General features: G+C 44.5%; 1 protein-coding gene across 1 annotated transcript; it reads left to right on the top strand.

Annotated features, from left to right (window-relative positions):
• The first annotated feature begins 34,922 nt into the window (after positions 1-34,922).
• On the top strand, positions 34,923-118,782 carry SHOC1 (shortage in chiasmata 1). Its single transcript, XM_040419787.1, has 11 exons — positions 34,923-34,995; positions 69,207-69,305; positions 81,204-81,333; positions 83,057-83,136; positions 87,344-87,580; positions 101,078-101,539; positions 108,021-108,122; positions 111,920-112,096; positions 114,629-114,736; positions 117,510-117,688; positions 118,714-118,782. The coding sequence occupies exons 1-11, from the start codon at positions 34,923-34,925 to the stop codon at positions 118,780-118,782; spliced, it is 1,716 nt and encodes a 571-aa protein (XP_040275721.1).
• Positions 118,783-144,179: the final 25,397 nt, after the last annotated feature.

The raw sequence follows: 144,179 nt of genomic DNA, 5'->3' as shown, positions 1-144,179 counted from the left end.
CATGGCAGGCTGCGATGTCAAAAGGTGGCGGAACGCCGTTCCGGTGCATTCCGCTAGAAAAAAAGCCCTGCAGATAACACAGTGATCTCTCTAAATACAGATAACACACAGTGATCTCCCTGAGTACAGATAACACACAGTGATCTCCCTGAGTACAGATAGCACACAGTGATCTCCCTGAGTACAGATAGCACACAGTGATCTCCCTGAGTACAGATAGCACACAGTGATCTCCCTGAGTACAGATAACACACAGTGATCTCTCTGAGTACAGATAACACACAGTGATCTCTCTGAGTACAGATAACACACAGTGATCTCTCTTAGTACAGATAACACACAATGATCTCTCTGAGTACAGATAACACACATTGATCTCTGAGTACAGATAACACACAATGATCTCCCTGAGTACAGATAACACAGTGAACTCTCTGAGTACAGATAACACACAGTGAATTATCTGAGTACAGATAACACACATTGATCTCTGAGTACAGATAACACACAGTGATTTCCCTGAGTACAGATAACACAGTGAACTCTCTGAGTACAGATAACACACATTGATCTCTGAGTACAGATAACACACAATGATCTCTATGAATACAGATAACACAGCGATCTCTTTGGGTACAGGTAACACACAGTGATCTCTCTGAGTACAGATAACACACAGTGATCTCTCTGAGTACAGATAACACACATTGATCTCTGAGTACAGATAACACACAATGATCTCCCTGAGTACAGATAACACAGTGAACTCTCTGAGTACAGATAACACACAGTGAATTATCTGAGTACAGATAACACACATTGATCTCTGAGTACAGATAACACACAGTGATTTCCCTGAGTACAGATAACACAGTGAACTCTCTGAGTACAGATAACACACATTGATCTCTGAGTACAGATAATGAACAATAATCTCTCTGAGTACAGATAACACACATTGATCTCTGAGTACAGATAACACACAATGATCTCTATGAATACAGATAACACAGCGATCTCTTTGGGTACAGGTAACACACAGTGATCTCTCTGAGTACAGATAACACACAGTGATCTCTCTGAGTACAAATAACACACATTGATCTCTTTGAGTATAGATTACACACATTGATCTCTATGTACAGATAACACACAGTGATCTCCCTGAGTACAGATAACACAGTGAACTCTCTGAGTACAGATAACACACATTGATCTCTTTAAGTATAGATTACACACATTGATCTCTGAGTACAGATAACACACAGTGATCTCCCTGAGTACAGATAACACACAATGATCTCTATGAGTACAGATAACACACAGTGATCTCCCTGAGTACAGATAACACAGTGAACTCTCTGAGTACAGATAACACAGTGAATTATCTGAGTACAGATAACATACATTGATCTCTGAGTACAGATAACGAACAATGATCTCTCTGAGTACAGATAACACAGTGATCTCTCTGAGTACAGATAACACAGTGATCTCTCTGAGTACATATAACACAGTGATCTCTCTGAGTACAGATAACACAGTGATCTCTCTGAGTACAGATAACACAGTGATCTCTCTGAGTACAGATAACACACAGTGATCTCTCTGAGTACAGATAACAAACAGTGGTCTCTCTGAGTACAGATAACAAACAGTGGTCTCTCTGAGAAAAGATAAACTGTGATCTCTTTGAGTACATATAATGCAGATGTTACCTGCCCAGCTGAACATTTCTCACTGTGTGAGCAGGGCCCCCTGTGACTGAGGCCAGAGCTCTAGCACTCTAGCTAGGTGATGGGGGCCTATGTGAAGGAGGGAGTGGGCATTTGGACCTTACTTTACTATACCACTACCTGTGCTGCCTGGCTTCTGCATTTATAATGCTTCTGCTCTATGTGTTTCCTGTCTGTCCACAACTGGACAGTGTCCTTAGTTGTGGAGCTTCAAAGAAAAAAGGAAAGAAGCTCAGAGTACCAGAAGTAACAATTAAATAAATATTTTATTAAATCAAAGACATGATTAAAAGCACACATACAATTGATCCCAAGGACAGGGTAGGGGGAACAGGGGAGGAGAAAACAAGCGCCACCCTGGATGAACACACTGGTCACACAGTACATGTAAAAATAGTATTGGGGTCATGAGAAAAATAAATATATAAGGTACAATGACCAACTCATGAATCCAGTATAGCAAAGTATATATTAAGTGGTATAAGGTAAGTATAGATCAGTAAGAGAACCAACCATGGCTATAGTGCATGGTATGCTGACCAGAATACAGAAATAATAATATAAAGTCAGCAGAGCAATAAATAGAAGCCAAGTGGGAAATCTCAACATCGGCAGCACAGAGCCATGGAAGGGAGACTATGATCAAGAGCTTACCAAAGGTGAACCAAGTATGGACACGAGAACCAGGATGGCGCTACCCCAACGCGCGTTTCGGCTATAGCCATGGTTGGTTCTCTTACTGATCTATACTTACCTTATACCACTTAATATATACTTTGCTATACTGGATTCATGAGTTGGTCATTGTACCTTATATATTTATTTTTCTCATGGCCCCAATGCTATTTTTACATGTACTGTGTGACCAGTGTGTTCATCCAGGGTGGCGCTTGTTTTCTCCTCCCCTGTTCCCCCTACCCTGTCCTTGGCATCAATTGTATGTGTGCTTTTAATCATGTCTTTGATTTAATAAAATATTTATTTAATTGTTACTTTTGGTACTCTGAGCTTCTTTCCTTTTTTCTTTGATACTGTACTCGGAGCTTGTACCGAGTTACCTCCTTTTTCGGATGTCCCAGCACGTTTGTACTGTGTAGACACTGTTCTCCTTGTGCTTCTGGGATATCCGGGGTCTTTTCTCCTTTTTTCTGATTAGTTGTGGAGCTGCCTGAGAGGCAGGGGCCACACACAAATGCGTAGTTTGCGTGGTGGTAAAGATGACCACTGCTTGGCATCTAAGTGAACAATCACAGCAGAAACCACAGCTGTTTTTGCCATGATATATGTGGCCGATTTTGACGGCATTAAAATTTGCCATTTGAACGGGACCTAAAATGCTGTGGAATTGCCACACTGAAATCTGTGAAGTGGCAAATACATAGTGCATATGCATGGACATACCTGTAATGTAGTTATTTGTTGATATTAACCACCTCCGGACCGCCTAACGCAGATTCGCGTTCCGGAGGTGGCAGCCCTGCGCAGAGTCAGGCATATATGCGTCATCTCGCGATGGCCGAGATTTCCTGTGAACGCGCGCACACAGGCGCGCGCGCTCACAGGAACGGAAGGTAAGAGAGTGGATCTCCAGCCTGCCAGCGGCGATCGTTCGCTGGCAGGCTGGAGATGTGATTTTTTTAACCCCTAACAGGTATATTAGACGCTGTTTTGATAACAGCGTCTAATATACCTGCTACCTGGTCCTCTGGTGGTCCCCTTTGTTTGGATCGACCAACAGAGGACACAGGCAGCTCAGTAATATGTTGCACCAAGCACCACTACACTACACCCCCCCCTGTCACTTATTAACCCCTTATTCACCCTTGATCACCCCTGATCACCCCATATAGACTCCCTGATCACCCCCCTGTCATTGATTACCCCCCTGTCATTGATCACCCCCCTGTAAAGCTCCATTCAGATGTCCGCATGATTTTTACGGATCCACTGATAGATGGATCGGATCCGCAAAACGCATACGGACGTCTGAATGGAGCCTTACAGGGGCGTGATCAATGACTGTGGTGATCACCCCATATAGACTCCCTGATCACCCCCCTGTCATTGATTACCCCCTGTCATTGATCACCCCCCTGTAAAGCTCCATTCAGATGTCTGCATGATTTTTACGGATCCACTGATAGATGGATCGGATCCGCAAAACACATACAGGCATCTCCCTGGAGCCTTCCAGGGGGGGTGATCACCCCATATAGACTCCCTGATCACCCCCCTGTCATTGATCACCCCCCTGTCATTGATCACCCCCCTGTCATTGATCACCCCTCTGTAAGGCTCCATTCAGACATTTTTTTTGGCCCAAGTTAGTAGAAATTATTATTTTTTTCTTACAAAGTCTCATATTCCCCTAACTTGTGTCAAAAAATAAAATCTCACATGAACCCACCATACCCCTCACGGAATCCAAATGCGTAAAATTTTTTAGACATTTATATTCCAGACTTCTTCTCACGCTTTAGGGCCCCTAGAATGCCAGGGCAGTATAAATACCCCAAATGTGACCCCATTTCGGAAAGAAGACACCCCCAGGTATTCCGTGAGGGGCATATTGAGTCCATGAAAGATTGAAATTTTTGTCCCAAGTTAGCGGAAAGGGAGACTTTGTGAGAAAAAATAAAATAAAATCAATTTCCGCTAACTTGTGCCAAAAAAATAAAAATTCTATGAACTCGCCATGCCCCTCATTGAATACCTTGGGGTGTCTTCTTTCCAAAATGGGGTCACATGTGGGGTATTTATACTGCCCTGGTATTTTAGGGGCCCTAAAGCGTGAGAAGAAGTCTGGGATCCAAATGTCTAAAAATGCCCTCATAAAAGGAATGTGGGGCCCTTTGCGCATCTACGCTGCAAAAAAGTGTCACACATCTGGTATCGCCGTACTCAGGAGAAGTTGGGCAATGTGTTTTGGGGTGTCATTTTACATATACCCATGCTGGGTGAGATAAATATCTTGGTCAAATGCCAACTTTGTATAAAAAAATTGCAAAAGTTGTCTTTTGCCGAGATATTTCTCTCACCCAGCATGAGTATATGTAAAAAGACACCCCAAAACACATTGCCCAACTTCTCCTGAATACGGCGATACCACATGTGTGACACTTTTTTGCAGCCTAGGTGTGCAAAGGGGCCCACATTCCAAAGAGCACCTTTAGGATTTCACAAAAGACACCCCAAGGTATTCGCTGATGGGCATAGTGAGTTCATGGAAGTTTTTATTTTTTGTCACAAGTTAGTGGAATATGAGACTTTGTAAGAAAAGAAAAAAAAAAAATCATGATTTTCCGCTAACTTGTGACAAAAAATAAAAAGTTCTATGAACTCACTATGCCCATCAGCGAATACCTTAGGATGTCTACTTTCCGAAATGGGGTCATTTGTGGGGTGTTTGTACTGTCTGGCCATTGTAGAACCTCAGGAAACATGACAGGTGCTCAGAAAGTCAGAGCTGCTTCAAAAAGCGGAAATTCACATTTTTGTACCATAGTTTGTAAACGCTATAACTTTTACCCAAACCATTTTTTTTTTTACCCAAACATTTTTTTTTTTATCAAAGACATGTAGAACAATAAATTTAGAGCAAAATTTATATATGGATGTCGTTTTTTTTGCAAAATTTTACAACTGAAAGTGAAAAATGACATTTTTTTGCAAAAAAATCGTTAAATTTCGATTAATAACAAAAAAAAGTAAAAATGTCAGCAGCAATGAAATACCACCAAATGAAAGCTCTATTAGTGAGAAGAAAAGGAGGTAAAATTCATTTGGGTGGTAAGTTGCATGACCGAGCAATAAACGGTGAAAGTAGTGTAGGTCAGAAGTGTAAAAAGTGGCCTGGTCTTTCAGGGTGTTTAAGCACTGGGGGCTGAGGTGGTTAAAGAGCATCTGTAATCATGATCAACCCTATTAACCCCTTAAGGACCCTACCATATTTCGCCTCAAGGACCAGGCCATTTTTTGCAAATCTGACCCCTGCTGTGGATCGGGCAGGCCCATCTCCTGCACTCTCCCGATCACGCGCAGTACATGTACGGCACAGGTCCTTAAGGGGTTAAACTAGGCATACAGCCTGGTAGGGTTGATCATGCTAATAAAAACAATACCCTTATTAGGACTATCTGTGGCCCTGTTGCTGAGAAAGTTGAATTTCTATTCATTTGCAAATTACCAAACTGGAGTGCTGAGGGTGTGGCCAGAGCCCTTGGAGCACCAGTTTGTTACACATCTTTAGCTTTAATCCATCACACCTTCCCCTGGACTGACAGGGCCAGGCATCCCATCTAGCCCTGCCTTTTTTGGCCTGCTACTCTCCAAGCACTTGCTCAGTGTATCTCCTGCCCAGGGGCGGACTGGGAAAAAAAAATAAAAGTGGCCCCATGTTGTAGGCATACAGCCTGATAGGGTTGATCATGCTAATAAAAACGATACACTTATTAGTACTATCTGTGGCCCTGTTGCTGAGAAAGTTGAATTTCTATTCATTTGCAAATTACCTAACTGGAGCGCTGAGGGGGTCGCCAGAGCCCTTGGAGCTGGCCCCATGTTGTAGGTGGGTCCATATTGACAGAAGGCGGGGCAACACAAGTAGACAGGGCCAGCATATGTAGGCAGAGCCAACAATACCATAGGGCAGAACACTATACCGCCCCAGCAGAACCAAATACCACAGTGCATCACAAAATACTGCCACCTGCGCCACTGTATTTAACTGAGGATGGTGAGATCGTTATGTACCCGGCTGGTGGATGTGACTGTGGCCACCAAAGGCATCGGCCCACCTGTAGGGTCTATGGCCAATCCGCTCCTGCTCCTGCCATCCACCAGGCTACACTCCAGCAATCACTGAGACCAGAGGATATAGCGCAGACATGAAATGACAGGTCTCGGCGCTTGTAGAGCAGCAGGCACAAGAAGACAGGGCTAGATGAGATGTCTAGCCCTGTCAATAAAGGGGGGAGGGACTGAAGCTGAAGAAGTGTAACAAACCGATTCTCTGAGGACTCTGGCTGACAGCAGGGAAATACATTTGGATTGTAAAATAATACAATTGAGCCATGCTCTGGATCCAAAATAGACTAAAACAAACAAGTGGAAGTAATGTACCAAAATATCATTTATTATAAAATATAAAGTATGGGGAAACAACAGGATGGTATACAGTATACAGAGAAGCAGAGGGCCAATGACACCATAGTATGGTCACTTGTACTTTTTGTACATAGCCTCATCACGGCTATCCTCTGTGTCATGCCATCCTGGTCATCCTTGAGTTAATGCCCTGATTTTTTGGACTGTACTTATCCGTGTTCTATATTGCACAGGCTGACTGTCAATTCTATGGTGTCATTGGCCCTCTGCTTCTCTGTATACTGTATACCATCCTGTTGTTTCCCCATACTTTATATTTTATAATAAATGATATTTTGGTACATTACTTCCACTTGTTTGTTTTAGTCTATTCCGGATGTTGTACAAGTGGTAATTGTAGCTGTCTAGTGTGACAGAGCGGCCTTTGTGTAGGTTAATAATGCTCTGGATCCAAGTTTGACATTTTAATATAATTGAAATAAATAGTCACTTATTAAGTATCACTCTTAATGACTTTCAGACTATCTTCTGCCAGAAGAAACTGTATTTGTAGACCATCTTGCACAATTTGGACAACATATACCTAGATTGAGATGTTTACAAAGCAGACTAAAAACAATTCGCATACAAGACCCACTTGTGGACTGGCAAAGAAATCTTCCAGCAGAGGAAAATATTTTTAGGTATGTTAATTTCTGAATAGTAAGTGGACACGTTCTGTGAAAATCTGAAAAATATAAATAAATAGTAATTTATGAGTTTTATCCCCTTCCTGATGCAGCGATTTTCTGTTTTTGTGTTTTCGTTCCCTGTCTTCCCAATAACTTTTTTATTTTTCCATTCAAATAGCTGTATGAGGGCTTGTTTTTGCAGGACAAGTTGTACTTTCTAATGCCACCATTTAATATGGCATACAATGTAGCGGAAAAAAGCTGGAAAAAAATTTCAGATGGGGTGGAATTGGAAAAAACGCAGTTCCGCCACAGTTATATGATTGCATTCACTATGCAGTAAAACTGACTTGTGCTCCTCATTCTCCAGGTCAGTACAATTATGGCGATACCACACTATACTAAAAGAAAGAAAAAGTTTCGAAATTATTTTTTTTTTCTTGTCATTGCCGTATTCTGACCCCCATAACTTGTTACTAGTTATGTTTCCGGAGATGTGTGAGGGCTCATTTTTTGAGGGACGATCTGTAGTTTTTGCTAATACAATTATGTATTACTATTGCATTATACTCTGCTCTTTTCTACTGATGAGTGAAGCGAGCTTCTGATTCTACATCTGAAGTCGCTTCATTCAGAACTTCGGATTAATACTGTACAGAGATCCCTCTCTACACAGTATTAAAATGTACAGGCTCCAATGAGCTGAAGTTAGTTATTCGCAAAGTCGTGCAAAATCGAAGCCGAAGTTCCAAATTTTAAAATGGTTTTCCACAAGTTATTCAACGAAAGTCTCACGCGACTTTGCGAATAACTGACTTCGGCTCATTGGAGCCCATACATTTTAATACTGTATGGAGATGGATCTCTGTACAGTATTAATCCGAAGTTTTGAATGAAGTGACTTTGGATGTAGCATCCGAAGCTCGCTTTGCTCATCGCTTCTTGCTTCCATGGTTACGACCATTCTGCAATCCAGCAGCGATGGTCTTGCTTGTACACTATAGAAAAAAGCACTAGCCTATGTGCGCTCTCACGGTCTCAGCCACCAGAGAAGCCAGCGCTTTTTCCTATAGTGTGCAGTCACGGCCACCGCTGCTGAATTGCAGGGTGGTCATAACCATGGAAATGAGCAGTGTATAATGCAATGGAGAAATGAATCCTGCCACAAAGGAGGCAATATGGACAATGTATCACAATACATTAGTAAGTGCCTTATATTAACTTTCTCTGCATGATAAATGCCATTTACTGAAGTGACACAACCCCTTTAAGCATGCCTTAAAAATATCCTTTTAGGCAGATCTATCACAGTCCCTGTTCTGACCCCTCACTCTTCCCCCGTTGCCTCCAATGTAATATTCATCTGGACCTGATCCTTTCACTCAACAGTATCCTCCACATACCATGCACCCTAACACACTTTATATCTGTGCATGTACAGATGCTGGCTGGTGACGAGCTCATGGAGATTTATGTATAATAACTTAGGCCTCATCCCCAATGCATGGGCAACGTCCGTGCGGCGGCCGGGACAGATCGAGACCCATTCAACTTGAATGGGTTCGTGATCCATCCGCACCGCAAAAAAATAGAACATGTTCTATTTTTTTGTGGTGCGGAGGCACGGACAGAAACACCACGGAAGCACTCTGTAGTGCTTCTGTGGGGTTCCGTGCCTCCGTTCTGCACCGCAGCTCTGGATTGTGGACCCATTCAAGTGATGTGGACCCATATTGCGGACCAGCTGTTTGCGAGCCACAATACAGCCATGGCCGGGCAACGGCCATGTGCATAAGGCCTTAAAATCATAAGTATAAAAGAGATGAAAGATTCAATTCTACTGTTTCTACACTAATCAAATTTATGAATTTCCAGAAGCTTCAGTTTTAAGTGAATCCAAAACTTTTGGGATTAGTCCTGCATGAATCACTCAAAATGGCATCTGCCATTTTACAGATCAGAAGACAGAGAAGATGAAAAAGGAGGATCACATTACCTTGGGCTGTGCCCCGGCCTAGTGGGCTTTTCATAATGTCTTGCAGGCAGCCTCAGCAAGTCATAAGGGACTATAGGTCTGACGCCGTGATGACTCAGTGGATGTGTCATAGGCACTATATAACATTCAAACCAGAAAATGCACATATTTTCTGGGCTTATACATAAGAGGGATAGGATGCCTGGCAGACAGAGATCTTAAATCTCAGGGAAGCTGTTACCCAGTGACTCAGGACAGTATGCTTAACAGAGTGTTGATAAGAACATGCATTGTATTTTAAAAAGTTTTGGCGCCATGCGCCATTTTAAAGAGCTTTATCAACAACGGGCACTTGCTCCAGTAAGGAGAAAGACACGCCTAGGTTTTAGACTTGGACATAAAATATATAGATAAACAAGTAAATAAATATATGCATACATACCATAGGTTTAGAAATAGCAGTAAAATTGAGGACAAATAGGAGTAAAAAATGTATAATAAAAAAGATAAAATGACAGCAAGAATAAAATCCATATAGAGGTTCACACCTGCTTAGTTAGGCAGGTGGAAACCTTACAGACCTGGGGGGAGGGGGGGTTTATGGAAAGCGTATTTTTAATATGATAATCAGACCGATAAAATAGTAGAATTACATTAGTGGATGCCTATGTGTTAAAAATAGAACAAGTATGTATACCGTGTACACTAAACTAGCAGCACTTATGGTGCACAGTATGGGGGTGCTGCTACCAATCGCTGGCTTGAAGGCTTATTGGTTGTTACACCCTATGCAGTGTTGCTAGAGAAGGGCATTGGGTTTGGGTCGAAGCATCGTAATGAATTATTTGTTATGGGAGTGTATCTGGGAACAGTGTAATGGTAGATAACCGATTTTCATAGATTGCCGCTGTAGGAGGGAATTATTAGAAAAGGAAGATCGTCACTTTGGTGGACTGGTGCTGTTGAAGTTGTTATAGAATGGTCTCGGTTATTTAGTTAAGACCATGTGGAGTGAGCGTGTCTAGCTGGTATATCCAATAGACTTCTCTTTTCTCCTTTTCTCTAGGTTCTCAAACCTATTACATGGATTTTCGGGTATGAAGTCTATCGGAGTGATTATGAGCTTGGGTTTCTCTTTTTCGTGGGTGTTTGCGCAATGCCTGGAGACACCGTGCTTTAAATATTGTTTCCGGATGTTGTATCTGTGTTGATTGACCTGGCAATGGAGAGCTTGTGTGCTGCGGCCTACATATTGTAGGCAGCATTCACATTCGATCAGATATATGACGTAGAATGAATGACATGTAAGATGGTATTTTATTGGGAATGTAGTACTGTTATGGTTGAAAGTAAAAGTTGTTTTGTGTGTGATGATGCTGCAACACAGACCGTTCTTTTCCCCACATCTGTAGCTCCCCTTCTTGGTGTGGTTGTTAGGTGTGTTTTTTATTTTAGGTTCCATGTGTTGTTTTGGTCTACTTGGAGCCAGTATGTTTTTAATGGTTGGTGCTCTCCTATAAGTAATTTTGGGGATGCCTGGGAGGTACACTGCTCAAAAAAATAAAGGGAACACTTAAACAACACAATGTAACTCCAAGTCAATCACACTTCTGTGAAATCAAACTGTCCACTTAGGAAGCAACACTTAGTGACAATCAATTTCACATGCTGTTGTGCAAATGGGATAGACAACAGGTGGAAATTATAGGCAATTAGCAAGACACCCCCAATAAAGGAGTGGTTCTGCAGGTGGTAACCACAGACCACTTCTCAGTTCCTATGCTTCCTGGCTGATGTTTTGGTCACTTTTGAATGCTGGCGGTGCTTTCACTCTAGTGGTAGCATGAGACGGAGTCTACAACCCACACAAGTGGCTCAGGTAGTGCAGCTTATCCAGGATGGCACATCAATGCGAGCTGTGGCAAGAAGGTTTGCTGTGTCTGTCAGCGTAGTGTCCAGAGCATGGAGGCGCTACCAGGAGACAGGCCAGTACATCAGGAGATGTGGAGGAGGCCGTAGGAGGGCAACAACCCAGCAGCAGGACCGCTACCTCCGCCTTTGTGCAAGGAGGAACAGAAGGAGCACTGCCAGAGCCCTGCAAAATGACCTCCAGCAGGCCACAAATGTGCATGTGTCTGCTCAAACGGTCAGAAACAGACTCCATGAGAGTGATATGAGGGCCCGACGTCCACAGGTGGGGGTTGTTCTTACAGCCCAACACCGTGCAGGACGTTTGGCATTTGCCAGAGAACACCAAGATTGGCAAATTCACCACTGGCGCCCTGTGCTCTTCACAGATGAAAGCAGGTTCACACTGAGCACATGTGACAGACATGACATAGTCTTGAGACGCCGTGGAGAACGTTCTGCTGCCTGCAACATCCTCCAGCATGACCGGTTTGGCATTGGGTCAGTAATGGTGTGGGGTGGCATTTCTTTGGAGGGCCGCACAGCCCTCCATGTGCTCGCCAGAGGTAGCCTGACTGCTATTAGGTACCAAGATGAGATCCTCAGACCCCTTGTCAGACCATATGCTGGTGCGGTTGGCCCTGGGTTCCTCCTAATGCAAGACAATGCTAGACCTCATGTGGCTGGAGTGTGTCAGCAGTTCCTGCAAGACGAAGGCATTGATGCTATGGACTGGCCTGCCCGTTCCCCAGACCTGAATCCAATTGAGCACATCTGGGACATCATGTCTCGCTCTATCCACCAACGTCACGTTGCACCACAGACTGTCCAGGAGTTGGCAGATGTTTTAGTCCAGGTCTGGGAGAAGATCCCTCAGGAGACCGTCCGCCACCTCATCAGGAGCATGCACAGGCGTTGTATGGAGGTCATACAGGCACGTGGAGGCCACGCACACTACTGAGCCTCATTTTGACTTGTTTTAAGGACATTACATCAAAGTTGGATCAGCCTGTAGTGTGTTTTTCCACTTTAATTTTGAGTGTGACTCCAAATTCAGACCTCCATGGGTTGAAAATTTTGATTTCCATTTTTTTATTTTTGTATGATTTTGTTGTCAGCACATTCAACTATGTAAAGAACAAAGTATTTCAGAAGAATATTTAATTAATTCAGATCTAGGATGTGTTATTTTTATGTTCCCTTTATTTATTTTTGAGCAGTGTATTTGGTCATGTATGGGTCCTGTCGGAGAATATGCCAATATTTTCCAAGGCTTTTCTGAATATATGGGTTGACTGACGCTACTATACAGCCACCCATCTCCTGCTTGTTCCATACTTTACTGCTGCTTCTGGGATTCCTACTCTGCAGCGTATAGCAAACTTGAAACTGCTCCCAAAAAATGGATAATGTTTTAATAGCTTTTGTAAAAAGCCACTGCTTCTTCCAATACCACGTGTGTGCATAAATACTGACAGGCATATGTTCCCAAAAGGGATTGTTTTTGGACTACTTGTTAAAAAGCCATAGCTGCTTCTGATATTACCGTGCGTGTATAAACATCGCTAAGCACCTGCCACCACAAAGGGATCATTTTTTGACAATTCTTTTATTTTAAAAAGCATAATAAATCCAACTGTGTAGTATGTTTACTAAGCTGTTTGTTACCATTGGCTAACATCCGTTTACCCATGGGCATATATGTTGCTGTCACTTTGACATTAGTAATGCTGTCTTGGCGTTAACTCCTTAGTGACCAGCCTGTTTTGGAACTTACTGACCAAGCGATTTGTTAAATTTTTCCATCGTCGCCTTCCAAGAGCTATACCTTTCCATCTATGTATCCATATGGGGGCTTGTTTTTTGTGGGACAAGTTGTAGTTTTTTGTAGGTGCCATTTTGGGGTACCATAGCTGACCAATGAATTTTTATTAACTATTTCTGGGTGAGGGAGAGGAAAAAACAACAATATTGCTGCGTGCATATTTGCCGGGTTGCAGCCAGATCTCCGCCGGTCCCCATTATAGTTATTGGGGCCAGATGGCGACGTTTAAGCTTCCGGCAATGCCAGAATGCAGAGAGATCCGGCAGGCTGTTCCCTGTCAGAACAGCCTACTGGGTCCTAAGCGTTAGTGTTAAACTAGCCTTATGATTTCTATGTATGAAATAATTAACCATAAGGCACAACATATCAAAAAAACGCATAAGTTGATGAAAAAAACGCAAATAAAAAAAACGTGTCAAAAATCGCATATAAAAAACCGCATATAAAGAAACAAAGCTGAATCCTTCATTACCAATTCCGTACCATTAATTAGGGCAGACCTGGGCGGTCTATAAATAACCAGCCCAAAATGGGAGAGAAGCTGCCACTGAGGAAGGGGTAAGAGGTCCCCGAAACGCGTCTGGCGTTAACAGCTTACTACTCCCATCGGATCCAAGAAAGAGGCCTCTACATGGACGATTATAATAATCTGAAAGAAATTTTCGGATAATTTCCGAACAACTGGAGCACTCCAAATTGCATAACAATCTTTGTATCCAAAACTTCGGCACCAACTCCCGCGATACTTTCGCTGTGAACCATACGCTACAGTCCCGCAATAGATCACGTGACATGCCGGCGTCCGTGTTAACAAGCTGGGCATTCAACACAGCAGCGACCATAATATCGGGTATACAAGGCCGTAACTCCGGATACATTGTACCATTACCGACCAAGGAGAAGGTAAGACCCGTCTAGGGTTCTACATTGTGCAAACCAGCACTCCATATTGTTTTTTTAAAAATCGAGTCTGGACATTCAGTAGTAATATAAAACAAAATAGGACTACTGTTTCCCACTGAAGACCTTTCTGTTAAGAAGGACCAATGAATAATAAATGATTAAATAACACAAGAACATTTGTCCATCTAATAGTGCACCTTATTTGGAATAGAGGGACGATACAAAGACGTGTATAACTTTATTGTCTTTGCAAGTACTTTACTGTTATCTGTTTGCGTTTGACTCCAACTACAGACCCTCATCTATTTGCTATCAGTAGTTTCATAATCTGTTATATTTTTTATGATTCAATGTGATTTTATTGGGATTTTATATTGTGTTTTATCTTTTGTTTTTCGATATTAAATGAATGTGATCACTTTACATTGCATATACTATTGATTTCATACCCACACATACAGAGTGCCAGTCCACAATATTTCTCTATGAAATAATTAAGTCTGGAGACTGCTGGAATTTATTTGTACACAGTTTGAAATTCTACGTCACAAACCTGGATCACTCACATATACTGTATTCATTTGCACAGAAGATATGCTAACTAAATATCAAAGGTTATCTTTCATTTAGAATTAGAAAAGATTTATCTAACATTACAATGTGGAGACCAAAAGAGATTTACCAAGTGTCATATAAAATGTCAATTTAAAAAACTGCTGGTTTGGGATGGGGCATGCCACCATCACCCTTACCCCTCCCCTCCAAATCCCTCTCTGAATTTGGCAGACTGTGTCAGGCAAAAAATTTAGCAGATTTTTTTTTTAGCAAAAACAAATTGGCTGTGGGATGGTGTAGAGGGGGCATAGTCTCCTGCCACCCATTAGCTTTACTATGCAGTAATTTACCCCAGAAACAGGCAAAAATGATTACAAAAATCTACAAAAGCTCATGCTTGGTGTAGATTTGCCTTTCTAGTACATGGGCCAGAGTCTCAATTTGGACTAAGCAACAGAGAAAGGCCTCATGCACACAACAGTATTTTTTCACGGTCTGCAAAACGGGGTTCCGTTAGTCCGTGATCCGTGACCGTTTTTTCGTCTGTGGGTCTTCCTTGATTATTGGAGGATCCACGGACATGAAAAAAATGTTGTTTTGGTGTCCGCCTGGCCGTGCCAAGCCAAACGGATCCGTCCTGACTTACAATGCAAGTCAATGTGGACGGATCCGTTTGACATTGACACAATATGGTGCAATTGCAAACGGATCCGTCCCTATTGACTTTCAATGTAAAGTCAGGAGTTAATATACCATAGGATCAGAGTTTTCTCCAATCCGATGGTATATTTTAACTTGAAGCGTCCCCATCACCATGGGAACGCCTCTATGTTAGAATATACCATCGGATTTGAGTTACATCTAACAGTATATTCTAACACAGAGGCGTTTCCATGGTGATGGGGACGCTTCAAGTTAGAATATACTAAGAAGTGTGTACATGACTGCTCCCTGCTGCCTGGCAGCACCCGATCTCTTTGCGGCACCTGAGGGGTCAATTGTGCTGATCAAGGCCCCCTGTAAGAGATAGGGTGCTGGCAGGCAGCAGGGGGCAGTCATGTACACAGTTCGTAGTATATTCTAACTAGAAGCGTCCCCATCACTATGGGAACGCCTCTGTGTTAGAATATACTGTCGGATTTGAGTTTTCACAAAGTGAAAACTCAGCTCTGAAAAAGCTTTTATGCAGACGGATCTTCGGATCCGTCTGTATGAAAGTAGCCTACGTACACGGATCATGGACACGGATGCCAATCTTGTGTGCATCCGTGTTTTTTCACGAACCCATTGACTCGAATGGGTCCGTGAACCGTTGTCCGTCAAAAAAATAGGACAGGTCATATTTTTTTGACGGACAGAATACACGGATCACGGAGGCGGATGACAAACGGTGCATTTTCCGAGTTTTCAACTGACCCATTGAAAGTCAATGGGTCCGCAGAAAATCACGGAAAACGGAACAACGGTCGTGTGCATGAGGCCAAATACTGGTCTTAATAAATTAGTAAAATGTTTTTTTATTTTTTATTATTTATTCCTGGGACTCAACTAGAGCATGCTAAACAATGCAATACATTGAAGTTGGTCAACCGTTTTATCTGGTTTTGGATAAAGAAAACAACTCTAAACTCGTGGAAGAATAACAGCTTTTATGAGCACGGATCATCTAAAACTTACTATTCACTCATCACTCAGAGGGAGCATTTATACAAGGCACAATGTCCCTATTATTTCCTGAGAATGAGAGATGTACTATACTTGTATTTATTATTATGCTATTTTACTGTGTTTTGTAGAATGCGTACTACAATAGAGGAAAACTTGGAGCCAGATATTTTCCTTGAAGAGTTCCACATGCTTCCTTCAAGTACAGAAGAGGTACAGTGCAGAGTACCACAGTCTAGCAGTTGCAAGTAATCACTCCTGATTTGTGTAACATGTCCTGTATCTGATATGACAAGTGATTAGATAAACTGCTTCAGACAAGATAAATATCTGTACAGTTACTTTCTTGTAAATTTTTACTGTGGCTGAGCTTTGACAGTTTTTGGGTTATCACAATAGTACTGAACATCTAAAGTGGATATAAAAAGTCTACACACCCCTGTTAAAATGTCAGATTTCTGTGATGTTAAAAAAATGAGACAAAGATAAATCATTTCAGAACTTTTTCCACCTTTAATGTGACCTATAAACTGTACAACTCAATTGAAAAACAAACTGAAATCTTCTAGGTAGAGGGAAGAAAAAATATAAAAATAAAATAATATTGTTGCATAAGTGTGCACACCCTTAACCCCTTAGGGACGCATGACGTACCGGTACGGCATGTTTCCCGAGTCCTTAAGGACCCATGACGTACCGGTACGTCATGAGTTTAAACTGCAATTGCGGCGCGGCGGGGGTTAATAGGAACAGGATGCCCGCTGAAATCATTCAGTGGGCATCCTGTCACAACGCCGGGGGGGTCAATTCAGACCTGCGGTTTGCGGCTTTACCTGCGGTTGCGGCAGCTGTGCGGTGGTGCCATCGGATCCCCATGCGCCTGTGAAAGGGACCTGATGGCATGGATGGCAGCGCAATGTCTAAGGAAGGCATCGCGCTGCCTTCCGGTGAAGAGCCTGTGAGATCCAGCCCCCTGGATCTCACAGGCCCCGGAAGCTGTATGAGTAATACACACAGTATTACTCATACAGACAATGCATTCCAATACAGAAGTATTGGAATTCATTGTAAAGGAATATACCCCCCAAAGTTCAAGTCCCAAAGTGGGACAAAAAATAAAGTGAAAAAAAATAAAGTTTTCCCCCAAAAAAATTGAACGTTTCAATTAAAAATAAACAAAAACGTAATTTTCCCCAAATAAAGTTAAAAAAAAATTGGTAAAAAATAGGGGGAAAAAAAAGTATACATATTTGGTATCGCCGCGTCCGTATCGACCGGCTCTATAAACATATCACATGACCTAACCCCTCAGATGAACACCGTAAAAAATAAAAAATAAAAACTGTGCTAAATAAACCATTTTTTTGTCATCTTACATCCCAAAATGTACAACAGCAAGCGATCAAAAAGGCGTTTCCCCACCAAAATAGTACCAATATAACCGTCACCTCATCCCGCAAAAAATGAGCCCCTACCTGAGACAATCGCTGAAAAAAGAAAAAAACTATGGTTCAGAATATGGAGACACTAAAACATCTTTTTTTTTGTTTGAAAAAGCTGTTATTGTGTAACACTTACATAAATAAAAAAAAGTATACATATTTGGTATCGCCCCGTTCGTATCGACCGGCTCTATAAAAATATCACATAACCTAACCCCTCAGATGAACACCGTAAAAAATTTAAATAAAAACTGTGCTAAATAAACCATTTTTTGTCACCTTACATCACAAAAAGTGTAATAGCAAGCGATCAAAAAGTCACACGCACCCCAAAATAAAGCCAATAAAACCGTCATCTCATCCCGCAAAAATCATACCCTACCAAGTGTAATCGCCCAAAAACTGAAAAAATTATGGCTCTCAGACTATGGAAACACTAAAACATGATTTTTTTTGCTTCAAAAATGAAATCATTGTGTAAAACTTACATAAATAGAAAAAAGTATACATATTAGGTATCGCCGCATCCATGACAACCTGGTCTACAAAAATATCACATGATCTAACCTGTCAGTTGAATGTTGTAAATAACAAAAAATAAAAACGGTGCCAAAACAGCTATTTCTTGTTATCTTGCCTCACAAAAAGTGTAATATAGAGCAACCAAAAATCATATGTACCCTAAACTAGTACCAACAATACTGCCACCCTATCTCGTGGTTTCTAAAATGGGGCCTCTTTTTTGGTGTTTCTACTCTAGGGGTGCATCAGGGGGGCTTCAAATGGGACATGGTGTAAAAAAAAACAGTCCAGTAAAATCTGCCTTCCAAAAACCGTATGGCATTCCTTTCCTTCTGCGCCCTGCCGTGTGCCCCTACAGCTGTTTACGACCACATATGGGGTGATTCTGTAAACTACAGAATTAGGGCCATAAATATTGAGTTTGGTTTGGCTGTTAAACCTTGCTTTGTTACTGGGAAAAATGGATTAAAATTGAAAATTTGCCCAAAAATTGAAATTCTGAAATTTCATCTCCATTTGCCAATAACTCTTGTGGAACACCTAAAGGGTTAACGACGTTTGTAAAATCTGTTTTGAATACCTTAAGGGGTGTAGTTTTTAGAATGGGGTCATTTTTGGGTGGTTTCTATTATGTAAGCCTCGAAAAGTGACTTCAGACCTGAATTGGTCCCTAAAAATTGGGTTTTTGAAAATTTATGAAAAATTTGCTTCTAAACTACTAAGCCTTGTAACATCCCCAAAAAATAAAATATCATTCCCAAAATGATCCAAACATGAAGTAGACATATGGGGAATGTAAAGTAATAACTATTTTTGGAGGTATTACTATGTATTATAGAAGTAGAGAAATTGAAACTTGGAAATTTGCCATTTTTTTTACAAATTTTTGGTAAATTTGGTATTTTTTTATAAATAAAAATGAATTTTTTTTACTTCATTTTACCAGTGTCATGAATTACAATATGTGATGAAAAAACTATCTCAGAATGGCCTGGATAAGTCAAAGCGTCTTAAAGTTATCAGCACTTAAAGTGACACTGGTCAGATTTGCAAAAAAGGGCCTGGTCCTTAAGGTGAAATAAGGCTGTGTCCTTAAGGGGTTAAACTAATACTTTGTTGAAGCACCTTTTGATTTTATTACAGCACTCAGTCTTTTTGGGTATGAGTCTATCAGCATGGCACATTTTGACTTGGAAAGATTTGCCCTCTCTTCTTTGCAAAAACACTCGAAATCTGTCAGATTGCAAGGACATCTTCTGTTCCCAGCCCTCTTCAGATCACCCCACAGATTTTTTCAATCGGATTCAGGTCTGGGTTCTGGCTAGGCCATTCCAAAACTTTAATCTTCTTCTGGTCAAGCCATTCCTGATTTGGATGTATGCTTTGGGTCGTTGTCATGCTGAAAGATGAAGTTCCTCTTCATGTTCAGCTTTCTAGCAGAAGCCTGAAGGTTTTGTGCCAATATTGACTGGTATTTGGAACTGTTCATAATTCCCTCTAGCTTAACTAAGGCCCCAGTTCCAGCTCAAGAAAAACAGCCCCAAAGCATGATGCTGCCACCACCATGCTTCACTGTGGGTATGGTGTTCTTTTGTTGATATGCAGTGTTGTTTTTGCACCAAACATATCTTTTGGAATTATGGCCAAAAAGTTCAACCTTGGTTTCATCAGACCATAACACCTTTCGCCATATGCTTTTGGGAGACTTAAGATGTGTTTTTGCAAAATGGAGCCTGGCTTGGATGTTTTTCTTCGTAAGAAAAGGCTTTCGTCTTGCCACTCTACCCCATAGCCCAGACATATGAAGAATACGGGAGATTGTTGTCACATGTACCACACAGCCAGTACTTGCCAGATATTCCTGCAGCTCCTTTAATGTTGCTGTAGGCCTCTTGGTAGCCTCCCAGACTAGTTTTCTTCCCATCTTTTCATCAATTTTGGAGGGACGTCCAGTTCTTGGTAATGTCACTGTTGTGCCATATTTTCTTCACTTGATGATGACTGTCTTCACTGTGTTCCATGGTATATCTAATGCCTTGGAAATTCTTTTGTACACTTCTCCTGACTGATACATTTTAACAATGAGATCCCTCTGATGCTTTGGAAGTGCAATGAGCAGGACCGTGGTACGGTTAGGCGGACGCCAAAATTATGCAGTGGGTCCGGATATGAGTATAATAGTCTATTGTTTTTGTTCGTGACGCCAATTGCAGCGTGCGCAGGGTACAGTCTCAGGGCCCTTTAAGGTGTTGCAACTCACGTACCAGGTTAGGAATGCCAGAGTGGTGTAATGTCTCTGTATAGTAGTGAGTATAGTGTCAACGGTGTCTCCTACCTTGGTACGGCTGAACTCCTGGATCCTGGCTCACTTGCAATAAATAAATGTTGCTAGTAGGAGTAATTGAAGGATTTGGTAGCAGTAAATGAGATCAAGACTTGAAATATAATTCAACTTGTCTTTACTGAAGGCAGCATTAATCCATATGAGTTACAGCAATAGTCTTGGGTCCCAGCAGGTATTGGCAATGTATGGCAGGAATCAATATCTCTTCTGCTCCTATCATGTGCCTGGAGAATATGGCAGGAATCTGTCTTCTGCTCTGTCTATCTTCTGCTGTGTATGGGACTGACTAGCTGAGGAAGAATTTGGCTTCTCCTGGTCTCTGGATGTTACTCCCAGTTATGCTCACAGGGAATGGTTCGTCCTGGAGTTCTGGAGGTGGCTGCTTGCTTGTCACCAGTTGAGGCTGAAGGGCTCAGACTGGGAATGGTGATCTTTGGTCTCAGCCGAGACTCGATCCTGGGTTAAGATCTGTCACGGATGATGTTCCAGATAGCTGAAAGTTATGGATAAACATCCGACTGGCTTGATCCCAAACTAAGGAGCATAAAGGTGACCCCTATAAAACCCTAAGAGCTCACCCTGACTGCTAAGCACATACAAGGGTCTCAGAGGAAGACGATTGCATGCCCTCGTACCTAGACTGTGTGACACCTGAAAACCCTATAATAGTGAGGGGACATGACCACCGGCTCCCTGCACTTAATACGGAGGGAGTCAGGGTCACCTAGAATCAAGCCAGCAAGGAAACACAATACATGAAAGGACTTATCTGAACAAGCAGCTACAGAAGTCTCCAGCAGTGAACACTTCAATCCAGGAAGTAGTATAAACCGCAAAGTGAGGCAGTATGGGAGGGAATATAAAGGAAAGAGGATTAGTCTAAATAGGTGACACCTGGGAGAAGGAAATGAGATGACAAAGTGAAACCAAAACAAAGAACATCATGCAAGAGGTAGAAAAGGACGTCTGTCAGACCTTCTCACAGAAGTGGCGGTGACAGGATCCCTAGAACTGGGAGCTCCTACCAGCACAGCCTTCCCCTAGCCGGGGTGGCTGGCACACTAACTGAACTTCCTTCCCCACCCATGAGGCAGGATGTGGGAATATTCCACACCTCCTCAAAGAGGGGGGAGCTAAACTGGAATGTACTATTCCAGTCTAGATATGCTAAACTGAACTAAGGCCCTGCTGACACATTGCTGCCACCTGCTGGTGAACATGAAAATTACAGCAAATACATGTAACAGGCTTAGAAAATGCACATTTGTGAGGAATGTTAAATAAAATCACTAGAGTTGAGCGAACACCTGGATGTTCGGGTTCGAGAAGTTCGGCCGAACTTCCCGGAAATGTTCGGGTTCGGTATCCGAACCCGACCCGAACTTCGTCCGGAACCCGAACCCCATTGAAGTCAATGGGGACCCGAACTTTTCGGCACTAAAAAGGCTGTAAAACAGCCCAGGAAAGAGCTAGAGGGCTGCAAAAGGCAGCAACATGTAGGTAAATCCCCTGCAAACAAATGTGGATAAAGAAATGAATTAAAATAAAAATAAAATATATAAAAATAAACCAATATCAATTGGAGAGAGGTCCCATAGCAGAGAATCTGGCTTCACGTCAGCAACATGTAGGTAAATCCCCTGCAAACAAATGTGGATAAAGAAATGAATTAAAATAAAAATAAAATATATAAAAATAAACCAATATCAATTGGAGAGAGGTCCCATAGCAGAGAATCTGGCTTCACATCAGCAGAGAATCAGTCTTCATGCCATAGCAGAGAATCTGGCTTCACGTCACCCACCACTGTAACAGTCCATTGTCATATATTTAGGCCCCGGCACCCAGGCAGAGGAGAGAGGTCCCATAACAGAGAATCTGGCTTCATGTCAGCAGAGAATCAGTCTGCATGTCATAGCAGAGAATCAGGCTTTACGTCACCCAACACTGGAACAGTCCATTGTCAGATATTTAGGCCCAGGCACCCAGGCAGAGGAGAGAGGTCCCGTAACAGAGAATCTGGCTTCATGTCAGCAGAGAATCAGTCTGCATGTCATAGCAGAGAATCAGGCTTCACGTCACCCACCACTGGAACAGGCCACTGTCACATATTTAGGCCCAGGCACCCAGGCAGAGGAGAGAGGTCCCATAACAGAGATTCAGGCTTCATGTCAGCAGAGAATCAGTCTTCATGTCATAGCAGAGAATCAGGCTTCACGTCACCCACCACAGGAACAGGCCACTGTCACATATTTAGGCCCAGGCACCCAGGCAGAGGAGAGAGGTCCCATAACAGAGATTCAGGCTTCATGTCAGCAGAGAATCAGTCTTCATGTCATAGCAAAGAATCAGGCTTCATGTCACCCACCACAGGAACAGGCCACTGTCACATATTTAGGCCCAGGCACCCAGGCAGAGGAGAGAGGTCCCATAACAGAGATTCAGGCTTCATGTCAGCATAGAATCAGTCTTCATGTCATAGCAGAGAATCAGGCTTCACGTCACCCACCACTGGAACAGGCCACTGTCACATATTTAGGCCCAGGCACCCAGACAGAGGAGAGAGGTCCCGTAACAGAGAATCTGGCTTCATGTCAGCACAGAATCAGTCTTCATGTCATAGCAGAGAATCAGGCTTTACGTCACCCACCACTGGAACAGGCCACTGTCACACATTTAGGCCCTGGCACCCAGACAGAGGAGAGAGGTCCCATAGCAGAGATTCAGACTTCATGTCAGCAGAGAATCAGTCTTCATGTCATAGCAGAGAATCAGGCTTCACGTCACCCACCACTGGAACAGGCCACTGTCACATATTTAGGCCCAGGCACCCAGACAGAGGAGAGAGGTCCCGTAACAGAGAATCTGGCTTCATGTCAGCAGAGAATCAGTCTTCATGTCATAGCAGAGAATCAGGCTTCACGTCACCCACCACTGGAACAGGCCACTGTCACATATTTAGGCCCAGGCACCCAGGCAGAGGAGAGAGGTCCCATAACAGAAATTCAGACTTCATGTCAGCAGAGAATCAGTCTTCATGTCATAGCAGAGAATCAGGCTTCACGTCACCCACCACTGGAACAGGCCACTGTCACATATTTAGGCCCAGGCACCCAGACAGAGGAGAGAGGTCCCGTAACAGAGAATCTGGCTTCATGTCAGCAGAGAATCAGTCTGCATGTCATAGCAGAGAATCAGGCTTCACGTCACCCACCACTGGAACAGGCCACTGTCACATATTTAGGCCCAGGCACCCAGGCAGAGGAGAGAGGTCCCATAACAGAGATTCCGGCTTCATGTCAGCAGAGAATCAGTCTTCATGTCATAGCAGAGAATCAGGCTTCATGTCACCCACCACTGGAACAGGCCACTGTCACATATTTAGGCCCAGGCACCCAGACAGAGGAGAGAGGTCCCGTAACAGAGAATCTGGCTTCATGTCAGCAGAGAATCAGTCTGCATGTCATAGCAGAGAATCAGGCTTCACGTCACCCACCACTGGAACAGGCCACTGTCACATATTTAGGCCCAGGCACCCAGGCAGAGGAGAGAGGTCCCATAACAGAGATTCCGGCTTCAGGTCAGCAGAGAATCAGTCTTCATGTCATAGCAGAGAATCAGGCTTCACGTCACCCACCACTGGAACAGGCCACTGTCACACATTTAGGCCCCGGCACTCAGACAGAGGAGAGGTTCATTCAACTTTGGGTTGCCCCGCAATATAATGGTAAAATGAAAATAAAAATAGGATTGAATGAGGAAGTGCCCTGGAGTGGAATAATATATTGTTAAGGGGAGGTAGTTAATGTCTAATCTGCACAAGGGATGGACAGGTCCTGTGGGATCCATGCCTGGTTCATTTTTATGAACGTCAGCTTGTCCACATTGGCTGTAGACAGGCGGCTGCGTTTGTCTGTAATGACTCCCCCTGCCGTGCTGAATACACGTTCAGACAAAACTCTGGCCGCCGGGCAGGCCAGCACCTCCAAGGTATAAAAGGCTAGCTCTGGCCACGTGGACAATTTGGAGACCCAGAAGTTGAATGGGGCCGAACCATCAGTCAGTACGTGGAGGGGTGTGCACAGGTACTGTTCCACCATGTTAGTGAAATGTTGCCTCCTGCTAACACATTCCGTATCAGGTGGTGGTGCAGTTAGCTGTGTCGTGGTGACAAAACTTTTCCACATCTCTGCCATGCTAACCCTGCCCTCAGAGGAGCTGGCCGTGACACAGCTGCGTTGGCGACCTCTTGCTCCTCCTCTGCCTTCGCCTTGGGCTTCCACTGGTTCCCCTGTGACATTTGGGAATGCTCTCAGTAGCGCGTCTACCAACGTGCGCTTGTACTCGCGCATCTTCCTATCACGCTCCAGTGTAGGAAGTAAGGTGGGCACATTGTCTTTGTACCGGGGATCCAGCAGGGTGGCAACCCAGTAGTCCGCACACGTTAAAATGTGGGCAACTCTGCTGTAGTTGCGCAGGCACTGCAGCATGTAGTGGCTCATGTGTGCCAGCCTGCCCAGAGGTAAGGACAAGCTGTCCTCTGTGGGAGGCGTATCGTCATCGTCCTGTGTTTCCCCCCAGCCACGCACCAGTGATGGGCCCGAGCTGCTTTGGGTGCCACCCCGCTGTGAACATGCTTCATCCTCATCCTCCTCCACCTCATCCTCGTCCTCCAGTAGTGGGCCCTGTCTGGCCACATTTGTACCTGGCCTCTGCTGTTGCAAAAAACCTCCCTCTGAGTCACTTCGAAGAGACTGGCCTGAAAGTGCTAAAAAAGACCCCTCTTCCTCCTCTTCCTCCTGGGCCACCTCCTCTTCCATCATCGCCCTAAGTGTTTTCTCAAGGAGACATAGAAGTGGTATTGTAACGCTGATAACGGCGTCATCGCCACTGGCCATGTTGGTGGAGTACTCGAAACAGCGCAACAGGGCACACAGTTCTCGCATGGAGGCCCAGTCATTGGTGGTGAAGTGGGGCTGATCCGCAGTGCGACTGACCCGTGCGTGCTGCAGCTGAAACTCCACTATGGCCTGCTGCTGCTCGCACAGTCTGTCCAGCATGTGCAAGGTGGAGTTCCACCTGGTGGGCACATCGCATATGAGGCGGTGAGCGGGAAGGCCGAAGTTACACTGTAGCGCAGACAGGCGTGCACCAGCAGGGTGTGAACGCCGGAAGCGCGAACAGACGGCCTGCACTTTATGCAGCAGCTCTGACATGTCGGGGTAGTTGCGAATGAACTTCTGCACCACCAAATTCAGCACATGCGCCAGGCAAGGGATGTGCGTCAAACCGGCTAGTCCCAGAGCTGCAACGAGATTTCGCCCATTATCGCACACCACCAGGCCGGGCTTGAGGCTCACCGGCAGCAACCACTCGTCGGTCTGTTGTTCTATACCCCGCCACAACTCCTGTGCGGTGTGGGGCCTGTCCCCCAAACATATGAGTTTCAGAACGGCCTGCTGACGTTTACCCCGGGCTGTGCTGAAGTTATTGGTGAAGGTGTGTGGCTGACTGGATGAGCAGGTGGAAGAAGAGGAGGAGGAAGCTGAGTAGGAGGAGGAGGAGACAGGAGGCAAAGAATGTTGCCCTGCGATCCTTGGCGGCGGAAGGACGTGCGCCAAACAGCTCTCTGCCTGGGGCCCAGCCGCCACTACATTTACCCAGTGTGCAGTTAGGGAGATATAGCGTCCCTGGCCGTGCTTACTGGTCCACGTATCTGTGGTTAGGTGGACCTTGCCACAGATGGCGTTGCGCAGTGCACACTTGATTTTATGGGACACTTGGTTGTGCAGGGAAGGCACGGCTCTCTTGGAGAAGTAGTGCCGGCTGGGAACAACATACTGTGGGACAGCAAGCGACATGAGCTGTTTGAAGCTGTCTGTGTCCACCAGCCTAAATGACAGCATTTCATAGGCCAGTAGTTTAGAAATGCTGGCATTCAGGGCCAGGGATCGAGGGTGGCTAGGTGGGAATTTACGCTTTCTCTCAAATGTTTGTGAGATGGAGAGCTGAACGCTGCCGTGTGACATGGTTGAGATGCTTGGTGACGCAGGTGGTGGTGTTGGTGGTACATCCCATGTTTGCTGGGCGGCAGGTGCCAACGTTCCTCCAGAGGCGGAGGAAGAGGCCGAGGCGGCGGCAGCAGCAGAAGAGGCCGAGGCGGCAGCAGCAGAAGAGGTAGCAGAAGGAGCCTGAGTGACTTCTTTGTTTTTAAGGTGTTTACTCCACTACAGTTCATGCTTTGCATGCAGGTGCCTGGTCATGCAGGTTGTGCTAAGGTTCAGAACGTTAATGCCTCACTTCAGGCTCTGATGGCACAGCGTGCAAACCACTCGGGTCTTGTCGTCAGCACATTGTTTAAAGAAGTGCCATGCCAGGGAACTCCTTGAAGCTGCCTTTGGGGTGCTCGGTCCCAGATGGCGGCGGTCAGTAGCAGGCGGAGTCTCTTGGCGGCGGGTGTTCTGATTTTGCCCACTGCTCCCTCTTTGTCTTTTGCTACGCTGTTGGCTCGGTCTCACCACTGCCTCTTCCTCCGAACTGTGAAAGTCAGTGGCACGACCTTCATTCCATTAGGGGTCTAGGACCTCATCGTCCCCTGCATCGTCTTCCACCCAGTCTTGATCCCTGACCTCCTGTTCAGTCTGCACACTGCAGAAAGACGCAGCAGTTGGCACCTGTGTTTCGTCATCATCAGAGACGTGCTGAGGTGGTATTCCCATGTCCTCATCATCAGGAAACACAAGTGGTTGTGCGTTAGTGCATTCTATCTCTTCCACCCCTGGGGAAGGGCTAGGTGGATGCCCTTGGGAAACCCTGGCAGCAGAGTCTTCAAACAGCATAAGAGACTGCTGCATAACTTAAGGGTCAGACAGTTTCCCTGATATGCATGGGGGTGATGTGACAGACTGATGGGCTTGGTTTTCATGCGCCATCTGTGCGCTTTCTGCAGAAGACTGGGTGGGAGATAATGTGAACGTGCTGGATGCACTGTCGGCCACCCAATTGACTAATGCCTGTACCTGCTCAGGCCTTACCATCCTTAGAACGGCATTGGGCCCCACCAAATATCCCTGTAAATTCTGGCGGCTACTGGGACCTGAGGTAGTTGGTACACTAGGACGTGTGGCTGTGGCAGAATGGCCACGTCCTCTCCCAGCACCAGAGGGTCCACTAACACCACCACGACCATGTCCACGTCCACGTCCGCGTCCCTTACTAGTTGTTTTCCTCATTGTTACCGTTCACCACAATAAGAAAAATATTATTCGGGCCAATGTAATAAAATTCAGGCCTTTTTTTTACAGACACCTAACACTGTCTGGCTATCTATTTAGGTACCGTATTACACTAATACAGGCACACAAGTAATGACAGATTTGGTTGAATATAAATGTGAGGCCTATTTTTTACGCGCTGTGTGACAGATATACCTTTAATCACAGAATTAGACTTGTATCTGCACCGTAGCGTGTGTGTTAAGTTTTTCAGAATGACACTATCAGCACCTTCAATCTAAGATATCCTTTTTGGGATAGATTTAAAGTAGGCCTGATATAGCAGAAACTACTAATTTTGAGAATGGCAAATTTGGGAATAGTTTTTCAACCCAGAACAAAAAATGTGCTTTTACGGGCACAAAATATAACTTGACCAGCTAAAACTGTACTGATTTGGAGGAATAGAAATGTCAGGCCTATTTTATAGGCGCTGGGTGACAGGCTCAACTTGCCCCTGATGTAGTATATGGCCAAAAAATAACCACACTGTTGATGGTTAAATGCACTTGGGTGACACAGGCTCAGCCTGCACCTGATGTAGGATATAGCAAAAAATAACCACACTGTTGATGGTTAAATGCACTTGGGTGACACAGGCTCAGCCTGCACCTGATGTAGTATATGGCCAAAAAATAACCACACTGTTGATGGTTAAATGCACTTGGGTGACACAGGCTCAGCCTGCACCTGATGTAGTATATGGCCAAAAAATAACCACACTGTTGATGGTTAAATGCACTTGGGTGACACAGGCTCAGCCTGCACCTGATGTAGGATATAGCAAAAAATAACCACACTATTGATGGTTAAATGCACTTGGTGATAGCTTGTGCTGGCGCACCATAAGCCACAAAATGGCCTTCGATCACCCCAGAAAAAAGTGATATAAAAACGCTCTGGGCAGCCTAAAAAAAGTGAGCAATTGAATATCAGCACTTCAATGATCCACAGCTGGAGATCGATCACTGAATTAAGTCTTTTGGAGGAGTTAATCTGCCTAATCTCGCCCTAACGTCGCAGCAGCAACCTCTCCCTATGCTTGAATCAGCAGAGTGACGTGCAGCGCTACGTGACCCAAGCTTATATAGAGGCTGGGTCACATGCTGCACTGGCCAATCACAGCCATGCCAATAGTAGGCAAGGATGTGATGGCCTCTTGGGGCAAGTAGTATGACGCTTGTTGATTGGCTGCTTTGCAGCCTTTCAAAAAGCGCCAAGAAAGCGCCGAACACCGAACCCGAACCCGGACTTTTACGAAAATGTTCGGGTTCGGGTCCGTGTCACGGACACCCCAAAATTCGGTACGAACCCGAACTATACAGTTCGGGTTCGCTCATCCCTAAAAATCACATTAGATGACAAGGCACATGTTACCAACAAATAGTAGCGGGGAAAAAGAGTTTAGCTCTGGGATGTTACATTCCCCCTTACTTCGAGTTAAGCCGCCCAAGGCTTATGCTTAGGAGGGAGAAAGGAACCAGCTCTGGGGTACCCAATATAGTACAAAGTGCTGCATGAATTACACATAATGACATACATAGACAAACATGAAACGGCTATCCCCAGGTTCCTGCCCGCTAGAGTAAGGTGTCCAACACACAGTTTCCTTCTCTTGGTATAACCAGTGAACCAAATACTGCACTAAGCAAACATTACTGACTGACCTTGAAGTGTTCTGGCCACGAACACCAAAGAAAGCATGGGGGTGTCTTTACTCCGTAATCCCACCATTATGTAATGAAATGCCCGCAAATGAAAGGGTGGCTTTATCCTGTATTCCCTTTCCTGCACCAAAGCCTGAGAAATTTGGCTTAAAGCATGATCACTATGGTGACTAAGGGGTAGCTAAATTGTGGCTCTAAGGTTTTAGGGCCCATACCTTAGGCAATGGCTCAGAAGGGGAGGTATTTAGCGTCTCCATGCACTTCTGGCAATGTCACAGGAGGAGGGTATGATAATCCCATGAAACTCCTGGAAGTAAGACACCTCAGGATGGGAGCAATCCTGAATATAAAACGAACGGGAAGGAGTGGTCCATGACTTCTAAAGATTCCCGAAGCAGCGGGGTTACCCGTGTAGTAACTGGATCTGCCGGGACTTACCACTTGGTCCTACCTGTGCACTAAGTGTAGGCCATTAGTTTTAAGCGTCCGTATAAAGGCAATTTTGAGGTTGTTTGGACGGCACTCCGTGGTTGAGTTCCGGTGCTCAGCGGTAATAGCAATCAAGTTATAGGGTATATGACCGCGGCACTCGATATTGATAATCAGATATATTTATTTATTAGATACTCCATCCAAATATAGACATAAGTTAAGGCCAACGTTTCGGTCGCATCCCGAGACCTTGATCACGGCCTGAATATATGATGTCTCTGGTGTGGTGGATGACCATCCACCACGCCAGAGACATCATATATTCAGGCCGTGATCAAGGTCTCGGGATGAGACCGAAACGTTGGCCTTAACTTATGTCTATATTTGGATGGAGTATCTAATAAATAAATATATCTGATTATCAATATCGAGTGCAGCGATCCGTATAAAGGCAGTCCGTATAAAGGAAAGAGAGAATAAGAGCTGTCAAATAAGGCTTACAAGAGTAAGTTGCTACATTTTTTGTTAAGTGCAATTGTTAAGTGTAATCATCACAAATAGTGCATAAAGGTCACATTGCGGCACCTGGAAAAGAATACACACAATGGGCATGTTATACTTAAACGTTGCATAACAGGTAACTGGTACAATTAGTGCAAAAATATTACAGTATGAAATCACAAAGAGCTCAGGTATCGTTTGAGTCTTTTCTTTGGGTGCAAGCTTTTATGTTGCAGTAAACATTTTATATAAAATAGTGCAATTTTATTAAGGACAGGCTCAAAATAACTTGAGTCCTTTGGCTTGAAGTGCTTGACTGTGGAATCCTCTGGAAACTTTAAAAGTCAATTGTAATCCACAGGGATAAAAGAGTTAATTGTAATCCAATGGGAATATAAAATGTCTAAAAGCAGCATATAGTAGAACCGTAGTTCCACAAGGCTATCAAGTAACCTGAGAAAGGGGATAAAACAATGAACTTGGACATGAGGGGTTAAATAATGATGGGGGGAGTCCTTACTATGCATGACCATCAGGGTGAGGACAAACGGGGGCAACCTGAAAATAGAAAACGTTAAAAAGCACACAATGCCAACGGGTCCTCACCCGTCAGGAATAGTCCATGACGTGGCTCCCAAATGTCCTTATTTTAAAGGAGGATGCATTTAGAGAAGGACATCCATGTCCTCCTCGCTGCTAGAGCTACTAAAGCGCATCAGGCGGCGCTCTTGCCTCTGGTAGCTCATAGTTGCAGCAGTAGTGGTACGCCACTGACCTCTGGTGGTGGTTGTAGGAGTTGGCTGTGCGGACAGCCTGGTTAATGCAGCTGTAACATGCTGCAAGCCGGGATACCTAGCCGGTGCAGAGGGGCTCGAAACCTCTGGCTGAAGGGGCTCTGGTAGACACACAGAAGGTGCTTGAGGCTGCTTCCAGGGCAGTATGTAGGGTTGCACCCTAGGGTTGAATGTCAAAACAGAATTGTTTATCTGGCCCACCCGCAGTGTTGGTGGTGCAGCCAAGTCAGGAATAAGAGGTGCAGGTTCTGGCTGGGGTTGCTCCCTGAAATGCAACCTGCCATCTGGGGTCTCTGGGATGACTGCAGGGGTTAATAGCTTAGCCAGCAGGGTCACACCGGCAGCGAAGGGTCCTTGCACAGAACGCATGGGGGTATATTCTACCCGATCCCCTGCGTACAAGTTATGACGGGCCTGTGGCAGATGATGGCGCTTCACTGAGCGGCGGACCACAAAGATCTCCAACCCGGAGCGGCTATCTTGCAGGAACCCTACTCCCCTTTCAACGGAGAACCAGAGCACAGTCCCAGCGCGCCTGGTGAGTTTGGGGTCTCCTGGCTGGGGGTCATCTACCACCTGTTTGACCCATTCATCTATGGCGGACTTGTATTCCCAAGCCGTCTGGGCGTAGGCAGTAATTTCCCAAGGGACTTCGGGGTTTAGGCATCGCTGTTTTGTAGTAGTGGAACTGGGCGGCGGAGTGGAAACACCAGCCGCCTCCGCCGCACCAGTAGATGTCCTTGGCGGAGCAGGCCTAGGCCTGTTGGCGGTTTCGGGACCTGCGGAAAGCGGTGCAGGGGCAGGTACGGACCGGGCCTGGGCCTCAGGGAGCGCGGCTGGCTGGTCCATAGCCTGGGCAGCTGTGTCGGCGGTGTCCTCCGCGGGAGCAGGTTCAGAGTCGGTAGCCATCTTGGGTGACGTCTCGCCTTCAACGCTGGCTACAGTAGTGGCAGAGGGATCCACAGCCTCCGAGGACTTGACCAGAGTCGCATCTTCTTCCGCGGGAACTGGTTCTGTAGCAGCGGCCTTCTCAGGTAAGTTAGCGGCGGCTGTCCCGTCTTTGCTTGCAGCAGGTGCTGGCTCTGAAGACACTTTAAATGCGCAGGGGCCATCTCTCCTCACGAGCTGGGAAACCCGGATCTCAGGCACAGTGGGCTCGTAGACGAGTTCTCCCTGTATCGCCATCTGGTCCCATTTTGGTAGAGGGAGCGCCATCTTCCTTGCTTCCTCTGTCATAAGGAGTGCAGGAGGTAAGAGTGGAGCCCAGAGGGAGGAGTCGGCACTCCCTTGGCTCACAATGCAAAGTTCTTGGTGGCCAGTCTTTAGTTTTCCCGCTTCTAGGGGGGCATATTCGGCATCTTCGCGCTCTTGAGAGGGCATTCCTGAGTTTTCCCGCTTCTGGGCATGAAGAAGCAGCGCCATTTTACAAATATGGCGAATTAACTCTTTGAGTGCTGGAGCGCACGTTTTAGCCCTTTCTGGCACAGCAACAAAGCAATAAAGTCAAGTGCCTGGAGAATATGGCAGGAATCTGTCTTCTGCTCTGTCTATGTTCTGCTGTGTATGGGACTGACTAGCTGAGGAGGAATTTGGCTTCTCCTGGTCTCTGGATGTTACTCAGTTATGTTCACAGGGAATAGTTCACCCTGGAGTCCTGGAGGTGGCTGCTTGCTTGTCACCAGTTGAGGCTGAAGGGCTCAGACTGGGAATGGTGATCTTTGGTCTCAGCCGAGACTCGATCCTGGGTTGGGATCCCTAGAACTAGGAGCTCCTACCAGCACAGCCTTCCCCTAGCCGGGGGGGCTGGCACACTAACTGAACTTCCTTCCCCACCCATGAGGCAGGATGTGGGAACATTCCACACCTCCTCAAAGAGGGGGGAGCTAAACTGGAATGTACTATTCCAGTCTACATATGCTAAACTGAACTAAGGCCCTGCTGACACATTGCTGCCACCTGCAGGTGAACATGAAAATTACAGCAAATACATGTAACAGGCTTAGAAAATGCACATTTGTGAGGAATGTTAAATAAAATCACATTAGATGACAAGGCGCATGTTACCAACAAACAGTAGCGGGGAAAAAGAGTTTAGTAACATAACTCTGGGATGTTACAGAAGCTCTCTGTGGACCATGGCTTTTGCTGTTGGATGCGACTAAGAACATTTTAGGAAAGACCAACTAAAGCAGCTGAACTTTATTTGGGGTTAATCAGAGGCACTTTAAATGATGGCAGGTGTATGCTGACTCCTATTTAACATGTTTTTGAATGTGATTGCTTAATTCTGAACACAGCTACATCACCAGTTATAAGAGGGTGTGCTCACTTATGCAACCACATTATTTTATTTATTTATTTTTTCTTTCCTCCACCTAAAAGATTTCAGTTTGTTTTTCAATTGAGTGGTATAGCTTATAGGTCACATTAAAGGTGGAAAAAGTTCTGAAATTATTTATCTTTGTCTCATTTTTATAGATCACAGAAACCTGACATTTTAACAGGGGTGTGTAGACGTTTTATATCCACTGTATATACAGTACACAATCATAAGTCTTACTTATTGTCAGGAGCCATAAGATAACTATACACTTCCCCGACTGTACAGCACCAAATAATGGATTTTTTTTCCAGCAAAAAGGCTGGAGCTACATGGTGACTTTGGCCATGCCAAGTGTCGCACACTCAAAGATCTCTGTGTGTAGCAGTATAGCAATCAAACGCAATGGGATCACACAGCAACTCACAAGTTTCCATGACCATGACCCCAGAATCACAAAAAATGCAACATTGTTGATGTTTTTGAAATTCTAGGTTGCAGTCACAGCAACCTGCGAGCCGTGCTGCACGGCTACATAGGTATCTTTGGTCACACAATTAGTATCAAGTCCAAGATCACCATGTAGCCCCAGCTATGGGTAGGCAACCTATCTGACCCCACTCTATTAAACATGCATATTTCTAACCCCTTACCACCTTACTTAAAAAAAATAATTGTGCAATTTAGAGGAAATCAGTTGAAAGACATTTGTTCAGCTACCTGACTAGTTTTGATCGAGCACCAAAGTGCTCGGGGGCTCTGGTGCTCGAGTAAAACACTTTGGAATGCTCGGGTGGCCTACAGAGCACCTGAGCACAATGGAAGTCAATGGGAGAACCAGAGCATTAAACCAGGCACCCCCTGCTCTGAAGAGGGGAGGGTGTCTGGTTCACAGGAAAAGGTCAGAAATTGATGGAAAAACCACTTAAATGGTTCAGGAACAGAATGGGGAGGATGTCTGGATGCATCTTGGACTCTCAGGTCGCTGCTGGGAACAATGTTGTCCGAGTAGTACGCCACTTTTACAGACTGACAATAATACGCACAAAACCAAAGATAAAATCGATTTTAGAGGAAAAATTGTTAGGAAACATTCTTTATAAATAAAGGAGGGTCTCATTCACATTGTGGTACAATTGTTCAGGTAGTGGGACTCCTACACTCATAAAGCCTATGCACTAAGTGAAAGGGCTGCCAAAAATTACAAGGAACCAGCACTCTGATACGCCCTTTATTACACATAAAGGAGGGCATCATACACACCCTTAAAAAATTATGATTGATGGCCTGCGAGGACTTGACCAGAGTCGCATCTTCTTCCGCGGGAACTGGTTCAGTAGCAGCGGCCTTCTCAGGTAAGTTAGCGGCGGCTGTCCCGTCTTTGCTTGCAGCAGGTGCTGGCTCTGAAGACACTTTAAATGCGCAGGGGCCATCTCTCCTCACGAGCTGGGAAACCCGGATCTCAGGCACAGTGGGCTCGTAGACGAGTTCTCCCTGTATCGCCATCTGGTCCCATTTTGGTAGAGGGAGCGCCATCTTCCTTGCTTCCTCTGTCATGAAGAGTGCAGGAGGTAAGAGTGGAGCCCAGAGGGAGGAGTCGGCACTCCCTTGGCTCACAATGCAAAGTTCTTGGTGGGCAGTCTTTAGTTTTCCCGCTTCTAGGGCGGCATATTCGGCATCTTCGCGCTCTTGAGAGGGCGTTCCTGAGTTTTCCCGCTTCTGGGCATGAAGAAGCAGCGCCATTTTACGAATATGGCGAATTAACTCTTTGAGTGCTGGAGCGCACGTTTTAGCGCTTTCTGGCACAGCAACAAAGCAATAAAGTCAAGTGCCTGGAGAATATGGCAGGAATCTGTCTTCTGCTCTGTCTATGTTCTGCTGTGTATGGGACTGACTAGCTGAGGAGGAATTTGGCTTCTCCTGGTCTCTGGATGTTACTCAGCTATGTTCACAGGGAATAGTTCATCCTGGAGTCCTGGAGGTGGCTTCTTGCTTGTCACCAGTTGAGGCTGAAGGGCTCAGACTGGGAATGGTGATCTTTGGTCTCAGCCGAGACTCGATCCTGGGTTGGGATCCCTAGAACTAGGAGCTCCTACCAGCACAGCCTTCCCCTAGCCGGGGGGGCTGGCACACTAACTGAACTTCCTTCCCCACCCATGAGGCAGGATGTGGGAACATTCCACACCTCCTCAAAGAGGGGGGAGCTAAACTGGAATGTACTATTCCAGTCTACATATGCTAAACTGAACTAAGGCCCTGCTGAAACATTGCTGCCACCTGCAGGTGAACATGAAAATTACAGCAAATACATTCAACAGGCTTACATTACATTATATCTGGCCCTTATTTTTGTGTAGGTAAAAAAAAAATAATAATAATTTTTTACCTACTTAGAATCCAGTATGGATCAAATTGCTGCTCTGTCCAAACAATTTCATGGCCTGTCTTTGGAGGTGGCAGGATTGAAGGCGTCGGTCCTCCAGCAACAGCAGCAATTACAACAGACCGCAAGCCCAGCGGTTGCTACTGGTAACCAGGTTGTTGCGGAACCCAAGGTCCCTCTCCCTGACAGATTTTCTGGGGGAAGGGACAAGTTTTTGACATTCCGTGAGGCCTGTAAATTATACTTTAAACTGCGCCCTTACTCCTCTGGTAATGAAGAACAGCGGGTGGGGGTTGTTATTTCCCTGCTGCAGGGGGACCCGCAGTCCTGGGCGTTCTCTTTACCTACTGATTCCCAGGCGTTTCGGTCAGTGGATGAGTTTTTCGGGGCCTTGGCTCTCATATATGACGACCCTGACCGAGTCGCACTGGCTGAATCAAGATTACGGAGACTCCTACAAGGAGAGCGGCCGGTAGAGGAATATTGCTCTGACTTCCGTAGGTGGGCTACGGATACCCAATGGAACGACCCGGCTCTCAGGAGTCAGTTCTGCTCTGGGTTATTCGAAAGGGTTAAGGATGCGCTTGCATTATATGAGACCCCCTTTTCCCTTGATGCGGTTATGTCCCTTTCTATCCGAATAGATAGACGCCTTAGGGACAGGTTGAAAAAACCGGAGCCATTGGTAACCCCTCCCAAGCAGCAGTTAGTCTGTACGGACTTAGACGAGCCTATGCAGCTAGGAGGAACTACTCGTCAGGTCCGTCCTCCTGTGGCTCGCCGTAGGCGTGGGGTTTGTTTTTTTTGTGGGGAGAGGGGTCATTTCATTAATGTCTGTCCTTCTTTCCTCAGAAACAAAAGACCGTCGAAAAACTACTAACCCTAGGCTGTGTGGAGGATGTCAGCCGGGGGGTATACGTTTTCTCCATACGTACATCGCAATTTGTGTTGCCAGCGGTTATTGTTTTTGGTGATAAGACAGAGACTATTTCTTTCTTTCTAGACAGTGGAGCAGGGGTAAATTTGATAGATGCCCATTTTGCCCGCACTATGGGTTTGTCTCTCTGTACGCTACAGAGACCTATTCCCATATTTGCTATTGATTCTGCTCCTGTCTCAGAGAAACCTCACCCACATTGTTCATAATTTACACCTTCGGGTAGGGGACCACCATAACGAGATGCTTTCATGTTATGTTCTGGAGGGGCTTCCCACTCCGGTAGTGCTGGGTCTTCCGTGGTTGGTAACGCACAATCCAGTGGTGGATTGGCAGGCCAGGGAGATATTGGAGTGGAGTGAGCAGTGCAGAGAAAATTGCTTAAATAGCAATTGCTTAGTCGCCTCCATAACTACCCTACCTACATTTATTTCGGATTTTGAGGACGTTTTTTCTGAAAAGGGTTGTCAGAAGTTACCACCTCATCGTCCTCATGATTGCCCGGTTAACCTTATTCCCGGCGCAAGATTACCCAAGACCAGGTTATATAATCTTTCAGGTCCAGAGAGACAAGCCATGAAAGATTATATCTCCGAGAGTTTGGCTAAGGGACACATCAGACCCTCTTCTTCACCCGTGGCTGCAGGGTTTTTCTTCGTTAAAAAGAAAGATGGGGGCCTGCGTCCTTGCCTAGATTTTCACGAATTAAATCGGATAACCATCCGAGACCCATACCCCCTTCCTCTCATTCCTGACCTGTTTAACCAGATTGCGGGTGCTAGGTGGTTCTCCAAACTTGATCTTAGGGGGGCCTACAATCTGATTCGTATTAAGGAGGGGGATGAGTGGAAGACAGCTTTTAACATCCCTGAGGGGCATTATGAAAATCTAGTTATGCCTTTCGGTCTGACCAATGCTCCTGCCGTCTTTCAACATTTCGTTAATTACATTTTTAGTCATCTAATCGGCAGGTTTGTGGTAATATACCTAGATGATATTTTAATTTATTCATCTGATCTGAGAACACATGAGGTGCATGTCAGACAAGTACTGCAGGTCCTACGGACGAATAAATTATATGCTAAAATTGAAAAATGTGTCTTCGCCGTTCAGGAGATACAATTCCTAGGTTATTTTTTATCTGCTTCAGGTTTCCGTATGGATCCTAGGAAGGTCCAGGCAATTTTGGATTGGGATCTTCCTGAGAACCTCAAAGCACTACAACGGTTCTTGGGCTTCGCGAATTTCTATAGGAAATTCATTAAAAATTATTCACCTATTGTAAAACCCCTTACTGACATGACTAGGAAGAGGACTGATTTTTCTAAATGGTCTGACGCCGCTAAAGTTGCTTTTTCCTCTCTAAAAGAGAGGTTTACCTCAGCACCTGTACTAGTCCAACCTGATGTCTCTCAGCCTTTTATTGTTGAAGTCGATGCATCAGAGGTGGGAGTGGGGGCTGTACTGTCTCAGGGTCCGTCTCCTGGCAAATGGCGTCCTTGTGCTTTCTTTTCTAAAAAACTATCTGCAGCAGAAAATAACTACGATATTGGCAATAGGGAACTGTTAGCTATTAAACTTGCGTTTGAGGAGTGGCGTCACTTTTTAGAGGGGGCAGTCCACCCCGTCACTGTGATTACGGACCACAAAAATCTTAGCTGAGTTTGCCATAAATAATCGTCGTCAGGAATCCACTGGTAAGTCACCATTTCTTGGTGCATATGGTTTTCATCCCCAATTCTGTACTTTCAAAGAGGGGGGGTCTTCTGGGGTTCCCGAAGAGGAACGGTTTTCGTCATCTCTTTCATCGGTATGGCAGAAGGTGCAAGCTAACTTGAAAAATATGGGAGGTAAATACAAATGCATGGCTGATAAGAGACGGTCGCCAGGTCCGGACCTAGGAGTGAATGACTATGTGTGGTTGTCTACTAGGAATATCAAATTGAAGGTTCCCTCTTGGAAACTGGGTCCTAGGTTTATTGGTCCTTACAAAATTGTAGCCATCATCAACCCCGTGGCTTTTCGCCTGGAGTTACCTCAGACTTTTAAAATCCATAATGTCTTTCATAAGTCGTTACTCAAAAAATATGTTCCACCTCTAGAACCGTCACTGCTGCCACCCCCTCCTGTTGTCGTGGATGGTAATCTAGAATTTCAGATATCCAAAATTATTAATTCTCGTCGGGTCCGCCGCTCTCTTCAATATCTGGTGCATTGGAGAGGTTACGGTCCCGAGGAAAGAATGTGGGTTCCTGCGTCTGAGGTAAACGCCGACAGGCTAGTTCGGGATTTTCATGCCTCTCATCCTGAGAGACCTGGTCCTGAGTGTCCGGAGGCCCCTCGTAGAGAGGGGGGTACTGTCACGAGGGTGTCAAGAGCCACGTCTGACTCCGTTGTACCCGGGGTCAGGAGGTCGCAGCGGTTGGCTGCGCGCGCTATGTAAGATAGGGCTGTTTCCTTATGGTAGCTTTCTGGGTTTGCTTTGCAAACCCTTTTGGCTCACTCAGGGATCCGTAGCTCCTTCTCCTCAGCTGTTCTTTGTCCAGCACTCCCAAACCTCCTTATATTCCCCTCTCACACTTCTCTGGTTGCCAGATATAGAGCTTCCTGCCTGGACATCTATTCTGACCCTCTGGAGCTGTGTTGCTGCGTTCTCTGGTTGTTGATCCAGAACGCTACCCTCCGGATCCCTGTTGGACCTTTGTGGACTGCTGTGGTCGCCCACCTGGGTGTATGTGTTTGTCTGTATTGTCTGTCCTCTCCCTGGTGTTTTCCTCTTAGTTCAGTGGTGCGGACTAGCGATCTCACCGGCCCGTTCACTATCTAGGGCTCATTTCAGGGAAAGCCAGGGTTTAGGCACGTGATCGCGGCACTGGTGAGGAACCCGTCTAGGGACGTCAGGGCAGTCAGGTGCCAGCTGCAAGGTGAGTCAGGGGTCACCACCTTACCCTCGCCCTTGGGCAGGGCTTTCCCTTTTCCCTCCCTGTGCGTGACGCCGGTCATTACAGCTGCTGATCTGACCATCCAAAACATTAGGGGCGAGGGCCTGCTGCTGATCTGACCATCTAAAACATTATGGGCGAGGGCCTGCTGGTGACCCTCAAAAACATTGGGGGCGAGGGCCTGCTGCTGATCTGACCACCTAAAACATTATGGGTAAGGGCCTGCTTGTGACCCTCTAAAACATTAGGGGTGAGGGTCTGCTGCTGAGCTGACCCTCTAAAACATTAGGAGCGAGGGCAGCCTAATAAGCATGTTGATATAATGGAGGAGGAGGACGAGAAAAGGAAGATTGAACCATATACCCTTTTTTGTGGTGGAAGGGGTGCATGGGAATACAGTGTATTCAATACACCATAAAAGCCACATTTAAAGTGCCTTTATGTTCAGCCGCTTTCCTCTGGTGGAGTAAAGAAGTCAGGGGCAATCTAGACCTTCTTCATTTTGATAAGAGTCAACCTGTCAGCATTTTCAGTTGACAGGCGGATGCGTTTATCAGTTATTATGCCCCCAGCAGCACTGAATACCAGCTCTGACAAAACGCTGGCGGCAGGGCAGGCCAGCACCTCCAAGGCATAGAGTGGCAGTTCGTGCCATGTGTCCAGCTTGGACATCCAATAGTTGTAAGACACAGAGGGATCACTGAGGAAGCAGACAGGGTCTGCTATGCACTCCTTCACCATCTTCCAAAACTTTTCCCTCCTTGTGAAACTAGGCCGCGCACCAGGGTGAGGGTGATGGCGGGGTGTCATGAAACTGTCCCAGGTCTTGGAGAGTGTTGCCCTGCCTCTGTTGGAACTGCTGTGTGTTCCCCTCGTCTCCCCTCCTTAGTTGCCCAAGGAACTACGTACTCTGCCGCCAGAGTTGTCAGCTGAAAATTTTTGGAGCAATTTATCCACAAGGACCTTCTGGTATTGCACCATTTTGCTAGTCTTTTCCACCACAGGAATGAGAGATGAGAAGTTCTCTTTATAGCGGGGGACGAGAAGGGTGAACAACCAGTAATCGGTGTTGGCCAAAATGCGTAAAACGCGAGGGTCAGTGGAAAGGAAGCATAGACAAGACTTGTGGTCTGGCTATCACCCTGTCTGTGTACTGTCTTCCCCATTTGAACCACTAAGTTGAACACGTGGGCTAGGCATGGTATGTGTATGAGCTTGCCGAGCTCCAAAGCCGCCACCAAGTTACGGCCATTATCAGACACAACCATGCCTGCTTGTTGGTTGAGTGGCGAGAGCCATAGCTCAGTCTGGTCCCTTATACCCTGCCACAGCTCTGCGGTGGTGTGCTGTTTGTCACCTAAGCAAATTAGTTTCAGCACGGCCTGTTGCCGCTTCCCCACTGCAGTGCTACACTGCTTCCAGCTACTGACTGATGGCTGACTGGTGCTGCAAGATGAGAATTCAGAGGTGGAAGTGGAGGAGGTGGAGGAGGAGAAGGGGGGGTTGCAGCCACTAATGTAGGTGGTGGCAGAAATCCTGATGGAAATAGGGCCCGTAATCCTTGGCGTCAGTAGCACCTGTGCCATCCCAGGGTACCACTCGCTCCCGGCCTCCACAACGTTCACCGAGTGTGCCGTCAGGGAAATGTAGCATCCCTGGCCAAAAGCACTTGTCCATGTGTCAGTCGTTAAGTGGACCTTCCCAATAACTGCGTTGGTCAGGGCATGGGTGATGTTACGGGACACATGCTGGTGTAAGGTGGGGATGGCACACTGGAAAAAATAGTGGCGGCTGGGGACTGAGTAACGAGGGATGGCCACCACAATCAGGCTGCGGAAAGCCTTGTGTCCACAAGCCTAAATGGCAAAATTTCCAGGGCCAGCAATTTGGAAAGGTGCACATTTAGTGCTATGGCCTGTGGGTGGGTGGCTGGGTATTTGCGCTTTGATGATGGTGCTTGCGAAGGTCCAGGTGCAGGGCGGGAGGCATCCGGGCCTGCGTCTTGGACAGGGGATTTGCCAGCATGTAACACAGGGAAAGAGGAGGCAGTGGTGTGACCAGCAGACACTGATTGTGGACCCAGGCGTTCAGCCCACCTATTAGGGTGCTTTGATACCATGTGGCGGATCATGCTGGTGGAGGGGAGGTTGCTAGTATTCACGCCCCTGCTGATTTTGGTACAGCACAGGTTGCAAATGACAATTCTTTTATTGTCTGCACTTTCCTCAAAAAAGCGCCAGACTGCGGAACACCTACCCCTTGGCAAGGGAGATTGCCTCAAGGAAGTGCTCCAGGGAACAGTTGCGGGCCTGTTTGGTGTGGCCCGCCTTCTCCCTTTTGCCATCCCACTGCCTCTTCCAGCCTGTTGCGGAGCTGCGGATCCCTCCCCCTCTGTACTGCTGTCCTTGCTCGGCTTGCCACCTTCCCAGGTTGGGTCAGTGATTTCATTGTCCACCTTGTTGACCTAACAAGAACCTCACTCTTTGACAACTGTGTCTCATCCTCATCATGAACCTCTTGACACTAATTGTGGTTGACCTATTGGCAACTGTGTCTCATCATCATCATCGACCTCGTAAAATACTAATTGCCGTTCCCCATTGTCATCTTTTTCTGACTGTGGATGCTCAAGAGTTTGGGAATCAGTGCACGAGATCTCCTCATGTCCCTCTTCAAGCGGGCTTGGCGAGAGGGCCAAATCAAGGAATGGCGATGAAAAGAGCTCCTCGGAATATCCGAGTGTGGGATCACTTGTTTACAAGACTCTCCATGGTGGGAGGAAGGAGGATCAGGGTGAGGATTCTGTTGACCAGACTCAGTGGCTACTGAGACTGGACTTTGTGCAAGACAGGATGGTGCTTAACCGACTGGAAGCATTATCTGCTGCAATCCAACTGACCACCTGGTCGCACTGGTGTGACTTCGAGAGTGGTGTCCTGCGCCGCCCTGCAAACTGGGACATGAAGCTACAGTAGGTATTGTGGATGAGTGTGCTTCTGTGGCTCTGGCAGCAGGCACAGTTTTACCGTGCCCAGGGCCACGGCCTCTGCGTGCACCATCAGCAGCAAGGCCACTTCCCCATCCCTTACTGCTCACCTTGAGCATATCAAGTGGTATAGATGCTTGCAAATATGTCACACGTACAGTAGCGCAGGTTTTGTAAGTGTATGCGCAAATAAATTAAACTGAATGTCACAGATATTTAGGATGCTCAAACGTTATACAGGAGATGTAGCGCAGGTAAGGTCGCTGTAACCAGCGGCGAAAATGTTTTACTGAATGTCACTGATATTTAGGATGTGCAACCGATATACAGGAGATGTAGACCAGGTAATGTCGCTGTCACCAGCGGCAAAAAAATGTAACTGAATGTCACTGATATTTAGGATGCACAAACGTTATACAGGAGATGTAGCGCAGGTAATGTCGCTGTAACCAGCAGCGAAAAAATTTAACTGAATGTCACAGATATTTAGGATGTGCAAACGTTATACAGGAGATGTAGCGCAGGTAATGTCGCTGTCACCAGCAGCGAAAAAATTAAACTAAATGTCACAGATATTTAGGATGCGCAAATGTAACACAATAGATGTGGCAGAGGTTGTGTCACTGTCAGCAGCAGCCAAACAATTTAGCGCAGGTTGGTCTAATAATATATATTGCAGCCAGATAAAACAATAGTCCTTAAAAGGACTTTTCAGTCTCTAACACCTTTCAACAATAAACCCTGCCTAAAAAAATAAACCAATTCCTGTCCTTACACTATCTGTCCCTTCTGCTGCAGCTCTCCCTGACTAAGACTGAGCCGAATCACGTGTCATTGTCACGGATGGTGTACAGGAAACAAGACAATACCATATAAACAATGACTCTCTGGATCCACAACTAAGGAACAAAGGGAGACCCCTGCAATAGACCTGCCACTCTCCCTCACTGCTCAGTCTATGCGAACACCCCAAAGGTGGATGGGCGCATATCCACGTTCCTCGGCTATCTATTACCTGAAGACCCTACAATAGTGAGGGGACACGACCACCGGCTCCCTACACTGACACGGAGGGAGTCAGGGTCACCTGGATCCAGAAAAGAGAAAATCATAAATACATAAACAGCACTTATCTTGCAGACGACTGACGACTGAGGACTGGAAACTGGGAACAGCATGCACACACACTCCAGGAAGTTGTATCAGCCGCACACTACTGCATTATGGGGAGGAACTTAAAGGGCAGCAATCAGTCCAACTGCATGACAGCTGAGATAGACTAACGAGATGAGAAACTAAACCAAAACAAAGAAATTCAAGGAGGCGGATCTGAAAAGCTCCTGTCAGCGCTTCTCAACTGTCTGGCTGTGACAGTACCCCTCCCTCTACGAGTGGACTCCGGACACTCAGAGCCCACCTTCTCAGGATGGGACCTATGGAAAGCCCTGATGAGACGAGAGGCCTTAATGTCCGTCACTGGGACCCACATCCTCTCCTCAGGACCATAACCCTCCCAATGAACGAGGTACTGGAGGGAACCGCGGACAAGACGAGAATCCACAATCCTAGAGACCTGAAATTCAAGATTTCCATCAACCATAATCGGAGGAGGAGGCAAAGGCGAGGGTACAATAGGTTGAACATAAGGTTTCAATAAGGACTTATGAAAAACATTATGGATCTTCCAAGTCTGAGGAAGATCAAGACGGTAGGCAACAGGATTGATGACAGACAGGATCTTGTAAGGCCCAATAAACCTAGGACCCAACTTCCAGGAGGGAACCTTCAATTTGATATTCTTGGTAGACAACCACACCAGAACACCAACATTCAGGTCCGGACCAGGCACACGTCTCTTATCCGCCACACGCTTATATCTCTCACTCATGCTCTTTAGATTATCCTGAATCTTTTGCCAAATAGATGACAAAGACGAGGAGAATCTGTCCTCATCAGGCAAAGCAGAAGAGCCCTCTCCCGAGAAAGTCCCAAACTGCGGATGAAACCCATATGCACCAAAAAATGGTGACTTATCAGAGGACTCCTGACGACGGTTATTTAAAGATAACTCAGCAAGGGACAAAAAAGAACACCAATCCTCCTGATTCTCCGCCACAAAACAGCGCAGATATGTCTCCAGATTCTGATTGACGCGCTCTGTCTGGCCATTCGACTGCGGATGGAAAGCAGAAGAGAATGACAACCGAACCCCCAAGCGAGAACAGAAAGCCTTCCAGAATCTGGAAACAAACTGCGTGCCCCTATCAGAGACTATGTCTGAAGGAATCCCATGCAATTTGACAATGTGGTCAATAAATGCCTGCGCCAGCGTCTTAGCATTGGGCAAACCAGGAAAAGGGATAAAATGCACCATTTTGCTAAAACGGTCCACCACCACCAGAATCACAGACTTCCCCGAGGAACGAGGCAAGTCCGTTATGAAGTCCATGGACAGATGTGTCCAAGGACGGGAAGGAATGGGCAAAGGAAGGAGAGGACCTGATGGCCGTGAATGAGGGACCTTGGCACGAGCGCAAGTCTCGCAAGCTGCCACAAAACCCTCAACCGACTTACGAAGCGCAGGCCACCAGAATCTCTGAGCGATGAGATCCAGTGTGGCTCTTGCCCCCGGGTGCCCAGCAAGGACCGTATCGTGGTGTTCTTTAAAAATCTTGTGTCTCAAAGCGAGAGGCACAAACAACCTCCCAGGAGGACAAAGATCAGGAGCTTCTGACTGGGCTGCCTGCACCTCTGCCTCCAATTCAGGAAAAAGAGCAGAGACCACCACACCTTCAGCCAAAATGGGACCCGGGTCTTCAAAATTCCCACCTCCCGGAAAACAACGTGACAGGGCATCTGCCTTCACATTCTTAACCCCAGGGCGGAACGTGACAACAAAATTAAACCTTGAAAAGAGCAAAGACCATCTGGCCTGTCTCGGGTTCAGACGCTTGGCTGACTCCAAGTAGGCCAGATTTTTATGGTCAGTAAACACGGTAATAGGGTGTCTGGCTCCCTCTAGCCAATGGCGCCATTCCTCAAAAGCCAACTTGATGGCCAACAATTCCCTATCTCCCACATCATAATTTCTCTCTGCGGAGGAGACTTTCTTTGAGAAAAAGGCACACGGTTGCCATTTGGCAGGAGAGGAACCCTGAGACAAGACCGCACCCACCCCTACCTCAGAAGCAACAACCTCAACTATGAAGGGTAACGAAATATCGGGTTGTACTAGGATGGGAGCGGAAGCAAAACTCTCCTTGATATTAGAAAAGGCCTTACGCGCCTCTACCGACCAGGAAGAAAAATCTACCCCCTTTCTGGTCATATCAGTGAGTGGTTTAACAACAGAGGAATAATTCAAAATAAATTTCCTGTAATAATTGGCAAAGCCCAAAAAACGCATCAGCGCCTTCTGATTCAAGAAACCCCAGAAATTGAATTTCTGGAACCGCAAACACACATTTTTCCAGTTTCGCGTATAATTTATTCTCCCACAGGATGAGCAAGACCTGACGTAAGTGTTCCTTATGAGTCTTGAAATCAGGAGAAAAAATCAAAATGTCATCCAAATACACTAATACAAATTTTCCCATTAAATGATAAAAAATGCTTTTGACGAAATGCTGAAAAACGGCTGGGGCATTCATCAAACCAAAAGGCATAACCAAATTCTCAAAATGGCCCTCAGGGGTATTGAAAGCCGTCTTCCATTCGTCTCCTTCTCTGACCCTAACCAGGTTGTATGCCCCTCTTAGGTCAAATTTGGAAAAGACTTTAGCCCCAACAACCTGGTTAAACAGGTCCGGGATCAGAGGAAGTGGATAAGGATGACGAATAGTGATACTGTTCAGCTCCCTGAAATCCAGACAAGGTCTTAAAGAACCATCTTTTTTCTTAACAAAGAAAAAACCAGCAGCAACAGGTGACTTCGAGGGTCGTATGTGTCCTTTTCTCAGACTCTCAGAGATATAAGCACGCAAAGCGACCCTCTCAGGTTGGGAGAGATTGTATAAACGAGATTTAGGCAGCTTGGCGCCTGGGATGAGATTAATAGGGCAATCATACTCCCTGTGCGGAGGTAAACCCTGAACTCCACTCTCAGAGAAGACATCCAAAAATTCAGAGAGGAAAGGTGGTACAGTCTTAGTAGAAACCTCAGAAACAGATGTTATGAGGCAATTCTCTCTGCAAAAGTCACTCCAACCATTTATTTGCCTCGCTTGCCAATCAATGGTGGGGTTATGTTTAGTGAGCCAGGGTAGCCCCAACACTAGAGGAGTAGGCAAACCGCTAAGGACGAAACATGACACATCCTCAACATGAGCATCACTCACAATTAAACGGATATTGTGAACTATGCCCTTTAATGATTTCTGAGAAAGTGGAGCTGAATCAATAGCAAAAACAGGAATATCCTTTCCCAAAGTGCATACCTGGAAACCATGAGTTATTGCAAATTGATTATCAATGAGGTTGACAGCTGCTCCACTATCCACAAAAATCTCACAAAAAATGCTCTTGCTCTCTAGCGCCACCCTAGCAGGCAGGACAAAACGGGAACTACAAGCAAACGGAAAACCTTCAATTTCCGCCTCAACCCTGCCAATAGTAACAGACGGAACATTTTTAAAAGATTTTTTCCTTTTTGTCTCTTTATTACTCCCAGAAAACTGCCTGAATCTCTACCTAGAGGGACAAACATTTGCCAGATGATTTATACCTCCACAACAAAAACAAACCCTCCCCTGCGGGCTGAATCTTCTATTGTCAGAGGCAATCAACCCCAGCTGCATGGACTCCTGCTCAGAAGGGGCTGACAGCGACTGAGACCCCTGTGCACAGAATGAGACCGCTGCACTGTCCCGGGACTGAGTATGACAGGAAGGAGAGATCTCTCCTCTCTCTCTAAGACGCCTGTCAATACGAACAGCTCGAGACATGGCAGACTCCAAGGAGGCAGGTCTCTCATGAAAGGCAAATGCATCTTTCAATCCCTCCGAAAGACCATGGCAAAATTGACTTCGGAGTGCAGCATCATTCCAACCCATATCTGCTGCCCATCTCCGAAATTCTGAGCAGTATATCTCTGCGGATTGTTTACCCTGGCATAACAGACGTACAGTAGTCTAGACTCAGCCAGAGCAATACGATCCGGATCATCATATATCTGACCCAGGGCTAAAAAGAATTCATCCACTGAACGGAGGGGCCGTGCCCCCTCTGGCAGCGAAAAGGCCCAGGACTGAGCGTTACCCCTGAGCAGCGATATAATGATCCCCACCCTCTGTTCTTCATCACCAGAAGAATGGGGAAGAAGGCGAAAATGGAGTTTGCAAGCTTCTCTAAAATGCACAAAATTCTCACTACCCCCGGAGAACGTATCCGGGAGCGAGATCTTAGGCTCAGCACAAACTCCATGAACGCAAGCTGAACCGGTCACTTGAAACTGAGAAAAAGTCTTATGGAGATCAGCTACCTCCAAAGAAAGACCCTGGAAGCGTTCAGCCAAAAGTGAAACCGGATCCATGCTTGAAACGGTTTTGGCGGCTGATAATGTCACGGATGGTGTACAGGAAACAAGACAATACCATATAAACAATGACTCTCTGGATCCACAACTAAGGAACAAAGGGAGACCCCTGCAATAGACCTGCCACTCTCCCTCACTGCTCAGCCTATGCGAACACCCCAAAGGTGGATGGGCGCATATCCACGTTCCTCGGCTATCTATTACCTGAAGACCCTACAATAGTGAGGGGACACGACCACCGGCTCCCTACACTGACACGGAGGGAGTCAGGGTCACCTGGATCCAGAAAAGAGAAAATCATAAATACATAAACAGCACTTATCTTGCAGAAGACTGACGACTGAGGACTGGGAACTGGGAACAGCATGCACACACACTCCAGGAAGTTGTATCAGCCGCACACTACTGCATTATGGGGAGGAACTTAAAGGGCAGCAATCAGTCCAACTGCATGACAGCTGAGATAGACTAACGAGATGAGAAACTAAACCAAAACAAAGAAATTCAAGGAGGAGGATCTGAAAAGCTCCTGTCAGCGCTTCTCAACTGTCTGGCTGTGACAGTCATCCGGTGCTATATAGCATCCGATGATGCTTTCCGGCCAGCCAATCACTGTAATGCCAGTAACCAACATGGCTACAGCATTACAGTGAGTGCCCATACTTCCTCACACGTTTATTGGCTGCATAGCAGCCAAGAAACGTGCGGGGAGGAGACTCGAGCATCACGATGCTCGAGTCAAAATGGTGTTCGGACGAGCATGCTCGCCCAACACTAGACGTTACCATTCCCATTGTATATTTGTTGTGTCTTCAGACAGTCTGACCCTGTCAACACTGATTTGACTATGTCAGACAATGTAGAAACAAGCCCCATTTACAGGGCGAATGGTGATACTCAGATATTAACCTTTTTTTATACGTTTCCAATGCTCTAAAACTGAAGAGTCTGACTCTCATTGACTAAATAGTTATAGTATATCCTAAGCATAAACAACTTTTCCAAAGAGATTCTGTGGGTTCATAATGAATTTTTTTTATCTGCCCACAGCATATTTTTGCCCCATATACCTGTTTTTATGTCTGCATGATTACCTATGTTTTTGGCATCACTGCATCCTGGCTTTTAAGCAGAACTTCCTGTTTACATCATCTTTCTGGCTGGGTTTTCTAACCAAAACCAGCTTGCATTGCTCTGGCTTCCTGCCACACTGTTCTGCAGTAGTTATGCCCCCTGCTATTCCCCTGTCCATATCAGGTAGCTGGGGAAATATTATGGAGCAAAATATGCTGAGATTGGTTAGAAAAGCCAGCTGGAAGCTGATTAAAACAGGAAGTTATGCATGCAAACATACTGCTAGAATGAAACGATGCAGAAAAAAGGGAAAGGAAAGTGCTGACATGAAAAAGCCGGTAAAAAGGGGCATAGATTTACAATATTTGGGCTACTCTGGGCAGATTAATAAAACATCCTAAAACTGGAGAATCCTTAAGCAACAGTTTAATATAAGGGAGTCAGTATGCAAGTGTCTGTTTGAACTAATAAAGTTATTCGATCATATTACCGTATATTACAAAAATACAGGTCAATATGTATGTGTAAAAAATACTCTGATACAGCCATGTCAACAGAATAGGTTATGCTACTTTCACACTTGCGGCAGGACGGATCCGACAGGGTGTTCACCCTGTCGGATCCGTCCTTCCGCCATTTCGCCGTGCCGCCGCTCCATCCCTATTGACTATAATGGGGACGGGGACGGAGCTCCGGCGCAGCACGGCAGTGCACGGCGAAAGGCCGCCGGACTAAAAGTCCTGCAAGTCCGACTTTTTAGTCCGGCGGCCTCTCACTGCGAACTGCCGTACTATGCCGGAGCTCCGCCCCGCCCCCATTATAGTCCGGCGGCACGGCAAAATAGCGGAAGGACGGATCCGACAGGGTGAACAGCCTGTCGGATCCATCCTGCCGCAAGTGGAAAAGTAGCCTTAATATATTTTTCAAGTAGACTTTATAGAGTTCACTCTATTTCACAGTAGAGCCCTCTTAACCCTTACACAAGAAATATAAGACGGTACCAATACCAAACTAGGATGAGGTCAAGTACATTTTACTTGTTTGCTGTTACAGACATGCAGAAATTCACTATGTATACACCTTTGCATTTTTTATTATTTCAGTTTTTTATTTCTACACTTCTGAAAAGATTTTACAAAGTATAATTACATACATGAAAGATATAATAGTTCCCAAGTTGATTTTGAGGAATAATTGTTTAGGTTATTAATGATATTTCGTGTCTTTGAGTTTGAAGTATTTTGTATTCAGTCAACATTTGCCATATTAAAGTATAATGCACTTTCTTATTTGTCATTAGCATTTCCTCTCCCTGCCTTGTACTCTGGAACTGAATGAGCAATCTACACAATGCAGATCTCTAGGGTCTGAACTCATCACAAAACTGCAGCTTGCTCCATATGAAATGTCAGAGGAGGATGGAAAAGGCGTAACAGGTAATATAGATTTATACACAATGCTACCTTTTTACATTTATAACCGTGATCTAACTTGCTCAGACCAATGAAGGCACTTGCCTTTCAGAAAACAAGAAAAATCTACTTTCTATGCACCAAAGTACATTAGTATTGCAGGAACCCAAGGGAGTGTGGAGAGGATGAGAATAATAGTTGTGGATATGGTCATGGTTTTCACAGTGACTGGGTTACCTCTACCAAACCTCCCTCATTCCCACAGCTGACACAGTGATGAGGGCTTGCACCGTGGACCCAAGGCACACCCTATGTTATGTCCCCTGGCTGGTGGAAGGTCGGGTGCCCTTGATGGTGATGTGCAAATTAATAGGGAAGAGGCAGGAAAATCGTAAGAACTGAAATTCACGGTTCTTTTACTTGACCAGTGGTGGAACAAATCCAACGAAGAAAGCAGGAGACAGGAGGCTAGAGCAAAACCTTTTCTGGTAGGAGCAATCTATTTCTCTTGGCCTTATCCTTGCCAGCTGGGTGGTGCACAACCATATTATTTTCTGCAGTTCCTGCAGAACATCCAAGTTTTCCCAAAGCAGCAATGAAAACTGCAAAAACTATGCTAGGCAGGCTGGAAGCCTACAAATTAACCTGGCAAAGGCTATGGTGTCTTTAAATGGAAACGATTCTGGACTATTATGTGCAGTAATACATGAATAGTATTGTACATAAGGAGTCCAGATCACCACATTTATTTTCCTACTGCCCCCACTTCCCCTGCTGTCAGTGCTCTAAACTGCGCTTAAATACATAATCCAGAATGCTGTGCCTTACTAACATAATAGAGAGAACATATGTGCACATGACAGAAGGGGGCAGTAGGGAAATAAAAAATAGTGATATGGACTCCTCATCTGCAATACTACTCATGAAGTACTGCAGATAATATCAGGGTGACAGATTGCCTTTACGCTTTCTCTATTACGTTCAGTGGGTGTGGAACCACTGCATCAACTATCCAGTTTGACTTTGGGCTACACTTAAGGGGTGTTACCCCGGCGGTCCCCTGATATTCAAGCGTTAACCCCAATACAGGTATCTAGACTTTGCTGCAGGGGAGCCACCAGGCCGCTACCTCCTGGAGTAGTCCAGATGTGGTTGACAGCTGACCCACAGAGGTCAGAGACACCAGCATGAAGCACTGAAGGATCAGGCAAAACTCCTAGTCAGTAACAGGCTGAGGTTGGATCAGGCAGAGTTCATGTGATCAGAGAAAAAGTCCAGAGGTCAAGGCAGGCAGCACAGGATCAGGTCAAGTGGCAGAGGGTCAGAATCCAGGAATCAGGCAGAAGTTGGCACACGGGAAGACAAGCAGATTAGAGCACCCTTGTAGAATCCAGCAAGCTAATGAACCTATTGCAAAGGCAGTAAATGAGAAAAACAGCAAGGGATATATAGCAGAATATACTTAGCACATTGGAAACAGCCTAGCAGCTGCATGCAGAGCCAAAGGAAGGTTTAACCTTTGCAGCACTGCAGAATGAGGTGAGGATTCATGAAGAATATTCCTTTAAGACACACATAACACTGGTGCGCTGGCCTAATGCTGGAGTATTTGAACTAACGACAGACACCAAGTGAGTGGAGAGCCACCCGTGTCCACCTGCAGTCATGTGCAGAGTCTTCCTCAGACTGGTCTGCACTGCTCACCAACTCACTAACTCTCCAACTCACTTGGGAAGACTAAAAAGCCAGTTCACTGCAGCCTCCTTCTAGAAAAAAAAATACCTTTGCTGCCCAGGATGAAACTTCTTCAGCCTCAGTGGTTCACAACCAAAGGGCCCTTTACATGTGCCAAGAATCCATATTTATAGGAACGCTCATTAGTGATTATCTGGTGATGTAAAGGTACCGCCAATTACCCGATGAATGAGCAAAACACTCATTCATCGGTAGTAGATCATTCATACGGACACAAAAATCGCTACTCCCCATACTGTGGAGGAGATTGCTGCATGTAAATGCAGTGGTCTTCAATACTGACGAACAGGCGATTGGCGGGAAGGAACGCTTCCTTCCCGACAACTGTCTGCTCTATTGTCCCGTCAAAAAGGACTATAAGTCATATAGGCAAAAATTGTGTTAGCACATCATACAAAGCATAAAACATCAATTTTTAATCCACTATCAGTGTCTTGTGGGACACTATAGTGTCATTTGCATGTGTGCTGTCATCTACTTTTACATATACATCTGTCAGTTCAACCAACACAGTCAGGACCAGTTTAAAACCCCTTAAGGACTCAGCCCTATTTCACCTTAAGGACTTGGCCATTTTTTGCAAATCTGACCAGTGTCACTTTAAGTGCTGATAACTTTAAAACGCTTTGACTTAGCCAGGCCGTTCTGAGATAGTTTTTTCGTCACATATTGTACTTCATGACACTGCTAAAATTGGTTTTTGCATAAAAAAAAACACATATTTACCAAAAATTTTGAAAAATTTGCAAATTTCAAAGTTTCAGTTTCTCTACTTCTGTAATACATAGTAATACCCCCAAAAATTGTGATGACTTTACATTCCCCATATGTCTACTTCATGTTTGTAGCATTTTGGGAATGATATTTTATTTTTTGGGGATGTTACAAGGCTTAGAAGTTTAGAAGCAAATCTTGAAATTTTTCAGAAATCTACAAAAACCCAATTTTTAGGGACCACTACAGGTCTGAAGTCACTTTGCGAGGCTTACATAATAGAAACCGCCCAAAAATGACCCCATTCTATAAACTACACCCCTCAAGGTATTCAAAACTGATTTTACAAACTTTGTTAACCCTTTAGGTGTTGCACAAGAGTTATTGGCAAATGGGGATGAAATTTGAGAATTTCATTTTTTTGCCTAATTTTCCATTTTAACCCATTTTTTCCACTAACAAAGCAAGGGTTAACAGCCAAACAAGACTGTATCTTTATTGCCCCGACTCTGCCGTTTACAGAAACACCCCATATGTGGCCGTAAACTACTGTACGGGCACACAGTAGGGCGTAGAGGGAAAGGTGCGCTGTATGGTTTTTGGAAGCCAGATTTTGCTGGACTGGTTTTTTGACACCATGTCCCATTTGAAGCCCCCCTGATGCACCTCTAGAGTAGAAACTCCATAAAAGTTACCCCATGTCACCCCTCAAGGTATTCAAAACTGATTTTACAAACTTTGTTAACCCTTTAGGTGTTGCACAAGATTTTATGGAAAATAGAGATACAATTTAAAAATTGCACTTTTTTGGCAGATTTTCCATTTTAATATTTTTTTTCCAGTTACAAAGCAAGGGTTAACAGCCAAACAAAACTCAATATTTATGGCCCTGATTCTGTAGTTTACATAAACACCCCATATGTGGTCGTTAACCGCTGTACGGGCACGCGGCAGGGTGCAGAAGGAAAGGAATGCCATACGGTTTTTGGAAGGCAGATTTTGCTGGACTGGTTTTTTTGACACCATGTCCCATTTGAAGCCCCCCTGATGCACCCCTAGAGTAGAAACTCCAAAAAAGTTACCCCATTTTAGAAACTACGGGATAGGGTGGCAGTTTTGTTGGTACTAGTTTAGGGTACATATGATTTTTGGTTGCTCTATATTACACTTTTTTGTGCGGCAAGGTAACAAGAAATAGATTTTTTGGCACGTTTTTATTTTTTGTTATTTACAACATTCATCTGACAGGTTAGATCATGTGGTAATTTTATAGAGCAGGTTGTCACGGACGTGGCGATACCTAATATGTATACAATTTTTTTTATTTATGTAAGTTTTACACAATGATTTCATTTTTAAAACAAAAAAAATGTTTTAGTGTCTCCATATTCTAAGAGCCATAGTATTTTCAGTTTTTGGGTGTTTATCTTAAGTAGGGTCTCATTTTTTGTGGGATGACATGACGGTTTGATTGGCACTATTTTGGGGTGCATATGACTTTTTGATTGCTTGCTATTACACTTTTTGTGACGTAAGATGACAGAAAATGGCTTTTTTTACACCGTTTTTATTTTTATTTTTTTACGGTGGTCACCTGAGGGGTTAGGTCATGTGATATTTTTATAGAGCCGGTCGATACGGACGCGTCGATACCTAATATGTATCCTTTTTTTTATTTATTTAAGTTTTACACAATGATTTCATTTTTGAAACAAAAAAAATCATGTTTTAGTGTTTCCATAGTCTAAGAGCCATAGTTTTTTCAGTTTTTGGGCGATTATCTTGGGTAGGGTATGATTTTTGCGGGATGAGATGACGGTTTGATTGGTACTATTTTGGCGTACATGCGACTTTTTTGATCACTTTTATTACCTTTTTTGGGAAGTAAGGTGGGCAAAATTTCAATTTTCTCATAGTTTTTATTTTTTTATTTTTATGGCGTTCACCGTGCGGGGAAAGTAACATGACCGTTTTATAGATCAGGTCGTTACAGACGCAGCGATACCTAAAATGTGTAGTGTATTTTTTTAAATTTTATTTTATGTGTTTTTTTTTTAATCTTAACTTTTTTCACTTTTTTTTACATTTTTTTTACCCAGACCCACTTGGTTCTTGAAGATCCAGTGGGTCTGTGTCACTACCAGAGCTTTGGGACGTTCTCACAGCTCTGTTTCTCCACCCCTGTGATGATGTCACTACTAGAGCTGGGAGGCGTTCTCACTACTCTGTTTACTTCTGGTTTCTTTCACCACAGCTGTCCTTCATGTGTTTGATTTCCCTCCCTTTATATCACCCCTCCTCCTATGATAGGATGTGGATTATAGTTCTCACTTCAGTTGTGGCTCTTGCTTTGGTTTCTTCACTTGTAGCTATCAGTCCACTTGACCTGTGTTCTGCTGCAGCTAGCACTCCGGATTTTGCCAGCCTGTCCTTGGATCCGTCTTCTCTGCGGCTACAACACCTTCAGCTAAGTCTGCAGACATTGTTGTATTCCTGTTTGTTTTCTGACTGGATCTGAGGTGGCCACGGTTCCCTCCATATACTGAGTAGGGCACTGGTGGCCGTGCCCCTTCCACTATTGTAGGGGTTACAGTGGTCATTAGTCTTAGGCACGTGGGCATGCCTCGTTCCACCTTTTGGATCCGGGCATGTGCTTTAGCAGAATAGGGAAAGCGTTGAGGGTCGGACAGGGGTCACCCTTTATCCTCCCTAGTTCTGGGTCCAGTCAGTTGCTCTGTACTGTGAATTACTATCGTTGCTCACATACACTCGTGACATTATAATCCACCAAAACCGTCCTTTTTTGACATGGATCCGCTTTCTGACCTGGTTGACCGCATGCAGGGTCTTTCTTTGGAAGTAGCGGATCTCCGTCAATCTATGACCCAGCTTCAAGCATTGGGCCCTGCTCCGGCTCATGGAGTCTGTTGCGAGCCAAAAGTCTCACTTCCGGAGACGTTCTCCGGGGGCAGTGAGAATTTTGTTCGTTTCAGAGAGGCATGCAAACTCCATTTTTGCTTGTGTCCTCACTCTTCTGGTAATCAAGAGCAGAGGGTGAGGATTGTCATCTCCCTGCTCAGGGGTAATGCTCAGACTTGGGCTTTTTCGCTGCCATCAGGGGATCCCTCCCTTCGATCCGTGGAGGGATTTTTTGTGGCCCTGGGGCAGATTTATGATGACCCGGATCGTGTTGCTCTGGCCGAATCTAACCTACGTGTTTTATGCCAGAACAAACGGTCTGCGGAGCTTTATTGTTCTGAATTTCGGAGATGGGCAGCTGATTCGGGTTGGAATGATGCTGCACTCCGGAGTCAGTTCTGTCATGGTCTCTCGGAGAGATTAAAAGATGCGTTTGCTTTCCATGAGAGACCAACGTCCTTAGAGTCTGCCATGTCATTGGCGGTACGCCTTGACAGGCGTCTAAGAGAAAGAAACGAGACCTCTCTGTCCAGCCATTGTCAGTCTAGGGGCAGTGGTGCGGACTCATTCAGTGTGCAGGAGCCTCATCCTGTCTCGCTCCCCTCTGAGGAGGAGCCCATGCAGCTAGCTCGACTTGCCCCTGATAAAAGAGGATTTAGTCCTCAGAGTATGGTCTGTTTTTGTTGTGGGGGCATAGGTCATTTGGCTAATGTTTGTCCGTCTAGGAGATTCTTGAACCGTACTAAGAGCGATAATAAGAGAAAAATCTCAAAAGGTAAATCATCAAGTTCTGCTTCATCTGCTACTTTGGGCAAAGTTGATGTAGGATTTGATGCTTTTCCTCTGACCTGCAGTTCCCGTTTTCTCCTGTCTGCCAGGGTGGCGCTAGAGAGCAAAGTCATTTCTTGTGAGATTTTTGTCGATAGTGGAGCGGCCGTCAATCTTATTGACACTCAATTTGTAGCCATGCATGGTTTTCAGGTTTGCACATTAGATAAAGATATACCTGTTTTTGCTATTGACTCTGCTCCACTCTCACAGAGATCTCTGAAGGGCATTGTTCACAATATCCGGCTAGCTGTAGGTGACACTCATGTGGAGGATATATCTTGTTTTGTCCTTAACGGATTGCCGTCTCCTCTAGTTTTGGGGTTACCCTGGCTCACTAGACATAACCCCACTATTGATTGGCAAGGAAGGCAAATAAATGAGTGGAGTGATTTTTGTAGAGAGAATTGTCTCACAGCGACTTTTGCAGAGGTGTCTACTAAAACTGTGCCATCATTTCTCTCTGATTTCTCGGACGTGTTTTCCGAGAGCGGTGTTCAGGAGCTACCTCCTCACCGGGAGTTTGACTGTCCCATTAACCTCATTCCCGGCGCCAAGCTGCCAAAAGCACGCCTCTACAATCTCTCACAACCGGAAAGAATCGCAATGCGAACTTACATCTCCGAGAGTCTCGAAAAGGGGCATATTCGTCCCTCAAAGTCACCTGTGGCCGCGGGTTTTTTTTTTGTTAAAAAGAAAGATGGCTCTCTGAGACCTTGCCTAGATTTTAGGGAGCTGAACCGTATCACGATTCGCGATCCCTATCCCCTTCCTCTGATCCCGGACCTCTTCAATCAAATTGTTGGGGCCAAGGTGTTTTCCAAATTGGATTTGAGAGGCGCGTACAACCTGGTCAGGGTCAGAGAGGGGGATGAATGGAAAACGGCCTTTAATACCCCTGACGGGCATTTCGAGAATCTCGTTATGCCTTTCGGCCTGATGAATGCTCCGGCCGTCTTTCAGCATTTTGTTAATAGTATTTTCTATCATTTAATGGGGAAATTCGTATTGGTATATCTTGATGATATTTTGATTTTTTCCCCTGATGTTCAGACCCATCAGGATCATCTTTTTCAGGTTCTGCAGATTCTGCGGGAAAATAAATTGTACGCCAAGCTGGAGAAATGTCTTTTTATGGTATCTGAGATTCAATTTCTGGGTTTTCTCCTCTCTGCTTCTGGTTTTCGCATGGATCCCGAGAAGGTCCGTGCTGTACTTGAGTGGGAGCTTCCTGAGAATCAGAAGGCATTGATGCGCTTTCTGGGTTTTGCGAACTATTACAGAAAGTTCATTTTGAATTATTCCTCTGTTGTCAAACCCCTCACTGACATGACAAAGAAGGGGGCGGATTTTTCCTCTTGGTCGGAGGAGGCGCTTGCAGCCTTTTCTAAGATTAAAGAGAATTTTGCGTCTGCTCCCGTCTTGGTGCATCCCGATGTTTCCTTACCTTTTATTGTTGAGGTGGATGCTTCCGAGGTGGGTGTGGGTGCGGTTTTGTCCCAGGGCCCTTCCCCTGCCAAGTGGCGACCCTGTGCCTTTTTCTCTAAAAAACTCTCCCCGGCAGAGAGAAACTATGATGTGGGAAATAGGGAGTTGTTGGCCATCAAGTTGGCTTTCGAGGAATGGCGCCATTGGTTGGAGGGGGCCAGGCACCCTATCACCGTTTTTACCGACCATAAGAATCTGGCATACTTGGAGTCGGCCAGGCGTATGAATCCGAGACAGGCCAGATGGTCTCTGTTCTTCTCCAGATTCAATTTTGTTGTTACATTCCGACCTGGGATAAAAAATGTGAAGGCTGATGCTCTCTCTCGCTGTTTTCCGGGAGGAGGAAACTCCGAGGACCCGGGTCCCATTTTGGCGGAGGGGGTAGTTGTTTCTGCTCTATATTCCGATTTGGAGGCCGAGGTCCAGGCTGCCCAGACTGAGACACCTGCCCGTTGTCCTTCTGGGAAGTTGTTCGTGCCTCCTGAGCTACGTCACAAACTCTTTAAGGAGCATCATGATACGGTTCTTGCTGGTCACCCCGGGAGTAGAGCCACGGTGGATCTCATTGCTCGGAGATTTTGGTGGCCGGCTCTTCGTAAGTCGGTGGAGGGTTTTGTGGCTGCTTGTGAGACGTGCGCTCGCGCTAAGGTCCCTCGTTCACGGCCTTCAGGTTCCCTTCTCCCGTTACCCATTCCTTCCCGTCCTTGGACACACCTGTCCATGGACTTTATCACGGATCTTCCTCGTTCCTCGGGGAAGTCGGTGATCCTGGTGGTGGTGGACCGTTTTAGCAAGATGGCTCATTTCGTACCTTTCCCTGGTTTACCCAATGCTAAAACGTTGGCGCAAGCTTTTGTCGACCATATTGTTAAATTGCACGGCATTCCCTCTGATATTGTTTCCGATAGAGGCACGCAGTTTGTGTCCAGGTTCTGGAAGGCTTTCTGTTCTCGCCTGGGGGTTCGGCTGTCCTTCTCTTCTGCTTTTCATCCGCAGTCGAATGGTCAGACTGAGCGCCTCAATCAGAATCTGGAGACATATTTGCGCTGTTTTGTTTCAGAGAACCAGGAGGATTGGTGTTCATTTCTCCCTCTTGCTGAGTTTGCTCTGAACAACCGTCGTCAGGAATCTTCTGATAAGTCACCATTCTTTGGTGCATATGGGTTCCATCCGCAGTTTGGTACATTCTCGGGAGGGGCTCTTTCTGGTTTACCTGAGGAGGAGAGATTTTCCTCGTCTTTGTCTACCATTTGGCAAAAGATTCAGAGTAATCTTAAAAAGATGAGTGAGAGGTATAAGCGTGTGGCTGATAAGAGACGTGTGCCTGGTCCGGACCTGAATGTGGGTGATCTGGTGTGGTTGTCTACTAGAAACATTAAGTTGAAGGTTCCCTCCTGGAAATTGGGTCCCAAGTTTATTGGGCCTTATAAAATCTTGTCAGTCATCAATCCTGTTGCCTTCCGTCTTGATCTTCCACGGGTTTGGAAGATACATAATGTATTTCACAGATCTCTCTTAAAACCATATGTCCAGCCCACGGTACCCTCCTCTTTGCCTCCTCCTCCGATTTTGGTTGATGGCAATCTGGAGTTTGAGGTTTCCAGAATTGTGGACTCTCGCATGGTCCGCGGTTCTCTTCAGTACCTCGTTCATTGGAAGGGTTATGGTCCTGAGGAGAGGATGTGGGTTCCGGTGTCGGACATTAAAGCCACTCGCCTCATCAGGGCATTTCATAGGGCTCATCCTGAGAAGGTGGGTCCTGGGTGTCCGGAGTCCACCCGTAGAGGGGGGGGTACTGTCACTACCAGAGCTTTGGGACGTTCTCACAGCTCTGTTTCTCCACCCCTGTGATGATGTCACTACTAGAGCTGGGAGGCGTTCTCACTACTCTGTTTACTTCTGGTTTCTTTCACCACAGCTGTCCTTCATGTGTTTGATTTCCCTCCCTTTATATCACCCCTCCTCCTATGATAGGATGTGGATTATAGTTCTCACTTCAGTTGTGGCTCTTGCTTTGGTTTCTTCACTTGTAGCTATCAGTCCACTTGACCTGTGTTCTGCTGCAGCTAGCACTCCGGATTTTGCCAGCCTGTCCTTGGATCCGTCTTCTCTGCGGCTACAACACCTTCAGCTAAGTCTGCAGACATTGTTGTATTCCTGTTTGTTTTCTGACTGGATCTGAGGTGGCCACGGTTCCCTCCATATACTGAGTAGGGCACTGGTGGCCGTGCCCCTTCCACTATTGTAGGGGTTGCAGTGGTCATTAGTCTTAGGCACGTGGGCATGCCTCGTTCCACCTTTTGGATCCGGGCATGTGCTTTAGCAGAATAGGGAAAGCGTTGAGGGTCGGACAGGGGTCACCCTTTATCCTCCCTAGTTCTGGGTCCAGTCAGTTGCTCTGTACTGTGAATTACTATCGTTGCTCACATACACTCGTGACAGTCTGATGTCTGTATAATACAGTACAGTACAATATATATTGTACTGTACTGTATTTTACTTACACTTTGTCTGAACAGATCTCTGCCTTTAGCACAGATCTGTTCAGCACCATGGACAGCAGGATGCCTGAGACGGCGTCCTGTTGCCATGGGAACCTTCCCCGTCTGCTCAGTAGTGTTCAGAACTTCGCAGACGGGGAAGGGTAAGGACGGGGCTGTCGGGGGGCTGTCTGGGGGCTCTCTCCCTCTCCCATCGGGGGGCTGCAAAGGCACAGCAGCCCCCCGATGGAAGAGGGAGGGAGCTCCCTGAGCTGTTAACCTTTTCCATACAGCGGTCCGTACGGACCGCTGTATGGAAAGGGTTAAACGGCTGACATCGCATCACCGATGTCAGCCGTTTATACCAGGGTGTCAGCAATGTGCTGACACCCTGGTATAACCACTAGACGCCAACGATCATTCAAGGGGAGGCGGGTGGGGGATCGCGATCCTGCCTCCCGCACCGCCCGCCTCCCGCACCTCCCGCACCGCCTGCGACACCCCCCCTGCACCACCCGCCCACATAATATCATTCAGGGGTGCAGGGGGGGTTAATAAAACTTTATTTAGGGCATTTCAAAGTTTGATCAGAATCGGCTAAAAGCGCAGCAAACCGCAGGTCTGAATTGACCTGCGGTTTGCTGCGATCCCCGATACGGGGGGGGTCACATGACCCCCCTCGGCGTTGTGACAGGATGCCGGCTGAATGATTTCAGCCGGCATCCCGTTCGGATTAACCCCCGGGGCGCCGCAATCTTATTTTAAACTCATGACGTACCGGTACGTCATGGGTCCTTAAGGACTCGGGACCCATGCCGTACCGATACGTCCTAAGTCCTTAAGGGGTTAACCCCTTAAGGACACATGACGTATCGGTACGGCATGTTTCCCGAGTCCTTAAGGACACATGACGTACCGGTACGTCATGTGTTGTTCCGATCACTGCCGCCCGGCCAGCTGTGATCGGAACAAGGTGCCTGCTCAAATCATTGAGCAGGCACCTCGGCTAAATGCGCGGGGGGGTCCCGTGACCCCCCCATGTCCGCGATCGCAACAAACCGCAGGTCAATTCAGACCTGCGGTTTGTTGCGCTTTCTGCAGTTTCTGATCGCTGCGGTCCCTGACCGCGGCGATCAGAAACTTTAGTGTGCCGAAAATATATTTTTATCACCCCCCCTGCACCTCTGAATGATTTTAGCCCGGTGGGAGGTGCAGGGGGGGTGTTGCGGGCGGTGGGGGCGGTGCGGGAGGCGGGCGGTGCGGCAGGCGGGATCGCGATCCCCCGCCCTCCTCCCATTGAATAATCGTTGGTGTAGAGTGGGTATACCAGGGTGCCAGCACATTGCTGGCACCCTGGTATAAACGGCTGACATCGGTGATGCGATGTCAGCCGTTTAACCCTTTCCATACAGCGGTCCGTACGGACCGCTGTATGGAAAAAGTTAACAGTAAGAGGGAGCTCCCTCCCTCTCCGATCGGGGGGCTGCTGTGCCTTTGCAGCCCCCCGATGGAGAGGGAGAGAGCTCCCAGACAGCCCCCGCCAGATCCCATCCTTACCCTTCCCCGTCTGCGCAGTTCTGAGCCGACGGGGAAGGTTCCCATGGCAACAGGACGCCTCTCAGGCGTCCTGCTGTCCATGGTGCTGAACAGATCTGTGCTGAAAGCATAGATCTGTTCAGTGTAAGTAAAATACAGTACAGAACAATATATATTGTACTGTACTGTATTATACAGACATCAGACCCACTGGATCTTCAAGAACCAAGTGGGTCTGGGTAAAAAAAAAGTGAAAAAAAGTGAAAAAAATGTAAAAATCAAAAAACACATTTATCACTGATTAAAAATTAAAAAAATAACATTCCCTACACATGTTTGGTATCGCCGCGTCCGTAACGACCTGATCTATAAAACAGTCATGTTACTTTACCCGAACGGTGAACGCCATAAAAATAAAAAATAAAAAACTATGATGAAATTGAAATTTTGCTCACCTTACTTCCCAAAAAAAGGTAATAAAAGTGATCAAAAAAGTCGCATGTACGCCAAAATTGTAACAATCAAATCGTCATCTCATCCCGCAAAAAATGAGACCCTACCTAAGATAATCACCCAAAAACTGAAAAAACTATGGCTCTTAGACTATGGAGACACTAAAACATAATTTTTTTTGTTTCAAAAATGAAATCATTGTGTAAAACTTACATAAATAAAAAAAAAGTATACATATTAGGTATTGCCGCGTCCGTATCGACCGACTCTATAAAAATATCACATGACCTAACCCCTCAGGTGACCACCGTAAAAAAAAAAAAAAAAAAACTGTGTAAAAAAAGCAATTTTTTGTCATCTTACGTCACAAAAAGTGTAATAGCAAGCGATCAAAAAGTCATATGCACCCCAAAATAGTGCCAATCAAACCATCATCTCCTCCCGCAAAAAATGAGACCCTACTTAAGATAATCGCCCAAAAACTGAAAAAACTATGACTCTTAGACTATGGAGACACTAAAACTTTTTTTGTTTTAAAAATGAAATCATTGGGTAAAACTTACATAAATTAAAAAAATGTAATACATATTAGGTATCGCCGCGTCCGTGACAACCTGCTCTATGAAATTACCACATGATCTAACCTGTCAGATGAATGTTGTAAATAACAAAAAAAAAAAACGGTGCCAAAAAAGCTAATTCTTGTTTCCTTGCTGCACAAAAAGTGTAATATAGAGCAACCAAAAATCATATGTACCCTAAACTAGTACCAACAATACTGCCACCCTATCCCGTAGTTTCTAAAATGGGGTCACTTTTCTGAAGTTTCTACTCTAGGGGTGCATCAGGGGGGCTTCAAATGGGACATGGTGTCAAAAAAACAGTCCAGCAAAACCTGCCTTCCAAAAACCGTATGGCATTCCTTTCCTTCTGCGCCCTGCCGTGTGCCCGTACAGCGGTTTACGACCACATATGGGGTGTTTCTGTAAACTACAGAATCAGGGCCATAAATAATGAGTTTTGTTTGGCTGTTAACCCTTGCTTTGTAACTGGAAAAAAAATATTAAAATGGAAAATCTGCCAAAAATGTGAAATTTTGAAATTGTGTCTCTATTTTTCATTAAATCTTGTGCAACACCTAAAGGGTTAACAAAGTTTGTAAAATCAGTTTTGAATACCTTGAGGGGTGTAGTTTCGTAGATGGGGTCACTTTTATGGAGTTTCTACTCTAGGGGTGCATCAGGGGGGCTTCAAATGGGACATGGTGTCAAAAAAACAGTCGGTGCACCTTTCACTCTACGCCCCGCTGTGTGGCCGTACAGTAGTTTACAGCCACATATGGGGTGTTTCTGTGAACAGCAGAGTCAGGGCAATAAAGATACAGTTTTGTTTGGCTGTTTACCCTTGCTTTGTTAGTGAAAAAAATGGGTTAAAATTGAAAATTAAGCAAAAAAATGAAATTCTCAAATTTCATCTCCATTTGCCAATAACTCTTGTGCAACACCTAAAGGGTTAACGACGTATGTAAAATCAGTTTTGAATACATTGAGGGGTGTAGTTTCTTAGATGGGGTCACTTTTAGGGAGTTTCTCCTCTAGGGGTGCATCAGGGGGCTTCAAATGGGACATGGTGTAAATAAACCAGTCCATAAAAATCAGCCTTCCAAAAACCAAACGGCGCACCTTTCACTCTACGCCCCGCTGTGAGGCCGTACAGTAGTTTACGGCCACATATTGGGTATTTCTGTAAACAGCAGAGTCAGGGCAATAAAGATACAGTCTTGTTTGGCTGTTAACCCTTGCTTTGTTAGTGGAAAAAATGGGTTAAAATGAAAAATTAGACAAAAAAATCAAATTCTCAAATTTCCTCCCCATTTGCCAATAACTCTTGTGCAACACCTAAAGGGTTAACAATGTATGCAAAATCAGTTTTGAATACCTTGAGGGGTGTAGTTTCTTAGATGGGGTCATTTTTGGGTGGTTTCTATTATGTAAGCCTCGCAAAGTGACTTCAAACCTGAACTGGTCCCTAAAAATTGAGTTTTTGTAAATTTCGGAAAAATTTCAAGATTTGCTTCTAAACTTCTAAGCCTTATAACATCCCCAAAAAATAAAATATCATTCCCAAAACAATTCAAGCATGAAGTAGACATATGGGGAATGTAAAGTCATCACAATTTTTTGGGGTATTACTATGTATTACAGAAGTAGAGAAACTGAAACTTTGAAATTTGCTAATTTTTCCAAATTTTTGGTATTTGGTAAATTAGGTATTTTTTTGTGCAAAAAAAATATTTTTTTTGACTTCATTTTACCAGTGTCATGAAGTACAATATGTGACGAAAAACAATCTCAGAATGGCCTTGATAAGTCAAAGCGTTTTAAAGTTATTAGCACTTAAAGTGACACTGGTCAGATTTCCAAAAAATGGCCTGGTCCTTAAGGTGAAAATGAGCCCGGTCCTTAAGGGGTTAAAGGGCATCTGTCAGCAGATTTTTACCTATGAAACTGGCTGACCTGTTACATGTGCACTTGGCAGCTGAAGGTATTTGTGTTGGTCCCATGTTCATATGTGCCCGCATTACTGAGAAAAATGTTGTTCTAATATATGCAAATGAACTTCTAGGAGCATTGCCATTAGGAGAACCACTAGGGCTTTGCAATTACACCTAGAGGTTCTGCTGTCTCTGCAAATGCCGCTGCCTCTGCACTTTTATTGAAGGGCTCGGTGTGATCATGTTTTCACTGCCTTTCCTGTCAAGCCTGTAGCCCATCCCATCTCTGGGACCCAAAGCATATTACAGGCACATATAGGAGAGTTGACTGTGCATGCACATCACCCTCTCAAATGAAGTATATGGTATGGAGACAGCAAAATGGTGGAGGCCACAAGATATCTGCCCACATGTCGTCCCTATAATCCATCACTCAATACAAATATTTATGGCACGTTGACTAATATCCTGTAATCGTATTATCGTTGAGTCTCTATCCACTGTGACCACAAACAATCTCAAGAAAGGGGTACGAGGTCTCCTGTCCCTGGTAGAAAATGGAACAGATATACAAACGGCCAGATACAGTCAAGAAAATGAATGGGAGATGCAAAAACCATAGAGAAGCAATAGGATATGTTCACAGAGTTGTATTAGCACAATACAAATTCAGGTATGGAATCTGCATGTTCCATATGTTTTCAGTTCTGATATAATTATGCTGTTTTCTGCTTGAAAAAGTTTTCGCTGTGGTTTCTTCGCACAGTTTGTAGACCTCCAATTGATTACAAAGGGAATTTCTGTGCAGAATCCACACTAAGAATGATTTTTCAATCTACAGTCGTGGCCAAAAGTTTTGAGAATGACAAAAATATTAGTTTTCACAAAGTTTGCTGCTAAACTGCTTTTAGATCTTTGTTTCAGTTGTTTCTGTGATGTAGTGAAATATAATTACACGCACTTCATACGTTTCAAAGGCTTTTATCGACAATTACATGACATTTATGCAAAGAGTCAGTTTTTTCAGTGTTGGCCCTTCTTTTTCAGGACCTCTGCAATTCGACTGGGCATGCTCTCAATCAACTTCTGGGCCAATTCCTGACTGATAGATACCCATTCTTTCATAATCACTTCTTGGAGTTTGTCAGAATTAGTGGGTTTTTGTTTGTCCACCCGCCTCTTGAGGATTGACCACAAGTTCTCAATGGGATTAAGATCTGGGGAGTTTCCAGGCCATGGACCCAAAATGTCAACGTTTTGGTCCCCGAGCCACTTAGTTATCACTTTTGCCTTATGGCACGGTGCTCCATCGTCCTGGAAAATGCATTGTTCTTCACCAAACTGTTGTTGGATTGCTGGAAGAAGTTGCTGTTGGAGGGTGTTTTGGTACCATTCTTTATTCATGGCTGTGTTTTTGGGAAAAATTGTGAGTGAGCCCACTCCCTTGGATGAGAAGCAACCCCACACATGAATGGTCTCAGGATGATTTACTGTTGGCATGATACAGGACTGATGGTAGCGCTCACCTTTCTTCTCCGGACAAGCCTTTTTCCAGATGCCCAAACAATCGGAAAGAGGCTTCATCGGAGAATATGACTTTGCCCCAGTCCTCAGCAGTCCATTCACCATACTTTCTGCAGAAGATCAATCTGTCCCTGATGTTTTTTTTGGAGAGAAGTGGCTTCTTTGCTGGCCTTCTTGACACCAGGCCATCTTCTAAAAGTCTTCGCCTCACTGTGCGTGCAGATGCGCTCACACCTGCCTGCTGCCATTCCTGAACAAGCTCTGCACTGGTGGCACTCCGATCCCACAGCTGAATCCTCTTTAGGAGACGATCCTGGCGCTTGCTGGACTTTCTTGGATGCACTGAAGCCTTCTTAACAAGAATTGAACCTCTTTCCTTGAAGTTCTTGATAATCCTATAAATTGTTGATTGAGGTGCAATCTTAGTAGCCACAATATCCTTGCCTGTGAAGCCATTTTTATGCAACGCAATGATGGCTGCACGCGTTTCTTTGCAGGTCACCATGGTTAACAATGGAAGAACATTGATTTCAAGCATCACCCTCCTTTTAACATGTCAAGTCTGCCTTTTTAACCCAATCAGCCTGACATAATGATCTCCAGCCTTGTGCTCGTCAACAAGACGATTACTGAAATGATCTCAGCAGGTCCTTTAATGACAGCAATGAAATGCAGTGGAAAGTTTTTTTTGGGATTAAGTTAATTTTCATGGCAAAGAAGGACTATGCAATTCATCTGATCACTCTTCATAACATTCTGGAGTATATGCCAATTGCTATTATAAAAACTTAAGCAGCAACTTTTCCAATTTCCAATATTTATGTAATTCTCAAAACTTTTGGCCACGACTGTACATGTAGAAAAAAAATGCTCATTATGAGGAACAGCACAGAATGAGAGTGGATTCTGCATAGATTCCGCAGAAAACATCAAAATCCGCAAGGAAAATTGACATGGCCTTAGGCCCCTTGCAGACGAGCGTGTCTGGATTAGGTCCGGATGCGTCCCGGTGCATTGCGGCAAACCCGCGCAAGTAGGTACGCAATTGCAGTCAGTTTTGACTGCGATTGCGTTCCGTTGTTCAGTTTTTATCGCGTGTGTGCAATGTGTTTTGCACACGCGTGATAAAAAACCGACTGTGGTACCCAGACCCGAACTTCTTCACAGAAATTCAGGTTTGGGTTAGTTGTAGTGTAGATTGTATTATTAACATGGTTATAAGGGAAAATAATAGCATTCTGAATACAGAATGCATAGTACAATAGGGCTGGAGGGGTTAAAAAAATAATAATAATAATTTAACTCACCTTAATCTACTTGTTTGCGCAGCCGGCATCTCTTCTGTCTTCATCTGTGAGGAATAGGACCTTTGACGTCACTGCGTTCATCACATGGTCGACAGCGTGAAAATCACCGCTCATGTGAACAGCCCCATAGAAATGAATGGGTCCGGATTCAGTGTGGGTGCAATGCGTTCAACTCACGCATTGCACCCGCGCGGAAAACTCGCCCGTGTGAAAGGAGCCTTAGAGTGGAATTTTACAACATAGACAAATCCACTGCAAAATCTGCATGTCTTTACCAAGATCAGAAGTGTGAGCCCGGCTTTACAGTTTCCTTCCTGTAGCTTATGTGGTCAAACCTGAGTTTCCAGTTACAGATAAAGAGAGTCAAATACATGTGATGCAGTGTGTTAAATTTGATGTACTAATTGTTGCTAGATCTAGGGTGGAAGAAATGCAGTTATATTTGTTCCAACCACTGTTGTCATTCATTGCCTCATAAATATTGTCTCTAAACTTTTAAAGGTATTTGTCAATGCCCATTACAATGAAACTGCAGTGCTGGGACCTCCGCAACTGTTATCTCAGCAGTGCAGAATGTATGTGATAGCATTCAGGATTGCCATGAGTCTTCAGTTTGATGGACGTGATGTCTGCCTTGCCAATATTTACAAGAAGAAGAACAATAAGGGTTTGATGGGTGTAAATACCTTAAAACAATTGCACAATGCATTGCACATCTATCAAATGAAAAAACAATAAAATGTCTGTTTCATTCCCTACTTTATATGTCTTTCCCTTCTGATGTTGCTTGCTTAATTTCAGGCTTGTCTACCAAATTCTATCCTGGGGATGATTTCATTGAGCAAAACACAAATCAAAGAAACCTAGATCCATGTGACAAAGAAGATGCAGAGCAGACTGGTACGTTATATAACAAATAGTGTTACAAATATAAATTATAGCAGTCAGATTTTACGTGCTGGCAATCGTGGCATTTTTAGGCTGGCATCTGTCACCATAGAGTTCCATTGTCAAAAAAACCTACAGTATATGTTAACGTATACATTTTTTTACTGGACTCTGCAGGATGGAAAAGCATAATGTACAGTACTAACATATCCTTTTGCTTCCTTTTTTTCCAAAAGCTATATGTTTAAAGTAGCGCAAAAACGTTATGTGAAACCAGCCATAAACAGTTTGATCCTTTGGTGTTTTTGTTTTTACTGACTAATCACTGGGGTAATTATCGGGGATTAGTATTCGTCGAAATGTTCAATCCCAATAATTGCCTGGTAAGAGCATGCAAACACTTTTTGACCTACACCAAATAACATGGTTCTGGGCAGCAGATCATGCTGGGATCTGCTGCCCACAAACAATGAATCTGTATGGGGACAAGGGATCACAGTGGTGATCCCTCATCCCCGTACAGAGGGGATGATTGCTGCATATAAACATCTGATTACTACTGATAACTGCTTGTTAAATCATCATGTGTGAATGAACCATAAGGCTCAGGCTACTCAGCAACATATTACAATGTAGCCATTAAACTGAATGGGGTCGCATCACGATGCTGCAACTGCAACCCCAGAACATAAATTCTGGGTACTGTGGCCAAGACTGCTGTGTAAACCGAGCCTTAAAGAGGTTCCCTGGATTCCCATATTGATGACCTATCCTTAAGATAGGTCACCAGTATCTGATTGGCTGGGGTGCCAGGAGTCAGCTGTTTTAAGAGACCGCAGCGCTCATACTAGCGCTGCGTTCTCATCACTGTTTGCTTGCTTACTGTCAGCATTGCAGCAGTGAGCAGGTATAATTACAAGTCCTCCGTCCCATTCACTAGAATGGGAAGGAGCAGTTGTAGTTACACTCTGTCCTATACAAGTGAATGGGACAGAGGAGTTGTAACTACACCTCCTCATCGCTGCAAAATCAACTGCAAGCAGATAAACAGTGAAGGGAATGCAACACTTGCAGGAGCACTGCATTCTCTTCAAACAGCTGATCGGTGGGGGCAGTGCAGTTTCTAGGTAAAATTTCTCTCAGGGCGAGTGTCAAAAAAACTCCCCCCCCCCCCCTCAAAACTGCTCGATGAAATAAGTGTCTCCCCATTGTAAAAAATGTGGAACCACATTGCACGGACGGTCACAGTGACCCACAGACTCAGGCTCTCACTCACAGCAGGCTTCTTTCTCAGCACTGCTCCGGGCGGGCGGTAACAGGCAGGCCCTGCGGGCGGCGGTGCTCGCCTCACTCACTGTACGTCACGCAGCGCGTGACGTACAGTGAGTGAGCGCCGCCGCCCGCAGAGCCTGCCTGTGGGGGGACATTATTTTTAATAAGGAATCACTATGGACATTATTTAGAATGCAGGCTGCTGTGGGTGTCATTATAACTGTATAATGTCTGATAGGCCTAGTCCTGAATATTACCCTGCCTGGTATAATAATGTACCCTGATACCCCTTAGTTATATTACTCCAGCGGGGTAATATAACTAAGGGGTATCAGGGATGGGTACATTATTATACAGGGCAGGGAGATATAACTCAGCTCAGGACTAGGCCTATCAGACATTATACAGTTATAATGAGTAATGACACCCACAGCAGCCTCCATTCTAAATAATGTCCATAGTGATCCTTATTAAACTTAATGTCCCCCACAGTGACAGTGGCCCCCATTTTCATGTCTCCCACAGTGCTCCCCCCCCCCATTGTAATTAATGTCCCCCCCATTGTAATTAATGTCCCCCCCATTGTAATTAATGCCCCCCCATTGCAATTAATGCCCCCCCATTGTAATTAATGCCCCCCCCCCATTGTAATTAATGCCCCCCCAGACCATCACTCGCCTCACAGCAGGCATCAGCACTGCTCAGGGGCTCAGGGCGGGCGGTAACAGGCAGGCAGTGCGGCGCTCACTCACTCACTGTATGTCACACGCCTGCGCCGCCTAGTGGGAGGAGCAGGCGCGTGACGTCAGTAAGTGCCGCCCGCACTGTCTGAAGAGTGAGAGGACTCGGCACTCGGGCACAGGTCAGGCGAGATGTCAGAGGGAGGCAGGGCCGGTGTGAGGATTTTTGCCGCCCTAGGCAAGATAAAAATTGCCGCCCCCCCCCCCCCCCCCTTATCAGACATCACATATGTTCCACCCCTTTCTCAGCTTTTAAATTAAAATAACTGCTATGCTTCCCTTACGGTTAATCCAGCTTCTTGTAGCTGTCTTTTTGCGGAATGGAATTGCGGACTCATACATTTCTATGGGGCCGCAATTCCGATCCTGAAAAAAATAGAACATGTCCTATTCTTGTCCACAATAGCAGACAAGAATAGGCATATTCTCTTAGTGCCCGCAAAATGCGGAACGCACATTGCCGCTGTCCGTGTTTTGTTGATCCGCAAAACACATACGGACGTGTGAATGGACCCTAAATGTGAGGTAAATTAGTTTCCAATGTAGTATTAATAACTAAACAATTACATAATAAACATATTGCATTGTCTACTTACCACCAGTACAATAAGATGATCTGGTCTCTGGCTGCAGTCTGGCTCTGGGGACTCCCTTGTCACTCTCTTCTACCCCCCCCCCCCTTGTCACTCATTAACATTTTCCCCCCCTTGTCACTCATTTCCATCCCCCCCCTTGTCACTCATTTCCATCCCCCCCCCCTTGTCACTCATTTCCATCCCCCCCCCTTGTCACTCATTTCCATTCCCCCCCCTTGTCACTCATTTCCATTCCCCCCCCTTGTCACTCATTTCCATTCCCCCCCTTGTCACTCATTTCCATCCCCCCCTTGTCACTCATTTCCATCCCCCCCCTTGTCACTCATTTCCATCCCCCCCCTTGTCATTCATTTCCATCCCCCCCTTGTCATTCATTTCCATCCCCCCTTGTCACTCTTTTCCATTCCCCCCCCTTGTCACTCTTTTCCATTCCCCCCCCCCTTGTCACTCATTTCCATCCCCCAACCTTGTCACTCATTTCCATTCCCCCCCCTTGTCACTCATTTCCATTCCCCCCCCCCTTGTCACTCATTTCCATTCCCCCCCCCCTTGTCACTCATTTCCACCCCCCCCCCTTGTCACTCATTTCCATTCCCCCCCCATGTCATTAATTTCCATTCTCCCCCCCCCCTGTCACTCATTTCCATTCCCCCCCCCCTTGTCACTCATTTCCACCCCCCCCCTTGTCACTCATTTCCATTCCCCCCCCTTGTCATTCATTTTCATCCCCCCCCCCTTGTCACTAATTTCCATTCTCCCCCCCGTCACTAATTTCCATTCCCCCCCCCCCCTTGTCACTCATTTCAATTCTATTGTCACCTCTAGTGTAGCGTGGCCGAGCTCTGTACGGTCCGCGGTACAGGAGCATTTGTTTCCTGTACCCGGCCGGACTGAAAGGAAGTGCACACTAAGTGAGCACTTCCTGTCAGTCCGGCCGGGTACAGGAAACAAATGCTCCTGTACCGCGGACCAAACAGAGCTCGGCCACGCTACATTAACATGAGCACAGAGCAGAGACAGCAGGCAGGAGATTCTTTAGAGGGGCGGCAAGCGCTCAGGAGGCGCAGCATGACAGGCGCCGCCGGCCGGCAATTATATATAACCAATTTTTATTTTTTATTATTTTACACCACACAGGGCGCCCCTGCCGGCGCCCCCTTCTGACAGCGCCCCGGGCGGCCGCCCGTCCCGCCCGCCCCTAGAAACGGCCCTGGGTGGGGGTAGCGGGAGTCGGATCTCCGCCAATCTGATATTGATGAGCTATCCTGTGGATAGGTAATTAATATAGGAAACCGGACAACTTCTTTAAACTTACATGACTACTGATATACGTATGTTTATTCTTAAAAGAATATTGGCACAAACACTTTGTTATATGTCAATCTGAGTGTCACATCCATGGGGGGATTTCTAAATTGATGGGATTTAGCTTTCTGTCATTTCAAGTAATCTCCCTAAAGAAATGGATTTGTATGAGTAGCCATCTCCAATGTTATATTTTGAATACTTCACATAAATTGGTTTACTCTGTAAAGATTTCAATAGCAACAATGGTATAACATGCAATAGATGCTTACAAGTAAATGGTGCTATTCACTGATCTGTTTATTTCTTTACAAATCGGTGTGCCAGATCCATGTACTGTATCTTTCTGCAGGTCCTATTCTTGTCCTTTTTATGAGCATGAGAATAGCCCTTTCTATTGATTAGTGTAAGAGAAAAAACGGAATACACATGGAAACTATGTGTTTTTAAAGAACTGTTTATTGCGAACTGAAAATCGGATACAGCTGTCTGCATAAGGTCTTTGGGAAAAAAATGAAATTTTAGTCAGGGGCATTGCTAGTCATTTAGATCTGGAGTCTGTGCCCCGTATTACAAGCATTGAGCCTCCCATCTCCAGCCAGCACCTAAGTGAAGAAACTTCAATGTATTCAATGCTACTCTCTGCTGCTGAGGGTATACAGACTCTTCTTCTCTTGTCTCATCTAGGGGACCTAGCAGTGCTACAACAGAGCCCAACTTCCACCCTACACACTTCTGATTGGGCCCTGTTCACTTCAGATTCAGTAGACAAAGCAGCCACTTCCTTTGTTCAGAACAGAGGTCCCACCCACAAGTTTTGGGGTCTCCTGTAGAGCAGCGTAGAACAGCTGCTGCTCTATGCTAGTAAGTCTTCAATGTGCTGTGCCCCTAAATGGCCTCCGTCCTGATCTTCCCATGCCTTCTCAACAACATAACCACTACACAGTGGCTTACACAAGTATTAGTCGTCGCCCCAGCCCCCAAGCGTCATCAGTCATTATCACTCACCCTGATACTGACCCTGCAGCTCTATCCCTCTCCTGTCTTTTCAGCTCACATGTAAAGGCTGTATTACATTGGCAGATATTTTGGCCGATAATCGTTAACAAGCGTTCGCATGAATGCTCGTTAGCGATCATCTTGCAGTGTAATACTGCTGCCGAATGCCCAATGACAGAGAAAATGCTTGTTCATCGGGCAATGCTTAAAAATCATTGTTTGCCGGCGTCAGATCATGCTGTCTCATAGTGATCTGCCGCTGGCAAGCTACTAGACAGTATGGGGACGAGCTATGGCATAGAGATCGCTCCTCCTCATGCTGTGGAGGAGATTGCTGCATATAACAGCGGTCTCCTCCACTAGCTAGCAAGCAATTGTTGGGAGGGAACGCTTCCCTCCCGACAATTGCTTGATGATCTGCCTGTGTAATACAGGCTTAATAGTCAGACAGACGGGGAACAATACAAGACAAAGGTGAAAGTGGTTTCTTATTTGGCAGCTTCTTGTTCTTTTTACTAGTCTACTAATAAGAAGAACTTATCTTAATAAACTACATTGCAGTAAGGTGAAAAAAGTAAAAATCAGGGCAAAAACATAAATAACTGGCACAAAAATGGAAGTCAAGTGGGCACTCGAGTGTGATTTAAAAGGGTAAATTAATTTAGGCCATTGATCTTGTACACCCCACATCAATTTCACTTGAGTTCAGTATGGGCTAAAGTGGTTATGGGCATAAAAATGTAGCATTTAAGTGGGTAGAAGGATACTTTTTACTGATTAAGGCTGGTTTCACACGGGCGTTGCGGGAAAAGGCGCGAGTGTGTTGCGGGAACATGCACAATTTTTCCGTGCAAGTGCAAAACATTGTAATGCGTTTTGCACACGCGTGAGAAAAATCGGCATGTTTGGTACCCAAACCCGAACTTCTTCACAGAAGTTCGGGTTAGGTGTTCTGTAGATTGTATTATTTTCCCTTATAACATGGTTATAAGGGAAAATAATAGCATTCTGAATACAGAATGCTTAGTAAAATAGGGCTGGAGGGGTTAAAAAAATAAAATAATAATTTAACTCACCTTAATCCACTTGATCGCGCAGCCGGCATCTTTTCTGTCTTCTTCTCTGCTGTGCACAGGAATAGGACCTTTGATGACGTCACTGTGCTCATCACATGGTCCAATCACATGGTTCATCACCATGGGGAGGGACCATGTGATTGGATCATGTAATGTGACGTCACCACAGGTCCTTAGCCGGCAGCTCAACATTACAGAAGAAGACAGAGATCCGCAACTACGCGATCAAGTGGACTCGGTGAGTTAATTTTTTTATATTTTTAACCCCTCCATCACTATTTTACTTTGCATTCTGTATTCAGAATGCTATTATTTCCCCTTAAAACCATATTATAAGGGAAAATAATACAGATCGGGTCCCCAGCCCGATCGTCACCTAGCAACCATGCGTGAAAATCGCACCGCATCCGCACTTGCTTGCAGATGCTTGCGATTTTCACGTGGCCCCATTCACTTCTATGGGGCCTACGTTGCGTGAAAAACGCAGAATATAGAGCTTGCTGCGATTTTCACGCAACGCACAAGTGATGCTTGAAAATCACAGCTCGTGTGCACAGCCCCATAGAAATGAATGGGTCAGGATTCAGTGCGGGAGCAATGCGTTCAACTCACGCATTGCACCCGCGCGGAATACTCGCCCGTGTGAAAGGGGCCTTACTGTTATCTCACATATATATTCTTATTATAGCCAAAAATACCACCCTAACTCCCACAGTTTTTACACTACATAGACAGTAATATACCGAAACGTGCGGATTGTTCCCGATTGGTGTGCTATTACTTTGTGGAACGTTTCGCCGAATGGTTCACAAAATATCTGCGTTGTTGTGGTGAAATTGGTCCCATAGGAATGAATGGCGGAATGTTCAAAACTAGAGTGGGAGCTGACAAAAGCTAGAGTGTGAGCTGAAAAATCAGGACATGATTTCTAAACTGCCACCACTCCCTCATTTTCAAGCCCACCTACACAAATATTATATCAAAAAGTTCAGATATCCCTGCTGCCACTAAAAATGTCCACGGCTAAGCCATAGTCCTGATAGTTTTCACAATATGACCATTTGTTTGCAACTCATGCCGCCCATTGACATTTATTGAAATTCCACTCTAGCCACCTCAAATTTGAAGGGCAATTTCTAAACTGCGACTCTGCCTTCATTTTTTATATTTCAGAGACATACTATTCGTGTAGGTCTGGGTCTTGTGATTCTCACAATATAAAGCTCTTCACTGTAGGATTTATAATTTTTAAACTACGACCGTTTGGAAATGGCAACCGCCAGTCAAGTGACCTCTCTTTACTGCTGGGACTGGGGTGTGCTTTCTATTGCTATTGCTGTACAGAAGTCTGAGGGGCTGTTGTCTCTATAGGAACAGAGGTGGGAGAGGATGTCATGTGACCACTCCTCTGAAGATGCTTCCTGCAATGCATGCTGGAATATTTACTTTCACTTTACAGCTGCTCCGCCCACACAGCTGTCTGAGGAAGCTCCTCAGGGGAACATGTCATGGTGAACAGATTAGAAAAATTACATATAGCCAGCACATTTAGCATGATATAAATACTTCATAGTTTGGGCTATTGTCTGGGGCACTTTGGATTTTTGATACTTATGGTGGACAACCCCTTTAAAAGTTTGGAAATAAGTTTTATACAGTAGAGAGTATTTGAGGTGTTTCAACGAGCTACATTTACGAAAAGAAATTAGAGCTGTGTGAATATCATCATGCCATCTAAAGGAAAGAGATCTAAAGCTGCAAAGATACGCTGGACTGAACTGGACCTTTCATACCCACACTTTCGGGATCCGGAGCCCCACAGCAGCATAGTGGAAATGGAGGTTTGTGACATTCGGGATCCGGAGCCCCACAGCAGCATAGTGGAAATGGAGGTTTGTGACATTCGGGATCCGGAGCCCCACAGCAGCATAGTGGAAATGGAGGTTTGTGACAGTGAATTTGGCCAGGAGGTACATAGTGAACCTGTGGTGTCATTCCCATGTTCAACTCAGTGTCAAGTTCAAGAGCACAGTCCCATAGGAATGAATGGCGGAATGTTCAAAACTAGAGTGGGAGCTGACAAAAGCTAGAGTGTGAGCTAAAAAATCAGGACATGATTTCTCAACTGCCACCACTCCCTCATTTTCAAGCCCACCTACACAAATCTTATATCCAAACGTTCAGCTATTGTCACGGCTGTATGTGAGCAACAAGAGCATACACAGTAAATAGAGCTACTGACCGGACCCAAACTAGGGAGGATAAAGGGTGACCCCTGTCAGACCCTCAAAGCTCTCCCTATGCTGCTAAGCACATGCCCGGATCCAAATGGTGGAACGAGGCATGCCCGCGTACCTAAGACTGATGACCACTGTAACCCCTACAATAGTGGAAGGGGCACGGCCACCGGTGCCCTGCTCAGTATATGGACGGCCCCGGGGTCGCCTCGGATCCAGTTAGAAAACAAACAGAAACACTACAATGTCTGCACACTTAGCTGAAGGAGCTGCAGCAGCAGTGAAGACAGATCCATTTACAGCTGGCAATATCCGGAGTACTTGCTGCAGCAGAACACAGGTCCAGTGAAATGATAGCACACAAGTGAAGATACTCAAGCAAGAGATACAACTCAAATGAGAAATATAATCCGCTCCCTACAAAGGAGGAGGGGTGATTTAAAGGCAGAGAAATCAAACACAGGAGGAACAGCTGGGAGGAAGGAAACAGAAAGTAAAGACCTCATCACAGGGGCGGAGAAACAGAGCAGTGAGAACTTCTCCAAGCTCTAGTAGTGACATCATCACAGGGGTGCAGAAACAGAGCTGTGAGAACGTCTCAAAGCTCTGGTAGTGACAGCTATCTCTGCTGCCACTAAAAATGTCCACAGCTATGCCATAGTCCTGATAGTTTTCACAATATGACCATTTGTTTGCAACTCATGCCGCCCATTGACATTTATTGAAACTCCACTCTAGCCACCTCAAATTTGAAGGGCAATTTCTAAACTGCGACTGTGCCTTCATTTTTAATATTTCAGAGACATACTATGCATCAAAATGTAGGTCTGGGTCTTGTGATTCTCACAATATAAAGCTATTCGCTGTAGGATTTATTTATTTTTAAACTACAACCGTTTGAAGATGGCAACCGCCAGTGAAGTGAGCAAGTTGGAGCAGTTTGTTTTTAACCGCTCTTCTCTGCCCTTGCTGTAGAGTGAGTTGCCATAGGAACCCAGGTGTGTGAGCAGCCAGCAGAGTGACAAAAGCTAGAGTGTGAGCTGAAAAATCAGGACATGATTTCTAAATGCCACCACTCCCTCATTTTCAAGCCCACCTACACAAATCGGCTGCTAATGTTTTTATAAATGTATGTTTTAATGTACTGTATCTGTGAAGCACTTTGAGCAACAAGATTGCAATTAAATGTGCTATATAAATAAATAAAAGTTGAAATGCATTTCTCACTCTATCAAGCTTGCCATGTGCACTTTTAAAATTTTATCAATCAATTGGTTAGTGTAATGTTTACTATCTTTACTCACTCCAAACACTCCACACAGTTACTCGGCACACTCCATAAAGTTACTCTGCCCAGTCCAACCTTTCCACAGTTACTCCAGCCACTCCAACCACACAACAGTTACTCAAGCCACTCCACCCAGTTATTCTGCCCACTCCATTTGTAGACTACTGGTGGAGGGAAGAACACTTCACACAATTTCCCCAGAAATTTTAGCTTTTCTAGTTACAGTTTGGATCCACAAAATACTGATGAAATACAGATGACATATGGGTGTGTTCCGTGTGCGTTCCGTATTTTCTGTGGACCCATTGACTTGAATGGGGCCTCGGACCCTGATTTGCAGACAATAATAGGACATGCACTACTTTTTTGCGGAACGGAAACGGAATGCACACGGAGTACCATCCGTTGTTTTTGTGGACCCATTAAAGTGAATGGTTCTGCATACGGTCCGCAAAAACCCGGAACGGAAGCGGAAAGAAAATACGTTTGTGCAATGAGCCCTAACACATAGTCACTCAGGGTTTATCTCTGAACAATATCCCTTTGAATCACAACTGGGGACTAGGAGCTTCTTGTGAGATATCTGAATAATTAACTAACTTCTGGTGCATGAAAATTGTGCTTGGTTCCTTTCACACACCACCCAAGCACTGTGCTGCGTTCACTTCCCGCCCCAAAGAGAAGCTCTGCTCACTTTCTGTTGTCTGCACACACGCGTCACTATGTTCAACGGCCCTCACATGGTTCTGGTTCTCTTTGGATTCCCTTGATTCAAGGCAAACGGTATTCCGTTGTTAGAGGCAACTGAAGCAATGCAACTCAATTCTCTTTCGGATGCAGTTCCTACACCAGGTGCCCTTTACTCCCGAAGACACAGACTTACTGCCGAAATCCAGGGCTTCTGCTAAGATCATGCTGTCCCAGGTTCTGGTGTTGGCATACAACTCATGCTCTGGCTCTGTACTGTAACTTGCAGATTTGCCTCCCCTCCAGTTTATCATCTCCCCATCCATCTAAGGGAGTCCATTTTATCATTGTAATGCTGTAATTTTATCCCCTTCCCCCAGTTGCCTTGATGTGGTACCCCCAAAGTACATATACATGTGCTTCTCTGGCTGCCATCCCTGCGAATATCCCGCCCACTCAGTACATTTGCATTTCTTATGGGTATTTGTTTCCCATTGTACATTTAAAGGTTTATACTATTTGTATCTCAAGTCATAGCTAGTGGTCAGTGTCAAAAAAGAAAGGAAGAGGTGGAGCTGAAGGTGAACTTGCTGTCTAGAAGACCAGTGGCAGGCACAGCAATTCAGACCCCTTAAAATGTTATATGAGGGCACTGTTTTCTGGTAATTGGAATTATAGTACATGCAGTCCCCAGCATCACATAAAGTCCAACATAAGCACTGTTTTCTTCAACAAAAACAGCCAATGTAGGCCCTTTTTTATAGTCAAGTTTCACATTGTCCTTATCTTTACATAAGCAAGATAGCATAGGAAGATTCACCCTATAAAGGTTATCAGAAGTTGTGTACGGCAGTGGTTTGTTGTCAGCAGAAAGAAGCTTTTCCAGGTCTCTCAACACACAGCTTTCCTGCTGCTCACAGGCGGTTTACCTTTTAATTACATTTAGAGCCAGGAACTTTAGTTAAGCAGGTAAAAACATAGGGGAATGTGTTATGGGACTTCATGAAGTCAGTTTTGCTTTGACATTGAGTTGGCAAATGGTGCTCCAAATTTATCAAAAATCGCACAACGTTAAATTTGGCACATCTTTAAACCTTACACTTTTGTCTAAAAATACTACGCCACTTTTCCTACAACACGTCCATCCCATTGGAGGGATTTTGTAACTTTCTTGCAACTTTTTTTTTTTTAAGTCACAATGATAAATCTTGTATGAAACAAATTACCATACCTTACCCCCACCTGATTTTAAACCACTTTTCAAAAGTGGCAAGGGTGGTGTAAAATGACAAAAAGTTGCACATTTTGGTGCACAAAAATTGCAGAAAACTGGAGTACAAACTCGATACATGCCTCCCCTGGAGTCTAGTGTGGGACCAGCCATGCCACCTAGTATCTACAGCAACTCCTAAATCCTGGACCCTAGAATCCACTTAAATAATACACTTAGCAAGCCAAATGTATCTCAGTGCACAAATCCTTCTGGGAATTACACCACTGAAGTAACAGCCTCAATAGCACATTGATTTCCCCTGCTGGCTTATTTACAGGAGCTTATGGAAATAAGGTGATAAATTCCATATGCAAGTCATATAATGGCCAGAAATAGTGTTATTTCTCATGTACACACACAGCAACTTATTCTGAAACAACATGTACATTCTAACCACAATTACAGTGTCTGATCTTTGATATTTGTTTTTTTCCAAGCTCGTTTAAGGTCGTGCCATGACTATGAGATAGATGTTCCCATCACTCCACCATATGTGGAGCCCAAATATACAATAAACAAGAACTGTATTCATCTCAGAGCAGAAGAATTATCACCTGATTGTACTACGTGAGTTACACAGACTGCTTTATGGTACATTGGTTAGGAAAAGTAGCTTGCTTATAGGCTAAGTACACCTGTGGGGGCATTTTTATTATTGCATTGTACACAAGATGTATATGCTGCTGATTTCCCCTTGACTGCAGCATTTCAGGTGAAAAATCTGCAGTGTTTTACAGTATCAGCAAAGTAGATGAGCTTCAAACAAATCTCATCCACACACTCATACAAATCTGTATGGAATCTCAGGAAAATTGTCAGGCAGTGCAGTTTTTAAACCCGCAACATGTTGATTTAGACTAGGTCTACACGACGACAATAAGTCGCGCAACAGATAGGGGGCGCAACTACACTGCAACATTTGATCGAAAGCCACATAAAAAACAGTATGGAAAATGTGGAATTTTAATGCAGTTTTTCAGCGTGCTAATACAATCGTGTGAACGTATACAAAGATACCGCAGAAGAAATCTGCAGCATAAGGCTAGGTCTACACGACGACATTTGTCGCGCAACATTTTTTCACCAATGTCGCGCGACAATTTTTATAATGGTAGTCTATGGTGTCGCACTGCAACATGCGACATGCTGCGACTGCGACGCAACGGTCGCAGAAAAATCCATCTTGAATGGACTTTTTGCGACTGTCGCGTCGCAATCGCAGCATTTCGCATATTGCAGTGCGACACCATAGACTACCATTATAAAAATTGTCGCGTGACATTGGTGAAACAAAATGTTGTGTGACAAATGTCGTCGTGTAGACCTAGCCTTATGCTGCATAATTTGTTCTGTGGTATCTTTGTATACGTTCACACGATTGTATTAGCACGCTGAAAAACTGCATTAAAATTCCACATTTTCCATACAGTTTTTTATGTGGTTTCGATCTATCTGGAATAAGAGCAGATTCTGTGCATTTTTTGTGCATAAAAAAAAAAAACGCCAAAATCTTAATAGAAAGTCTGGCATGTAAACATTGTCTATGCAATGCATGGAGTAAAATCCACTTCAAAATCCGTATGTTTTACTATGGATTCATTAGGGATTTTGACAGGCATTTGCCAAAAATCCGCTGAACATTTTCTGCAGCAAAATAAATCCTGTGTCCCTCAAGGACTTTTACTTTAAACAGAAAAAATGACAATATACTGTATATTGAATTGCAACTTAGAGTAGTATCTGTTATATAGTTTACTTACAGAGACTGGCATTTTTCAGTTTTTTTAATGGTATTCTTATAAATTCACAATAGCAAGTGCTGCATATTCAACCAATCAGTTACTGAGAAACTACTCAAGTAGTGACAAACAAGGGTCAGATTTTTACTAAGCCTGTAGATGAGATTACTTTGACTGAATTTTACAGTAGAATTGTGGTGTAAATGTGGTGCAAAACATCACCCACTTTTTTAGTAAGTTATGCCCCTTTCCCAGTAAGCTACAACGCCTTTTGGTCTAGGCGCCAACATTTTATCTTCACCTAGATGCACCAAATTGCACATTTTTCTTAATGTGGGCCAATATTTGTACTGTTTTTGTTATCCACCTCAATAAAAATGGAAAAATTCTAATATCTCTGTAAGTAAAATAAATACTGAACTTTGGCGATTGATCTAAAAACAGCATTTTGGGTGTAAATCCACTAATATTAAAAACTCACACTTTAACAGTATCCCAATTAAAAGCATTTATCGAGCTTAGATTTTTACTAAAGATGTTCTGTGTTCAAGCTTTCACATTACAGATGCAGACAAAGACATGTTAGAAAGCCTGGGAAGCCAATCTGCTGTTAAACCACTGTTACTTAAAGGTAAAGTTACTATGGAAAGTAGAAGCTAAGGCACAATTATACATATTTTAGTGATTTGAATGTGGCAGCATGCCATGCCCACCTCTGTCCTGCATCACTTACTCATTATCTTCTGTGCTGATGTCTGGGCCCTCCTGCCCTCCTCCCAATCAGCAGAGGGCCTGACTGCTGGCATTCCACATGTCCTGCGTTTGTTGCTTAGGCCTTCCACCTCTGCCTCTTAAATGGCCAGCAGGTGACCTAGTCTTCCCCAGCCAATGGCTGGTCACATCTGGGTATATGAGGCACCTTCCATGGGCCCTGGAAGGTAGTAGTATAGAGGACAGGAGTGGTGGTAGCTAGACTGATGGAAGTAGTAGTACTCACGGTAGCAGTCCTCACTCTGGCTCTCCCTAGGCCATGCAGTGATGGGAGGGAACACCCTTTTTTCTCTCAGGACACACCATTAATTTTTGGGGGGCTGCTGCCTAGTGATGGCTGTGGTGCCCTTTATTTTAAGTAGATGTGTGAAAGACAGGAGGGGCCAGTGGATGGTTGGTGAAGTCAATGACCAGGCCTGTTTGGTTATAATAAATAAAGATTCTGAGCAGATGTTGAGAGTTGTAGTACAGTAGTGCAATAAAGTCTAAGAGTGGTTACCTTATTGTCTCAATCCAGCATGGCCTTTGTTTGTGGCTCTCAATCATCTGCAAATGTCTGTTCTGTTTTCCTATGGGGTACCCTCCCAGTTCACTTGCTTCTGTGGCAGCCTACAGTCTCAGGCCTAGTTATGAGCAGCACCCACAAACATTTCCTTCCTCTAGGTCTGCTCAGCAAAGACTCACTAACCAGGGCGGCAGGTCCAGCCTGTTTCTGGCAACCTAACTAAGGACTGCCAGTATTAACTGTTTGTTGCATGTACACAACCTTTTGGGATTCACAGTGCATAAGAAAGAGAATATGCCAACCATTTAAGTGCTTTGGCAATTAATCACAATATTAACTCTTTAGCAGTGATCCACTAAAATATTAAACCTTTCTCTGTGATCCTCTGGGTCACTGCACTACTACCAAGTGAAGGCGTGCTGTTCTGTTTGTCTGCTCGTGTGCCAACCTCTTTCTGTCTACCGTTTCTGTCCCTTTGCTGCCTGACCTGACCTTAGTATGTTTACTGTATTGACCCTTTGCTGCCTGTCCTGACCTCATCCTGGTTTCATGGCTCTGTGCATACTCTGCCCCCCCCCCGCCCCCCCCGACTTTCCTGACAAGTATTTCCTGACTCTTCAGTGCACCGATGTCTCTGACCCCAGTGGATCAGCTGCTAAACACTCCAGAACTATTTCAAGAGGTAGCAGCCTCCTGCAGAGAAGGCCAGATCCCTCTATAGTGATTAAAGGGTGAAAACCAGGGGACTGCCTGAATAATACACTTAGGTCTAGTCCAAAGTCAAACTGGTCGATTGGTGCAATGTTTAGTTTTGAGACACAATTAGAAAAAAGTATAATATTTGATAAAATACTGTACAGTACATCAACACATCAAACTCTGAAAATTCAATTCTTGGACAGACAAATGGAGTTCTAATTGCCCTCAGAGTTTCATTTGCCTACAGAAGGCCATAAGAAAAATACCCCATTGCCCCCTACTAGGTTGAAGCTTGAATGGGATCTGAGCTGCACAGCGGCTTCCAGCTTTGTCCATTGTTGTTTCTGGTGAAACTCGAAAAATTAGAATATCATGCAAAGTTAATTTATTTCAGTAATGCAACTTAAAAGGTGAAACTAATATATGAGATAGACTCATTACATGCACAGCGAGATATTTCAAGCCTTTATTTGTTATAATTTGGATGATTATGGCTTACAGCTTATGAGACCCTAAAGTCACAATTTTGAGGTACCCTTTGCTTAGGGGATATGGATTCATTAGCTGACTAGAGTGTGACACTTTATGCCTAGAATATTGAACCTTTTCACAAAATTCTAATTTTAACCCCTTAGTGACCAAGCCTGTTTGGGCCTTTATGACCAAGCGTTTTTCTTCCTTTTTTCATGGTCTCATTCCAAGAGCTATAACTTTTTTATTTTTTTGTCTATATAGCTTTATGAGGGCTTGTTTTTTACGGGACAAGTTGTAGTTTTTAATAGCGCCATTTTAGGGTACACATAACTTTCTGATTAACTGTTTTTAACTCTTTCTGGGAGGGAGATGGGGAAAAATAGCAATACTGCCACTGCGTTTTTACATTATAAATTTTACGACGTTCATTTTTCGGTACAAATAACATAATATCTTTATTCTCTGGGTCAGTAAGATTACAGTGATACTAAATACTTATAATTTTTTTTACGTTTTACTACTTTTTTTGCAATAAAACTCCTTTTATTAACCCAAAAAATGATTTTGCATTGCCACTTCACAAGACCCTTAAATTTTTTTTTCTATGGAGTTGTGTGACGGCTTGATTTTTGAGGGACGACTTATATTTTTTATTGGTATCATTTTGGAGTAAATGCCGCTTTTTGATCGCTTGTTATTACGTTTTTTTCAGTGGAAACTAAGAATAAATTAGAAATTCTGTATTTTTTTATTATTATTTTTTTACGGCGTTCACCATAGGGACAATTTATGTAATATTTATGTAGTCCGAGTCGTTACGGATGCGGCATATGGGGGATATTTTCTTTTTGCAATTTTTACATTGAAAAGCGTATTTTCAATGGAAAAAAAAGCATATTTTTTTATTTTATGGAATTTTTTAAATTTAATAAATGTGTATTTTTTTTCTATTTTTTTTACTACTTAATAGTCTCACAAGGGGACTATAATATACAGTATTTTAATTGCTTTTAAAATGTAATGCATTATCTCTATAATGCATTACATTTCAATAGCAATGCCATTCAAACATTGAACAGCAGGCTGCGCCAGAGAGGCACAGCCTGCTGGAGATGACTGAAGACAGGCTCGGGGCCCTGATCGGAAGCAAGGTAAGCTTCCCAACACATCAGCACCCCGCGATCGCATTTTCGGGGTGCTGATGGGAGACAGAGGGAGTCCGCTCCCTCTGTCACCACTTTACATGCAGCGGGGCGCCATTGCTCCCGTCATGTAAAGGGTTAAACAGCCCGGATCGGCACTCCTGCCAGTCCGGGCTGTTAGAGCAGGGCCCCGGATCTCATGTGAGAGCCGGGTCCGCGCTCCCCGCTGCACGGGGGAGCCGTGCAGCACTTAGACTGGGCCGCGGTGGCCCAGCCTAAGGCCCCTTAGTGACCGCCGTAAAAAGGCGTATGGGTGGTCACTAAGGGGTTAAGCTGCATTAATGCAATTCCTTTTAATTTGCATTACTGAAATAAATGGACTTTTGCACGATATTCTAATTTTTCGAGTTTCACCTGTAGATTTCAGCTTCCCACTCTATGAATGAGCTGTTACTGCTGTATAACTGTCACATGATACTAAATTATTCCTGTGCATGCTGGAAGGTATGGATTTACTGAATGTTACATGTGCCAAACTTATCAGTGGTTGGAAGTGCTTCATTTAATTTAATCTGTTTGAGATGGATGACGTGTCATATAATCAAATCTAACCTCTGGGTATGTATCTCCACAACCCCCCTCCTACTATATTGAATTATTGTTCTAGCTGACGTCAAGCTGATATGTGAAGTTATATGGTATGTGTTACAACCTATGTTTTAATTCTATAACTTCCTTTATAGTCTACTTTCACACTGGCGTTTTGGTTTCCGTTTGTGAGATCCGTTCAGGGCTCTCACAAGCGGTGCAAAACGGATCAGTTTTGCCCTTAATGCATTCTGAATGGATAAGGATCCGCTCAGAATGCATCAGTTTGGCTCAGTTTGCCTCCGTTCCGTCTCCATTCCGCTTTGGAGGATGACACCAAAACGCTTGCAGCGTTTTTGGTGTTAAAGATAATACAAACGGATCCGTTCTGAACGCATGCATGCGGTTGTATTATCTGAACGGATGCGTTTGCGCAGATCCATGACGGATCCTCACCAAACGCGAGTATGAAAGTAGCCATACACAGCTTGCTAATAAGTCAGGACCACACACATCCCTTCAATTTTGCATAACAGGTCACATTAAATGCCGATATTTACAGATATTATCTAGTGTGGTACTTGTTTCTACCTGCGCTTTATTTGTATGTTAGCAATCATTTAGAGTAAACTGAAATCAGCAGTTGTTGCATTTTGCAGTGCCACTTATTAGAGATAAACCAGAACAGTGTACTATTAAGGAACTGAAAGAGAGAACGTCCATCAATTCAGATACATCTGTGGATCTCGCTCTAGAAGATGATTGGGGCAAATTGGGGTCAAACATGAAAAATGCTCGCATCATTGAACAATTGAAAATTAATATTCCCAGTACAGAAAACCTTAATCCAACCGAAATAGACTCATTCAAGCCAATTATTTACAACAATCTGGAAAGTAAGTTTATACATGATATTTATTGACATGTGTGTATATTCTGCCAGTGATAGCCTTAGTTTACCATAAAAAAGTCCTTCTGAATGAGATTGACAACTATTGTTGGAAAATAGAACGTTAAAGGTTATTCGTGTGTTTGTGTAAAACTGACCTTTTACTTTCATTCTTCAGGTCAGTATAATTACGGTGATAACACATATTTATCGTTTTACTTGAGTTGTAATAATGAGAAAAATTTAAAACCTTCCTTTTCATCGCCATATTCCTACCCCTATAGTTTTTTTGTAGTTATGTGTATAGAGCTGTGTGAGGGAATTTTTTCAGGGCTATCTGTACTTCTGTACTTTACATTGATACCATTGTCGGGTGTTTATGACTTTTTGATAAATTTTTATTTAAAAAATTGTGGGCATTGAAGCAACCAAAAAGTAGCGAATCGGCCATTTTGACTTTTTTCTGTTTAATTTGCCCTATGGGATATATATTTTTATATTTTAATAGTACTGGCATTTTTTCATGCGGCGATGCCTGTTTTTTTATGCATTTTGATTTTGGGAAAGGGGGTAATTGAAATTTTTAATTTTTTTTTAAATTTTTTGAATTTTAAAAACATTTATTTTCATCAGATTGCTTCTCTCATAGACTTCAATGCATTAGCTTTATCAAACTAGTGTAAAGTAGAACTGGCTTAGTTGCCCATAGCAACTAGTGTTGAGGGAAGCGAGATTCGTATGCTTCATGTGAAGTCGCTTAGTTCAAAACTTTGGAATAATACTGTATGGAGATCCGTCTCTGTACAGTATTAGAATGTATGGGCTCCGATGAGCCGAAGTAAGTTATTTGCAAAGTTGCGCGTGACTTCATTGAATAACTTCAGTAATTGATATTTAAAGTGGAAAACTACTTTAAAACTTGAAACCGAACTCGGCTTCGACACAGAAAGGACACAGAAAAAAAATACGTTTGTGTGCATGAGTCCTTATTCCAAAGTTTTTACCTAAACAACTTCAGATGAAGCATCCGAAGCTCGCTTCGCTTAAGGCCTATTGCACACGACCGTATGGCTTTTTCAGTGTTTTGCGGTCCGTTTTTCACGGATCTGTTGTTCCGTTTTTTGTTTCCATTGTGTTTCCATTTCTGTTTCGTTTTTCCGTATGGCATATACAGTATACAGTAATTACATAGATAAAATTGGGCTGGGCATAACATTTTCAATAGATGGTTCAGCAAAAAACGGAACGGAAACGGAAGACATACGGATGCATTTCCGTATGTGTTCCGTTTTTTTGCGGACCCATTGACTTGAATAGAGCCACGGACCGTGATTTGCGGGCAATAATAGGACATGTTCTATGTTAAAACGGAACGGAAATACGGAAACGGAATGCATACGAAGTACATTCCGTTTTTTTTGCGGAACCATTGAAATTAATGGTTCCGTATATGGACCGTATACGGAACGCGAAAAACGAACAGTAAACGGGAAAAAAAAACGTCCGTGTGCAGGAGGCCTAACACTAATAGCAACCAATCAGATTCGAACCTTTCATTTTACAAAAGAGCTGTGAAAAATGAAAGATGGAATCTGATTGGTTGCTATGGGCAACTAAGCCAGTTCTATTTTACACCAGTTTGATAAATCTCCCCCTATGTTCCTCTGGAGCCCTTCCACAGACAGGGGCTCCATAGGAGCTTATGTGCAAACTTGGATCATTCAGGAGCACTGAGGCTGCCGCACTCACCATAACAAAAACCTGGAAGAGCATGCTTCTGGGTCTGTAACGAGGATTGGAGGAGCCGGTGCACACATAATAGCATGCTCTTCCCGGTTTTTGCATTCCCAGAAACCGTGGTAACGTTTGATCACTGCACCTGAGGGGTTAAATGTAAAAAATATAAACAAATAGCCCTTGCCCTGCGCGATACAGCACAGGGCAAGGGAGAGCATCGGAGCATGAAATGCTCCGATGCTTATGTCAGAGGGCCTGCCTGGGTGAAAACGGGGTTATGTCCGGGTTCAGCTCTGAACCGGACAACCCCTTTAAGTGTTATATAGTTAATGCAATTGCAATTATCTGCTGTGTGCCAATGATGCTAATTTGTATAGTTTAGGGCTCATTCAGATGGCCGCATGCTGTCCGCAAAAAAGCAGATCCGTTTTTTTTGCGAATTAGATGCTGACCCATTCACTTCTATGGGGCCCTTTCCTTCCATTCCAAAGCTCCGCAAAGCAAATGAAACATATCCTATACTTGTCAGTGAAAATCATGACTTGGCCCCATTGAAGTCTGCAAAAATACTGAATGCAACCCGTTTTTTTGTGGGCATGCTGAACCGTCTGCAAATAAACAGATCCACATTTTTGCAGACAGCTTACGGCCGTCTGAATGAGCCCTTAGGCTGTAAGCTGTCTGCAAAACATTGTAATGCGTGCAAAACATTGTAATGCGTTTTGCACGCGCGCGAGAAAAATCGGCATGTTTGGTACCCAAACCTGAACTTCTTCACAGAAGTTCGGGCTTGGGATCGGTGTTCTGTAGATTGTATTATTTTCCCTTATAACATGGTTATAAGGGAAAATAATTGTCACGAGGGTATCGAGAACCACGCCTGACTCCGTTATACCCGGGGTCAGGAAGTCGCAGCGGTTGGCTGCACGCTCTATTTAAGATAGGGCTGTTTTCCTTATGGTAGCTTTCTGGGTTTGCTTTGCAAACCCTTTTGGCTCACTCAGGGATCCGTAGCTCCTTCTCCTCAGCTGTTCCTTGTCCAGCACTCCCAAACCTCCTTAAATTCCTCTCTCACACTTCTCTGGTTGCCAGATATAGAGCTTCCTGCCTGGACATCTAGTCTGACCTTCTGGAGCTGTGTTGCTGCGTTCTCTAGTAGTTGGTCCAGAACGCTACCCTCCGGATCCCTGTTGGACCATTGTGGTCGCCCACCTGGGTGTATGTGTTTGTCTGTTTTGTCTGTCCTCTCCCTGGTGTTTCCCTCTTAGTGTCAGTGGTGTGGACTAGCGATCCCACCGGCCCGTTCACTATCTAGGGCTCATTTTAGGGAAAGCTGCACGGGTGAGGAACCCGTCTAGGGACGTCAGGGCAGTCAGGTGCCAGCCGCAAGGTGAGTTAGGGGTCACCACCTTTCCCTCTCCCTTGGGCAGGGCTTTCCCTTTTTTCCTCCCTGTGCGTGACGTCGGTCATTACAATAATAGCATTCTGAATACAGAATGCATAGTAAAATAGCGCTGGAGGGGTTAAAAAAAATAAAAAATAATTTAACTCACCTTAATCCACTTGATCGCGCAGCCCGGCATCTCTTCTGTCTTCATTTTAGCTGTGTGCAGGAAAAGGACCTGTGGTGACATCACTCCGGTCATCACATGGTCCGTCACATGATCTTTTACCATGGTGATGGTAAAAGTGGATTAAGGTGAGTTAAATTATTATTTTTTTTTAACCCCTCCAGCACTATTGTACTATGCATTCTGTATTCAGAATGCTATTATTTTCCCTTATAACCATGTTATAAGGGAAAATAATAATGATCGGGTCTCCATCCCGATCGTCTCCTAGCAACCATGCGTGAAAATCGCACTGCATCCGCACTTGCTTGCGGATGCTTGCGATTTTCACACAGCCCCATTCACTTCTATGGGGCCTGCGTTGCGTGGAAAACGCACAATATAGAGCTTGCTGCGATTTTCACGCAACGCATAAGTGATGCGTGAAAATCACAGCTCATGTGCACAGCCCCATAGAAATGAATGGGTCCGGATTCAGTGCGGGTGCAATGCGTTCTCCTCCCGCATTGCACCCGCGCGGAAAACTTGCCCGTGTGAACTCAGCCTTACTGAAATATAAAAGAAACATATAATAAAAGACCTGAAATGAAATATTCCGTTATATTCGTCATAAGATTTAGGTTTAGTTTCGTAAAAGCCTTCCTAAGGCTGTAGTCTATCTTAGCTGCTTCATTTTATTATATAAAATACATGTCATCAGTCGAATGTTTAGTCACATTTGCTATAAATTCTTTTGAATAGGACTGTCATTTCTTAGTTAAATCTCCCCATGAGCATACTTTCTCAACTGAAGAATGTAAAGACATACTTTTCACTGACATCAAAAATATTTAGTTGTAACCAATGAAAAGACATAGTGCTTGTTTACCCTACTTCACAGCGGTCATTAATAAGGGTGATTTTAGAGAGACTGCCAAAGGCAAACATTATGTGTAAAGTATTCATGGAATCTGCACCCTTTACAAACAGCGGGCACTTTAGATTGTTCCTGCACTGTGTCCTCACTGCTCTTATTGTCGCTGCTACATGTTATATTGGCTTAGCGTATACCAGTTTTCCATGCTGCGATACTACCCTACGTGTTTCAGAGGCTGACTGTTTTATGCAAAGAAAGTTTTATCACTGTATAATAAATTGTCATTCATTTTTTATTTGCTTCAAATCTTCACTATTTTCAATGCACACACTGGGTCTCCACGCTAAACCAGCACACCAAGCCTTAGGCCCCTTTCACACAGGCGAGTATTCCGCGCGGATGCGATGCGTGAGGTGAACACATTGCACCCGCACTGAATACCGACCCATTCATTTCTATGGGGCTGTTCAGATGAGCGGTGATTTTCACGCATCACTTATGCGTTGCGTGAAAATCGTAGCATGCTCTATATTCTGCGTTTTTCATGCAACGCAGGCCCCTCAGAAGTGAATGGGGTTGCGTGAAAATCGCAAGCAAGTGCGGATGCGGTGCGATTTTCACGCACGGTTGCTAGGAGATGATCGGGATGGAGACCCGATCATTATTATTTTCCCTTATAACATGGTTATAAGGGAAAATAATAGCATTCTGAATATACAGTTACAGGACCTTTGATGACGTCACTCTGGTCATAACATGGTACGTCACATGATCTTTTACCATGGTGAAGGATCATGTGATGACCGGAGTGACGTCATCAAAGGTCCTGTAACTGTATTTAATGCTCACCACAGGTCCTATTCAAGAAGGAGATGCCGGGCCGCGATCAAGTGGACTAAGGTGAGTTAAATTATTTATTTATTTATTTTTAACCCCTCCAGCGCTGTTTTACTTTGCATTCTGTATTCAGAATGCTATTATTTTCTCTTATAACCATGTTATAAGGGAAAATAATACAATCTACAGAACATTGATCCCAAGCCCGAACTTCTGTGAAGAAGTTCGGGTTTGGGTACCAAACATGCGCGATTTTTCTCACACGCGTGCAAAACGCATTACAATGTTTTGCACTCGCACGGAAAAATCGCGGGTGTTCCCGCAACGCACCCGCACATTTTCCCGCAATGCCCGTGTGAAACCAGCCTTAGCCTCTCATTTCCTCTGGACTGTACGTGTCACAGAGAGTTGGAAATCCATACCACACAATATACAAAATCCAGCACTGCACCAAGGCATAAAAAACTGATTCTTAGGGCTCCTTCACACAAACATGTGAAGCCCGTGCCCGTGCTGTGGACCACAAATTGCGGTCCGCAGTGCACGGGCACCGTCTGCAGGCCAGGCGCATGGGGATAGCAGACCCATTCACTTGAATGGGTACGCAATCCTTCCCTTCCCCAAAAAGACAGAGCAAGTTCTATATTGTTGCGGTGCGGAAGCATGGAACGGAACCCCAGAAAGAACTCCGTAGTGTTTCCGTGGTGTTCTGTTCCGTTCTTCCGTTCCGCATCTCTGGATTTGCGGACCCATTGAAATGAATGGGTCCGCATCCATGATGCGGAATGGCCACAGAACGGTGCCCGTGTATTGCGGATCCGCAAATGCGGTTCACAATACGGCAACAGGCTCCACACATTTGTGTGAACGAGCCCTTAATTGATGGAAAAGTACAAAGCATTAAAAATAGCTTACGCATTTCAGCCTACACTAGCCCTTTTTCACAGAATAACAAAATAACAATTGACCATGTTAAAAAACATTTTTGAAAAGGTATGAACCAGTAGAGACAAACGTAAGATACGTCATTAATTTGTGCCACCCACCCTGTTGATTTAACTCTTCGTATAAATAAAAGAGAGAGTTAGCGCATATATCAAGTAAGTCATTTTTATCCATGTTTCAAAGTTGTTTGTAATAATACAAACAGATTAATATAATTTACATACATGGTGATAGTCGCCCATTGCCAAATAGGTGTGTCTGAATTGGAACTTAATCTAATGCATGATTTAACATCAGTAATGCTTGGCCACTATTCATACTATGTTTAAGGCCTCCTGCACACGATCGTTGTGTGCACCCGTGGCCATTGTGCCGTTTTCCGTTTTTTTTTTCGCGGACCCATTGACTTTCAATGGGTCCGTGGAAAAATCGGAAAATGCACCGTTTTGCAGTCGCATCCGTGATCCGTGTTTCCTGGCCGTGAAAAAAATATGACCTGTCCTATTTTTTTCACGGCCAACGGTTCACGGACCCATTCAAGTCAATGGGTCCATGAAAGAACACGGATGCACACAAGATTGGCATCCGTGTCCGTGATCCGTGGCCGTAGGTTACTTTTTATACAGACGGATCCAAAGATCCGTCTGCATAAAAGCTTTTTCATAGCTGAGTTTTCACTTCGTGAAAACTCAGAACCGACAGTATATTCTAACAGAGAGGCGTCCCCATGGCTTCAGGTTAGAATATACTAAAAGAACTGTGTACATGACTGCCCCCTGCTGCCTGCCAGGTGCTGCCAGGCAGCAGGGGGCAGCCCCCCCCCCCCTGTAGTTAACACATTGGTGGCCAGTGGGCCCCCCCCCCCCTGTAGTTAACACATTGGTGGCCAGTGCGGCCGGCCCCCCCCCCTCCCCTGTAGTTAACTCATTGGTGGCCAGTGGGCCCCCCTCCCTCTCCTGTAGTTAACTTGTTGGTGGCCAGTGGCCCCCCCTCCCTCCCCTGTAGTTAACTCGTTGGTGGCCAGTGGGCCCCCCTCCCTCCCCTGTAGTTAACTCGTTGGTGGCCAGTGGGCCCCCCTCCCTCCCCTGTAGTTAACTCGTTGGTGGCCAGTGGGCCCCCCCTCCCTCCCCTGTAGTTAACTCGTTGGTGGCCTGTGGGCCCCCCTCCCTCCCCTGTAGTTAACTCGTTGGTGGCTAGTGGGCCCTCTCCCCTCCCTCCCCCTCCTAATTAAAATCTCCCCCCTATCATTGGTGGCAGCGGAGAGTACCGATCGGAGTCCCAGTTTAATCGCTGGGGCTCCGATCGGTAACCATGGCAACCAGGACGCTACTGCTGTCCCGGTTGCCATGGTTACTTAGCAATTTGTAGAACCATTATACTTACCTGCGAGCTGCGATCTCTGCGTCCGGCCGGGAGCTCCTCCTACTGGTAAGTGACAGCTCGCAGGTAAGATCGCAGCTCGCAGGTAAGTATAATGGTTCTACAAATTGCTAAGTAACCATGGCAACCGGGACAGCAGTAGCGTCCTGGTTGCCATGGTTACCGATCGGAGCCCCAGCGATTAAACTGGGACTCCGATCGGTACTCTCCGCTGCCACCAATGATAGGGCGGGAGATTTTAATTAGGAGGGGGAGGGAGGGGAGAGGGCCCACTGGCCACCAACGAGTTCACTACAGGGGAGGGAGGGGGGGCCCACTGGCCACCAACGAGTTAACTACAGGGGAGGGAGGGGGGGGGGCCACTGGCCACCAACGAGTTAACTACAGGGGAGGGAGGGGGGGGGGGCCACTGGCCACCAACGAGTTAACTACAGGGGAGGGAGGGGGGGCCCACTGGCCACCAACGAGTTAACTACAGGGGAGGGAGGGGGGCCCACTGGCCACCAATGAATTAACTGGAGGGGGGGGGGCGGCCGCACTGGCCACCAATGTGTTAACTACAGGGGGGGGGCTGCAGGAGGCAGTCATGTGCACAGTTATTTTAGTATATTCTAACCTGAAGCGTCCCCATCACCATGGGAACGCCTCTGTGTTAGAATATACTGTCGGATTTGAGTTTCACGATGTAACTCAAATCCGACGGTATATTCTAACATAGAGGCGTTCCCATGGTGATGGGGACGCTTCAAGTTAAAATATACCATCGGATTGGAGAAAACTCCGATCCTATGGTACTCCTGACTTTACATTGAAAGTCAATGGGGGACGGATCCGTTTAAAATTGCACCATATTGTGTCAACGTCAAACGGATCCGTCCCCATTGACTTGCATTGTAATTCAGGACGGATCCGTTTGGCTCCGCACGGCCAGGTGGACACCAAAACGACTTTTTTTTCATGTCCGTGTATCCTCCCACGGACGAAAAAACGGTCACGGATCACGGCAAAACGGAACCCGTTTTTGCGGACCGCAATAAAATACGGTCGTGTGCAGGAGGCCTAAGTGTTTATTCCTGAATTGTGAATTGAAAATATACTAAGTGATTGTGCCTATATAGGAATATAATTTTATCAATGTGTCAATGCTATATTGTATGCAGTGCTGTGAAAAAGTATTTGCCACCTTAGGCCTCTTTCACACTTGCGTTGTTGGGATCCGGCGTGCACTTCCGTTGCCGGAGGTGCCCGCCGGATCCGGAAAAACGCAAGTGTACTGAAAGCATTTGAAGACGGAGCCGTCTTCAAAATGCGTTCAGTGTTACTATGGCAGCCAGGACGCTATTAAAGTCCTGGTTGCCATAGTAGGAGCGGGGAGCGGGGGAGCGGTATACTTACAGTCCGTGCGGCTCCCGGGGCGCTCCAGAATGACGTCAGAGCGCCCCATGCGCATGGATGACGTGATCCATGTGATCACGTGATCCATGCGCTTGGGGCGCCCTGACGTCACTCTGGAGCGCCCGGGGAGCCGCACGGACAGTAAGTATGCTGCTCCCCCGCTCCACGCTACACTTTACCATGGCTGCCAGGACTTTAGCGTCCCGGCAGCCATGGTAACCACTCTGAAAAAGCTAAATGTCGGGTCCGGCAATGCGCCGAAACGACGTTTAGCTTAAGGCCGGATACGGATCAATGCCTTTCAATGGGCATTAATTCCGGATCGGCCTTGCGGCAAGTGTTCCGGATTTTTGGCCGGAGCAAAAAGCGCAGCATGCTGCGGTATTTTCTCCGGCCAAAAAAAAAAAACGTGAAGACATCCTGATGCATCCTGAACGGATTTCTCTCCATTCAGAATGCATTAGGATAAAACTGATCAGGATTCTTCCGGCATAGAACCCCGGAACTCTATGCCGGAAGAAAAGAACGCAAGTGTGAAAGGGCCCTAAGATTTCTTTTGTTTTTCAGATTATCAAACAAATTTTAATATCAGACAAGATAACCTGAGTAGATACGAAAAGCACTATTTAAATTAGGATTTCATTTATTAAAGGGGTTGTCCGGGTTCAGAGCTGAACCCAGACATACACATAATTTCCCTCAGGCAGCCCCCTTGATGTTAGCATTGGAGCATGTCATGCCCGATGCGCTCTCTTGCCCTGCGCTGGATCGCACCGTTAAAGGGCTCTTTTATTTACAACACAGCAGTGTGTTCGGTGACGTCACCGGCTCTGATAGGCAGGCTTTAGCGCTGCCCTAGCCGTTTTACAGGCTAGGGCAGCGCTAAAGCCCCATGGAGAGCCCGGTACGTCACCGGAACTCCAAAAAATGCCTTTGCCCAGCGCAATTTAGCGCAGGGCAAAGGAGAGCATCCGAGTATGAACTGCTCCGATGCTCAAGTCAGGGGTGCTGCCTGGGTGAAAATGGAGATATGTCCGGGTTCAGTTCTAAACCCGGACAACCCCTTTAAGGGAAAAAGATTTAGCTATCCAAACTAACCTGGCCCTAAGTGAAAAAGTAATTGCCCCCTAAACATAACTGGTTGTGCCACCTTTGGCGGCAACAACTGCAATCAAGCGTTTGCGATAATTAGCAATGAGTCTTTCACATGTCTATGGAGGAATTTTGGCCCACTCTTCTTTGCAGAATTGTTTTAACTCAGCCACATTGGAGGGCTTTCTACCATGAACGGACGGCCTGTTTAAGGCCACAGCATCTCAATAGGATTTAAGTCCGGACTTTGACTAAGCCACTCCAAAACCTTGGTTGTTTTTTTGTTTGTTTGTTTTTTTTACTTTCTTTTTCACCTGTTCTTGAATTTCTTCAGATCGGGGCATGATGTGTTGCTTTTTGAGATCTTTTTGCCTACTTTATGTTGTCAGACAGGTTCTATTTAAAGCGAACCTTTCACCTCATTTTCACTTTATGAACTAGCAACAGTACCTTATAGATTATCTTCAGTGTGTTCTTATACATGTTAGTGCCGCTTTCCTGCGCTGTTTATTCTTGAAAAAATCGTCTTATAAAGTTCACATTTCATGTCACGCAACAAGTCAAGGGGGTATCCCTTCCCTCACCTCTGGCTGTACCTCCCCTGCCCTAACCCCGCCTCTATGCTCTGTAATTGACAGCCGGCTCAGTCGCCGGGACCGCGCTTGTGAATCCTGCGCATGCGCCGTCCTCCTCATTCGCCATCTGCGGCAAGTCTACAGTGATCACGTGGGGCACTTGGAGCCTGAAGATAGGGGAGCGCGCGCACGGGAGGGAGAGCAGACAGGCAGGCATCGCGTACGGCGCATGCGCGATTCTGTTACAGGATCGCGCTTGTGTCGGCAAGAAAGACGGGATCGCGCGGCGAATGAGGAGGACGGCGCATGCGCAGGATTCACAAGCGCGGTCCCGGCGACTGAGCCGGCTGTCAATTACAGAGCATAGAGGAGGGGTTAGGGCAGGGGAGGTACAGCCAGAGGTGAGGGAAGGGATACCCCCTTGACTTGTTGCGTGACTGTTGGAGCAGGAAATGTGAACTTTATAAGACGATTTTTTCAAGAATAAACAGCGCAGGAAAGCGGCACTAACATGTATAAGAACACACTGAAGATAATCTATAAGGTACTGTTGCTAGTTTATAAAGTGAAAATGAGGTGAAAGGTTCGCTTTAAGTCATTTCTTGATACAGGTCTGGCAGTAATCAGGCCTGGGAGAGGCTAGTTAGGCTGCGTTCACACGGGCGAGATTTCCGCGCGGGTGCAATGCGGTAGGTGAACGCATTGCACCCGCACTGAATCTGGACCCATTCATTTCTATGGGGCTGTTCAGATGAGCGATGATTTTCACGCATCACTTATGCGTTGCGTGAAAATCGCAGCATGCTCTATATTCTGCGTTTTTCACGCAACGCAGGCCCCATAGAAGTGAATGGGGTTGCGTGAAAATCGCAAGCATCCGCAAGCAAGTGCGGATGCGGTGCAATTTTCACGCATGGTTGCTAGGTGACAGTCTATAAACTGTATTACTTTCCCTTATAACATGGTTATAAGGGAAAATAATAGCATTCTGAATACAGAATGCATAGTACAATAGGGCTGGAGGGGTTTAAAAAAATAAACTCATTAACTCACCTTCTCCTCTTGATCTCGAAGTTCCCGGTCTCTTCTTTACTTGAGTTGTGGGCTAAAGGACCTTTGAGTTGAGTTTACTGATGAGTTGTGGGCTAAAGGACCTTTGGTGACGTCAGATCTCATGCTCCAATCACATGGTACATCACCACGGTGATGGATTGCCATGTGAACCAAGCAAGCACTAGTCAGCAGCAATCCCACAGCTTTTTTCCCTTAATAAATGAAATCATCATTTAAAAAGTGCTTTTTGATATTCAAATTTGTTTGATAATCTGATTCTAAACATTTAAGTGTGGCAAATGTGCAAAAACAAATGAAATCTGTAAGGGGGCAAGTACTTTTTAACAGCACTGTATATGTAATTGATATACTGTAAATCTGTTTGTATGATTACGGACAGCTTTGAAACATGGATAAAAATGACATTTGATATATTTGCTAACCCTGTCTTTTAGTAGTTATACGAGGGGTTAATTCACCAGGGTGGATCCACTAATTAATTATGTATCCTACATATTTGTCTGTATTGGTTTATACCTTTTCAGAAATGTATAATAATATAGTCAATTGTTATCTTGTTATGCTTTGAAAAAGGGCTAGTGTAGCCTGAAACATGTAAGCGATTATAACTGCTTTGTACTCTTCCATCAATAAAGAATCAGCTTTTTATGACTTGTTGTAGTGCTGGATTTCATATAATGTTCACCATTTTCAAGATCTGTTTTGCTTTCAGTTAGTAGGTTAATCCATGTTTGCATCCAGAGGCTGAAAACCTGTACAAAGTAATCCTTCTCATATCTAAAGGTTTGCTACAATGGTATTCAGTCTAGGCAGTCTTCTATGAGCAAAAGAGCTTGAGCTCCAGATACTGTTTACCTACAATGATACTCTGTAAGTGACAAGAGGAGATTTTGTGCTGCTCATATATTTATTGACAGTGGATTGTATGGAATGGGTCCAATTGTACAAAACCTTCAGTTGTGAGAAGTTTTAGGTCTCAAGTGTTTTTATACAAGATTTTGACATCAAGAGTTTAAGACCCCACTCTGGTTATAGTCAGTGTCATAGCTATAGCAGATGTAGAATTACCAGTCGCACCCCAACCCTAATACCTGAGAGTCACCAGTATTATAAATGGAACATGAAAGATGGAGGGTCTAATTCCAAATTTTGTATTGGGACCCAAGGGCTTCCAGTTATACCTCTGTTAATGGCCAAACTGTTAATATGCCTTATATACTGCTGAAGCCAGTGATTGGCTGCATGGTGATCAGCATGTCACTGCTGCAACCAGAAGGATGACGTCAGTGCTGCAGGACTAAAAAGGGATGCTGGAAGTGGCAGGGAAGTAATGGGGTAAGTATCACTTCTTTTGTTATTTTATCACATTTAGGCTCCATTCACACGTCCGCAACGTGTTTTGTGGATACAAGGAGTCTCGGAGCCGCAAAACACGGAAAGAGGCCATGTGCGTTCCGCATTTTGCGGACCGCACATCACCGGCACTAATAGAATATGCCTGTTCTTTTCCGCAATTGCGGACAAAAATAGGACATGTTCTATTTTTATGCGGACCCGGAAGTGCGGACCCGGAAGTGCGGACCCGGAAGTGCGGATCCGCAATTCCGTGTCCGGGCAGCACATCGTGCTGCCCCATAGGAATGAATGGGTCCGCAATTCCGTTCCGCAAAATGCAGAACGAAATTGCGGACGTGTGAATGGAGCCTAACAGTTTTTATTTAACTCGGACAGCCCCCTTAATAGATTATTTGAGAAACCCAAACCCATCGACCCTAGGGGCCTATTACTGTGTCCGTGTCTGCACCCATTGGAGGGTCATCTGGTATTCTGTTTGAAAATCTTTTAAAGTAGTATTATTGAGCAGTTTAAAACTGTATTGACAGTATTTTTCATGACTAAAGTTATCATACTAGATTTCTGTCTGCATAAATCAATAGTCACAGCTTTTCTGTATACATAAAAGCTACACATAACAAATCCGATATTTACAATTACCCTTGCTAACTAATCAAAGTGATTATATTCTCTTACACTTGTTCCAGGAATTTCAGAAGAGGTTTCTCCAATAATTCAGAAGACTAGTGAAAAACAGTCCTCCTGCCGTGATTCTTCTCTGTCTGTGACAAACGTCTCATCCTCACAGATCAATGTAATCTTTATGGACCCCATTAACAATGCAGATATGAATACAGATTATATGAAAGCAATTATACATGGTGGAAAAAATGATCAACCAAAAGTAGTTTTACCTTTACTCAATAATGAAAAGTTTAAGCAGTATCTAACACCAACCAAAGAAATATTATCGGATTGCCATGTGAACCAAGCAAGCACTAGTCAGCAGCAATCCCACAACTCATATACAAGTTTGGAAGGAAGTCAAAGTGGGTACAATACCCAAGCAAAAGAACATGGTGATCTGCTTTCTAGTTTTATTGCTCTAAGAACCAAACAGTCATTGGGCCACGGTGACCGCAAACATGAAAATAATGTTTTATATCAAGGTAATTTTTATACAATACCTTTCATTATAAATTGTATCTCAGGGTCTACAAAAACTTTAAAGAGTTAGCACCAGCTTACAGATTTATGTCATATCCACTCCTTAGTCTGCTCTGTTCATAAGACTGTAAAACCGTAATGAAGGTATTGATATTAGGGCTATTTAACACAATAGTGGGCCCAGTGCCAAGGTTTCATGAGGTTTCCCAAAGGTTTCCCAGCATTGTTAATTGCCTTAAGATATCTAAAAATCATAAAATAAGTATTATCTACTTATAGACAATGTGTTAAGATACATTAATGCAAATGTTTCAACTCAAGAGTAATGTCTACTCTCATTGTAGGTGTTAGCACTCCCATTTATTCTCTGTTTGGAGTTCTTAAGTTTCCCTTTTCTTCTCTATCAGGCCCAGACCACCATGATGGCTCGATAGTGCCCCTGAAAACCATAATGCCAGATAGCTAGTGACCCAAACAGAAATATTGGTCAGACAGTACCCCTGTTTGTGCTCGACAAACCAATAGTGACTTTTCTTAGGCCTCACACAGTAATATTGCTCAACAAAGTAATAGTGACTTTTCTTAAGCCTCTCACAGTAATACAGGCATCTTGCTTTGAGTAAACTAAATATATACAGAATCTCACAAAAGTGAGAACAACCCTCACATTTTTGTAAACATTTTATTACATCTTTTAATGGGACAACACTGAAGATATAACACTTTGATACAATGTAAAGTAGTCAGTGTACAGCTTGTATACAAGTGTAAATTTGGTATGCCCTCAAAATAACTCAAAACACAACCATTAATTCCTAAACTGTTGGCAACAAAAGTGAGTACACCGCTAAGTGAAAATGGCCAACTTGTGCCCAAAGTGTCAATATTTTGTGTGGCCACCATTATTTTCCAGCACTGCCTTAACTTTCTTGGGCATGGAGTTCACAGGTTGCCACTGGAATCCTCTTCCACTCCTCCACGGAGGTGGTGGATGTTAGAGACCTTGGGCTCTGCTTCAGTATGCCACACTACATGTTGGCATTCATGATTCCCTCAATGAACTGTTGCTTCTCACAGCCGGCAGCACTAATGCAGCCCCAAACCATGACACTCCCACCACCATGCTTGACTGTAGGCAAGACACACTTGTCTTTGTACTCCTCACCTCGTTGCCGCCACACATGCTTGACATTGTCTGAACCAAATTAGTTTATCTTGGTCTCATCAGACAACAGGACATGGTTCCAGTAATCTGCTTGTCTTCAGCAAACAGTTTGCAGGCTTTCTTGTGCATCATTTTTAGAACAGTTTTGTGGAACGACAGTCATGCAGACCAATTTGATGCAATGTGCGGCGTATGGTCTGAGCACTGACAGACCGACCCCCCACTCCTTTAACCTCTGCAGCAATGCTGGCAGCACTCATACGTCTATTTTGAAAAGACAACCTCTGGCTATGACAATGAGCATGTGCACTCAACTTCTTGGGTCGACCATGGTGAGGCCTGTTCTGCGTGGAACCTGTCTTGTTAAACCGCTGTATGATCTTCGCCAACGTGCTGCAGCTCAGTTCCAGGGTGTTGGAAAACTTCTTATAGCCTAGGCTATCTTTATGTAGAGCAACAATTCTTTTTGTTCAGATCCTCAGAGAGTTCTTTGCCATGAGGTGCCATGTTGAACTTCCAGTGACCAGTATGAGAGAGCGATAACACCAAATTTAACACACCTGCTCCTCATTGACACCTGAGACCTTGTAACACTAATGAGTCACATGACACCGGTGAGGGAAAATGGCTAATTGGGCACAATTTGGCCATTTTCATTTAGGGGTGTACTCACTTTTGTTGCCAGCGGTTTAGACATTAATGGCTGTACACTGACTACTTTACATTGTATCACAGTGTCATATCCCAGTGTTGTCCCATGAAAAGATGTAAAAAAATATTTACAAAAATGTGAGGGTTGTTCTCACTTTTGTGAGATTCTGTATATATTTAGTGTGAGGCTTAAGAAAAGTCACTATTATTTTGTTGAGCAATATTATGATAGAATAAATATTATATTATTAATAATTAATATAATAATATTTTTGAGATAAAAGAAATTATTTACAGCAAGAATGTGAGGGGTGGACTTACTCTTGGGTGATACTGTATGTGTGTGTATATATATATATATATATATATGTATATATATATACACATAAATAGGCCACCTTAAAGGGGTTGTCCGGGTTCAGAGCTGAACTCGGACATACCCATAATTTCACCCAGGCAGCACCCCTGATGTTAGCATTGGAGCATGAGATGCTCTGATGCAGTCCCTTGCCCTGTGCTAGATCGCGCAGGGCAAGGGCTCTTTTGCTTACAATAACACACTGCCGGCCAGAAGCTTCTTGCGCGGTTTAGGGCAGGGCAAAGGAGGGCATCGGAGCATGAACTTCTCCGATGCTCAAGTTAGGGGGCTGCCTGGCTAAAAATGGAGGTATGTCCGAATTCAGCTCTGAACCCGGACAACCCCTTTAACCTGTATCATTATTCACCTGCTGCTGGCATGCTGGCAGTCCAACATAGTTATGTAATTGTGGCACCTGCATTGGGCTGCTAGCTCAGGAGCCAGGTGTCAGCTGCCCAGTGCCAATATTCTGTGTTCTCAGCACTGCCCAGCACAAGCAGGGCAGCTGTCACTGCATCATGCTGCCTGAGGTGTTCCATAGAGAATGGCGCGATAGGCTCACTGCTCTGCCCTTGTATTTGTGTCCTAACATTGAATGTGGTACCACTGCCCAAGGATCTAGTGCAGGGTCGCCTTTTGTCCTATGGGTAATTGGAGCTGATTGATCTGCCATAGATGTGTAAGATATGAATACCCCTTTAAAAGGACTCTTGCACTACTGATCTTAGGTTTATTTGTGAATTTCATGTAGTCTTTCTCATCCAACGAAGCCACTGTTATTTTTACAGTACACAACACAGAACATTTATAGTTAACTAGGGCATTACCCCTTTCTACCCCCAGCCAGTTTTTGCCTTCCTGCCCAGGCCATTTTTTGCAAATCTGACATGTGTCACTTTATGTGGTAATAACTTTGGAACACTTTTATTTATCCAAGCCATTCTGAGATTGTTTTCTCGTGACACATTGTACTTCATCATAGTCATAAATTTTAGTCAATAGATTTCACCTTTATTTATTAAAAAAATTATAATAATGTAACAAAAGTTTTGAAAAATTCGCAATTTTAAATTTTTTTATTTTTCTGCTTTTAAAACAGTGCTACGTTAGAAGGCTTAGAATTCTAGAAGTAATTCTTACAATTTTTAAGAAAATTTCCAAAACCCACTTTTTAAGGACCGGTTCAGAAGTCACTTTGTGGGGCTTACATAGTGGAAACCCCTCATAAATGACCCCATTGTAGAAACTACACCCCTCAAGTTACTCAAAACAGATTTTACTAACTTTTTTAACCCTTTACGTGTTCCACAAGAATTAAAGGAAAATGGAGATGAAATTTCAAAATTTCACTTTTTTGGCAGATTTTCCATTTTAATCCATTTTTTCACATCGAGGGTTAACAGCCAAACAAAATTCAATATTTATTACCCTGATTCTGCGGTTTACAGAAACACCCCACATGTGGTCGTAAATTGATGTAAGGGCACACGCCAGAGTGCAGAAGAAAAGGAGCGCCATATGGTTTTTGAAAAGGCAGATTTTGCTGGACTCATTTTTAGACACATGACCCATTTTAAGCCCCCATGATGCACCCTACAGTAGAAATAAAAAAGTGACCCCATTTTGGAAACTACGGGATAAGGTGTCTCCATTGTCTGAGAGTCCTATTTTTTTTTTTTTTGCGACATGAGGTGACAGTTAGATTGGTACTATTTTGGGGGGCATACGCCTTTTTGATCGCTTGGTGTTGCAATTTTTGTGATGTAATGTGACAAAAATGGCTTTTTTTGGCACTGCTTTTATTTTTTACGGTGTTCAGATAAGGGGTTAGGTCATGTAATATTTTTATAGAGCTGGTTGTTACAGACGCGGCGATACCTAATATGTCTTTTTTTGTATTTATTTCACTTTAACACAATAATAGCATTTTTGAACCAAAAAATTGATGTTTTAATGTCTCCATGTTCTGAGAGCTATAGTTTTTTTATTTATTTTTTTGTCTTAGGTAGGGGCTAATTTTTTGTGGGATGTGGTGACGGTTTTATTGGTACCATTTTGTGGGACATACACCTTTTTGATCACTTGGTGTTACACTTTTTGTGAAGTAAGGTGACAAAAATGGCTTTTTTTTTTTACACAGGTTGCGGCTGGATCTCCTCAGCTCTCGTAGAAGGCAGGTCCCAATGCGTGCAAGGCATTGGGAAGCCTGTGCAAGGCATTAGGCTGTCTTTTCACCCATCGGGTCCCCGCACAGCAGCGCGGAGACCCAATGGGCTCCCTCACCCACCGCATGCACCTTCTATCCCGCGGTCAGCGCTGACCGCGGCATAGAATGGGTTAATCCGTATGCATCGCTGCAGGGGCCCGGCTATCAGGGACTACCGGGCCCCTGCAGTGATCAGGCGCGCATCGGAGCCCGCCCGGATACCATGACGTAATAGTACGTCAAAATGTGGCAAGTCACTTGCCGCCATGACGTACTATTACGTCATATGTCGGGAAGGGGTTAATAGGGATTGATGTCTGTTTGAGAAGTATGAGGAGGTATAGGGGGAGATTTATTAAACTGGTGTAAAGTAGAACTGGCAGAATCCACCTTTCATTTTCCAAAGGAGCTGTGAAAAATAAAAGGTGGAATCTGATTGGTTGCTATGGGCAATTAAGCTTGTTCTACTCTACACCAGTTTGATAAATCTCCCACATAGTTTATAGTTTCATATCCCATATCAGAGTGTCTGTGATATACTGTACCTGTGCCCACACACTAGCATTATCAACAAAGTAGCAACAGTAGCACCCATAACAAAATGCTAAAACTAGAGAGCAGTATCTAAACAATAAGTGTCTGTCATGTAGTAGCCCTCATATGCACAATATTTGTATGCTCATCATAGATGCACTGCAGGTAGTACTTGCTACATTATCTGTATTCAGAGAGCTATCACTGTTTTCCCTGTGGTGTTACATGGGACTGTTACATGGGAGTGCAGGCACTTTTATTAAGACTGGCATTTTAGATGATGGTCTTATTAAAACCCCACACTGGTGGTGGATCCGCCGCAGTTATGTAGAGGCGTCGGCGGATCCAGAGCAGCTTCTAAGTGTAAGACCACTTCATATCTGGCTTACATTTAGACTATTTTCTACAACTAAAACAGTGGCGTACAAAATGGTAAATGGCACGTCCCCTCCACCCCCCACACACACACACCCCACGCCCACTTTTTTAGACCTGGCGTGAGTGGGGAAAAGTCACAGATTGTGGCGCAAGGAACCTTTGCCCTAATATAGATGTATTTCTCTTTCATAAATGACACCCTGTGTGTACTAAGAGAGTTATCGCTGTGTTATCTGTGGTGTTACATAGGACTGCAGGTGGCATCTACTACATTATGTGTACTAAGAGGGTTATCTCTGTTTCACTTACACAGGATAAACAGGATAAAATGCAGTGTTCATCAGGGCCGTCATAAGGAGGAGCCTTTGTGTCTGTGTAAAAATAAAATGACACATGTTGTGCCACCAAGGATCACAGTGTAGCCATAGGAATGAATGGGGTCGCAGTGTAGAACTGTGAAAAATACAACCCTGTTTTTTTTTTATTCTCATGTTTGCTATATGACCAAGTGGGAGGGGGGTTGTATGGTGAGCAAGGGCGATTTTGACAAGCCACAGGAGTGGGGGTTGCGGGGAAGTAGCTGGGGGAGCCCCGTTCGCAAACTTGCTATGGGGCCAAGTCATTTCTAGTTATGTCCCTCCATCCAAAGAAGCCCCAGGTACAGACCAAACAGCCTGCTTTGGGGTATGCACACAGAGCTGTTTTGGGTCTGTTAAGACCCAGCAGCTCTGCTCTGCCCCAGAACACCTGGTGATCATGTGATTGCCAGGTCCAATAGAGGAAGTGGCATATCCAATGCCTCTATTAATTGCATAGTGCTCACTGAGTGCTATGCACTGAGAAAAGGAGAAGGCAAAAACAGTAATAAATTGCTTCTGTTTTCTCCCTGGGCATTAATAGGGCATTAGGGACATCTTATTAAACACAAAGGTTTAGTTACTCTTTAAATTATACTTTTATAAATTGCAACTTGTGCTGCAAAAAAAGAGAAAAGAAAAAAAAAAGACTTCATATGGCTATGTAAACAGAAAAGTAAAGTCTCTTGAAAGGCAGAGAGTGAAAAAAAGAACGCTGCATTTTTAAGAGGTTAACAACTGGCTAAATACATACTGTACATAATGTATAGAGTATACTGTGAAAGATTTAGCTACCAAGCTCATTTGCTCATTATCTTTTTTTTTTCTTTTTCAGAAAAAAGTGAACCACAGAAAAGCAGATCCAAAGTTATTTCTGACACCATGCATGAAGAGTTTACTAAGCAGCAGATAATAACAGTCCATGTTATGCCTTCTGGTATAGTACTACATATAATATATATATATATATATATATATATATATATATATATATATACATGCCATATTTTTCACTTTAAGACGCACCAGATTATAAGATGTACCTAGGTTATGGGGATCTGTGGATGACACTGTTATGTGGATCTGTGGAGGACACTGTTATGGGGGATCTGTGGATGACACTGTTATGTGGATCTGTGGAGGACACTTATAGGGGGATCTGTAAAGGACACTTATAGGGGGATCTGTAGAGGACACTTATAGGGGGATCTGTGGAGGACACTGTTATTGGGGGATCTGTGGAGGACACTTATTGGGGGATCTATGGAGGACACTGTTATGGGGATCTGTGGAGGACAGTGTTATAGGGGGATCTGTGGAGGACACTTATTGGGGGATCTGTGGATTACTCTGTTATGGGGGGATCTGACCCCATTACAATGGGCCCCAATTATAGCAGCCCAGCCATCACATTGGGCCCCTAGCAGTGCTGCTTTGCTAAACTAGCATCTGCAGTACTCACTATGCACGCATCATAGTGACCTTACTCTTCTTCTTTATCATTAGTGTTTTTTTATCACGAATATCTGCACTTCGAGAATTAGCAAAGATCTAGAATATAGTGCTATATCTTTGTAATTACGGATATTCTAGATATTTTTATATTTATTGTATGTAGCTTTCTTTAACCTTATTATTTTGTCTATCATACATACCTTTTTTTATAGTTACTATTTTACCTATCATTAATACATTTATATGAAAAAAAATTTTTTTACCTATCATTAATATTTTTTTTTAGAGATGCTATATTATTTTTTAAAATAAATCATTACATATAACAGACAATCACACAAAGGCTGTATGCCAAAATCCAGGTATGTGCAAGTCAACAATCTATCCACGAGACAGATACAGTCAGCATGCCTTACAATGGCAGCCTTGTGCACTATGAGACAACTAGAAATAATCACACCTCAGATAAACCTCATGGGCTATGATATTGCCAGGACCAGCTCTCATCTGACGGAGAGCCAATAAGTCTCAAAGTTGCTTGATTTGTGTTGGATGGCTTGGGGGGACCTGCGCACCTAGATCATTATCATTAGGGTGACAAAAATTGGAAAATAAAATTGGGGATTCCAGCTAACTCCTCTCTCACTGCTTAGGAGGGCTGCATACAAATTTTCAGTTTTCTAATTGTCCTAATACTATATTCAATAACCTTTCTATACTGTTTTGTCATGTAAACTCATTTGCAAAAACTTGAATATGGGAAAGACATGCAAATTGTGTTTCAGCTGAAAAACAAGGCAGACTCTGCTAATTTGCATGTCTTTCCCATATTTAAGTTTTTGCAAATGAGTTTACATGACAAAACAGTATAGAAAGGTTATTAAATAAAATATTAGGACAATTAGAAAACTGAAAATTTTTATGCAGCCCTCCTAAGCAGCGAGAGTACAGTTAGCTGGCATCCCAATTTTTTTTTTTTTACATTTTTGTCACCCTAATGATAATGATCTAGGTGCGCAGGTCCCCCAAAGCCATCCAACACATATCAAGGAACTTTGAGGCTTACTGGCTCTCAGTCAGATGAGAGCTACTTGTGAATGTCTCATAGTGCACACAACTGCTGATTGTACCTGTCTCATGGATAGATTGTTCGCTTGCACATACCTGGCTTTTGGCATACAGCCTTTGTGTGATTATATGTTTGTTACATGTTATAGGAAATGAAATTGCACACGCAAGATGTGCATTTTACATTACTGATTTTTGCAATCTCGAATTTGCAAAATATCGCGAATTTGAATATTGCCTATGCTGCTCATCACTATTCATTCTTCTTCTGTAGGAGAATTGGCTGCTATTTATTTAGAGTTCAAATTTATTAGTTCAATAATTTATTTTCTTAAGTAAGATTTTGCTCTGTTTAAGTTCAGCTGTTGACAACAGACAATTGTACGCTAGAATTTATAGAGTTTATAATACTCACAGGTACTTACTAATATGCATATAAGATATACTGAATGTACAATTGTGGCTAAAAGTTTTGAGACTGACACAAATTTTAGTTATCGCAACGTTTGTTTTTAGATCTTTTTCTCAAATGTTTTTATGGTATGCTGAAGCACAATTATAAGCATTTCAGAAATTTCTTTCAACTTTTATTTACAAATACATATTTACAGTGTTTATCCTTATTTTTCAAGACATTCACAATTTTTCTGGCATGATGGATATCAGCTTCTGGGCCAAATCCTAGCAAACCCTTCTTGCCTAATCAGTGCTCAGAGTTTATCACTATTTCTGCGTTTTTGTTTGTCCACCCACATTTTGAGGATTGACCACAAGTTCCCAATGGTATTGAGACCTGGGGAGTTTCCTGGCCATGTACCCAAAATGTTAATGTTTTGTTCACTGAGCCACTTAGTTATCACTTTGTGACATGGTGCTCCATCATGCTGAAAAAAGCACTGTTCATCACCAAATTGCTCCTCACTCAGTGGGAGAAGTTGCTCTTTGAGGATGTTTTGATATCATGCTTTATTCATGGCAGTGTTCTTAGGAAAAATTGTGAGCAAGCCGACTGACCCATGAATGGTTTCAGAATGCTTACTGTTGGCATGACACAGGATTCATGACAGCAGTCACCTTATTTTCTTTGGACAATCATTTTTCCAGATGTTCCAAACAGTTTGAAGGGGGCTTCCTCAGAGAAAATAACTTTACCCCAGTACTTCCCATCCCTGTACTTCCTGCAGAACGATCCTCCAAAAGCCTTTGCTTCAGTATGTGTGCAGATGCACTCACACTTGCCTGGTGCCATTCCTGTACATGCTCTGCACAGCTGGTGACACAATTCCATAGATGAATCCTCTTTAGGAGATGGTCCTCGCACTTGCTGGACTTTCTTTGGCACGCTGAAGCCTATTTCACAGCAACTGAACCTCTCTCCTTGAAGTTCTTGATGATCCAATAAATAGTTGATTTAGATGCAATCTTACAAGCAGCAATGCCCTTGCTTCTGAAGCAAAGTAAGGATGACTGCATGTGTTTCCTTGAAGGTAACCATGCTTAACAGAAGAAAACAAAGGTTTCAAACACCACCCCCCTAAGCAACTAGTCTGCTCTTCTAATTCAATCAGAATGACAGAATATCAGCTGTCTTGTACTCATTAACACTTTCTGCTGGGCTAACAAGAAGATCACTGAATTGATGTTAGCAGGTCACTTTTATAGAGCAGGAGGAGCTGAGCAGATTGATATATATTTTTTACTTTTTACTTTTTTACAGCCCTGTAAATGCCTATCTGTACAGGGAGGAGATGTTATCAATGTCTGACAAATATATCTTATGCACACTTATACACACAATGCCATCAATCACTGATAACTCCTCCTTCCTGTATCGATAGCTCTTCACAAGGCTGCAAAAAACTAAGATATAAATGTGTAATTGGCAAGTTTTACTTTAATCTTTTTCCACAAAAATGAATAAATCTGTCTGCTCTATAACATGGTGATTTCAGATTGCATTGCATTTTGTGCTAACAGGTCCTCTCTAAGTAAATTTTCATGGCAAAGAATGACTTTGCAATTAAACTAAAACAAAAATTTGTGTCAGTCTCAAAAGGTTTGGCCACAACTGTACATTCACTAATGCTAATTTCACACTGAAAGTGACAGGTTCATAACCCGGTTACCTTGAGATCCTCATTTGAAAATATGTAGAGTATCCTGTTTTTATTGTGTTTTTATGAGCTATATCATGAATCTTTCTATAAACAGCTAGCCAGTGTCAGGCTTATCAGATCATTCATGCTGCTGCTGAACCCGTACTAAACAAACTTGTCTGCCTTGAAGTGCTTGCATGCTTGAAGTGGAACTTTACTTCAGTAACTTTTGATTGCACACGTTTTTTGTTACGGAAGCAAGAGAGAATAATGAGCGATATCAGCAAATTGGGTACGTTCTGTAGAAGCCATAATAAAGATGTTAATGGACTATTTTTATGAAGCTATTTGAAATATGCGTGTCTTCCGGAGATTAATTCTCCAATGTTTAAAGACTGTTTTCCTATAGTAACTAAAATCTGTATACATTGCAGTAGTGTTGTCACTAGAGAAGAGCAAATCAATTCTACGTGAATTGAAGTCGCTATGAATTTCACAAAATCTTTAGTTTCCAGAGAAAAACTTTTGGGATTCATCCTGCATAAATCTCTTAAAATACCATTTTACATATCAGAAGGCAGTGATGATTAAGGAGGATCACATGACCACATCCAGTGTGCTTGCCCATAATGACTTGCAGTCAACCTCAGACAATCTATAAGGGACTATATAAAGGACTTTTTCCATCTCAGACAATGGGGGCATATCGCTAGGATATGCCCCCATTGTCTGATAGGTGCGGGTCCCACTGCTGGGACCCGCACCTATAATGAGAACGGAGCGGGGAAATGAACAGAGGGCACACTGCGCATGCGCAGCTGTCCTCCATTCATTTCTATGGGGCCACTGAAAATAGCCAAGAGCTGGCTCGGCTATTTCTATCTGCCCCATAGAAATGAATGGGAGCAAGGGCCACGTGTGCGCGGTGCGCCCCTATTCACTTCTATGGAAGCAGCACTTGGTGGTGGACAGACCCCAGGAAATCCGGGGTCCTCCAGCCACAGCTCTCCCTGCACCGCTCTCGTTGTAGGTGTGGGTCCCACCTCCTAGCGATATGCCTCCATTGTCTGAGATGGGAATACCCCTTTAAGGGAGGAATAGAACTTCTGTCGATAGTGAAAAGAGATCTTAAAACACAGAATACAGCATATTATATACGGTATATCTTTTTTCCAAAGTTTATGTAAAAAAAATCACAAACTAGTGTGCCTTACATACTGTTGTGTATCACAGTTGCTGACAGTAAATTATAGCGGACTCTGCCCAATTGACCATTTAAAAAAAATATTTCAAAGTTTATTTAAAAAAAATCTGTTGATCGGAGACTACTAGTAAACGTGACCTGACATATTGGTCTGCATCACAGTTACCAAGTCTGACCATATATATATAAATAAATAAAAAAGAACATATCTCAAAGTTTGTCAAAATAAAATTCGGTTGGTCACAGACATGTTCCTGATATATTGTTCTGCATCACAGCTGTATTGTGCTGGACCTTGTCCAATTGATCATTTTTTCAGTTTTAATAGTTAGTTAATAATTAAATAAATTAATTTGATCAGAGTGTATTGTGCCTGATGCATTGTTCAGCGTCACAGTTGTATTCTACTGGACTTTCACATTGTGGCTTTGGGCGAGTGCTGAGTACATTCCTTCTGCTCCTACTCCTTAACAGTTAATTTAAGACCCTTATTTTCCGATAACCAGTCCTTTATTATTAATAAAAACAGAAAACTAAAATAAATTACATATAATTGGTATCACTGTGCCCATAATTATCTGATCTATAAAGTAATCATGTTACTTGTTTCACAATTTTAACGCTGTAAAGCTAATTAAAAAGCAATGACAGAATAGCTGTTTTTGATCATCTTACCTCCCAAAAATGAAATAAAAAGTGATCAAAAAGTCATATGTACCTCAGAATAACAATTTTTAAGACAAAATGTGAAGGAGTTTAAGCGTGCATGGGATAGGCATAAGGCCATCCTTCATATAAGATAGGGCCAGGGGCTATTCATAGTATTCAGTATATTGGGCAGACTAGATGGGCTAAATGGTTCTTATCTGCCGACACATTCTATGTTTCTATGTAAAAAGGAAAGCCTTCACACAGCTGCCTCAATGAAAAAAAAAAGTTACGGGTCTTAGAATATGGTGATGCAGAAGAAATAATTTTTTAATAAAAAAGTGATTTTATTAGTAGTAAAGCATAAAAAGTATATACATTTTGTATCATCATAATTGTACTGACCTGCAGGATAGTTATCATATTATTCACTCTACAAGGTGAACTCTATAAAAATAAAAAACATTGACAGAATTGCTATTTTTCTGGCCACCTTGCTTCCCAAAAACTGTAATAAAAAGTGACCAAAATGTAAATAGTGGGAGACTGTGCAGTAAAACATGGACATTTGCTATAATTGGAAAGCATTAAAAAGTTTAAGTGAAAGTTCCTGGAGACAATCCATAGAGGTGTTGTGAAAGGGTACAATAGGGGCTTTGAATGCACATGAAATCTGATAATGGAAAACCATGTTTTCCTAACTCTGACCAGCAGGGGCAGGTATTAATGCAGAAGACAGCCCAGGACTAAAAAGTATCCTTCAAAGTATTATGTGAGCAGGAGTCAAGTACAGAATTGGGTAAACAAGTACACAACCTTTGTGAGATTAACTGTACAGGACTATAATACTAAGCATACACAGAAAAGCCACTTGAACTTCTTTTCTAGTCATGTAAATTGAAACTTTGTATGTAGTGAATAACATTTATTTTATATATTTATATATATTATATTATTTTTTTCATTCATTAGGAAATAAAAGCGACAAGGGCGTAATTATATTCCAGAATGCAGCTCTCCTGCACAGCCTGGTGATACTCCGAGACCTCATTTTGATGTGTTCCTTGGATGCCACTCTAGGTCTCTAAACTATAAGAATATTAACAATCAATTGACATTAACTATTTTACTAAAAGGACACTTCTTACTAATATAAAAATGAAACTAGTTCAAAAGGTTGTCTGGGATTTTGATATTGATGAGCTATCCTCAGCATGAGATTGATGGGGGTCCAACTTCTGGCACTCCCACCGATCAGCTGTATGAAGAAACTGTAGAGCTCCATCTGCTCTCAGGACTCTTCCTAGGCCATGTGATGTTATGTTCATCAGTCACATGGCCTAGGCGCAGCTCAGTCCCATTCAAGTGAATGGATGATGCTGTGCCTGATAAGCTGTGAGGAGGCGGCGTGGCGCTCACCAGAGCTCAGATGAGCGTCTCAGCTGATTGATGGGGTGCCAGAGTCACACCACAGCCAATGCCATAATGATGACCTATCCTGATGATAGGCCATCAATATGAAAATCCTAGCGAACCTCTTTCATATTTTTAGCCATTGATGGCCTATCCTCAGCATAGGTCATCATTATTAGAGTGCAGGGGTTAAATGCAGCTATTTCTTATTTATCAATGTCACTAGAGCTCCCACAATGCTAGTTAGCAAGAGTTTTCAGATAAGCACATGGAGTCCCTGTGGGTGCCAATATATGGTGTGGTTTAAAGGGGTATTCCAGTTTTGTGATATTGATGACCTTTCCCCAGGATAGGTCATCAATTTCACATTGTTTAGGGTTTGACTCTTGGCACCCCCGTTGATCAGCTGTTTGCGCTAGTGCAAGAGCTGAGTTCTCTTGTTTACCTGCACATTGTCTACATCGTAGTGGTGGTGCAATGTAATTACAGTTTCCTCTCAAATGCACTTGTCACCGCCGACCCTGGGAGAGATCTTAGAAGTTCAGATAGACGGAAGACTCAGGTGTCTATCTGACAGATCTCTCTTGTTTTCATTGTTGCTGACAGGTTTCCACCCCTTCAAAGATGCTGCTGATTATCTGTCAGGTGGCTCTTTTTATGTTTCACCTTTCACTTGTTTCCCTGCGGCTGATAGTTCTTCTGTGGAGTGCTCTGCTTGTGTGGTAGTTCTCCTGTTCCAGTTACATCTCAAGCTAAGTCCTTTTCCCTTTTCTTGGTGTGTCTGTTCTGACTAGGCCTCAGGGAGACACTATCTCCTTCAGTTTGGAATGAGGGGGTTGCCTCTTTCCCTGTTCCCTAAGCTGAGGGTTTGGTGCAGTGTTGCAGCAATCTCAGGTTCCTGTACATGTGCATTTCTACCTTTGAGATTTGCACATGTTGTTAGCAGCTTAGGAAAAGTATCAGGGAATGCTAGGAGGTGACCTCTTCGTTCCCTAGGTTTGGGGCCTAGTCAGTTGTTGTTTAGTTGTTGTTCCCTTTGGTTGTCTTTCCTTCCCCGTACTTCCCGTGACAGCAGTTGAATGGGATGAACAGTTGTAATTACACAACACCACCACTACAAGGTAGACAACATGCCAGCAAACATTGAAGAGGAAGCAGCTCTTGCACTAGAGCCGGCAGTCCCATCAAACAGCTGATCGGAGCGGGTGCCAAGAATCAGACCTCCGCCTCCTCCTGAGGATAGGTCATCAATTTCATGAAACCTAAATACCTTTTTAAGGAGTCTGATGATGGCCAGAAAAAGTGCCAAGGGTCTCCATAAATGTGCCATTCGGCCTAAATGCCTTATTTTTAGTGAATTTACTTGGGAAACCTGGTCTAAATATATTGCTAAAGATGCCCCATTATATTTACATATTATTGAGCTTGTTCAGGTATTACAAATTCCAACATGTTTTACATCTATTTTTGAAGTGGATTTTACTTAGTCCCTTTAAATTTGTATTGTGTCCTACCAATTGTCTCATTTTATTTAGGATCCTAAACATTGGTGTTTCATATATATACAATCATTAGTCTTTGCCATGAGAAATTTTAATTTTGGAAGCTTTAGCAGTTTAATGACAGTTGGGGAGATCCTTTCCTTCCTAGTCTAATGAAAATGTATGCTTCTATTTTCTACTGTAACCTCTACTTGTAAAAATAATTTTATAAGAGAAATGCACTGGTATCAGTCCTTTAGTGCTTATTTATTGCATACTGTGTATTTATACAAAAATATACACTGCACAGTCAAAAAAACATAAAAAGGAACATCAGTCCTTTTATGTTTAGACCAAATTTAAATTTCCAATGCTTTTTTTTATTATCAAGTGTAACAACAGTAAAATTGCAATGAAATCAGTTGAAAATAACACAAGACAGTCTTGGCCAAACCCCACCAGATCTACAACAGAATAGTAGCACTGCCATCTACAGCACATAGCACCATACATCATGCGCAGAATGTTTATGCTTACATAGTAACATTGCTGTAAAGAGAACATAGGACGTAAACACATTGCCCACGCCGCCATGTCTGACGTCTATTAGCTTTTCTGTGCTAGTGTGATTGTGTACAGACAAGGCTATGTTCCAGTGTTCTGTATGGGTGGATGGACCATGAGAACTAACACACATCTCTTCTAAGTCTCAAGTGTTTAGTAAATCTGGAACAGGGAAATATGATTATACTGTGATAGTTACACTCCAGCCCCAGGCCTGTTTCTATTTTTACCCATTATCCATCAGACTAAAAACTCTTGGAGCTGATTAAACATTTGCGGCAGGCGCCATAGTCGTGCAAGTTATAGCATCACAAGATGAGTTACATTTCAGACTGTATTGTAATCATTGCATTTCTTTTGGAGACAGTTTACATTACAATTCTGTTTCTTTACAGAATACTTGAGTAAAGCGAAGCAGGAATACAAAAGCGTTCTTGGACCCTATTTAGATGATATGTGGAGAAAGCTGAGGATTGTTCAGTTTGTCAGAGATAAAGCAGAAGAACCAAATCCAAAAATCACAGCATTATTAAAGTGGATGGAGAGGGCAAATGTGGAACGTGAACTTCTTAAAGTAATGCCTATTAGTACTCACTGTACACTAATTAAAACTCAGCTTATTTGCAAAATATTCCAGAAAAACCTTGATAAACTGGCAGCATGGCCAGGAGACTCACTAGGTCAAAACATTCAGGGTTTATGCAGGTTTATCCAGGGTCCCGAACATAGTGGCCACTGATCATATAACTGTTACCCTGCTCAGGACAGTGATACAAACAAATCAATGAAACAAAATGTCCAGACAGAGAGTCCGATATTACGCTCTCAAACAAGTTCCTAAAAACTCCTTTGATCGATGTTTACATAAAAGACACTCCAAAATCGGAACTTAGAGCAGGAAATGTCAATGTGTATTTGCTTGCGGTATTTATGCATTATTTATGTCTCACCACACTTTTCCACGGTTGTCCTCTCTTCTTTCTCCCAATGAGTGAAATAAACCACTTCAGTGCTGGCTGGATACCTCATAGGTTTCCTCTAGGGGTGGACTGGAACTTAAAATGGCACTGGAAAAAACCTTAAAAGAGGCCCCATGCTGTAGAGGGGGTCCAAATTGACAAAAGGCACGGCAACACAAGTAAGCGAGGGCAAGTAGAACTGGAACAGCAATACTGAAGTGCAGCCGAAAATACCTCCCCATCAGATCTAAATACCACAGTGCAGCACAAAATACTGCTGCCCGTGCTGCGGTATTCATCTTTATCACCGTCCTGAGGAACGTGGTACAGCTGAATTCAGGAGGGCACCAGTGGCTGCCAGCTAGGTGCATAAGTATCTGATACTCCTAGCATTACTTACTACTGAGAACATGAGATCATTATTTATACAACTGGCGGCCATGAGGAGGGCTTGGGTGGCCACCTGGGCCTCTGCCCACCGGGAGATTTCCCTATAGGGTCTATGGCCAGTCTACCACTGGTTTCCTCTTACACTCTGCAAGCTCCTCTTGTATAATGATCAAAAAGCACATGGAGGCCTACAGCAAGCCACTTGTGTTGTATAGATTCCTGGGCTCACTCCCATGGTCTTCTGTATTAGAGCATGAGGATCATCTATATGAGAAAACCAGTAGGCAAGGACACAACAACCTGTGTGAATTCCGATTGACAATTCCAAACTGTGTTTTATGGTTATACTCACAAGATAAACCCTTGTTTAAAAGCATTTTAAAAAAGTTGTATACTTAATCATGGCCCAACCGTTTTCGCCGTGCAGCTTCCTCAAGGGCTTCAGAATAGTTACCACTCCCTTCACATTTTATAACTACACCTCAACCCAAACCTTAAAGGGGTTGTCCAGGATTGAGGACTTTGTTACATTAGTACAAGACAGACATACATATAGACAGACATCCATATAACATACATCCATGTCGTACCTTTTCCACATGTTTCTGAAGCCCCGTTTTCTTATAGGAAATTCTTCGCCGGAAGTGAACTTTTCTTAGACTCGGTGACGTATCGGGTCCCTTGCAAGAGCACTGAAGCCTCTTCTTCCGACTGCTCAGGGAGCCCGATGACATCACCGGCACTGTTGGGCGGGCTTTAGTGCCGCTCTAGTAACTAAAATGGCTAAGGCAGCGCTAAAGCCTGCCCATCAGAACTGGTGATGTCACCGAACACACTGCCCGGCCTCTGCCGGGCAGTGTGTTATTGTAAACAAAAGAGCCTTTGCCCTGCGCGATTTAGCACAGCGCAAAGGAGAGCATCGGAGCATGAACTGGGTGAAAATAGAGGTTTGTCCGGGTTCAGCTCTGAACCCGGACAACCCCTTTAACTGAAACAGTTACTATTCAACTCCACATTGAGACCATTACGAGACATGGTAGAAGATTTATCATTTCCCTTGCATTTGAAAAGAGTCAATAAAAAGTCGCAAACTATCTGTTTGCGACTCTTTAATTTGTCACATCTCTTGGATTTTACGCTGCCCTCGCTACTTTCCTTAAAGGTATGTGCCAAGGGAATGAAGGGGTGTGGCCAGTCGACCTGACAAATTTATCTTCATTTATGCCAGTTTTTTGGCGCAAATGAAGCCAGAAATCTACGGCAGCTCTGAACTGTTGTAGATTTCTGTTTAAGCGCACAAATTGCTGGAGAATGTGCCTAATTTATGATGAAGTCTGCGGCTCGTCATGGTTTAGATGCATCCTCCAGCAACACAGGGGATATCAAAACTGACGCGGAAAGCCTTGATAAATCCCCCGATAATCTTAGAAGGTATTTGAACTCTGTTTTCTTTTCTTGATAACTTCCAAATAGCTCCTTCACCTCCAATCAGGATTGCAGAGAAAAATACCCATTGCTTTCAGACTTTTGGGCTTTCTTTTATGTTTTTCCTCAAAATGTGCTGACACACTATGTAGTTTTAAATCTTTCTTTATATTCCTTATACTATATGTTCCCCTAATTTAGTTTTTCGTTTCCTCCCAGTCCCACTGTATGTGGACCTATAGTCTGCCCTCTAAGCTTTGCAGACTCTCCATGCCCTTTAAGTGTCTCAGCCACATGCTGACTGACCTCCTAGCCTGCAGTTCTTTTTATAGTCTGTGGTACTACAGTGGCATCTAGTGGCAGCAATTAACATTGCATGCATAACTTAAATTATTTGAATTGAACACCTGTATACCCACTTTTTTTATGTAAGGGGGACAAAAAGTGTCTTTATGAAATGCTTTTTCATTCACACAGCTCTTTTCTATCTTTCCTGCTTGTATGAGCTTACAAAAATCACAAGCACAGGGCAGGAAGAGCAATGTGAAGCTGCATCTCATAATATAGGTTGGACTCTCAGTACATAGCATTCAGACAACAGAGACCAGCAGTGTGAGCCAGGGGAGTTTTATAGCTGCAGCTAATCATTGTATGGACTCACTTATATAACTACTTGCTTGGTGCCTTTATAGGATAAACATTTATATCTTCAACATCATTCTGTCCACAAGGAGGAAACATTCAGCAGAACAAGGACAATGAAGCTTGGGGGGATGGGAGATGTTTGAGAGTTGCCAGAAGGGATTTGATGCTGATGGATGTAATCCTGTAGTTTGCAGGAAGTCCTACATATAGAGATAACTTGTATCTTGTCTACATAGGAGAACAAGCTCCATACTTATAAGAGTGAGGTAACCTGCTGGAATGTCACACAAGCTTTTTGTTCAAAAAATGACTATTTGAGGCAAGGCAAGCTTGATGGTTACATGCTCATTTGTTGGTATTTCACACTTGATAAGATGAATAGGTGAAGAACCTCAACTTACTGTGGATATGGCAGTCTCGTAGCGAGGTCGGAAGGGCCATGAGAAGAGATACATATCCCCAGAGGGTCAGGTTGCTTCCAAGATGGCTGATTGTTCTTGTCCAAACCTTCTGCGCTGCTGTGAATATTTGGGGGTTATCCCCTGCAAGGCCCATTTCTTTTAGAGCTACATCAGCTACTCGTCTCTGTTTTGCCAGTATCTCCATTGGGCCTTGCAACCACTGGCCGACAACCCACAGCTACATATGTGTAAAATATGTATACATCCCCCAACATATTACCAGAGTACAATTCTTGACTGCCAGGTGGTCCAAACAGTTGTAGTCCAATTGCATTGTTATAGGGACACTGTCTCTTTAAGAGTACTGCTTACAAACAAAAAATTGGAACATCAACAGTACTGGCACCTTGAACCTGAGCTCAAAACTATGTTAAAAAGAAATAACCTTTCTTGACTCAGGATAGGTCATCAATAACTAATCAATAGAGGTCCAACTCCTGGCACCCCCACCAAGCAGCTGTTTGAAAAGGCTGCACCACTCTGGTGAGTGCTGCAGCCAGTGGCGTACATAGAGAAGTTAGGGCCCCATAGCAAGGATCAAACCAGGTCTCCCACACAGGACAGAAGGGTTTCTGTCTTAACCCTTTTCAATGACCCTTGGGCCGTTTTTTCCACTGCCTCATTTGCTAAAAGTTGTTCCTTTAGAGCAGGCATCCTCAAACTGCGGCCCTCCAGCTGTTGCAAAACTACAACTTCCAGCATGCCCGGACAGCCTACAGGTATTAGCCTACAGCAGGGCATTGTGGGAGTTGTAGTTTTACAACAGCTGGAGGGCTGCAGTTTGAGGATGCCTGCTTTAGAGGGTAGAGTCCTGACCAACTTTTCACCTCCAGTAGAAGCGGAGATAATCCCAACTAAGACTGGGCCCCCTCTTGCCCTGGGCCCCATAGCAGTCACATGGTCTGCCGCTATGGTAGTTACACCCCTGGCTGCAGCCTCCTCACAGCATACCAAGCACAGCTCTTTACATTGTATGTGTTTGTTTGTTTGTGTATGTAGTGTGTTTGATATTGCAGCCCAGACCCATTCACTTAAATGGGACTGAGTTACACCTATCAGACCCCACCAATAGAATATCCTGGGAATGGGTAATGAATATTCCCAGAAGATCTCTTTAACATATTGATTAGATGCTGCCTGTAAAGTATTCACAGTCTTCAGCGGTCAAACTTTAAAAAAAATCTAACGATGCCTTTCTTTACAAAAGTATCCATACTTTCATTAGAGGCAAACTGGGACATGGAAACTTTCATTGCAGCTTTGTGAAGGCAGATGGCAGTCGTGTGCTACTTAATGAAACATTTATGGAAAACATATTGTTTTGCCATTTGTATTCACCGGCTGCTATTATGAAAGTTAGAATTCTGAGAAATGAGAAATTGTAATACTAAGGAAAGCAGTTGTTTTTTTATTTGCATAATGACATTTAGAATTATTTATAAGGCATTATACTAGACTTTCACACAGATCTGTATCCCTCTTGTCTTCTTCATTCTTGACAGGTACTTATGCTAACACAAATGGATTCGGAAACCATAGCGGAAACTTTAAATAATATCTGCATTAAAACTGGAGGTAAACACTATACAGTATCATATTTTTAGTGTTTATCATTAGTACAGTTTAAGAACCTTCTAGACCCCTTCCAGCACATAACTGGCACCTTGCCAAAATAAATATATGTTGCTACTTTAAGAAGCTTTTTGAACCCCTAGATAGTATACAAAATCCCATAAATAATAATTTACTCTTAAAATGTCACATTTCCATATTGTAATTTTGTCCTGATCAGTGGTCACAAAGGCCCAAAGCATATGCAACAGAACTCTGCACACAGTTCAATGAATACTCATTAGAATGACTAATGCTAATCAGCACCGTCCATAAGATATTTATTACATTTTCCAGATAACATTAGATACCCTATCTGGAGAAATATTTAAAGAGTAACAAAACTTTTGATTAACCTTATGGTAAAATGTCCCTAATGCCATAATAATACTTTTTGTAAAATACTTTATTAAGGCATTTTGTATTTTTTGTAGACTTCCCCCAGCCTCCCTCCCCCTCCCCCCTCAAAGCTTTCCCTCTGCGCTTAAAATCCACTTTTCTGTACGTCGCTGACTTATAAGCAGTGTACGAAATATGGGCTGTACAGTTTATGAATGGGGCCACAGTGCAGTGAGTACGGGCAGCAGTGCACATTGCTGCTCCTTTCTGTGCAAACCCGTTTCCCCGAGGTTTACTAAATCCTGGCATAGCACATGGGTACCCAAGCTATAATCACTGTCACATATGTAGTATGTGTGTGTATGTAATCTTGTGTGCATACGTGTAGATATACATTTGTAAATGTAACTGTTTGTGAGTTATACACAATAGGCCTCTACTACTAATTTTGATTTACTTTTTATATATACAGTCAGGCTAAAACATTCCAAATGTCTGAGCTGCATCTTCTCTAAATTGTTGCTTGGCATTGTGACAGGTTTAAGAGCAATTGGATTATATCCAACAAGTGGAAATACATTCCTGGAGACCAAAGATGTGATAGACAGGTCAGTGAGTTTATTAACAGTAAAGAGAAGAGATGTCCATCCATAAAGAATATCACCTAATCCAATACATTTAGATAATTTACCAGTAAATTACCATATATGTAAATACATAAATTAATTGGGGCAGAAAAAATGTGAGTTTAAGGCCTCATGCACACGGCCGTTGCCCGGCCGTGGCCGTATTGCGGACTGCAAACAGCGGGTCTGAAATATGCAGGCACCGGCCGTGTGCTCCCCGCATCACGGATACGGACCCATTCACTACAGAGTGCTTCCGTGGTGTTTCTGTCCGTGCCTCCGCACCGCAAAAAATAGAACGTGTTCTATTTTTTTGCGGTGCGGACAGATCACGGACCCATTCAAGTTGAATGGTTCTCGATCCGTCCCGGCCGCCGCACAGACATTGTCCGTGCATTGGGGACCGCAAATTGCGGTCCCCAATGCACGGAACGGCCGCACAGTGGCCATGCGCATGAGGTCTAAGGCAGGGTTTACAAGTGACTGATTAGCTGCAGATTTTCTGCAGCAGAAAATCTTCAGCATGTCTGCTGCTAATCGACACCATAAAAAAAGGAACCAAAGAGTGCGTTCATACACTGGCAATTTTGTTGCAAAAAAGCTGCAGATTAGATGCAGATTCATTCTTTGCATTGGATAGGGTGAAATCTGCAGTATAAATTGACATGCTGCATATTTAAAATCTGCAGAACAGGTCAGTTTCTGCTGCAGATTTTTTCTGCAACATTGCAGATTTGCCATACAAAAATCTGTGACAGCAAATCTGCAGCTAATCAGTAAGTTGTGAACCCAGCCTAGAAGAGTCTTAAGGCTGGTTTCACACGGGCGTTGCGGGAAAAGGTGCGGGTGCATTGCGGGAATATGCGCGATTTTTCCGCGCCAGTGCAAAACACAGAAGTTCGGGTTTGGGTTAGGTGTTCTGTAGATTGTATTATTTTCCCTTATAACATGGTTATAAGGGAAAATAATAGCATTCTTAATACAGAATGCTTAGTACAATAAGGCTGGAGGGGTTAATAATAATAATAATTTAACTCACCTTAATCCACTTGATCGCGCAGCCCGGCTTCTCTTCTCTCTTCTTCTTTGCTGTGCACAGGAATAGGACCTTTGATGACGTCACTGTGCTCATCACATGGTCCAATCACATGGTTCATCACCATGGTGAGGGACCATGTGATTGGATCATGTGATGTGACGTCACCACAGGTCCTTAGTCGGCAGCTCAACATTACAGAAGAGGACAGAGATCGGCAACTATGCGATCAAGTGGACTTGGTGAGTTAATTTTTTAAAATTTTTAACCCCTCCATTACTATTTTATTTTGCATTCTGTATTCAGAATGCTATTATTTTCCCTTATAACCATGTTATAAGGGAAAATAATACAGATCGGGTCCCCAGCCCGATCGTCACCTAGCAACCATGCGTGAAAATCGCACCGCATCCGCACTTGCTTGCGGATGCTTGCAATTTTCACGCGGCCCCATTCACTTCTATGGGGCCTGCGTTGAGTGAAAAACGCTGAATAGATAGAGCTTGCTGCGATTTTCACGCAACGCACAAGTGATGCGTGAAAATCACCGCTCGTGTGCACAGCCCCATAGAAATGAATGGGTCCGGATTCAGTGCGAGTGCAATGCGTTCAACTCACGCATTGCACCCGCGCGGAAAACTCGCCCGTGTAAAAGGGGCCTTAGGCTAGTTTTCACACTAGCATTACAGCCTTCAGGCAGGCTACTCTGGCATAGAATGCTGGGAATCGGCCAGACAAAAAGCGCTGCGCGCAGTGGCATTTGTCCGGCCAATTCTCAACATATTTGTCTGGTTGCAGCTGGATGATTGTAGTTAATGGGACCAGCGGGCATTCAGGCAGAGTCCAGCAATGCCGGAACAGCCTGCAGAATCTCTGAGCGCTAGTGTGAAACTAGCCTTAGGCCACTTTCACACGGGCGAGTATTCCGCGCAGGTGCAGTGCGTGATGCAAACGCATTGCACTCACACGGAATCACGACCAATTCATTTCAATGGGGCTGTGTACATGTGCGTTGTTTTTCACGCATCACTTGTGCGTTGCGTGAAAATCGCAGCATGTTCTATATTCTGCGATTTTTATGCAACGCTGGCCCCATAGAAGTAAATGGAGCTGCATGAAAATCGTATCGCATCCGCACTTGCTTGTGTTTTTCACGGATGGTTGCTAAGAGATATTGTATAGATTCAGTTGTTTATCACTCTCGAGCAAAACGCATTAAATCGCATTGCACCCGCACGGAAAAAATGAACAACTGAGCGTGATCGCAGACAAAACTGAATGACTTTGTTTGCGAAATCGCGCATTTTTCACTGAACACATTAGCAAAGCACCCGGACCTAATCCGCACACGCTCGTCTGCAAGGGTGTATTAAACAGCCCAATTTAACAGGCGATTGTCAGGACGGAAGTGTTCCTTCCTGACAATCGTACCCAGAACCACAGAACCGCAAAACACAGACACCAGCTTCTGTTTACTTTTGGGTCCATGCGGCCATGCAGCAAAATATTGGACATGTGATCACCTCTTGCTAATCACAAATTTATTGAAGTCAATGAAGTCAAATGGGAAAAAAATTCTTTGTGGGGTAAAACTGAACTGAAAAAAGGCACAATTCCACCTAGGTTTTTGAGGTTTTGGCATCACGGCATTCACTGTGTGCTAAAAATGACGCCCTTATTGCAGCTCAATATGATTGCGGGGATACCGAATGTGTGTAATTTTTATTTTAATTACTTTTTAAAAACCTTTGAACAAAATCTAAATTTTCGTTGCATCGCCAAATTCTGATACCCATAACTTTATATATTTCGGTTTAACCCCTTCCCGACATATGACGTAATAGTACATCATGGCGGCAGGTGCATTCCCGCATTTTGACGTACTATTACATCATGGTGATTGGGCGGGCTCCGGTGCGTGCCTGATCACTGCAGGGGCCCCGCAGTCCCTGATAGCCGGGCGCCTGCTGTATCCGCCGGCATCGCTGTACAAGCTGATGCCGGCAGATTAACCCCTTCTATGCCGCAATCAGCGCTGGCCGTGGCATAGAAGGGATTTGCGGCGGGTGAGGGAGCCCATCGGGTCCCCGCGCTGCTGTGGCGGGGACCCGATGGGTGAAAAGGCAGCCCGATGCTGTGCAGAGGCTGCCCAATGCCTTGCACGGCATCGGGACCTGCCTTCTACAGGTGCCCAGGAGAGTCAGCCTTAGGCTGGGTCTCCTAGGCAACCTGTTAGTGTATTACTGAGTGTAATACACTAACAGGCGATGCATTACAATACAGATGTATTGTAATGCATTGCAGAGGGGATCAGACCCCCAAAAGTAAAGTCCCAGTGTGGGACAGAAATAATGTTTGAAAAAAGTAAAAAAAATTGTTTTTAATAAAATAAATAAAAATTCAAGTAAAAAAAAGAAAAAAAAACGCCCCTTTACCCTGATTTTATATTTAAAAAAAAGGAAAAGAAAACACACATATATTAGCTATAGAGATGTCCCGAACTATTCGCCGGCGAATAGTTCCCGGCGAACATAGCTTGTTTGCGTTACATATGCGATGTTCGGTCCGCCCAATATTCGTCATCATTGTGTAAACTTTGACCCTGTACCTCACAGTCAGCAGACACATTCCAGCCAATCAGCAGCAGACCCTCCCTCCCAGATCCTCCCACCTCCTGGACAGCATCCATTTTAGATTCATTCGGAAGCTGCATTCTTAGTGAGAGGAGGGAGAGTGTAGCTGCTGCTGATTTACTAGGGAAATCGATAGCTAGGCCAGTGTATTCAGTGTCCACTACAGTCTTGAAGGACTCATCTGATCTCTGCTGTAAGGACAGCACCCCAAAAAGCCCTTTTTAGGGCTAGAACATCATTCTGCTTATTTTTTATTTTTTCCCCTGTGTAATCTAATTGCAGTTGCCTGCCAGCGTGTGTGTCAGGCTCACAGCGTATACTGTGCCCACTTGCCCAGTGCCACCACTCATATCTGGTGTCACAGTAGCTTGCATTTAAATAAAATAAAAAACTTTTTTGACTGTAATATAATAGCAGTCAGTTGCCGACACGCGCGTGTGTTTCACGCCCTGCAAGTGCATAGTGTTACCAGCGCAACTCATATCTGGTGTCACATTCGATTACATTTAAAGAAAAACAACAATTTTGACTGTGAATAAATAGCAGTCAGTTGCACACATGTGTTTGCGTGTTTAAGGCCCAGCTGCCAGTCCATAGTGTCACTTCAGCGCCATTCATTTCTGGTGTCACATTCGATTACATTTAAAGAAAAACAACAATTTTGACTGTGAATAAATAGCAGTCAGTTGCACACACGTGTTTGTGTGTTTAAGGCCACGCTGCCAGTGCATAGTGTCACTTCAGTGTCATTCGTATCTGGTGTCACATTCGATTACATTTAAAGGGCTTCTGTCACCCCACTAAACTGTTTGTTTGTTTTTTGGTTACTTTTAATCCCTATACAGCGATTTATGCATACATACTGTAATTAATCATTTTGGTTCAGCAGATTATGTTAAAAACGTACTTTTAAAATATGCAAATTACCTTGCTACCAGTAAGTAGGGCGGCTACTTGCTGGTAGCAGCCAAATCCTCCTATCCTAAAGACGCCCCCTCCGCATGTTGATTGACAGGGCCAGCGGACGGGATCTTTCTCTGCTGTTCCTGTTTGCATTCAAAATCTGGCGCCTGCGCCGTACCTGTCTTCAGTCGGCGCAGGCGCACTGAGAGGCGGACGCTCGCTCGGCCGCTCCATCCTCAATGCGCCTGCGCCGATGACGTCACATCTACACCCGGCGATTAATTACAGTATGTATGCATAAATCGCAGTATAGGGATTATAAGTAACCAAAAAAATAAAAACTGTTTAGTGGGGTGACAGAAGCCCTTTAAAGAAAAACAACAATTTTGACTGTGAATAAATAGCAGTCAGTTGCACACACGTGTTTGTGTGTTTAAGGCCCAGCTGCCAGTGCATAGTGTCACTTCAGCGCAACTCATATCTGGTGTCACAGTAGCTTGCACGCATAGTACAACTTAACTAATCTAAAAAAAAATGACAGGCAGAGGCAAGCCACCCCCGCAAGGGCCGTCGTGGTGCTGTGATTCCCTTTGGCCCTAGAATAATGCCCAGTGTTCAGAGGCCACGTACCCTGAACTCGAAAAGTCCTGAGGACATAGTTGACTGGCTAACACAGGACACCCAATCTTCTACAGCTTCCGCTTGGAACCTTGACGCACCATCCTCCTCCAGCTCAGCTTCGGGCACCTCTCAAGTTACCACTCGCCCGCCTGCCGCCACCACCAACACTAGCACCACAGCCGCTTCACTTGATCTGTCAGAGGAGTTATTTACACATCAGTTAGAAGAAATGAGTGATGCGCAACCATTATTGCCAGAGGATGTAGATAACAGGGATATGTCTCAGTCATGCAGCATTACACACATGGACGTACAGTGTGATGATGATAATGTTGTACACACTGCTGCTTCCTTTGCTGAGTTGTCAGATACAAGTGAAGCGGTTGATGATGACGATGTGTCCGTGGATGTCACGTGGGTGCCCGCTCGAAGAGAAGAAGAACAGGGGGAAAGTTCAGATGGGGAGACAGAGAGGAGGAGGAGACGAGTTGGAAGCAGGGGGAGGTCGTCGCAAGGAGCTAGCAGTGGCGGATTACAATAGGGACGTTCGGGTCGGCAGCCCCGGGCCCAGCACCGCTGGGGGGCCCAACGCTGACCCGAACGCCCACATACTGCGGCGGGGCACGGGAGCGCATAGCTCCCTGTCCCATCCGCGATCACCGCCATAGGCTTCAGGCCTTGTAGGCCTGAGGCCTATGCGGTAGAGAAATCCCGGCGCAGGCGTGCGTGATGACGTCATCGCGCGCCTGTGCCGGGACGCAGCACTGTGACGCGCCTGACTCATGCCGCCTTCCTCTGCGAGCAAGCGCCTGGCCCTGGACATAGGTGAGTATTTATCTTTTCATTTTTTTGTTCATTTTTTATTTTTTTATTTCATGTGCCTACTTGGGGGGGGGGCAGTGTGGGGACAAATTACTATATGGGGCAATGTGTGGACAAATTACTATATGGGGCAGTGTGTGGACAAATTACTATATGGGGCAGTGTGGGGGCAAATTACTATGTGGGGGCAGTGTGGGGACAAATTACTATATGGGGCAGTGTGGGGGCAAATTACTATGTGGGGGCAGTGTGTGGACAAATTACTATATGGGGCAGTGTGGGGGCAAATTACTATGTGGGGGCAGTGTGTGGACAAATTACTATATGGGGCAGTGTGGGGGCAAATTACTATGTGGGGCAGTGTGGGGACAAATTACTATATGGGGCAGTGTGGGGGCAAATTACTATGTGGGGGCAGTGTGGGGACAAATTACTATGTGGGGGCAGTGTGGGGACAAATTACTATATGGGGCAGTGTGGGGGCAAATTACTATGTGGGGCAGTGTGGAGACAAATTACTATATGGGGAAGTGTGGGGGCAAATTACTATGTGGGGGCAGTGTGGGGACAAATTACTATATGGGGCAGTGTGGGGGCAAATTACTATGTGGGGGCAGTGTGGGGACAAATTACTATATGGGGCAGTGTGGGGGCAAATTACTATGTGGGGGCAGTGTGGGGACAAATTACTATATGGGGCAGTATGGGGACAAATTACTATATGGGGCAGTGTGGGGACAAATTACTATATGGGGCAGTGTGGGGGCAAATTACTATGTGGGGACAGTGTGGGGTAATTGCTATGTGGGGACAGTGTGGGGTAATTGCTATGTGGGGGCAAATTACTATGTGGGGAAAACTATTGTGTGGGGGCAGTGTGGGGAAATTGCTATGTGGGAACAGTGTGGGGAAATTGCTATGTGGGGGCAGTGTGGTGGAAATTACTATGTGGGGGCAGTGTAGGGCAAATTACTGTGTGGGGGCAAACTACTATATGGGGGCAGTTTGGGGGAAATTACTGTGTGGGGGCAAATTACTATGGGGGGATTACTATGTGGGGGCAGTGTGGTGGAAATTACTATATGGGGGTGTTGCTATTGGGGAGGCACTGAAGGGGCAATTCTATTATTTCTGGGGACACTATACAGGGATTATTGCCTGAAGCACAATAGAGGGTGGTATTATTACTCGGGGCACTCTAGGGGACATTACAGCTGCTGTGGACACTATAGGAACATTTGGGGTAATTTATCAGACTGGTGTAATGCAGAACTGGCTTAGTTGCCCATAGCAGCCAATCAGATTCCACCTTTCATATTTGACAGCTCTTTTGGAAATCCAGTTCTACTTTACACCAGTTTGATAAATGACTCCAATTATGTCTATTAGGGTCACTATTTTTTCAGCAGTATAGTTCCTGGAGCATTGGGAAGCACAACGGGCACAGTATTGGGGGTGGCAGGATGACACTGTGGGGACACCAGGATGGGGAGGTTGATGGAAAAATTCAGAAATCTAACGTGTCTGTGTTACAAACTGTAGAGACGAGATGCGGCTGAAAGAATTTGCCATGGTGGTCTGGGTCAAATGGAGGAGAAGAGGAAAGAGAAGGTCTACATGACAGGAGATGTCACTGGATGTAAGAGGTATGTGATGCTGTATTCTTCTCCATGTCTTTTTTATTACAATTATATGTATTTTTAATTTGGTGACCAAATTTTTCAGTTTAGGACCCAATTTGGGGTATTTTTTTTTTTGTCTGAAGATGTCATATGGCCTAAGAAGAGACTGTGGCGCCCATGAAGTACCGCAGCCTCTTCATACAAAAAAAAAAAAATGGAGGGGGGGGGGGCCCAAGTTGGGTAGACAGCCCCGGGCCTATCATGCACTTAATCCGCCCCTGGGAGCTAGTGGCACAGTCAGACAGCATGCATCGGCACCCGGGGTCAGCCAGACAGCACGCCAATCAACGCATGCTGTTGCCACCACCAGAATGCCGTCATTGCAGAGCTCAGCAGTGTGGCTTTTTTTTGTGTGTCTGCATCTGACAACAGCAATGCCATTTGCAACCTGTGCCAAAAGAAACAGAGTCGTGGGAAGTCCAACACCCACCTAGGTACAACTGCTTTGTGAAGGCACATGATCGCACATCACAAACGCCTATGGGATCATCACATGAGTACAAGCAGCACACAAACTCAAAGCCGCCATCCTCCTCCTGGTCCAGCATCTTCAGCCACGTCGACCACTGCTGTCCTCTTTGCCCCCTCTCAACCATCCGCCACTCCGTCTCTCGCCTTGAGCAGTTCCTGCTCATCTGCCCACAGTCAGGTGTCTGTCAAGGACATGTTTGAGCGTAAGAAGCCAATGTCACAAAGTCACCCCCTTGCCCGGCGTCTGACAGTTGGCTTGTCTGAACTCTTAGCCCGCCAGCTTTTACCATACAAGCTGGTGGATTCTGAGGCCTTCAAAAAATTAGTAGCTATTGGGACACCGCAGTGGACGGTACCCGGCCGAAATTTCTTTGCACAAAAGGCAATCCCCAACCTGTACTCGATTGTGCAAAAGGAAGTAATGGCATGTCTGGGGCAAGGGTCCATCTGACCACTGATACCTGGTCTGCAAAGCAGGTATATCACCTACACTGTGCATTGGGTAAACCTGCTGACGGCTGCCAAGCATGGAATGCGTGGCTCTGCAGAGGAGTTGGTGACACCGCCACGACTTGCCACCTTGCCACCTCCTCTACTCCTCCTACTCCATCCTCCTCCATCCTCTTCCATAACCTCCTCGGCTGAGTCCTCTTCTGCTGCTGCGTCTTGCTCCACATCAACGGCACCCCCCCAGCTCCCCAGGGGCTATTCCACATCCCAGATACGACAGTGTCACGCCGTCTTGGGGTTGACTTGCCTGAAAGCAGAGAGTCACACCGGACCAGCACTCCTGTCCGCCCTGAACGCACAGGTGGACCAGTGGCTGACTCCGCACCAACTGGAGATCGGCAAAGTGATGTGTGACAACGGAAGCAATTTGTTGGCGGCATTGAATTTGGGCAAGTTGACACATGTGCCGTGCATGACACATGTGTGTAATCTGATCGTACAACGCTTTGTGCATAAGTTCCCAGGCTTACAGGACGTCCTGAAGCAGGCCAGGAAGGTGTGTGGCCATTTCAGGCGTTCCTACACGGCCATGGCGCACTTTTCAGATATCAGAGATCCAGATAAACAACATGCCAGTGAGTCGCTTGATTTGCGACAGCCCGACACGTTGGAAATCAACACTCCTAATGTTCGACCGCCTGCTCCAACAAGAAAAAGCCGTCAACGAGTATTTGTATGACCGGTGTGCTAGGACAGCCTCTGCGGAGCTGGGAATTTTTTTGCCACGTTATTGGACGCTCATGCGCAATGCCTGTAGGCTCATACGTCCTTTTGAGGAGGTGACAAACCTAGTCAGTCGCACCGAAGGCACCATCAGCGACATCATCCCATTTGTTTTCTTCCTGGAGCGTGCCCTGCGAAGAGTGCTGGATCAGGCCGTAGATGAGCGTGAAGAGGAAGAGGAAGAGTTGTGGTCACCATCACCACCAGAAACAGCCTTATCAGCATCGCTTGCTGGACCTGCGGCAATGCTGGAAGAGTAGTGTGAGGAAGAGGAGTCAGAGGAGGAATGTGGCTTTGAGGAGGAGTAAGACCAACCACAACAGGCATCCCAGGGGGCTCGTTGTCACCTATCTGGTACCCGTGGTGTTGTACGTGGCTGGGTGGAAGAACATACCTTCAGTGAGATCACTGAGGATGAGGAACGGGACATGAGTAGCTCGGCATCCAACCTTGTGCAAATGGGGTCTTTCATGCTGTCGTGCCTGTTGAGGGACCCTCGTATAAAAAGGCTGAAGGAGAACGACCTGTATTGGGTGGCCACGCTACTAGACCCCCGTTATAAGCAGAAAGTGCCTGAAATGTTACCGAATTACCGCAAGTTGGAAAGGATGCCGCAGTTCCAAAATAAATTAAAAAGTATGCTTTACACAGCGTATAAGGGTGATGTCACAGCACAACAGGAATCTAACAGGGGAAGAGGTGAAAGTAATCCTCCTCCTACCACGACCACGCCGGCAAGGACGTGACGCTTTACAGACGTGTTGTTGATGGAGGACATGCAGAGCTTTTTAAGTCCTACGCATCGCCACAGCCCTTTGGGGTCCACCCTCAGAGAACGACTCGACTGACAGGTAGGTGACTACCTCTCCTTAACTGCAGATATTGACACTCTGAGGAGTGATGAACCCCTTGACTACTGGGTGTGCAGGCTTGACCTGTGGCCTGAGATATCCCAATTTGCGATAGAACTTCTGGCCTGCCCCGATTCAAGTGTCCTGTCAGAAAGGACCTTCAGTGCAGCAGGAGGTATTGTCACTGAGAAGAGAAGTCGCCTAGGTCAAAAAAGTCTAGATTACCTCACCTTTATTAAGATGAATGAGGGATGGATCCCGAAGGGACTGACAGTGGGCGATACATTCGACTAAAAAAGGCCTGATAAGATGAGCTGCCTTGGGCTAAAAATGGTCCACACGCTGCTGTATTTTATCTCTGAATGCCGGATGACTTGCGTGACTTATCTGCCACCAACTAGGGTTTAAGCCGCAATGTTTTAGGGCACTTTCTGCCTGGGAAACATAAATTTTTCTGGCCGCTGCAACAATACCTAATTTTTCAGGCATGTGTACATGCCTAATTTTTCTGGCCTCTGGTGCTGCACTGTGGTTTCAAACCCCCCCCCCCCCCCCCCAAAAAAAAGGCACATACATGTGTCAATTCCCCTTCGTGATCGTTACCTTGTTGTGGTGAAGGGGCTTGCGTATCACAATGAAGCGACCACCTCTATGAGTGTGTTGGCAATGGCAATGTTGGCACACCCCAGATGATAAGGTCGTTGCTTCATTGTGAACAGACCAAAAGCGATCGGCTGGATAATTTTGCATAGAAAAAACATTAATTTTCTTTGTGATCATCTAAGGTGATCATTAAAGCCTACTAGGCCAACAATGGGCCCACACTGCAGAATCATTGTTTTCTGGGTCACTTAACTGTCACTGAACTTCCTCAGCACGACCATAGGCTTTGAAAAATCCCCATCGCCTGCAATCCCCCAAACGTGCGCACGAGCACAGTCATCACTACACCAAGATTGACGCATAGAGGTATAAAATTTATGTCATGAGTGTGTCAACTACCGTATTTTCCGGCGTATAAGACGACCCCCAACTTTTCCATTTAAAATATAGGGTTTGGGCTATACTCGCTGTATAAGACTACCCCTGAATGCCCTCCCTGTCTTCAAGACGATCTTCTCCAGTCCAGGGAACTGACTGGGATCTGTGGATGGCACTGTTATGGGGAGGGGGATCAGTGGATGACACTGCTATTGGGAGGGGGATCAGTGGTTGACACTGCTATGGGGAGGGAGATCAGTGGATGACACTGCTATGGGGGGATCTATGGATGACACTATATAGCATCTTATGCTATATGTGTCATCCACAGATCCACCCCATGACAGTGTCATCCACAGATCCCCCTCCCCATAACAGTGCCATCCACAGATCCCCCCTAAACAGTGCCATCCACAGATCCCCCTCCCCATAACAGTGCCATCCACAGATCCCACTCCAAACAGTGCCATCCACAGATCCCCCCCTAAACAGTGCCATCCACAGATCCCCTCCATAACAGTGCCATCCACAGATCTCCCTCCCCATAACAGTGCCATCCACAGATCCCCCCCTAAACAGTGCCATCCACAGATCTCCCTCCCCATAACAGTGTCATCCACAGATCCCCCCCATGACAGTGCCATCCACAGATCCCCCTCCCCATAACAGTGTCATCCACAGATCCCCCCCATGACAGTGCCATCCACCGATCTCCCTCCCCATAACAGTGCCATCCACCGATCAACCCCCCCCCCCCCGCCATGACAGTGCCATCCACAGATCTCCCTCCCCGACGCTCACAGGAGGACATTCATTAGTGAGTGAGCGCCGCCCGCACTGCCTGTTAGCGGAGCTGAGAGTAAGGTACCCTAGTAAAGACATGAGCGCTCATTTAAAGTTAAAGTTACAGATTACAGTTAATAAATGTACTCCTGTGAGCGGCGGGGCCCTGTATATTCTAACCCACAGGCAAGCGTCCCCGTCACCATGGGAACGCCAGGGGGTTAGAATATACCATCGGTTCTGAGTATACCCGGCGTATAAGACGACCCCCGACTTTCGAAAATAATTTTTTGTTAGAAAGTCGTCTTATACGCCGGAAAATACGGTATATTGACAACTCTTTGCGGTTGTCTAAAATCTATTCCATACACGTCCCCTGATAGGGGACGTAACAGGGATTAAACTGATAGGAATAGTACTACTTAACACACCGCTTCTATCTGGTGACACAGTAGATTGCACGCGCAGTGCCCAAAATTGGACGTAGGAGGACCGACCAAGCATCTTTTTCCATCTCCCGGTTCCTGATATCGATTCCATATACACGTCCCCTAATAGGGGACGTAACAGGGATTAAACTGATAAGAATAGTACTACTTAACACACCGCTCCTATCTGTTGGCACAGTAGATTGCACGCGCAGTGCCCCAAATTGGAAGTAGGAGGACCGACCAAGCATCTTTTTCCATCTCCCGGTTCCTGAAATCGATTCCATATACACGTCCCCTGATAGGGGACGTAACAGGGATTAAACTGATAGGAATAGTACTACTTAACACACCTTATAATAATAATAATACTAGTGGACGTAACAGTGATTAACCGCTTCACGTCCGCCCAGGGCCGGATTAAGAGCATCATGGGCCTGGTGCTGAGGATTTTGCTGGGCCTTTTTATGGAACTGCACTCAGTGTCTTAATTACATATATATTTTATCGATACCATTAAAGTATTTTGTTCCTGCAACTACCCCTTCATTTGGCGTCTATCTTGGCAACATGGAGGGGGACCACGGGAGGGGGACCCTGAGGGTGGGGGCACCCTCAGGGCACTATAGTGTCAGGAAAACCGCTTTGTTTTCCTGACACTATAGTGATCATTTAACATGACTATGAAGATTACTGTTTTCTAGCTGCTGTGGACTGTGGACAACAGCAGCTAGAAACAGTAATTTTCATAGAGCTGTGTTATGATTTATGGACACAGCACTCAGCATGCTTAGCCAGTCAGATAGAAGGCTGGCTAAGCATGCTGAGAGCTGTGTCTAAATAACATAACACATTAAAGGGATTCTGTAACCAGGTTTCACCCCTGTCAGCTAAACATATGCTGATGTTCAGGGCGTCTGCACGATTCCTAATGTGGGCTTATAAATGTCATCTGTGGGCTTATTTAGCTAAAAAACAGCTTTTACTAACCTGTCAGTCAAACAAATAAGGTGCCCAAGGGGATGTTAATGAATGCAAGGTGCCGGCCGCACCCGCCGCCGTTCGTGCCCAGCGCCGCCTTTCCGGACTTCTGCGCCGCCTCCTAATCCTCTGTGCCGCCTCTCGCTCTCCCTCCCTCCCCCCTCCTTCTGCTGTAAGATCTCGCGCATACAGGGGTTGAGCGAAGTGCCGGCGCATGTGCACTTCGCTGTAAGAAGCCAAATGGAGAAGTCTGCACGGGCGCATCAGGCAGAGCCCTGTGCGCAAGCGCGAGATCTTACAGCAGAAGGAGGGGGGAGGGAGGGAGAGCGAGAGGCGGCACAGAGGATTAGGAGGCGGTGCAGAAGTCCAGAAAGGCGGCGCTGGGCACGAACGGCGGTGGGTGCGGCGGGCATCTTGCACCCATTAACATCCCCTTGGGCACCTTATTTGTTTGACTGACAGGTTAGTAAAAGCTGTTTTTTAGCTAAATAAGCCCACAGATGACATTTATAAGCCCACATTAGGAATTGTGAAGACGCCCTGAACATCAGCATATTTTTAGCTGACAGGGGTAAAACCTGGTGACAGAATCCCTTTAAAGAAATTACTGTTTCTAGCTGCTGTGGACTAGCAGCTAGAAACAGTAATTTCTTTAATGTGTTATGTTATAGAGACTGAGCTCTCAGCATGCTTAGCCAGTCAGTAATTTTCATAGTGCTGTTATGATTTATGGACACAGCTCTCAGCATGCTTAGCCAGCCTTCTATCTGGCTGTGCTTCTTGAGAGTCACAGTCCACAGGCTCAGAAACAGCTTGTGGACTGTGACTCTCAAGATGCAAAGCCAGATAGAAGGCTGGCTAAGCATGCTGAGAGCTGTGTCCATAAATCATAACAGCACTATGATTGCCCTTCCAACTGGATGAGTTTATCTGATACCTGCCCTGCTCCAGAAGCTCCTGCTGTCTCACGGGCTGGTGTGGCTGAGCGCTGTGGGCCATGTGCTGGTCGAAACTGCTGAGTAGGTTGTACACAGCGCAGCGTGCAGGAGGGATAACCGCGGGCGCACTGAGGTCATATCCGGCGGGCCGGCATTACAGGAACCGCACCAGCTGCTCTGACGTCCTGCCGCCGGATATCCTGTGACATATATCCGGCGGCAGGACGTCAGAGCAGCTGGTGCTGTTCCTGTAATGCCGCGGCCCGCCGGATATGACCTCAGTAGTGATAGGAAGTTCGGATCTTTCAGATGAATCGGTTCATTTGAATCAGCTCATTCAAATGAACCGATTCATGAATCGGATCTTCGGTTCACTTGCTGAGTCACTGACTGCTGAGCTGACTCGCAAGTGAACCGAAGACTCTAGGTGCTGGTGCGCATGCGCAGATGCTATCCATTCGATTCACTTGCTGCTGCTGACTCAGTCGGCTCTTCAGCTCTCTAATGAGTGAGTCCGGATCAGGAAGAGTGATTGATTATAGTGATAGTGAAGGGAAGCTGAGGCTGACGCCGGACAGGAGGACTCAGGAGCGGTCACTGCGGTGTGCATTGTTGTCTGTTGTGCATTGTTACCCACAGTGACAACAGTCTGACACTGACAGTAGTACAACGAACCAAGTGAAGTGAAATGTGAATGCTGCACAGGGAAAACTATGTGCTGAACTGATAACAGTATTACAGTAACACAGTCACTGGCTGATAATAAAATAGTCCCCACAGTCCCCACTTAACGGAATCCATAAAGGAGATGTGAACCCACCCTTAGTTATATAGCTACTGAATGAGATGCCTTTAACATATATATCTCCTGAGAAGCCAATTTGATCCTAAAGGGTTAATTCAACCTGTAATCTAAACTCTGTGTCATCTGTCACTTCTCTTATCTCTCTGCTCCTGTCAAAGGCTTACATAGAAATCACTGGGCCCCATAGCAAGAATCTAAATTGGGCCCCCATTCCCCTTTTATAGCCCCTCCCACTACCCATTCCAGGCCTCTCTCTTTGTTCCATGAACTATGTTCGCTGCTGTTTTATAATTTATGCCATCAGGGCCGGATTGGGATTACAAAACAGGCCTGGCACAGAAAAGAGGCATAATAGATACAGTGTGTACAGATGTATAGTGTATACAGCAGTGTACTGATATGTGAGGAACGTGGTATAATATATGCAGTGTGTTCAGGTATATAGTATATACAGCAGTGTACTGATATATGAGGTATAAATTACAGCTCGTACCTCACATATCAATCCAATACTGTATATACAATATACCTGTACACACCATCTATTATACCTCGTACCTAACATATCAGTACACTGCTGTATATACAATATATCTATACACACTGCATATATTATACCTTGTACCTCACATATCAGTACACTGCTGTATATACAATATATCTATACACACTGCATATATTATACCTCGTACCTAACATATCAGTACACTGCTGTATATACAATATATCTATACACACTGCATATATTATACCTCGTACCTAACATATCAGTACACTGCTGTATATACAATATATTTATACACACTGCATATATTATACCTTGTACCTCACATATCAGTACACAGCAATATATATTATATATCTGTACATATTGCATCTATAATACTGTTTAATATATGCAGTGTGTGTGTATATATATATAGATGTGAGGCATACAAGGTATAATACTGTAGGTGCAGTGTTTATAGAAATATGTGGTCAGTTATGCATTATAGTCACTGTGTGTGTGAAGTACATGAGGTAGTGGTCACTGTACCTGTCTGAAGTATTATACATGAGTGAGCAATCAGTAAAAACAGGGCATGGAGGGGGGGTAAATGATGAGAAGTGGAGGACCTCCTCTTACCTCTCCATTCCAGTCTGTATGGATCACTGCAGAGCTGATTGTGAACTTCTAATACTTGCTGTTAGGGGTTGAAGGACCTGTGATGATGTCATCACAGGTCCTGGCAGATGTACCTTTCAAACCTAGGAACTACAGCATTTTTGGTGCTGTTCCTTTGCTAGATTCTGCAGGACCTGTGATGCTGAAGATGATGTCATCACAGGTCCTGGCAGATGCACTGTTCTAACCTGGGAACTACACTTTACACTGTGCAATTCCCTTACAGGACCTGTGAAGACTCCCTGTACTACTCAGACCTGCCAGTGCTTGCCTTGCCTCAGCTCTGATTGGTTGGTGGACGGGGAGGGGAGGGGCTGGCAGAAGCAGCTTCCACTCTAGGATCATATTACGCTCCTCCCAGTCCCTCCCTCAGGCTCCCTGCTGCCAGCGTGAGGTGAGCGTCTCTGCATTGTCTGTGCTCTATGTGACGCTGTGTACAACAGAGGACTTTTAACCCTCCCGACGGCCTTTTGGCTGGGGATGGGCCTATTTTATGGTAGGGGCCTGGAGCTGCAGCTCCATCAGCCCCTACGTTAATCCGGCCCTGCGTCCGCCCATAGGATATAAACGTCCTATGGGTGGACGTCTATTTCTGAACGGACGTTCCAGAACGTCCGTTCAGAAAGTGCAGCTGCACGCTAATCGTGCAGCTGCTGATCGGGTTGCCCGCTGTCAGTGACAGCAGGGCAACCCTAAGACAAGGCAGGGACAGTGCCCAGGTGTCCCTGCCTTCTAGATCGCTGCAGACACAGCGCTCACCGAGCGCTGTGTCTGCAGAGAAGGAAGCGCTGTGCGCTTCCTGTTCCGGCCCGGCGGTCATGTGACCGCCGTGACCGGAGTGTGCAGGAGCTGTGTGAGGTCTCTCAGAGACCTCGATCAGCCCTGCTGTGAGGCTGTACAGCGCTGGATTGCTGCTGTACAGCCTCTATAGGGGTGTATTTGTCCTGTAACTGGGGCTACTATGTCAGCCCCAGTTACAGAAGAAATCAACTGTGAAAAAAAAAATAAAAAGTGAAGTAAATGTCCCCCAGAGGTCTTGTATGACCTTATGAGGGACGAAAAGTGTAAAATAAAAAAAATAAAAATAAAAGGTTGAAAATAAAAAAATAAAAAAAAGTTTCACATGTAAAAAAAAAAAGTCCCCAAGTAAGGAATGAAAAAAAAAAATAGAAAAAATAAAAAAAGTATACATATTAGGTATTGCCGCGTCCGTAAAAACCAGCTCTATAAAAATATCACATGACCTAACCCCTCGGGTGAACACCGTAAAAACAAAACAAAAAAAAACTGTGTCAAAACAAGCAATTTTTGTCACCTTGCATCACAAAAGGTGCAACACCAAGTGATCAAAAACGCGTATGTCCCACAAAATGGTACCAATAAAACCGTCACCTCATCCTGCAAAAAATGAGCCCCTACATAAGAAAATCTCTCAAAAAATAAAAAAACTATAGCTCTCAGAACATGGACACATTAAAACATAATTTTTTTGTTTCAAAAATGCTATTATTGTGTAAAACTTTAATAAATGAGAAAAAGTATACATATTAGGTATCGCCACGTCCGTAACGATCTGCTCTATAAAAATGTCACTTGACTGAACCCCTCAGGTGAACGCTGTAAAAATAAATAAATAGAAACTGTGCTAAAACAACCAATTTTTTGGTCACCTTGCCCCATAAAGTGTTATAATGAATGATCAAAAAATCATATGTACCCAAAAATAGTACTAATAAAACTGGCACCTTATCCCCTAGTTTCCAAAATGGGGTCACTTCTTGGGAGTTTCTACTGTAAGGGTGCATCAGGGGGCTTCAAATGGGACATGGCATCTAAAAACCATGTGGAGTTCCTTTTCTTCTGCGCCCTGCCGTGTGCCCATACAGCAGTTTATGACCACATGTGGGGTGTTTCTGTAAACCGCAGAATCTGGGTAATAAATATTGAGTTTTGTTTGGCTGTTAACCATCGATGTGTTAAAGAAAAAATTGGATTAAAATGGAAAATCTGCCCAAAAAGTGAAATTTAAAAATTTGATCTCCATTTTCCTTTAATTCTTGTGGAACGCCTAAAGAGTTAACAAAGTTTGTAAAATCGGTTTTGAATACCTTGAGGGGTGTAATTTCTACAATGGGGTCATTTATGGGGGTATCCACTATGTAAGCCCCACAAAGTGACTTCAGACCTGAACTGGTCCTTATAAAGTGGGTTTTGGCAATTTTCTTATAAATTTGAAGAATTGCTTCTAAACTTCTAAGCCTTCTAACGTCCTAAAAAAATAAAATGACATTTCCAAAATGATGCCAACATAAAGTAGACATATGGGGAATGTTAAATAATAAATATTTTATGAGGTATCACTTTCTGTTTTAAAAGCAGAGAAATTGAAATTTAGAAAATTGCGAATTTTTCAAATTTTTGGGTAAATTTGGGATTTTTTCATAAATAAAGGTTAAATATTTTGACTCAAATTTATGATTATCATGAAGTACAATGTGTCACGAGAAAACAATCTCTGAATGACTTGGATAAATAAAGGCGTTCCAAAGTTATTACCACATAAAGTGAGATATGTCAGTTTTGCAAAATTTGGCCTGGTCAGGAAGGGGGCAAATGGCCCAGATGGGAAGTGGTTAAACTGATAGGAATAGTACTACTTAATACACCACTCCTATCTGGTGGCACAGTAGATTGCACGCGCAGTGCCCCAAATTGGACGTAGGATGACTGACCAAGCATCTTTTTCCATCTCCCGGTTCCTAAAATCGATTCCATATATACGTCCCCTGATAGGGGACATAACAGGGATTAAACTGATAAGAATAGTACTACTTAACACACCGCTCCTATCTGGTGGCACAGTAGATTGCACGCGCAGTGCCCCAAATTGGAAGTAGGTGGACCGACCAAGCATCTTTTTCCATCTCCCGGTTCCTAAAATCGATTCCATATACACGTCCCCTGATAGGGGACGTAACAGGGATTAAACTGATAGGAATAGTACTACTTAACACACCTTATAATAACGCAAAGGGAGGCAATGCAGAGAGAGGAGTCTGAAGAAGAGGAGTCAGAGGAGGAAGGTGGCTTTGAGGAGGTGGAAGACCAACCACAGCAGGCGTCCCAGGGGGCTTGTTGTCACCTTTCGGGGACCCTTGGTGTTGTACGTGGCTGGGTGGAGGAAGAGACCTTCAATGACGTCAGTGAGGACAAGGAACGGGACATGGCTAGCTTGGTATCCAACCTTGTGCAAATGGGGAGTTTGCGGTTGTGCAAATGGACTGTTTGCGGTGCGTTAAACGGGGAGTTTGGTCTGTCACTGTGAAGTGGGCGTAACCCTTTATGAACCCTTAACAGCCGAAAAGGCCTGCAATGCCTCATCCGACCAGACTGAGACATCGGCGCCCTTCTTGGTCATATCAGTAAGAGGTTTTACTAGGGTAGAATAATTCGAAATACATTTTCTATAATAATTCGTAAACCCCAAGAACCGCATCAAAGCTTTCTGATTCTCTGGTCGGTCCCATTCCAGAACCGCCTGGACCTTTTCGGGGTCCATACGAAAACCGGAATCAGAAAGCATGTATCCCAAGAACGGAAGCTCTTGCACCGCAAACAAACATTTCTCCAATTTGGCATATAACTTATTCTCCCAAAGGATCGTCAAAACCTGTCTCACATGATCCTGATGGGTCTTCAGATCAGGAGAATAAATTAAAATGTCATCCAGGTAAACTACTACGAACCTCCCCACCAAGTGATAAAAAATGTCATTGACGAATCGCTGAAATAATGCAGCCGCGTTCGTCAACCCAAAAGGCATCACCAGGTTCTCAAAATGACCCTCATGCGTATTGAAGGCCGTTTTCCACTCATCCCCCTCCTTGATCCTGATCAGATTGTAGGCTCCTCTCAAATCCAACTTCGAGAACACCTTGGCTCCAACAATCTGATCAAAAAGATCAGAGATCAAAGGCAGGGGATATGGATCCCGGACTGTAATACAGTTCAATTCCCGGAAATCCAAACACGGTCTCAGTGATCCATCTTTTTTCTTCACAACGAACAAACCTACTGCCACTGGAGACTTAGATGGTCTAATATGACCCTTTGCCAAACTCTCGGCGACATACTTTCGCATGACCTCTCTTTCGGGTTGAGAGAGGTTGTAAAGCCGAGACTTTGGCAACTTAGCCCCAGGAATGAGATTAACTGGACAATCATAGTCTCGATGAGGGTGCAATTCCTGAGCCCCACCCTCCGAAAAGACATCCGC

This window comes from Bufo bufo, chromosome 2 (assembly GCF_905171765.1).
Source record: "Bufo bufo chromosome 2, aBufBuf1.1, whole genome shotgun sequence".
Lineage (NCBI taxonomy): Eukaryota > Metazoa > Chordata > Amphibia > Anura > Bufonidae > Bufo > Bufo bufo.
The sequence above is the reverse complement of the archived record's forward strand: the minus strand, read 5'-3'. Positions and strand labels throughout refer to the sequence as shown.

What these genes read in the sequence shown, in the direction of transcription:
- SHOC1 (XM_040419787.1), top strand. Translation starts at nt 34,923, where the DNA reads ATGGCCTGCGAGGACTTGACCAGAGTCGCATCTTCTTCCGCGGGAACT. An exon ending in TTATCACCTGATTGTACTAC is followed by an intron (nt 81,334 to 83,056) that starts GTGAGTTACACA and finishes TCTGTGTTCAAG; the next exon opens with CTTTCACATTACAGATGCAG. An exon ending in TATTTACAACAATCTGGAAA is followed by an intron (nt 87,581 to 101,077) that starts GTAAGTTTATAC and finishes CACTTGTTCCAG; the next exon opens with GAATTTCAGAAGAGGTTTCT.